The sequence below is a fragment of the Ochotona curzoniae genome, unplaced genomic scaffold (assembly GCF_017591425.1).
Source record: "Ochotona curzoniae isolate NIBS_2020 unplaced genomic scaffold, NIBS_Ocur_1.0 scaffold_4701, whole genome shotgun sequence".
Lineage (NCBI taxonomy): Eukaryota > Metazoa > Chordata > Mammalia > Lagomorpha > Ochotonidae > Ochotona > Ochotona curzoniae.
This window is the reverse complement of record NW_024467122.1, coordinates 57,537,527-57,678,855: the sequence shown is the minus strand read 5'-3', so window position 1 is coordinate 57,678,855 and position 141,329 is coordinate 57,537,527. Positions and strand designations below refer to the sequence as shown.

Sequence of the window (141,329 nt, the reverse complement as noted above, 5' to 3'; positions counted from 1 at the left end):
GACCACTTGTTAATAGACTGTTTGGGTCATTCCTGGTTCCCCCTGTGTGGCATTATAGCTTTTGCTATTGTCTAATGCTGATCTGGAACTATCAACTTTAAGATACTTATCCAGTTCCTGCAAGTTGCACTACGTGGATTGCTAGCATTTTCAAGGGAAATGAGAGATTTCTCTATGTTCCTGCCCAGTTGCTGTGTATCATAAGGAATTGGCATATATTGGGAGTTACGATATTTCGGAACTTATGGAGTGAAACCTTAATAGCAGCAGATTCGTCTGAGGGAGATTTACAGCCTTTGGAAATCATTAAGGTTGCTTGGTGTCCCAAAAACGCTGCGGCTTCAGCATGAAGCCGTCTTGAGCAGCCTACAGAGAACCAATTTCTCAGGGCTCCCTGGCCGGGCGGCCAGTAGGCGAAGCCTGGCGCCAACTGGCGCACTGGCCTCCCCGAAACAGTCTTCCGAGGGGACGTGAAGACTGTTGGTTGTTTCCCGAGAGAGACGAGCTTGATCGGGCTTGGGGACCCCGGCCGCCATTCTGCCGCCGAGGATCAGTTCCCCGCGCGTCGGTCCCGCCCCTCCTCCCGGCCCGGGCTTGGGTCTAGCCATGCCCCCAGCGCCACCTGCCCGGGGTCTCGGATTGGCCGTACCTGGCCGACCACGCTAGGCCCGAAAAGGGCCACGCGTGGGGGGTCCAGCCTCCCCGAAACAGTCTTCCGAGGGGACGTGAAGACTGTTGGTTGTTTCCCGAGAGAGACGTGCAGCTCTGCCTTTCAAACAAATTTTTTTAAAACAAAGTAGAAACAAATTATCTTCTTGCTAATTATTAACTTGCTAAACAAAGGGAATGGCACAAGGGAAGAATGGCCACGCAAGACTCAAAATCACAGAGTGACTTTTCCGTGATTCTCATGCAGGGCTGGACTTGATTCTGAGAAGCACAGTAGAAGCCATGGGTCCTGACCAAATAAAGCCACACCCAGCTTCCCCACAGAGCAGAGCACAGCTCAGTTCCCCATCACAAAAGCACACAGAAATCTCTTAGCGCCAGCCATGCAAGATGGGCTGGGCAATCGCATGTCAGCCAAAGACCTGCCTGCAAACCCATTACACACTGCTCCATCCCCGACTTTGATCCGTAAGATTCACCTCTTCTCAGGTTCTGGGAACTGATAATTGCCCAAACCCTTGCTATGCAGCACAATCAAATGCCTGCTCTATCTCACCATCCTGGCAAGGGGGGTTTGCCTGCTGCCTGGCGGGCAATCCACCAGGTTTGGGGGGACTTTCTGTAACTGTGGGAACCAAGCCTCTACATGCACCCTCAATACCGGGCACCAACACAGCCTGGTCTCCCAGTTTCAGCACGATGCTCCCTTAACCGTTTTCATGATTGTGATCAACCTCTTACAAAAACTCATTCATGGAATTCACTGAGTGGTGTCACCAATACTACATGGTCCCTTGATCACCAGGACCATGCCGTCATGGGTTCCCCACCCCCAGGAAGAGACTTGACGGTCAATTGGTGCTGAAGGGTTTCTTTCCCCGGGACTGCCCTGAGCAAGAACAGCAGGCACCTGGTGCCTGGAGCCCACACGCCCATCCCTGATAGTCCTGAACAGGACCCAACCAACCAGCAGAGGGACATGAGCACCCCAGCACAGCCAGCAACCAGCCCACAGAGCGCACCCCTCAGCCGCCCCACAGTGGGAAACACTGGCTGTCCCCTCGGGAGAGCTGGTGAATCAGCAGCCGCCCAGCTCCTTGCTCGGATCTCAGCAGTAAACTCATAGGCTGGCTGCACGTGGGGTGAGCTGACCTGCGCAAGGGCGGGCTTCCGTGTTTACGTATTTGAAAGGGTTACAAAGAGACACACAAGGAATCTTCCACCCTCTGGTTCACTCCCCAGATGGCCACAATGGACAGGACTGGGCTAAGAGTTTGATTCAGGTATCCCAATGTAGGTACAGGGGCCCAAGCACCTTGGGCCAGCTTCTGTTGTTTTTTCCAGGTACCTTAGCAGGGAGCTGGATCGGAAGTGGAGCAACAGGCATATGAACAAGGGCCTAAATGGGATGCCGGTAATTCTGGCAGAAGCTTGATGTGCTGCACTGCAACACCAGCACCCAGCTCTGGGCATATTGTGTAATGGTCGCTTTTCCCCTCCTGGTCTGCTCAAGGAAGGAGGACGTATTTCTATTATCTTCTTCATGACCATTTGGGAATCTTTCCACGGCTAAGGGAAATCCACAGCACTGTGGCACTTCGCCACAGCTGGTCCCCAGGAACCTTCAGTTCTGGTGCCGGCCACACTCAGCCTCCAGCTGCTTTCTTGTTCCCAGCCTGGGCTGCCGTCCCAGGGAGTTCTGATGCTCCGGCTCCGTCTGTGTTACTTCTCTCTGGTGGATCTCAGAAATGCTGGTTTTTACTTTGTTGGGATTTTTTAATAGGAAGGACAGCCCTCTGTGTATCAGAATGGAACTGAATGTTCTATTTTGTGTTTTTTACCAGCATGAAGAACCAGCTATTTAAGATTTTCCTGTTCTTGGCTCTTGAGGCTACTTGGGTAGTGAACCAGTGGATGAACAATCTTTGATTTTCAGAGTTAGTATTATTTAGCAATTTGGCTGTCCTATAACTTAGATTTGCATGAATCAGTGTTAGCTACCTTGAGAATACTTCTGTATTTGGGCTCCCCTGAAAGTCTTAGCTGACTGCAGCGCCTAGAATCTGCCTAACATGTGGGTGCTTGGTGATGCACTGAACTAAGGCAATAGCATTGAGCCGAGATAGTGAAAGACAGATTTGCAAAGTTCGTAATATTCTTCCGTAAAACTTGAAAGTCATGCACACATATGTACAGAAACAAGATTGCTCTTCTTAAAAACTTTTGTTTGTTTCAAAGTCGGAGTTACAAAGAGAAAGGGAGGGAGAGAAAGATATTTAATGTGCTGGTTCACTCCCCAGGTGGCCACAACGGCCAGCACTGGGGCAGTTCAAACCTAAGAGCCAGGCGCCTCATTCATGTCTTTACTACGCAGGTTTACTCCCTAAATGGCTGAAATAGCCGGAGCTGGCCCAGACAAAGTCAGGAGCCAGGAGCTTCTTGTGGGCATCCAGAGACTCAGGCACTTGGGCCATCTTCTGCTGCTTTCCCAGGCACATCAGCAGGGAGTTGGATCAGAAGTGGAGCAGCTGGGACTAGAATCAGCACCTATACTGGATGCTGGCACTGCAGGTAGCATCTTAACCCAGTATGCTACAACACTGACACCAAGATTGCTTTAAGATTTACTTATTTTTAGTGGAAAGGCAGATCAGATTTAGAGAGAAGGGAAGACAATCAGAGGAATCCATTCCTCAAATAACCACAACATTCTAAAACAGCACCGATCCAAGACCAGAAGCCAGGAGCTTCCTCTGGATCTCCCATGCGGGTGCGGGGTCCCAAGGTTTTGGCCCGTCCTCAACTGCTTTCCCAGGCCATAATTGTGCTGGGCTCAGATGGTCTTTCTTTCTTTAGCAGTCAAGAAATCATGTACATAGTGATTGGGCCCATTAGGCTTAACAACATGGCCTATGTTTTCAAGATTTCTTATAATTAGAAAGCATTCTAGTCTGGCTGGATGTCCAGGGAGAGGAGAGAGGCGGGCAATCGCTCACCAGCTTTCTGTTCCTCAGAGTCTGTGAGGACCCGACTCATCGAGAGGGAGCAAAGCTGTCTAATAAAAGCAAAGCAGCACAATCCCTAAAAATATCTCAGGCACACTATTTTGTGGTTTCTTTTAAAGATTTATTTATTTTTATTGGAGAGACAGATACACATACAGAAAGAGAGACAGAAAGAAAGATCCATCCACTGGTTCACTCCCCAAGTGATCGCAATGGCCAAAGCTAAGCCAACTCGAAGTCAGGAACCAGGAGCCTCTTCCAGTCTCCTGTGTGGATGCAGGGTCCCAAGGCTTTAGACCATCCTCCACTGCTTTCCCAGGCCACAAGTAGGGAGCTGAATGGGAAGTGGAGCAGCCAGAACACGAACCCGTGCCATATGGGATGCAGGCATTTTCAGGTAGAGAATTAGCCAGTTGAGACATCATGCTGACCCCAAATATTAAAAAATTTAAAATAAGTACTAATTTTTAAAAAATTTACTTATTTATTTGAAAGGCACAATTGCTAACAGACAGAGAGAGAATGATTGATCTACCATTCACTCGTTCACTTCCCAAATGGCCAAAATGGCTGGAGGTAGGCTGGCAGAGGCCAGGAGCCAGGAGCTTCCTCCAGGCTTTCCGTGGCAGTGCAGGGACCCAAGCACTTGGGCCATTCTCTGCTGCCTTCCCATGTCATTTTCTAGGAGCTGAATCAGAAGTGGAGCCACCGGAATACAATCTGGTACATTTATGGGATGCTGGTGCCACAGGCAGAGAGAGGCTTTGCCTGCTATACCATGGCACTGGCCCCCAGGGTATGCACTGGTAGGTGGCTGGAACCAGAAGCAAAGCCAGGAACTCTGAAATGGGAGTCCCCCGCAACAGTGTCTTAAGAACTAAGCTAGAGTCATGGCATGGTGGGTTGAGCTGCCAGCTGCAAAGGCGGCATCTTAATGGTTGCTGATTTGAGCCCCAGCTGCTCCATTTTCTATCCAGCTTTCTATTAATGTGCCTGAGAAGGCGGTGGAATATGGCCCGACTCCTTGGGCTCCTGAACCCACCCACCTATCCCACATGGGAGACCCAGCGGGAGCTCCTGGCTCCTGGCAGCCCTGGCTTGCGGAGACTACTTGAGGAGTGAACACCAGAAGGAAGACTCTCTAACTCTGCCTTTCAAGTAAATAAAATCAAATTGGAAAAAAAAAAAAAAAGCTAAGCCAAATGCCTTTCCCAGGAGAATGTATTTTTTACACAGTTGGCTCCTCCAATGACACCTCAAAAAAAAATCATGGAAAACTAAGTATTATGACAAAACTATGCATGGATTTCAGTTTTTACACAAAAATAGACCTGTTTTAATTTTCTTCATTAATTGTTTGGATTACTCTTGTTTTGGTCCTATAAGTTTTAATTAAACCATGCAAAATAAAAAGAATAATAGTAATTTTTTTCTTCTCCAGGGTGATTATTTATTGCATATTTACTGTATACCTACTTGTCAGGCAGTTTATATAATAAGGCTTTATCTCATGGTTGGAGATAGCAAAGAAAAATAGCTGTTTGTCAATAAATTAAGATCTGGGGGGAAAAAAAGGAAGGGCGGTGTAAGCATTTTAATTTGGTATAACCCCAGAGTTCGCCATTTTGACCTCTTTGGAAAACATGGAAAACATCGCCCTACTTGATGTCTAGATGCTGCCTGCAGATTCCTGGGAAGTTGCCGAGAGAACAACTTGCTGGGTTTATAGTGCGAGGTAGACTTTTAGACCTCATGAGAGCTTCATGTGTGACATTATGTGTGTGCAGGGAAGGGCACAGCACCAAGGAGACCCCCCAGACCCTCTGCTGGCCTCCTTCCCAGTCCAGCTCCAGTGGCGACCTTGACCCTAAGCTTGTCCCAAAGCAAAGGGGCCCGAGGGTCTCTTCTGCCGAGAAGAGACTTTATGATCCCAGAGCTTGAAGCAAGACTCGTTACCCCCACCCAGGGCAGCAGGCTTGAAGTGAGTGCTTGCAGAAGCAGGAGGAGAACGGCCTCGGTCTGACCACAGAACACTGGCTGGAGTCCTTCTCCTCAACCACCGGTGAAGGCAGACGCAGAGAGAGTCTGTGGCCCGGGAGACGTGGGCGTCAGAGCCATTTGCTGTGATATCACAGATGAATCTACTGTTGGTGACACCAAGTCCCACATTGGAGCAGCACTTTAAGCCCCAACACCTATGATCCAGCTCCTGGCTAACAAACTGGGAAAGAAAAGGGCTTGGGCCCCTGTCACCCATGTGGGAGACATGGATGAAGTTTCTGCCACTGGCTTTGGCCTGGCCCAACCCTAGCAGTTGTGGTGACCTGGGGGAGTGAACCAGTAGGTAAGAATTTTTGTGTGTGTGTAACTTTCCAATAAGTGAGCCTTAATTGACTCCTGTGAGCCGCTTCTCCTCTCGTGTGAAGGGGAACCTTGCCTGAAGGGGGGCTGTGACCCATGCACGCTCACGGACTGGGGGTGACGTCAGCCTGATGGACATGGGAGATCCTTCAGCCCTCAGCCCTTCAGAGACCTCACTTGGCATAACTACTGACAACTGAAAATAGTTTGCAAGTGCTAAGGAAGCCAGGGGAGACAGCAGCATCTGAATATAGACATAAGGGACAAGGGGCCATTCACACTACCTGTGCCATCCCTAACTCCAGGCCACACAGTGTAGACAGAAATGCCCTTCACATGGGGAAAGGAGGACTGATCTGCTCCAGTGACGTACAAGTTCCCTAACCCCAGACTCCGGCCTTATACCATAGACCAAACATCCAAGCCCAACTCTGGGCAGGCCCAGTGAACTTGGTCTCTGGGCCCACCCCCCATGTAGCCTCACCCATGTGGTCCTGGGCCCTGGACTTGTCCCTAGCACCAGGCTGGCCACCAGAGACTCAGGCTGTCGCCCAGCCTCACAGATCCTGTCTCAAGGCCTGACCCAGCACCGAACTGGCTGTGGATCCAGCCTCCAGGCCTGCCTCAGCCCCAGCTTGTCCTGGTGCTCCTCCAGCCCCCTGGACTTGGTGTCTCAGCACACCACTGGGCGGGACTCTGCAGTCCCAGTTTCAGACCCTCTCAAGTACCTGGCTACACCTGTAACCCTGCTCAGCAAAACCAGCTCCTGGGGACTGAAACTCTGAGGTCACACCTCCGCATGAAACTGAACCTTGTAGATTGGGCTCCAAAGTTTCCATGCATGCTCCCTCTTCCAGCCTGTCTCTGGCCCAAAGACCTTAGAATGCCCCAGAACCAGGTTGAGCACAAGAGCTCTGGACTCCAACACGGTCCCGGTGGCCCCAGGCCTGCCCCCATCACACTACCTCAAGGTCCAGCAGCTACAGGGTCCAGGTTTGCCTTGTTAGAGCAGGCTCAGCCCTGGGCACCGAGGCTCCAGGACAAAGCCTGCAGACCCAGGCTCTGGGCCAGTGGACAGAGCCCTGACTTAGACCTGCCAGCAGACTCAGGCTGAAAGCTTGTCCCAGCATCTCGGTGGACTGTGGATTCAGGCTCAAGGAATACACCATGCCAGTTCGATCTGCCTTGGACCCAGGCTTGAGACAAGTCCCCAGCCTGACTCGCCCTCATGGGCCCAGGCTCCAGCTCACCCTGCAGCTTCCGTGAATAGGTCCATCCACGTTGGTAGCTCCAAACCCACTGCCGACCCAGGCCTGAGAACAGCTGGCCTGGGAGCAGCAACTGCAAGCCTGCTACTGCAGGTTCAATAGCATTTGTCCTGGGCTGGGGCCTGGCTTAGTGGTAAGAGCCACCACCTGGGCCCTGGCATCCCACATGGGTGCTGGTCGGAGTCCCAGATGCTCCACTCTTGGTCCCACTCCCTGCTGATGTCCTGAGAACACAGTGGAGGACAGACCAGGGCTTTGGGTCTCTGTACCCTGGTGGGAAACCTGGAGGAAGCTTCTGGCCCTGGACTGGCCCATCCATGTCTGACTACTGCAGCCATTTGGGGCATGAACCAGCAGATGGCGAAAGTCTGTCTTCCTCTAACTGCTTTTCAAATGAATACATAAATTTGAAAAAAAATTTTTTTCATTTGTCCACCTTGAGTTTAACCTTCAAAGTCATATGATGATCGTATTAACGCAGCTATGGTGAACAGAGGTGAGGACTTTACGACACATTTTAGAATAGATGCAGTCATCTGAGTGAACTGAATCCTATTGGCTTTAACAGTAAAGAGGACAGATGGGTGCCCAGACCCCTTGTCTCATGCCACATGCCACCAGGAAGGCCACCTGCCATGAAGTGACACCACCAAGTTGTCCTCCCAAGAACCTGTGAAATGCTGTTTGAGCTTGGAGCCCGCCAAACTGTGAGCTACAGAAACCATTGTTTTCATAAGTAGCCTGCCCCAAGCACTTAATTACAGTGATGAAAACAAATGCGCTCGCTTCCCCACACATACGTTGCAGGCCTGCTCAGCTCTGACAGACTGGCAGCTACACTCCCCCAGCGCCGGCCAGGAGCCGGGCTGGATTCAATGTGTGCCAGCTACTTCTTCCAATGTGTGTCAGCCAGCATGTAGCTCCAAGGATCAAGATAAGTGAAATAATATCAGCAGAGGGACAAAATGAAGCACAGGTCACCAGTCCTGACGAATGACGATTTGTAACCCAGCAGTGCCACCTCGGGAAGTTTATGCCAAAGCTATGCAGTTTGTCTAAGAGACACTCCCACTTTGTTGCCATGCCTTTTCCCAGCTGCCAGGTTATGGAAGCCGCTGAGGTGTCTGCTAAGGTGTGGGTGTGGTTTGTCCTATAGAAGTTCATGAACGGGAAGCCTGAATGCCAGTGTGCTGATGTGTGATGTGCAGATGTGGTAGCTTTAAGAGGCCGAGCCCGTGCTGGCCGTGCAGCGCCTGGGGTTGCTGTCCTTGGCAGGGTCTGTGGGAGTACATGGTTCCAAAAACCTGACCCTGACTTAGGTCTCTCTCCAGCTTCCTCCCGACATATCCCACCATTACAACCCGTCCCTCAGGAGGTTCGCCACTGTAGTCTGGCTGGCTCGAGGGCCGTGCCCTTGAACTCCACAGCTGTGAGTTAAATAATCCCTTTCTTGCCATAATTATCCAGCTGCAGATACTTCATAACAGAAACAAAGATCAGAGCACTGCAGGCAAGTCTACGGAAAAGCAGAGCACACTTCTCCAAGGAGAGGCCCACTCTACAGCTTTTACAAAGAGGGAACTCTCACTGCAGCACCACGCATGAAACTGGAGAATATGCTAAGTGCAATAAGCCAGGCACAGAAAGACAAATAGTGCATGATCTCAGTGCAGAACTATAGCATCTAAAACAACCAAACTCAGAGGCCAAGGGTCAAATGGTTTAGTGGGAGAGTGTGGAGGAACAGGGGATGGTAGTGACACATTTCAGCAAGAAAGGGGTACACTTTTATTTTCTTATTTGAATGGGAAGCATAAATGTGTATATATGTATGTGTGCATGTGTATAAATAATACAAAAAGAGAGAGACAGATTTTCCATCCACTGGTTCATTCCCCAATGAACAGCTGGGGCCAGACCAGACTGAAGCCAGCATCCAGGAACCCAGTCCCAGCTTCCAGGTGGGTGGGAGGCTTGCCGTCACCTGCCGCCTCCCTGGGCCACAGCAGCAGGAAGCTGGAGTCATGTCTGGAGCAGGCCCAACCCTCTGCCCCCTGGTCTAGGAAGAGGACATGCAAACAGCACCACAGCTGTCACCCCCGACTCCTGGCCCATGTTTTCCAAGCACACTTACGTATAGTACGGCACTTATAATGTAAGGATTATACTTGTCAAAAGTTATAATTCCAATTTTCTCACCATAAACAATGAGCATGTACAAACTCCAAATATTTAATCATCTTTATTATACATTGCTTTGTCTCCCATACACAGGCATAGTTACTATTTAGGAATTTACAATACAATAAAATTGATAAACTACCCAAGAATTAGGAGTAATTGTCTTGAACAAATCCAGTGACATACAAAAGAGAGCAGATAAACAACTAAATGGTGTTAGACTGATGAGACATAAACAAAATGAGGAACTCTAAGAAAAGCCATAAAGAAAAACTGAAAGAAAATTCTAGAGCTGAAGCACACAGTGACTTGAATGAAACATTTCTTCAGAACTTGCATGGCAGATTTACCAAACAGGAAAGAATCTGCGAGCTTGAAGGCGGCTCGCATGAAATGATCCTGTCACAGAAACAACACTTTTGAATAATGAAAAAGAACAATGAAAACCTATGAGAATTGTAGAGCAGAGCAACATGCTCATTACTGGGGTTCCAGAAAGAGCAGAGAAAAAATGATAGAAAAAAAAAAGTGAGTTGTGGCACAGATGAGCCCCGGGTGACAGCAGTGGCATCCGTGTCCAAGGGCTGGCTCAAGTCCAGGGGTGTGTGTATGGGGTGTGGTGTGTATATGGGGTGTGGTGTGTGTATGGGGTGTGGTGTGTGTATGGGGTGTGGTGTGTGTATGGGGTGTGGTGTGTGTGTGGGGTGTGGTGTCTGTGTAGGTTGTGTGTGGGGTCTGCGTACGGGGTGAGTTGGGTGTGTGTAGGGGGTGGGTGTGAGGGTCTGTGTATGGTATGTGTGGGGTGTGTGTGTGTTTTGTGTGTGGTGTGTGTGGAGTGTTTGCTTGGGGCGTGAGTGGTGATGTGTGTACAGGGCATGTGTGTGGGGTCTGTGTTTGGGATCTGTGTGTAGGGTTTGTGGGGGTCTGTGTGTAGGGTGTGTGAGGTTTGTGCATAGGGTGTGTGGGGTCTGTGTGTAGGGTGTGCAGTTTGGTGTGTGTGGTTTATGGGGTGTTCTTTGTATGGGGTGTATGGGGTGGGTGGTCTGTGCATTGGATGGTTGGTGTGTGGGGTCTGTGTATGGAGTGTGTGGGGTAGTGTAGTGGTGTGAGTGGTCTGTATGTAGTGTGGGTGGTCTGTGTGGGGTGTGTGGGGTCTGTGTATGGTGTCTGTGGTATAGGATGGTGTGAGTATGGTGTGGGGGCGGTATGGTGTGTGTGAGGTACGGTGTGTGGGGGGTACGGTGTTTGGGGGGTGTTCATAGGGGGCAAGCATGGGGAGCATGTGTGGAGGTATATGGGTGTGTGTAGGTGTGTTTGTGTGTTTGGGGTTGTGTGTGGTGTGAGGGGTGTGTTGGATGTGTTGTATATGTGGAGGGTGTTGGATGTGTGGAGTGTGTGGAATTTGTGGGGTGTGGGGGTGTGTGGGGCTGTGGGTATGGGGTGTGGGGTGTGGGAGGTGCAGCTGGGATTTGGGAGCTGTGTATGGGGTGTGGGATCTGTGTGGGGCTATTGGGTCTGTGAACAGGTTGTGGGGTCTGTGTATGGTGTGTGGGGTGTGTATGGAGTGTGGGTGTGTGTATGGGGTGTGGGGTGCATGTAAAGGGTGTGGTGTGTGTATGGGTGTGCAGGGTGTGTATGGGTGTCAGCTGTGTGTATGTGTGTGGGGTGCGTGTATGGGGTATGGTGTCTGTAGGAGGTATGTGGGGTCTGTGTGAGGTGTGTTGCGGGATTATGTGAGGTCTGTGTAGGGGGTGTCTGGGACTGTGTAGGAGATATGTGGGTTGTGTGTGGGGTCTGTGTCGGGGGAGTATGGGGTCTGTTTACGGGGTGTGGAGTCTTTGTATTGGATGTGTGGTCTGTTATGGGGTGTGTGCATGGTCTGTGTATGGGGTCTGTGCAGGGTGTGTGTATGGGGTTGTGGTTTCTTTGCATGGGGTGTGGGGTCTGTGCGGTCAGTGTAGTGGGTGTGTGGGGTCTGTGTCGGGAGTGTACGGGGTCTGTGTATGGGGTCTGTGCATGGGGTGTGGGGTCAGTGTGTATGGTGTGAGGTCTGTGTGTGGGGTCTGTGTGGGTGGGTCGTGTGGGTGGGGATGGGGTATGTGTGGGTGTGGGGGGGTGGTGGGGGTGTGTGTCTCTGTGAGGTGTGCATCTGTACGGGGTGTGGGTCTGTGTACTGGGTATGGGTCTGTGTGTGCAGCCTGAGGGGTGTGTGTGTGTGTGTGTGTGCAGTGTTGGGTGTGGGTATGGGATATTTGTTGTTGTGCATATGGTTGTGGTTTGTGTGTATGGAGTGTGTGGTGTGCATATACATGTGTGGTGTGTGTATGGGTGTGGGTTGTGTGTGGGTTATGGTGTGTAGGGAGAGTGTGGTGTGTTCCGTGTGTAGGAAGTGTGTGTGGGGCATGGTGTGGGGGGTGTGTGGGGGATGGGGAGTGTGGAGGGTGTGGGGGGTGTAGGGTGTGTGGGAGTGGGTGTAGTTGGGTGTGGCTGTGTGTGGGGTATGTGTTTGTGTGTGTGTGTGGGTGAGTGGGGGGATGAGTGGGTGGGGTGTGGGGGTGAGTGTAGCGGTGTGTGAAGGGTATGAGGGTGTGGGGGAGTGGAGGTGTGGTAGGTGTGGGGGTGTGTGGGGGGTGGTGGGTGTGTGGGGAGGTGTATGAGGTATGTGAGGTGTGGGGGTTATGTGGGGTGTGGGGGGTTATGTAGGGGTGTAGGGGATATGTGGGGTGTGCGGGGTAATGTGGGGTGTGGGGGTTATGTGGGGTGTGGGTGGGGTATGTGGTCTGTGTATGGAGTGTGGTGTCTGTAGAGGGTGTGGGTTGTGTGTATGGGGTGTGGCATGGGGGTTGTGTGTATGGGTGTGGGTGGTGTATGGGTGTGGGTTGTGTGTATGGGTGTGGGTGGTGTATGGGTGTGGGCTGAGTGTATGGGTGTGGTGTGTGGGGTGCGTGTGGGGTGGGGTGTGGGTGTTGTATGTGAGTATGGTGTGTGTGGTGTAGGGGGTGTGCGTGGGGTGTGCGTGGGGTGGCGTGGGGTGGGGCTATGGAGGCTGTGAGGTGTGTGCGTGGGTGTGAGGGGGTGGGGGAGTGGGATGTGGGGTTGTGTGGGGTGTGTAGGGGGTTGGGGATGGGGTGTGTGGGGATGTGTAGGGATGTGTGGGGATGTGTGGTGAGGTATGGGGAGGTGTATATTTGTGGGATGTGTGGGAGTGTGGGGAATGTGTGAGGTCTGTGTGGGGGTATGTGGGGCTGTGTGGGGGGTGTGTGCGGTTGTGGAGGTGTGTGCGGTTGTGGAGATGTGTGGGGGTGTGTAGGGGTGTGTGGGGTCTGTGGAGGTGTGTGGGGGTGTGTGGGGGCGTGTGTGTTGTGTGTGGGGGTGGGGGGTGTTGGGAGGTGTGGGGGATGGGGTGTGTGGTGTGTGTGGGGGTATGTAGGGGGGTTGGGGTATGTGGGGTGTGTGTGGTGCAGGTGTAGGGCGGGTGTGGGCTGTGTGTGGAGTGTGTGGGCTGTGTGATGTGTATGTGTTTGTGTGTGTGGGGGTGTGTTGGTGTGTGGGGGTGTGTGGGGGTGTGTGGGGGTGTGTGGGGGTGTGTGGGGGTGTGTGGGGTGTGTGGGGTGTGTGGGGTGTGTGGGGTGTGTGGGGTGTGTGGGGTGTGTGGGGGTGTGTGGGGTGTGTGGGGTGTGTGGGGTGTGTGGGGTGTGTGGGGTGTGTGGGGTGTGTGGGGTGTGTGGGGGTGTGTGGGGGTGTGTGAGGGTGTGTGAGGGTGTGTGAGGGTGTGTGGGGTGTGTGGGATGTGTGGGGTGTGTGGGGTGTGTGGGGTGTGTGGGCTGGGTGTGGGGTGGGTGTGGGGTGGGTGTGGGGTGGGTGTGGGGTGGGTGTGGGGTGTGTGTGATGTGTACGTGTTTGTAGGTGTTTTTGTGGGTGTGTTTGTGGTGTGTGGTATGCCTTAGGTTTTCTCACCTTTTGAACAGAGGTGAACATGTTGTGCCTCTGTATGTACCTGTCCCTAGAAGCTTTTCTAGGTCAAAGGCAAGGACATGCACCAAGAATCTAGAGCCCACCCCTCCCACAACACTTGGGATCCTTCCACCCACACGGGGACCAGCACGGGATCCTAGTTCCTGGCTTTGGCCTTGTCAAACCCTTGCATTGTTGAGATCCAGGAGAGCCAGCAGTTAGATCTGTCTGCCAGTCTGCCTTTCAAATAAATTCTTTTTTATGGGCTAACACCTTGGCACAGCAGGCTAATCCTCTGTCTGCAATGCTGACTGCCCATATGGACATTGATTTGTGCCTTTCTGCTCTGCTTCCCATCCAGATCCCTGCAAATGGCATGGGAAGGCAGTGCAGGAGGACTCAAATCCTTGCGCCTCTGCACCCATGTGAGACCTGAACCAGCTCCTGGCTCCAGCTCTGCTGGCTCTGGCCGTTGTGGCCACTTGAGCAGTGAGCTAGCTGATGAAGACCTGTCTGCTTCTCTATAAATCTGCCTCTCAAAAATAAAAATAAACCTTAAAAAATACTCAAGCTTTAATAGTGGAAAAATAGAACTCATCCATCCTTATTGTCTCCTAGAAGTCATGTCAAGATGCATAGCTTTGAAACCTAGAGAATTTCTAAGCACATAAAAACATTGACAAGCTGATTTGTAGCAGAGAATTGAGGACTCAATTATGTGGAGATTTTTCTGCTCACAATTGTTCTCACTTTGGCACTGCATTTAAAAGCACAGGTTTGGGGGAGCACCGTGGCAAGAGGGTTAAGCAGCTGCTTGTAGTACCCGCAACCCATATCGGAGTCCCCACTACCCCACGTCCAATCTAGCTGTCTGCCCATGCATCTGGGACAGCTTGGGAAGGCGGCCCATGTCCTTGAGCCCTTGGCAGTGAATATGGGAGACCTGATGGAATTCCAGGATCCTGGTTTTGGCCCAATTCAGGCCATTTTGGTCACCTGGGAATTGAACTAGAGAATGGTACAATCTCTCTGTCTCCCTCTGGCACACTGCCTTGCAAATAAAGAAGTCTTGAAGGTACCAGCGCAGATTCTGACATTAGCCTGCCTCAGCCATCAACAGTGCTAGTTATAGGAGGCTGGAGGAAAAACACACTGCTCTTACAATAGTTTCCTCATTTGTAAATGCGTAGAAGTACAACTACTTACATAGTTGATAAGATAGCCAGAAAGACTTCATTAGGGCACCAGTGTATTGAGCCATGTGTGAGCAGTGTCTGGGTATGGACAAGCCTTGGCTGGGCTGAAACATCTAACAGTAAGAACTGGAATGGATTGAAGCCTAGCAAGGAGGGCTGGCCCATGGAACCACCAGTGTGCACAAGATCTGGCACAGGGAGAGGTTCTGATGGAGGAGCTTGGGAAACTCCTCTGTCGGGGCACAGTCCCTGCAGGTGACACAAGAACCACAATGGGGAGCAACCAGACCAGGCCAGAGAAAGATACCCACCAGCTTACATATGGCATAGGTGAGGGGCAGACCAGGCTGAACCCGTTCACATCACCCACTGGCGAATGCGAGCACCAGAACAGTGTGGGTTGGGCCAGGTTTGGTTGCAACACAAACCAATGCACAGTACAGAATGCCAAGGTGGAGTGAGCTGTACCAGGTGTGGTCACAGTGCCCAAACAGCACACATAAGAACCAGGGGTTGGGGAGTGGGCAAAACTGGCAGGGGGAATGTGGGCTCCCCTGCTGGACACCCACTCCCACTGAGAGCATGAGCTGGGATGGGGCAGACCAGACCAGGCAGGGCCACAACACCCATGGGCCTCATATGAGCTAGATCAGGGAAAAGCCAGGCTCGGCTAACTATTCCGAATGGTGCAAGCAAAAATTCGAGTGGGTGAGGCTTAAATTGGTGTGAGTGAGGCTTAAATTGGTGTGGGCTTTGCCACAGCATCAGCTGGCAGAGGCTGGCATTGGGGGCTAATTCTGTCAAGTTAAACTGCAGAACCACCTGGAGAGTGCATGTTCCAGGAGTGGGAGTGGCCAGTAGGAAAATGGTGGGCACCTCCCTCTTGGGTTACCACTCCCACTGGAGAGCACGAAAACCAGGACAGGGGTGGGGGTGGCCAGACAGAAAGTCACCTGCCAGTATGTGTGTGGGCTGGATAGCGGGGATGGTTGGGCTGAGCTAGACTTCAATGCCCATTGACATGTACGGGAACTGAATGGGATGTGGGACAGACTGAACAAGTCTGCTGCACATACTGGGAAGCATGGGAACCAGGGCAAAGGGCGGGCCTGGTGGGGGTTATTGTGGGTCGCTCTGACTAGGCTGCAGCTCCCACTGGTTTATGTGAGGGTCAAGTGTGTGCTGGACAGCATCAGGCTGCACTGCAACACCCATTGGTTCCAGTGGAAATCGGGGCTGGAAACAGAACCAACCCAGCATTTGCAACCACCAGCTGATTCAGGCGATGGACTGTACCCGGCCCTGTGCTTGCTAGTACATACAAGAATCTGGTCTGGGAACACCTCAGACAAAGTTTCTCTAGGGATCTCCTCATTCGAACTACTGGACTCCAAACCCTAACCAAGAAAAGACAGAGGACAGAACAAGTCAATCAACCACCTCACCTATATGTTAGCAGTGAAGAACTGGGCAAATGGAGACTCTAAGATGGACTATGTCACTCAGTGGATTTGGGCCTGGTGCGATAGCATAGTGGTTAAGGTCCTTGCTTTGCATGCCCAGGATCCCATATGGGCGCTGGTTCTAATCCTGGCAGCCCCACTTCCCATCCAGCTCCCTGCCTGTGGCCCAGGAAAGCAGTTGAGGATGGCCCAAAGCTTTGGGATCCTGTACCCATGTGGGAGACTCATAAGAAACTCCTGACTTCAGATTGGCTCAGCTCCAGCCATTGCGGCTGCCTGGCGAGTGAACCATCAATGGAAGACCTTCCTCTCTGTCTCTTCGTATATCTGACTCTTTCAAAAAAAAAAAATCTTTAAAAAAATTAGTGGATTCTTCAGCGACCTCACCGTGCTTGGAGTGGCGAGATTGGCAACAATTCATGTGCTGAACTATCAAAACCACTTGAGCAAGAATCTCGGAGCATGCCACATATCGGGGACCTGGGATGTGTGGCAGACTGCATAGGGCTTCTCCCTTTACCTCCCCCTCTCCCCCAAATATAGGGGAAAAAATGTTGAAATGCTCTTATCCACTTTCCTGTAGTCCTTGAACCTTTGTGCCCTAATTAACTATGCAAAGATTGTCAAAAATAAATAAAAACAACAGTTAAAAAAAAAAACCCAGGAATTGGGGAGGGGGCAAAGCTGGCAGGGGGAATGTGGGCTCCCCTGCTGGACACCCACTCCCACTGGAGAGCATGAGCTGGGATGGGGCAGACCAGACCAGGCAGGGCCACAACACCCATGGACCTCATGTGAGTTAGATTAGGGAAAAGCCAGGTTCGGCTGACTATTCTGAATGGTGCAAGCAAAAATTCGAGTGGGTGAGGGTTGGTTTGGCTTTGCCATGGTGTCAGTTGGCAGAGGCTGGCACTGGGGGCTAATTCTGTCAAGTTAAACTGCAGAACCACCTGGAGAGTGGATGTTCCAGGAGTGGGAGAGGGCCCAGTAGGGAAATACTGGGCACCTCCCTCTTGGGTTACCACTCCCACTGGAGAGCACGAAAACCAGGGCAGGGGCAGGGGTGGCTAGACAAAAAGGCACACGCCAGTATGTGTGTGGGCTTCAATGCCCATTGACATGTACAAGAGCTAAACAGGTTGTGAGACAGACTGAACAAGTCTGTGGTACATACTGGCAAGCATGGGAACCAGGGTAGGGGGCAGATCTGATGGAGGTTCGGGAGGCGGCACCCAAACTCTGCTTCAGTTCCCACTGGTTTGTGTGAGGGCCAAGTATGAAGTGGGCAGATTCGGGCTGGACTACAGGGTCGGACCCTGTACTGGCAAGCACACACAAGAATCAGGTCTGGGACCACCTCAGTCGAAGTTTCTTTGAAGATCCCTCCAAATGAACTGCTGATCTCAGAACCCCAACCATGAAGAGACTATGTCAGCTAGTGGATTCTGAAGAGATTTTATCATGCTTGGAATGGCGAAATTGGCAGCAATCCAGAACTGTTGAACTATCAAAACTGCTTGAGCAGGACCCTCGGAGCGCGCCCCACATCGGGGATCTGGGATGGGTGGGAGGCTGGGTGGGGCTTCTCCCTTTGTTTCTCCCCTGACCCCAGATACAGAGAAAAAAGTGATGATAACAATGGTATTACCCACTTTCCTGTTGCCCTTTACTCTTTGTACCCTAATCAACTAAGTAAGACTATTAAAAAATAAAAATTAATTAATTGCATTGCATTTTCTACTTAAATATTTCAGTAGAAGAAGAACTGGAGTCAACCTTTAGAAGTTACCAATATTCTAGCTTTCTTTTGCTTGGCAGGTGTTATAAACTGGATCAAACAGTTGTTTGTATAAGGGTACTTAAGAAATCAAACACTTTGTAAGAACAAAATCTTTATCCTATGAATAACTGCCCTTTTAACCATTCTGTTTTGTTTATATTGCATTTGCTACAGAGAACATTTTCGTGCAATGTCTTTATTTTTCAGGCTCTTTGATTCCATGCTATTAGATTCTGTGGTATTAAGAATTCTTAGCATTAAAAAAAAAAGGAACCAGTATAGTAGATGAGACTTCCCCCTATCGTACCAACATCCCCTCTGGACGCCAGTTTGAGTCCTAGTTGCTCTACTTTTGATCCAGGTTCCTGCTTAGCTGCCTGAGAAGGCAGCGGCAGATGACTCAGGTCCTTGGGCACCTGCCTCCATGTGGGAGACCCAGAAGCAGCTTCTGGTTCCCGACTTTGCGTCATCTCAGCTCTGGTCATTGCCGTGATTTGGGCAGAGACTGTCAATGGATTAAAAATCTATTTGTAAGACAGAATTAGAGGGAGAAAGATATACAGAGAGAACTTCCATCCACTGCTTCACTGGCCTCATGGCTACAATGACCACCACTAGGCCAAACCCGGCCTAGAATTCTACCCAGGTCTCCCGGCAGGTGGGAGGGACCCCGCTACTTGACCGTCTTTCATCGCTTTTTGAGGTACATTAGGAAATTCCTAGAAATCTCCATTCTACTGAGGATGAATCATGAAGAAACAGGAAATCCAAACATAGCAAAAAGGGGTCAGATTGAATCATTAATAAAAGTTCTCCCAGCAAAGAGAAGCCCAGCACCTGCTGGTTTCACTGCTGCTGAAATCAGAGTTCAAGCACTAACACTGTCCTCCTTCAAGGCTTACAAAGTGTGGTAGAGCAGTACTGACAAGCTCCTCTTGTCATATTACTCAGCTTTACCCCCAAGACGCTATAAAACCAAGGTTATGAGCTAATATCCAGATGAACCCAGATGCCGAAGTCCCCAGGAAGATACTTGTACATGGTATCCAACAGCACATTGAAAGGACCATTCACCATGATCATGTGAGATTTAAGTCAGGAATACAAGTGTCATCAACATACAGAAATCTAGTAAGGTCATACAATATATTAGCAAAATGAACTCCACACACGATTATCTTAAGAGACACAGAGAAGCATTTGAGAAAGTCAATGTCCTTTTGTGACAAAAGTATCAACAGTTAAGTATGGGAGGGATGACCCTCAGGTGCATATTGACCATACACAACAAACTCACAGCTTACATCGTACTCCAAGTTCAAACATTGAGAGCCTTCCCTCCAAGATAACAAACAAGACAAGGATCCCTGATCCCACCACTTACACTGCAGACAGTACTGGAAGTTTTAGCTAGAGCATCTAGGCAAGAGAAATAAACAGCATCCAACTTGCAAAGGAACATAGTTCCTAACTTACAGATGATGCAATTGTAACTATACAAAACCCTGATGAATTCACCAAGAACTATTACAATTTTAAAAATTTAGTCAGGTTAGAGGACACAAAAATTCACATTCAACAACCAGTAGCATTTCTGTAATAAAAACAAATCCCATTTATCATAAAAACAAACAAACAAAAAATACTTAGGAGTAAATTTAAACCAGGAGTTTTCATACTTAAACAATGAAAAAATGGAATAAAACACAAATAAATGACAAGATATCCCATGTCCATATGTTGAAAGAATTAACGTTAAACGTCTATCCTACCTAATGGTATCTACAAAAAAAATGTAATCTTTCTCAATTTCATTGGCAACATTCATAGAGATAGCCTCTTAAGATTTGTAAGGAACCACAAAAGACCCCAAATATTCAAATCAATCCTGAGCCAAAAAGCTGCCAACATTTCTAAACTTGACTTCAAAATACACTGCAATGTTACATTAATCAAAACAGCACAGTACTGGCATAAAACACAAACCAGCAGAATGAATAGGGAGCCCAGAAATAAATCCACATACTTAATCAACTTTTTTTTTTCAACAAAGGAGCCAAGAACACACATGGGGCAAGGACAAAATCTTCAATAAATGGTTGGGAAAACTGGCTATCCAAATACAATAGGAAAAAAAATTAAATCCTTTTCTAACACCATATGCATTAAAGGCATGAAGCTAAGATCAAACATTGTAAATCAACTAGATGAAAGCATAGGGAGAAATCTTTAATATGGTTAGCTGACTTTTTGATATGATACCATAAGCACAGGTCACAAAGATGTAAGCAGCAAATGAGGCTATAGCCAAATGAGACTAAAGGGCTTCTGCACAACAAATGAAATAATTAACAGAGTAAGCAGACATTCCTGGCATGGGAGAAAATAGTTGCAAAACATACCTCTGGTCAGAGGTTGGTAGGAAAGGTGTATTTAAAAACTCATACAACTCAGTAAGAAAACGTGATTTAAAAATGGGCAAAGTAGGCTTAAGTGGGTCAACATCCACATCCCATGTCAGAATGTCTAGGATTCAGCCCCAACTCTTCTTCCAATCCAGCTTCCTGCTCATGTGCCTGCAAGACAGCAGGTGACAGCCCCAGTGCTTCACTTCCCGACACCCACGTGGGAAATCTGAGTGGAATCCCTGGTTCCTGGCTTCGGCCTGACCCAGTGCTGGCTGTTGCAGACATTGGAGGTGTGACCCGATGGATGGGTGATGTGTCTCTGCTTCTCTCTCTGGCTAACAAATACATTTTTAATAAGAAAGAAAAAGGGACTGGCACAAGGAGCCCATTGTATAAAGTATCATAAAAGTTCATTAAAATGTGCACTGTGAACACATTGTGCATTGCTGTCCAAATGTTTGCACAAATAATAAACTTGTGGGGCTGGCACAATGGGTCAATTGGCTAATCCTCTGCCTGCAAGTGCCAGCAAATCCTATGGGTGGTGGTTTGTGTCCCACTGTTCTATTTTCCATCTGGCTCTCTACTTATAGCCTGAGAAAGCAGCAGATTGTCCAATAACTTGGGACCCTGCATCTATGTGGGAGACCTGGAGAAAGCTCCTGGCTCCTGGCTTTGGATTGGCTTAGCTCCAGCTGTTGTGGCCATGTGGAGAGTGAATCAGTAGACAGATCTGTTTTTCCTCTGTAAATATGCCTTTAGAATAAACTTGTTTTTAGCAGATCTCATTATCTGAAAGGTAGAGTAACAGAGAGAAATCTTCCATCCACTGGTTTACTTCTCCCCAAATGCCTGCAACAGCCAGGGCCTCAGCCAGGTTGAGACTAAGAGCCTCAAACTCTATTTAGGTCTCCCGTGTGGACAGCAGAAATCCGAACCCCCAGGTCATCATCTTTTACCCTTGGGCACAGTGGAAGGAAGCCAGAGTGGAATGACATAAAAGCATGACATAGCTGAGATCTGAACTTACACACTTCAATATGCGCTGCAGTTATTGTAAGAGGTGGCCCAACCTGCCACAGTAGGTTGCCCCTTGCTTTTTGTTTGTTTCTAAAAGATTTATTTATTTGGAGGTCAGAGTTATGAGGAGGGGAAAAGGGAGACCCTTTCATCTACTGGTTTACTTCCCACACAGTTACAACTACTAGGGCTGGCCCATGTCAAAGGCAGGAGCCTCTTCCGGGTTTCCACATGGGTGAGGGTCCCAAGGCCTTGGGCCATCCTCTACCACTTTCCCAGGCCATAAGGAGATCGGTCCTAAGTGGAGCAGCTGGGACATGAACCAGTGCCAATATGGAATGCTAGATAGGCAGTGGCTTTTACCTGCTACACCACAAATGCTACAATGCTGGCTTCACTCCGGAGAGGGAAAATCACAGATCTTCCACCTGCTGGTTCTTTCCCCTGACAGCGAGGTCTGGCCCAGGCTAAAACCAGGAGCCTAGAGCTCTGTGCAGGTGTCCCTCACTGGTGGCTCTGCTGCCTCCCCAGTGCATTTAGCAGGGAGCAGAACCAGCACTCTGCAGCCTTTAGGTCAATTCCGACTTTGCATCTGTTTTTGCACTGCATGGCAACCAAGAATGGCTTTTTTCATTTTTCAATGGTTAAAAGAAGAAAAAAAGCTTATAACACAATTGTGATAAACTCAGATTTTAGTGTCCATAAATCAGGTGGTTGTCCTCAACTCTTAACAGGAGAGTAGCTGCAGCTGAGACGGGCGGGTCCCAGAGCCTGAAGTATTTCTCGTCAGTTCTCTGCCAGCTGAAGTTAAACAGCAAATGTGACACAGTGCCCGGCGCTGCACGCCAGCCACTTAGATCTCCTCCAACTATGATACCAACAGCTCCGCTGAGTGTCACTTTGGGACCTGGCTGCACTGTTTCCTATCATAAGGCTTGGCACTAACACACCTGGGAATAGAGACAATGGCCCAAGTACTGGGTCCCCGACACCCACTCGGGAAACCCAGACGAAGTTCTTGGCTCCTGGCTTGGTACTGGCCCAGCCCTGACTGTTGTGGCCAATTGGGGAGTGAGCCAGTACACACAGAAGCTTTCCTCCATAACTCTGCCTTTCAAATAAACAATAAGCAAATCTTTAAAAACAACCACCTCAGGTTACCTCAGGCTTAAATTCCCTCACCATTTCCAATGTCCATGGTCTCTGCATAAGCCACAGCTGGGTAGGTGGTGGCCACCCTGACAGCCCCTTCCTGTGGGGCAGAACCCCCACCTTGGTCTGTCCAGGTACTGACCTTGGGCATAGAAGAGCTTTGCTGCTGCTGCCGCCTCCGCCGCTGTTGTTTTTGCGATTGAACCTTCTTTGGAGCTTGGCAAGCTGATTTTCAGCGTCCGGGATCCCAAAGCCGCCATTCTCCGCCCGCCCACGGGCCACGGGCTCTCCCTATAGGCTGGAGATCCGCACAGCCTGTCGGGAGCCCCGGGCTTTCCCACAGAGTTTCAGCTGGTGAGGAATCGTACTCTGCCTCACGGCTGCTATTTCCAATCAAGCCAAGCATCGCCACCTGACTTCCCCCAGGGACGCCCTCTTCCCAGACCTCCACCAGACAGCTCCAAACAGCGCGGCCCTTTCCGCTGGCACACCCTGTAGGTTTGAGTGGTAAAGGTTCTGACAGTTCGCCTGCTCTTCCAACCAGCGGTTCCTGATGCTCCATTCACTCCTAGCTGGGCCTTTTCTGGGCATCCAGGGCAGGGAGTGATCCAATATCAGCACCCTGGCTCAGGGGCTTCCTCCTGGGGCTACCTGGGGCAGGGTTGCCAGGTGTAGCAATTATACACTTGGAACTCCCAGTTAAATTTGAATTTCATATAAATGTTTTTAAAAAGATTTATTTATTTGAAAGGCAGAGTCACAGAGAAGGGAGAGACAGGGAAAGAAAGAGATCATCCATCTGATGATTCATTCCCCAAATGGCTGCAATGGGCAGGGCTGGGCCAGGCTGAAGCCAGGAACTTCAGCCAGATCTTCTAACAGGGTGCAGGGGGCCCAAGCACGGAGGCCATTGTCTGCTGCTTTCCCAGGTGCCTTAGCAGGGAGCTGAACTAGAAAGTGACAATTCACGGACAGTCGTCTGGCTGCTGCCTGGGATGCTACCATGCTGTAGTACTCCAGTTCTCATCCCAGCTGTTCTGCTTCCAATGCAGCTTCCAGCTAGTGCGCCCAGGGGAGGCAATGCCCACCCACACGGAAGACACGGCTCCTGGCTTTATCCTGGTCCAGACTTTACTGTGACCATATGGGGGAGTCAACCAGCAGATGGAAATTCTGTCACTCTTTGTTCATTGCTTTGCTTTTCAAATACAGCAAATAAACCCTACAAAAAAAAAAAAAAAAGGAGCAATGCCAGTTTGTCAAGTGTCATCTAATGTTTGTAGCTTCTCACACAGAAATGCTACCTGAGGGATGTGATATCACTGTCCATCCTTCAGAGATGGGAAGACTGAGGGATATAGACTTGCCACATCCACACAAATCCAGTGTAAACGTTTAACTTTTTCTTTTTGTTTCCAAATACTATGTTCTCGGTTGCCCTGCCCTTCCTGGCGGGTAAGCACATCATCACTTGCTTTTTTTTTTTTTTTAAGGGTCACTTTATGTACTTGAAAGGTAGAGTTACAGAGAGGGAGAAACAGAACAACTTTCCATCCCCTGGTTCATTCCCAAAGGGCCACCATGCCTGGAGATGGGGTGAACAGAAGCCAGGAGCCCAGAGCTTCATCTGCCAGTTCACTCTCCAGCTGGCTGCAACAGCCGGCACTGGGTCAGGCTGAATCATCCTCCACTACACTCCCAGGCCAGTCTCAAGGAACTGCAGTAACAGTGGAACAGCTGGGACTCAAACTGGCACCCCAGGGGATGCTGGCACCACAGGCAGCAGCTTTGCCTGCGACACTACAGCACTGGTCCCAATCTTTACTTTCTTAAAGTCTGTGTGGACCCAGTTCTAGTTACCAGATTTCCACTTCTCATGTTTTGTTCTAGATGAAAACTCTTATCGGGGATGTTTCAGGATCCAGAGGGAGCTGGCAGCCAATGACATTTCCATAGAGGAGCAAGCAGCATGATGTGGCCTAGCACAATATTGCTTAGCACTTTTGAGCCTTGCTACCCTTACAGATAAATTAACCAAAGCTAAGAAGAACAAAACTTGTTTCCACAAGGGATTGTGCCTGGAAGTGGTTATTTTATTTGCTCAAAGTTACAGAAATTACAGCCCAGAAGGCATTCATGGTTACTCACTTCTTGTTCAGAATTTGTGGGAACAGGATGGAAGTCATGATCCTTGATGACAAACTTGAAGCCAGAACAGCCGGATGGAAGCACGGTTGCCCATCCCTGGTGTCTCCACCAGGCCCAATCACACAGGCATGACCCAAACCACACAGACCCAACCCATAGCACACAGGCCGGGCCCACACCCCAGAGGCATGGCCTAATCACTCAGGCATGACCCACATCCCGTAGGCACAGCCCACTTCACACAGGCATGGCCTGGATGTGCCCTGGGTGGCTGTAGTATGACCGTGTGTCTTGTCTGACTCTTCACTTTGTCACTTTGATAGGAGTGAGGCAATAAAGACTAGCAGTTTTCACATGTTCAGACTTTAGTTTTTTAAATCAACTATGGCTATAAGCAGAGTAAACTACAATGAATTTAACATGTAAAAAATATATATTCCTAGTAGGAAATAAATAAAGTCCTAATTCTTTTCATGCTGTAAAGACAAACTTCCAGTCATATTAGAAAATTCCTCATTGCTGTCAAGCATTGGTTAAACTCCATTTGCCATAGGGGGAAAAAAAGTCTCCATGTGTGCATTTCTGATCGCAAGCACATGACTCTACCTATAGTTAAGGGACTCAAAATATCAAGACTGATTGGTTTGAAGGGCAGAACACCAGCAACACACACACACACACACACACACACACACACACACACACACACACACACACACACACATTTTCCATCCACCGGTTCACTCCCCCAAAGGCTGCAGCAGCTGGTCCTGGACCTAAGCCAAGACGCAGGAACTTCATCATGGTATTTCAAACGGGTGGCAGGGACCTGAATAGTTGATCCATCCCCTGCTGTTTTCCCATTAGCAGGGAGCTGGATCTGAAGTGGAGTGGTTAGGACCTAAACCAGTGTTCCGATATGGGATGGTGTTGTGGCAGGCGGTGGCTTAACCCGCAGTGCCGTAACACCAGTCCCCCAAGACTGGGACTTCTAACGCATCTTCTAAAAGACTTACGTGCTTATTCAGTAACTGCCCTCTCAGTTGCTATTGTCCATACAATCGGAATTACATATGTTACTAGCACTATCATCAGCAGAGTGCTATTCACACTTAGGTCGCCCAGGTTCAGAGCTGTACCTCATACATTCCAACATGAGAGTTCTTGACTTTGTGACACAGCACGGACCTGAAGACAGCATTTTTAAAAAGCTAGTGGAGCACACAAACAAGTATTGAAAAGTGAGAGAAATTTGCTTCAAATACTCACTCTCTGGAAAACACGACGACAAATAACTTGCTAGCAGCTGCCCAGGCATCCTCAAGAGGCAGGGGAGGGCCAGCCTTAGATGTGCATGTCCCCTAAGTTTTAAAAATGCGTCTATTAATAAGGTACAAAGTTTTGACTCAAGGTCACTGGAAATGAACTTGGGCTCAGAGGAAAAGTTTTCAGGGCACACCCAAACTGGAGTAAACCGCTGGCAAGACTTTCCGTGAGCATCTTCCTTGTCACCTTTCCTGGCATCAGAGCCTGGGGACCTTCCCAACCTCCTCTCTCCTCTTGGGGGGGGTCAGTAGAGGTGCCTGAAGAGCTGAGCTGGCAGGGACGGTGCACACAACAGGGCATGTAGGAGCCCATCGCCCTGGCCCCCAAGGGCTCGGGCTGGCATCCTCTGAGGCTGGGGGTGGGGCAGTGTGTTGAGGGCTTTGCGCAGGGCCCTTCACTACACGCTGCCTCAGCCTCCCCTCTGCTTACCACTCAAACCACAGCAAGGGCCACTTTCCAGTGTCGCACCCAACTAGCTGCAGTGCCTAAGCCCGAGCCTGAGGCTCACAGTGCAGTCGAGGCCAAGGTGAGCACAGCTTTTCTGGAGAGAGCCACCTGGTACGTGCTGGAGGCTTTGCTGATGTGTATATTCTAATAAAGCTTTATTTCCAAGGACATGGGAAAGGACTGGCTTAGAGCCCTGGAAACAAGTTGTCCCATCTCCTAGATAAAATCACACATGGCGCTTCTCTTCCGACAATAATGTACCACTCATAGTTCTGGCCAGATAATGTCCACTCCCACAATGTTTTGTCCAGCAGGGTCCTGCTATCCATAGAAGATCATTCTAAGGTTTTAGTGGATGCCTGAAATCATAGGTAATGCTCACCGCTAGGTATACCATGTTTTCTTCCTATACAGACTTACAGTAATGCTCAATTTGTAAATTATGCATAATTGGAAAATAACAACAGTTCTAACAACATACTGTAATAAAAGTTCTGTGATGGTGGCCTCTCTGTGTCACCACAGTGGACGGGAGCTCTTGCACTCTGGATCTGCAGATGTGGCAGAGACAGCTGGAGTGCCCTGAAGAGTCAATATTTATGACCTACAGTTGCACATCAGCCTGATTGGAAATGGAGGGAAGCCTGGAGGAGCCGACTCTGTGTCACTCAAAAACCTGGGCACAGAGCTGCTCTTACCTGCAGCTAATGGAGGAGATGTGATCAAGAGCAGAGGGTCGGTGACAGGCGCGGTACAGAGGAAAGTGATTAATCAGGCCTGCACGGCACCTGAGAGGCTAAAAAAGGGGCCATGCATCTTCCCAAGGAACCAGATCTAAGTCAGCACTGAAGAAGCCACTGTTTAATCAAGAGGGCTTTATGGACGCGAAGCGCCTGACTGCAGAACCAGAATAGAGAGTTATAAAAGTTAGAGTAGCAGGAACCACAAATCACAGAATTTCTTTCAGGTAGAGGAAATCATGGCCATTTCCTTAGCCACCTGTTGCATATTACCCCTGGGGAAAGCGGAAGCCCAAGAAAGGGGCAGCAACCTGCCCAACCAGCGTGTAGAGGAAGATCCTGGGCCATCTCAACTTCCAACTTGATGCTACTTCTAGGGGTAGGGAGGAGGGGGGACAGTTGGATTTCAAAGGGAGCTCGCTGAAGGCATGAATGCTCACGATAGGATGAGAAATGGTCCCAGGAAACGTGTGAAATCTGCCAGGAGGAAAAGAGGGTGGCCTGTCACTGCTCAGGGGGCTGGCGGGAAGTGCACGGGGTAAAGCATCAAATGGCCGTCTTCCCAGGAGTACAGGTGCTGGTCTCTCATGTTGTAGGCCAGCATGGCAAGGACAGACTGGGAAGTCCTGAACTCGAAGTTGGCATTGATCTGGTTCCCTCCGAGCAGATCAAAGGCAAACGTGACCCTCGTGTCTCTGGTGTCCGTGACGTAGAGGACCCCGCGGGCGATGAAGGCATTGCCGGCCTTGGACTTGGGGTATGTGGTGTTGATGTGCTGCACCACGGAGAAAGTCCTTTCGTCCAGCTGTGCCACGATGATGCTGGAGCCATCCATGCTTGATGCATAGATGATCCACAGGCCCCTTTCGTCCACGGCCAGGTTGAAGTACGTCTTGGAATTGGTGAAAAGGTATTTTCGGTCAAAATAGAGGGCGTTTTCAAGCTTCAGCATTTCAGATGTTTCTTTGCCAAAATCAAATCTGGAATGTGTCAAGCAAAAAAAAAAAAAAAAAAAAGGAGCAGACAGGGGTCACTACTTTTGTGGACAAATGTGGTTTGATGGGTTCCTCTAACTAACCCAAGCAGGTGGCCTGGAGGGAGGCCTGGACGCCTGCTGTAACAGGGCCCCAGTGCTACGGGCAGCCAGGCTGTGCCGCACAGTGAGTGATCACATAGTGAGTGGCTGCTAAAGCCAGCACCTCCTGCAAGCACAAATGAGTTCACAGGGAAGTGACCACTCCCTAGCCTGTGACCCAACCCTCGGGGGATGGCTGGCCCCTGTGGAAGATGACCCAGCCCAATCCTCCCAATTTTACAAATGACAAAGGGGTGGTTGGCCCATGAGTGCAAATGTAAGCAGCGGAGCAAGAGTTTGAAGGAAGGAATTCCAAGCTGGATGGGGCAGGGCTGAGGGTAATTCCTTCATTGTATCCTGTGATTTTAAGGGAACTCTGGATTACATTTAAAAAATTTTTTTCTTTTTAAAAAATCTTTTTTATTATTATTCTTATTATCATCATCATCATTTTATGATACAGTTCCATAGGCCCTTGGGATTTCCCTTATCCCCTCCATTACATTTTTTAAACAAGTGAATTCTGGAGCAAAAGGTTTCTAACTCCATGGATTCAGAGACGATCAGGTTGAAAGTAAACCCCCAGAGGGCGCCATTGAGCAGCACAAGCAGGGACTGAGGGTTTGTGGCTCAGCATCTGAGCTGAACAGTCTTGAAATCAATAAAGAAACCTCGCAGCAAGCATGAGAAGAAAATACAACAGGAAGGGGTGCTTGGGGAGGGCCTGGCCTTCTCGGTTCACAGGGTTTCGCCTTCCTCTGGGTGCTGGGACTTAGTCCTGTCGTGTGCCCAGTCTGGCCCTGGCACCTGCCTTGCTGGGTGAGGCTCCTTTCTCCCAGCAAGCGCAGGGTCTCAGATCTGCCTCTCCCTCTGCTCCCAGCCTGTGGCCAGGCACACAGCAGGGGCTGGGTTTGGGTCAGTGGTCCTTTGCTCCAGGCACAAGCTCCAAGCGAGGTGAGTGGGAGGACAGGTAGAGATGACAAGGGAACCCGGTAGAGGGGGAAGAGGCCTAGGAAGGGACACTGCCCGCTACAGGCTGCCACTGCCTGGCACTGCTGATCTCCTTGCACATTGCCTTAGGTAGTTGTCTCCAACTCAGTCTGGGCTCTCTTGTGCTGGCAGCTTGAAGGCGGGGAGGGGCCCAAGGACCCAGTAGCTTTGAATGCCCAGGACTGAGCCATCCACTGAAGCCAGCAGATGCAAGATGCTCTTTCAAATAAATAGATAAATCTTTCAGAAAAAGAATTTGTCACGAGAGCAGAACTCCTCTGGGAGAGTTGTGAGGCAATGATTGGAGGGCTTGCTGCTTTAGCTAAGAGGCAGTCTGGGTCAGGGGGCCAGCAGGGGGAGTGGGCACAAGAGTGGAAGCATGAAACGAGGGATCTTGTGCCCCTGCAGTGCCTGCTGATCTGCCTATGGTGACTCGGTTCCATCTCTGAGGCCCAGAGCTGCAGCAGCAGCAGCTGCCCAGCCACTGGTCTGGGCGCAATGCCTCCCTCCAGGTGACCACCTGGGACTGCAGAGAGAGCGGGTCTGGCCTCGGGCTGCACTGGGAAGACAGGGTATTCCAAAAGCAAAGTCTCCAGACATGAAGGTGCGGTCCCTGGTCTTCACTCCCAAAGGCTTCCCAGACAAAACTGGTATTTAGGGGAGGAGCCCTGCCCATCCAAGTCCAAGATGCCCCTTGGCTCTGACTTTCCTGGAGTGGAGGGTGAATGGATCAGGCAGGAGCTGGGTCACGGGCTCCATGCAGTATTCGGCAGTTTGTTCAGTTGGCTGATGCTGGGTTACCTGTGACTGTGCGCCAGCCTTAGCGACGTGCAGATGACAAGAACACAGACCTGACCCCTCAGTAGCTCATGAAGGCACCACATGGCAGGTGCTGCCCGAGACACGTGGTCCTGTGATGCTGGGGCAAACGGAGCAGGGGCTGTGGGGCCGAGCGACTCACCTCACGATGGTATTGGAGCCTCCCTTGTGGTAGTAAAGGGAGTTGTTGTAGATGGCGTGGCCACAGCCGTGGAAGTAATACGGCAGGTGGATGAACGTGCAGCTGCCGTTGAGCAGTGAGGGCTGGTCTTTGAACTCCTTCACCATGATGCCTGTGGGGAGGAAGGGAGCGACAGCTGCTGCAAGCTGCCCAGTGCCCACAGGGGGTTCAGAAGGAGGGGCGCCGAGAGTGCGATGTCCCCTCAGGTGCCCTGGCCTTGTGACGAGTCTGACATTCCCACCCTGCCAGTGCAGTTCTCCCAGTGGAACCCCGAGCTGTCTCTCAAAGCTCACGGCTGTAAGGATTGGTTCGGCTCCTCTGGAGAGACCTGGTACTCTACCCCTGCATCCCACTCTGAGATGTTGTATCAAAGCCATGTTGGGGCTCAGAGAACCCTATCTCCCCCCAAAACTGTGTGTTCTGGCATGCTAACCGTTTGGCCCGAAGGAAAAGTGCACACTGCTCCTGCCCGCGCAGGTGCAAGGAGACACCCACAGGAATTCCCTTATCTGGGTTCACACTGCAACAGCCTCTCCATCTCACCCTGTGCCTCCTTATCTGTCTCTGCAAAGGCAACTGAGGAATGTGCCCCCCTCCCCACCTCACCCCACCCTGCCAGGCCATGCCCTTGGTGAGTTCCCATCTGTCCTGTGGGCCCATTCAGATTCCAGCTCATCCCTGCCTCCCCAGAGATCATTCAAACACTTCAACACCCTTGCTGACAGGGGTGTGGGGTCGGAGACCACCCTCCCATCACCTGTTCACCATTCCACATGTCTTTTCTCCTACTGGCTCTTTCCCACTGAATTCCAGGGATCCTTCCGAAAGGCAGAATGGAAACGTTCCCTCTTCGCCGCATCGCACAGGCCCATGTGTGTGCTTGGGGAGATAGGGTTCCCTCGATCTGCTCATGCTTTCTGCTGCAGCGGCTGCCATGGCACCCACATTCCTTTTGAGCCCCAGATCCTTCGGAGCTGAACACCCTGTGGCTACTGTCAGGTGACATGCCAGCCCCAGGGAAGAGAAGCGGCCACTTCTTCTCAGCTGCTTCTCCAGCCAGTGAGCACTGCCAGGTCACCACCATGGATAATCCCTGACCGCCCACCTCTAGGACAGTATGATGGTTCATGTGTAGATGCAGGGTGAGAGCAAGCTGGCCTGTTACCTTCTCCTCTGGGCCCTCTGTCCTGCCCACAGCTGAGAAAGATGGCTAAAGGTATTCTCCTGGGGGAGAGCCAAACTTAGAGCAAGATGGGCAGTGCACCAAGAATTTTATCTTTGGGGGTTAGTGTTGCAGTAAAGCAGGTTCAGCTGCCACTTGCAGTGCTAGCATCCCTGCTAATGCCCCTGAAAAGGCAGCGGGTGATGGCCCCAGTAGTTGGGTCCCTACTACCTACATAGGAGACCAGAACAGAGTTCTTGGTTCCTGGCTTTGGCCTGACCCAAGATCACTTAGGGAGTGAGCCAGCACATGGAAGATTCCCCCTCTTTGTTTCAAATAAATATTTTTCTTAAAAGATTTATTTATTTTTATTGGAAAGGTGGATACAGAGATAAGGAGATACAGAGATCTTCTGTCCACAGATTCACTCCCCAGTGGCCGCAGTGGTTGGAGCTGAGATGAGCTGATCTGAAGCCAGGAGCCCAGAGCGGCTTTCCAGGTTTCCCATGAGGCTGGAGGGTCCCAAAGCTTTGGGCCATCCTCTACTGCTTTCTCAGGCCACAGGCAGGGTTTGTGAACTGGTACTCGTATGGGATCCAGACAAATGCAAGGTGAGGGTTTTAGCCACTAGGCTATCGTGCCAGGCCCAAATAAATAAATAAATCTTTTAAAAAAGAATTTATCTCTGATAACTTCCACTTTGTGTTTAACAGGTTGCAAGGCATAAGCCATCATGCTATTTCTTTACTTTTAAATACTTTGGTTAAAAATGTATAAAGTTGGGGCTGGTGTCATGGCTCAATTCATTAATTCTTCATCTTCAAGTGCTGGCATCCCATGCGGGTGCTGGTTCATTCCCTGCTGCTCCCACTTCTGGTCCAGCTCCCTGCTTGTGGCCCGGGAAAACAGCAGAGGATGGCTCTAAGTTTGGCACCCTGTACCCATGTGGGAGACCCTGAGAGCTCTCAGCTTTGGATTGGCTCTACTCTGGCCATTAAGGCCATTTGGGGAGTGAACCAGTGGACGGAAGATCCTTTTGTCTCCCCTTCTGTCTGTAAATCTGCCTTTTCATTAAAAATAAACCTACACTGCAGCTCCCCAGTCATGCCCCTGTGACCCGAGCTACAAGGCTTACCACTAGCATGTTCAAAAGAAGCAAGTGTTTTGCCCACTCCCTTGTCCTTCAGCGGGGGCTTCAGGTGCAGAGACAGAGTAAGTCTGAAGATGGGCCATGGGCTGAAAACACACTTAGAGCACACAGGCAGAGCATCTGCGAGAGTACCTGAAAAGTGTTCAGTCACCCAGATGCGGCTATCACTCTTGTTAGCAGACTCTCTGATCCAGGTCCCAAACGTCTCCTTCACCTTGAAGACTTGGGTTGGGTTTCCGATGGACGTGATCATGGATTCTGTTGGCAGAAGAGAAAGAGACTGGAGAGTTAGCAACCTGCCCATGACGACTTTAAGGCATCCACCTTCATAACGGGACGCTTTGCTTTAGTACCTGCTTGTGGGGAGTGACGTTCACTGACTTTCTCATCAACTTTGCCAACCAAGGTGTCGTCGTTGGGCACGGCACATGTCTCACCTACAATGACAGCAGCAACATTACCCAGAGCAGACAGAGTTGGCACTGGGAGATGCATATAATATGACAATTGCTGCTCCCCACTCCTTGCTCAGGCCGAGCCCCCCAAGCTCTCCCTTTGCAAGAAGCCCACCGAGTTTCTTGGATTTGGCTCTTCAGCAGACTTAAGCTGAATGTTTCTAATTTTGTTCCCTTGCTTGGTAGGTTCCCAACAAACTTTCTCTGACCACAGTTGTTAAGAAGCAATCCTGGTAGGATGGCAATGCCTTAGTTTACCTTGTCTTGCTACAGTACAACACCACAGACTGAGCACTTTATCTTTTCAAAATTGAAACTCATTTAAGAGATGAGAGAAGACTCCCAGGGACTGGGATTAGGCCAGGAGCCAATAACCCAATCTTATTTTCCCAAGTGGGTAACAGGGGCCTAAATACTTGTGCCATCACCACTGCTTCCTGAAATCTGTATTAGCAAGAAACTACAGAATAGTGCCATGGCTTGAGTTCAGGCTCTCTAGTAGGGGTTTAAACACCTGGCAACAAAGGACTCACTGGTAGAAGGCAAAGGGAGGAGCATGGCTTCTGGTTTAAGCATTATTCATGACCCTGGGTCCAACCTCTGCCTACCCAGAGGCCACCCGAGGGTCTCTGGCTGCAGAGCCTTTGGTCAAACGAATTCTGCAGAAGTTCAGGTCAGACTTCCTCTCGGGCACGGTCCCTGCTCAGGCCGTTGCCCAGGGGTGCTGAGCAGAGGGCTGAGGCTAACAGCAGGTGGAACTGGCTGCCAGCCACCGAGCTGTTTTGCTGTGAGTGAACGGGGTGCTGGCTGTTGGGGACAATGATGAAGAGGCTCTGTTTGTTGGGGACAAAGAGTGGCGATGTGCCCACTTCCAGAAGGAACAGTACACCCCCATTCACCTGCAAACCCTTTAGGAAACTCCAGGTGGGACCCTCCTCTATGTTTTGTACTGAAGTGCTGGCCTCAAGCAGAACCGTCTTGTGGTTTATAGCCAGACAGGTCCTAGGTCCTGGATGCCTCTTCTGGAACCCCATTCCCAAATCACCCAAAAGGTATTTTCCACTTAGTGGGACCCTTGATTTCTAATTAGCTTTCAATTTCATGGCCACTCGCGCTATAACTTAGCAGCAGCACTGCTCAGGTAATCCTGGTCCTTGCTTGGCCTGGGTCACGCCCCAAAGTGTGAATTTCCATCTCTGAGGGTGTTCTGTTGGCAGTCAGGTGAACCTGGGTTTGATCCTGTGTTATCACTTACTAACCAAGTGCTCTTGGAAAAGCTACTAAGCCCCTTGGGTTGATTGTTTTGGATCAACATGTTACAGGAAATAATGCACGCACTGTTAGAGTATTGTTGTAACGATTAGATGGACTAACCGCTGAGCCTGGCGAATCATCACCACTCAAGTCAGTGGCAGTGGGTGGGTGGGTATTAGCACATAAGCCCTTGGTTAGGTTAGGATGTTGGAGTGCCTGGGTGGAGAACCTGACTCCACCTGCCATCACGGCTTCCTACTAATGTGCATCCTAGAAGGCACCAGGTGACAGCTCAAATGGTTGGGTCCCTACAACCCACCTGGGACAGTCGGACTGAGTTCTGGCTCCAGACTTCAGCCACTTCAGTTCTGGCTGTTGAAGGAATTAGGGAAGGAAGCCAGCAGGTTGAGAGCTCCCCGTCTCCCTGTTGACAGCAGTGCTGTCATGGCTATTTGGAAGGAGTTAACCCATCGGAACTTCCCCAGCAGCTCCTGACAGCAGTAAAGCCAGTCATTGTCCCAAGATGGCATTAGTGGAAAAGTGTACAGTTCAGCCTCCAAACCTTTTCAGGGGAGAGGAAAGAGGAATGGCAGCTATGGTGAGGGGGCCTGGTCTGGCGATTAAAGAAAGCAGAGAGATGAAAGAGGGAGGAAGGCCCACTTCTAAACCTGCCTCTAGTTCCCAGCCCAGGGCTGCCTCTCAGCTCTCCCAGTAGTACGCTGCCAGGGGGATGCTCCTTTGCGCAAACTCTCCTCCCTCTTTCTCTGTTTTACATCTGGTCACACACCCTGGGTAGAAGGGCTGTTCTCGGGTGGGGGTTGCTGACCTTCACATTGGCCAGTGAACAGGTGTGGCTGCCGCGGGCCTTTGGCTCTCCTGTTCCCTGGAGGCCCCGGTGGGCCAGGAGGGCCAGGAGGGCCAGGGGGACCAGGGGGACCTGCTGGGCCTGGGTCACCTTTGGCACCTGTATATGGAGAGAGAGAGAGAAGGGGAGGGCAATTAAGGAACAATGGAAGAACTCTAAACAGAGATTCAGCTTCGCCTGCAGGAAATGGACTAGTCATCAGCCAATGAGAGCCTCCCCTTAGGCCACCCCTTCCCAGAGCTGCTTGTCTACGCTGGGTGAAGGACCAGTCACATGGCAGGAATTGTGCTGAGCTTTGCCACACCCCCATTGTTTTTCCACATAACTCCATGGGTGGTAGATGTAACACATCCAGCAACCGTGTCTTGGCCAAGTTCATCAACTTGCACAGAGCCAGGATGCAGGGAGCTTTCCTGGCATAGGGGACAGGCTTGGTCATCTGTAGTCAGGGTTGTAGAGCTCTGCTGGATGCAGGGAGCTCCAGGCACCCTTTGGCTTCATGACCTTGGGCAGGGAAATCAACCCTCCTGAGCCTGTTCTTTACTGGGTCTCAAAGTCTGTGCTCATAGGCACTGCTGTGTGTTGATTCAGCAGTTGTTCTCCCTACATACCTGCAGGTAGCCATGGCCCTAACTTCCCGGGGCACGGACCATTGCTTGGGAGCTTTGCTATAGAGGACGCAGTGTGTGTGCTCCTCAGCCCTCTGTTTTTCCCCGGGTTCTGAGCTGAGAATGGTGAGCAAAGGCCTCCCATTCAGACCAAAGAAGCCTTTTCAGTCTTCCTGAAGGAGACAAATGGGGCGGTAGGGGCTGAAGCTGCAATGCTGTCCCCTCAGCACCAGGCAGAGGCAATGGGGGCTGGCACTCCTGCACCTTCCCCACTCCCCACCAGGAGGCACACTCCACTCTGGCCTGGTTTCCTAATCTATAGTCAAGGTGAACTCAAGGATGGCTTATCATCACCCCCAATTTGTGCAGTGGCTTGACTGGGGGGGGGGGGGAGGTGGTTGTGGGATGCAAGACTCCAAACTGTCAAGTTATCAAAAAAAAAAAGTATGTATTTCATGAAACTAGATCTTAAACACACAAATAGTTCTCAGTGTTATGCATTCTGCTTGTCAAGGTCCCCTGTGTTTGAAAACCAAGTGTGCTCTCCATCCTTAAGGCTCTGTGAGTTCCTCACCCGTTCTGGGTGCTGGGAGGGTGCCTGATTCAGGCTCTTGCCTCTGAGCACCTGTGACCACCCTCGCTCCTCGAGGGCAGGTATCACATCGCACTCATTTTCCAACCGACAGTCGTAGGCAAGGTCTCTGATTCCTAAGTGGTGCTCTTGCGTAGTCAGTAAGTGCTGCTTGAGCTAGCCGGGGGACGCAGATGGCCTCCAAAGCTCTGTGTGGATGTAAAATCCTCCTGCCTATCCCTCCTCAGTGGACCATCAGTTGTCACCTATTCTCTCTGCCAGGCGACTGTCTCGGTGTGGCTTGCTGTACCCCTCTCCTTATCCCCCCAGAACTTTCTCACTTACAAACACCAACTCTCTGCTTGTACTCTGAGCTAGAAAATCAGCTGCTGCAGTCTGCCCTGATTGTATGCCAAGAGGCAGAGGTCCAGGACCTGACAGGGCTCCATCTTGAATTTCTGTCCAACGTCCTGGGAGACACAGTCAGGCATTCACCTCCCAGTCCTGTTCCAGACTTCGCCGCATTTCATTAAGCACTGAGCAAAGGAAGCCTGTTGCTTCCATCCAGCGCTGCTGCACAGCTTTTAAATCTGAATCATCAGCTTGACTTGCGTGAGGCTCCCAGGTCTGAGCTGCCATGGGCAGTAGCATGTGCTGGCTGATTCTGAAAACACAGACTGCAGAACCTGTTGCCATACACATGGCCCCGTGCAGCCAGCGTGGGTCTCCGAGGAAAAGCGGCAGGCAGGCCTCAGGGCTCCAGGGCCTTACCTGACAGAAGCACATCATTGGACACGTCTCCTTTGTCTCCCTTCTCCCCCTTCTGCCCGGGCGGGCCCTCGTTCCCAGTGGAGCCCAGTTCACCGAGGTCTCCCTTCTCTCCCTTTTCCCCGGGATTTCCTGTGGCTCCAGGTGGCCCTGAAGAGGGGAGGAAATGATATATTAGTCCTGTTGTGCAAGGGATTCTGAACAACACTTCGCGATCTTTGTAAGTCCCACTGAAGGGGGCGAGGAAGCAGCTTTACAAACACACACAAAACCTCGTTAGGGCAGCAGGGGGCGCAGCTCCATAAAAGAATCCCCTCTGCAGGTGGGTAGAGAAGAAGGCGGTGGAAGGAGTGAGTCCCCAGAGGGATGGTGGCCAAGCTGGTCATAGTGGAAAGAGGGTAGGGGTCCTGATTAGAGGCCTGGCACTGTCCCCACCAAGGCTGACGGGGTCACTGGGCAGAGCTTGTTTGGTGCTATTGCAGTCCGTGTTATTCACGTGACTTAAGTCACTCCCTACCACCTGTCTATCGAGATCGGCTGTGCAGTTACCCTTCCAGGAACTTTATTAATGATGTCGAGAGTGAGGCACATGGCAGGTAAAGCCAATACTGCCAAGGGATTTCCTCTCAGAGGGCCTCCCTCAGGCCGTCCAAAGAGACACTTTCAATCCCAAGAGCAGTATGGGAAAGGCTGCCCATCAGTAGTGATGGCGGTGGTGTTGACAAGCGTAATAGGGGAACATTCCGGCTGCTATTTGGGAGGCGGGACTCCCTAAGCAATTGCTAATCACTTACACACGGCTGGAAACCAGGCGAACTCTAGGTAATAGCTCGTCTCTGCTCCGGGCCAAGGGGGGCACAGTGGCACAGGGCCCCTCCCAACTCACTGCCTGGAAGTGGGTCCTGGCAACACAGAGAGGGAGAACCCACACCGAGATGAGGAGCCAGAACTTTGGGTTTGCCTGCCAATCCACAGGTGGCTAGAATAAGATAGCAGAGAGAGCGGTGTAGGAATCCCTAGATATCAGCAGAGGGCGCCCTTGGGTCAGAGTTTTAATAGTTAAGGCAAGTGGCAGAAAAGGCATCGGGTAAAATTCAAACAAAAACTCGTCAGAAGACTAGCAATAGAGGGAAACTTACTCAGTCTCAAAGGGAATCCAGAAAAAAATCCTCAGCTGGGGCCAGCGCTGGGGTGCACTGGGTTAAGCCGCTGCTTGCCACAGCAGCACCCCATGCAGAGTGCTAACTGGAGCTGGCTTCATTCTCTCTCTCTGCAACTCTTTCACATAAATACATCATATTTTTAAAATATGTCTCTTTCTGTTTCCCCTCTCTGTCACTCTACCTTCCAAATAAATGTATATATATATATTTAAAACTCTGCAGCTAACCTATTTAATGGTGAAGGACTAAATATCTAACATTGAAAACAACATAAAGATAATCCATTTTCTTTTTACATTTTAAAAACATCTAAAAATATTTATTTATTTCAAAAAGTTAAAGAGAGAGAAAGAGACAGTGAGAGAGAGAGAGAGAGAGAGAGACTCCATTTGCTAGTTCACCCCCCAGATAGCTGTAATGGTAGTGCTGGGCCATGCAGAAGCCAGGAGCCAAGAGCTTTACTTGGGTCTCCCATGTGGGTGACAGGACCCAAACATTCCCATGAGCAGGGAGTTGGACTGAAAGAGGAGTAGTCAGGACCCAAACGGGAACAATCATGGGATGCAGTATAACAGGCAGTGGCTTTGCCCACTATGCCACATACTGGCTCCAAGATAGCTTACTTTTCTCAGCTTTATTTAACACTCTACTGGAGGTCCTAGTTAGGAAAATAAAATGAGGAAAAAGAATGACAAGGCATACAGATTGGAAAGGATGATGTCAAAACAGAGAAAAACCAGAGGCAAATGTTGGGGTTCAGAAGATGACACACCAAAGTAGGACCCTTTTTGGCATGCCAAGCATTGAACCTAAGCAAAAGCATGTGCTGCGTCAGCCCACCTAGGCACAGGCAGGAGGCATGTGGAATCCCCTGCATGAAGGTCGGACAACCTCCAGCCCCGCCCTGAAATCTCACTAGCTGGGGGAAGTCCAGGAATGCAGCCAGATCATGTCTGGTCTGGGAAATCACTCAGCTTCCAGGGAACCTCTTTTTTTTTTTTTTAAGATTTATTTATTTTTATCAGAAAGGCAGATTTCCCAAGAAAAGGAGATACAGAGAAGAAGATCTTTTATCTGCTGGTTCATTCCCCAATTGGCCACAATGGCTGGAGCTGAGCTGATCTGAAGTCAAGAGCCAGGAGATTTCTCCGGGTCTCCCACACAGGTGCAGGGTCCCAAGGCTTTGGACCATGCTCTGCTGCTTTCCCAGGCCACAAGCAGGAAGCTGGTAGGGAAGTGGAGCAGTTGGGACACAAATCAGCGCTTTTTTGGGATCCCAGCACTTGGAAGTGGAGGGTTAGCTAGTCGAGCCATCACACTGGCCCCAGGGGGAATTTTTCTATACACTGAGTGCTGTCTGTCTTTTAGACAGGCTCTCCCAACCAGTCCCACTTACCATCCCTCAAATGAAACTCCACTTTCTGTTCTCCTCTCCCCTATGGGGAATGGGCCAATGAGATGGTGGCCTGCGGCTGACTATGCCCCCAGCTTTTCTTGTGCTGTGGTTCCTCCCTGCTACATGGGAATCTGTCTGCATGCCTTTTGTCCTTTTTAATTCATCACCAGGGAACCCACACAGGGCAGAGGAGGAAACTCCCCTTTGCCTTTGCTCATATCTTTGTGACCCTCAAACTCCACCATCAAGAAGACTTCAGACCCACCGCCTTCTCTGCCCTGCCGCTCCCCTGCCCCTTCTCCTGATTTCTGGCTAAACAACTGCCCAAGTGTCCTCTTCTTATGTCCCATCAACCTGGCCAATCCCTGTTCTAGAACTGCATCCTTCTGGTATTGCAAATGTCTCCCCTTTAGGTTTAACATCCAATCCCACACATCCCACTGCTCCCACCCCTGCCATGCTTGGCTCTGCACCAGCCCCTGCAGCCACAGGGAGGTCATTTTGCCACAACACAGCCCAGTTCATGCTGCAGTCTGTGAGGAACAGGGCTTGGTCATTGTCTGATACTAGATTATTCCCTTTAAAGGATGTGACACTCTCAGCCTTTCAGTTGCCCCAGAGGGGTGATAAATATCAACAAGTGTCTACTTTTCTGTTGCTAGGGAGCAGCCATGGATGGTCTCAACTAAAGGCACCTGGAGAACTCACACTCCCAATGGCTGTTGGGAAGCATCGTGGACAGAGACATGGCTTTCAGCCAGTTACACAAAACCTGTGTGTGAAAACCAGGATGTCCAGTTACAGTGAGGGTCGGAGCCCCCCAGGCCCTCACCTCTGCCAGCTGCAAACCTCAGATAAGCGCCACCTCTCAGGGATGTCCCAGCTCAGAACACATCCCTCACCGTGCCATCAGAAACCCATGGCTCTAGGCCATCCTTGCCCAGGTCACCAGGACATCCAGCACTTTGGCATGTGGTCTGGAGGCGACTGTGGTATTCAGCTAGCCCAGTGCATCAGGCAAGATTGACACCCACTTGCGGTTTCACATGACCCAGACTTAGCAGTGCTCAGGGCAGCGGCAGTGTCTGCTGGCAGCAGCAGGTTCATGTTGGTTAGACACTTGGTCACCAAACGCCTTCCTGCTCCATCAGCCCAGCTGTCCTTCCTTTTGTTTGTTCCTTCCTCCTGTCTGTTTCATTTTCTCTGGAGAGCTGTATGTGAATTTGGGAGGCAGCTCTCTGCTGGGGCAAGTGCTGAAGCCAGCACTTTGCCTGAGGGTGTATTTCTGACCTTGAGTTGGAGATGGAAGGGCAGGTATCTATTACGATTAGGGGGCTTTCATTAAGAAAGGATGGGGGCAGTTTGTCCCCCATATAGTTTGCCCTTGGCCTCTTGTGACCTATCATATACAACAAAGCCGCCCCTCAGTTTTGCTAGCCAATCATGCCTGGTGTGTGCTGTCTGTTACCCTCTTCCATGCTGCTCCACTCCTGGAAGGTCCGGGATGCTGGCCATGCACAGCGAGCCTGCCGGGGCTGGTCCCTGCCACAAGCTGGCACATCTCACAAGGGGGGAGAAGCCAGGTTCCGCTAACGGGCTCAAATGCTGCAAGTGGCTGCCTGCTGCGTTTCTCCCTGGTTCACCCACGCAAAACAGGCAGCACCGGAGTGTGGGGCCACGTGCCTCCAGCTGGGACTGACTCGGCGGCTTCACCACGGGCGGGGGCTGAGGGGGGATGCTCTATTTTTGGCAGTGCCATCTGTCTGCCACAGACGAAGATGGGAGAAAGGGGGTGGTGGTATCACACAAAACCCAGCCCTGAGACACGTGGAAGGAGGGGGCGGTTTGTTTCTACTTTGTATGAGGATTTGGCTTTTGCAGAAGACACGCCAGTCTTAGCTCTCAGAGGAGAAGAGGGAATGGAAAGCTAGCAAATGTTTGATTCCGCAGAATGTGCCAGTTGTACAACTGAGAACAGGAAGTCTCCTTCACTTCCAAGTCCAAGTCGATGGTTTCACATGAGGGTGGAACATTTCCCCTGATGCTTCTGATCCAAAGTCAAGTTTCTCCTGCCCGGGTTTTGGAAACAACCACTACAATAATAATAGCTAAACAAAGCACTAAGCATAGGCCAGGCCTGGATATAAGCAAGCACTTAATTTGCGTTACCATAGTCCACCTTCCTCACCACACTGTGAGGAAGGGACCAGTTGTCCCTATCTCACAAAGGAAACTATGACACAGAGGGGCCGAGCCGCTTTCCCAAGGTGCACATGTGGAAGGTAGAAGGCCCAGGACCCAAGACATTCCCCCGGGCTCCCTGCTATCCCACCATCATTCTTAGCATTTCCAGAGTCAGAAAGCCAGACCAATCCTCAGACATTTCAGCTTCCCAGACGCCCCTCAGAGGCTGTAGCTTTCCACCTGCAGCGCCGCCGGGCTTACTGCCCTCTCAGAAGGCCGCATTGGCTCCAGTTGTCTCCTGTGTATGTGCTGCAGAAACCCCTGGCACTGCTTTGCAGGCCTCAGGCCCCCTTCCACCTCACCTGGGAGCCCAGCAGGGCTAGGGGAACCTTACAGCCCTGAGCAGGGGCCCAAGAGGAGAGACCTGTAATGCTGACAAAGATCTGACCCTGTCGCTGGTTGTGCTCAGGTTCAAGGCCTGTCTCTGCTGTGCCCCGCACCTGATCCCTTCTCTCACCCCTCCCAGGGCCCAGAAGTGCATGGAGAGGAGAAGCATGGTCCTGGGGCCTTGGGCCACCAACAGGGTGGCTTTTGCTCTGGGGTTTGAGTGGGCCCAGGGTTGCTCATGCACTCAGTATGCTCTTTCCACAGGGCCTGATTCATTCAGATAACCTTTGTCTCAGATGGAAGAAAAACTCGAAGATGCCATACATTTAGTTATGAGGACCATGAAGTGGGGCAGAGACAGAGGGGAGCTAATCAGCTCACAGGTGAGGTATAGCCCCATAAGAAGGCTGGTAATGCTGGAAGCTTGACTCAGACCCCACCACAGCTGGGGAGCAGCCAGGGAGCGGCCGTGGAGCAGCTGGGGGTTGTGCCCATCAGTATCCTGGCTGTTCCACTTCCAATCCAGCTCCCTGCTAATGTTCCTGAAACAGCAGCATAAGATGGTCCATGTCCTTAGGCCCCTGTACTCATGTGGGAGACCCACATGGAGTTCCAGAATCTTGACTTTGGCCCAGCCCCAGATATTGTGGCCATTGGAGTGAACCATGCAATGGAAGATCTCTTTCTTTGGTTTCCTCCCCTCTCTCTGTAACTCTGTCTTTCAGATAAAGAAATAAATCCTTAAAAATGAAACCATGGTTTCTTCTGAATGGGTCCCGTCTCTCAAAGCTCCTTTCCCCTTCCTCTGTGGGCAAGGTGGCTTCAAGGTGAACAGCGTGGGTCTTCCTTGCCCAAGCCCTCAGCCCAATGAGATTTCAAAAATCCAGAGTTTGGCTTTGACCTCTTCATACATTTAGTGTGAGGGCTGTTCTCCTGTGGGACCCTTGGTGACTCAAATTCTACACCAGCCTAGTGAGGCATCAGAGATCAAGGCTGCACACCACAGGAAACCATCCTCAGTGGAGTGGCTGCCTGTCAGGTCCAGTTCCTACATCTGGGTTCTCCTGGGGACTGAGCATCCTGCTTAAGCCTTGCCAACACCCAGAACCCTCACCTTTGCCATGCCCTGTGCCAGCCTCACCCTTCCTTCCTCCAGCCTCTGAGTCCAGCTGTGGGATTCCTCTCACCCCAGAGTCAGGGCTCAGCTCTGCTCCACATTCCCCACCTTCCAACACACACACTTTGTTCTGAGCATTGAGCCATGGTCCTTAAGCCATACAGGGTGGCCCAAGGGCACCTTGCTGTCTCTGCTCTCAACTCCTCTGCCTTCACCTCTCTCCCTACCTGGCTGCCCCCAGCCTCTTGCCTGCTGCACAACCTCCCTGGGCACTCAGTACCCACACACTGGGCCTGCCACCCTCTTCGCAGGGGCCCCACTGCACCTCCCCCAGGTAGTTCTTCCAGGGAGAGCTTCCTGGCCTCCCAATCTGAAAGTACCACCTCCAGTCCTCACTCACATCTTGGGGTCCCCTCCTGGACTCTCCTCTCCTCTCTCTTCTACCTCTCTGGCTGCTTCACTGGGTAGCCCTCTCAACTAGAAGGAAAGCTCCAGACAGGTGTAGAAGGTGGGTGGGGAATGACGCTCCCCGAGAAGCCCACTGAGCAAGGTGATCTGAAAGCAACCAAAGGCCTCAGAGCCAGAAGCTGGGAAGCAGGCATCTCCAAATCCCTGGGAGCGCAGGCACTTCTGGACACCCAAGTGCAGGCAGTGGCTTCGGGTAATTTCCTAAACTGCAGAGGCTCTGGGCAATTTCTTAACCCGCATGAAGATTAGGCTGCCAAAGGGAATGCCTGGCTTCCCCTCCTCACCTCCTGGAAAATGAACCAAGGAATGTGGCCCAGCTGGAGGGACTCCCTCCAGGGTTACACTCAGTGGCCCTCCTGGGGGCTCACTCAGATTCCAAGGGCTATCTTTGCAAGCGCCAATCTGTCTCCTCAGGTATTTGCCCAACCCAGTCATCAGGCAGGATTCCTTCACACAACCTTCCTAGGCCCTTCTCTTCCTCTCCTAGGGAAAAGTCAGATGAGGGGTGACCATTCTGGGGGTGGGATCATACTCTTTGTCCTGTGAGGGCATTGACTCCTACTCCTATCAAGGCAGGGGTTAGAGAGCCCTGTAGTTCCAGGTTCTCCAGGGCATAGAAGGCAGAAATGCCTGTTCCATTAATTAACACATACTCTCTTATCTGTCCCTGCCAGGTTGCTGATTACATACTTAGCACATGCTCTCAGGGTCTGGATCTGTTCCAGATATTTCTGGGAAAAAACAACAACATCAACAACGACAAAAACACCGCAGCCCTTTCCTCCATGCTCCATGCCCAGTTCTCCCATGATGCCCTGGCTCTAAGTTGGACCCTGTCATCCTCACTACAGACCCCAGACTAGCTCACATTTAGGGGTCTTGCCCGAAGGAGGAGCGAAAGCCCTACACACTGCCCTAAGTGGGCTATGCGGACGCTCACTAACACTGCAGTGATCATCCTACATGCGGCAACCCACTCCTCAGTGTTTCTGTTGGTCCCCAGGGATTGAGTTAATGCAATGTGTGCCTGTTCCCACAGGGCTGCCCCAGGTAGGCCTTGCAGAGTGGCAGAGGGGCTCCTGAGTGCTCTCTCGCCTGCGGATCCTCATCCCCCACAGGCATGAGCAATGTGCTTTCTGGGAAATGTGTTCAGTCAGGGTCCTTCTGTGTATGCCTCACCCTGGGATGGGTGCTCAGCATCCTTCAGACCCCACCCCACCCTGAGCTCAGCCTCCTGCCAGGCATATCTAACACCTTGTACAGTGCCCACTCAGAGCAGAGTGGAGGAGGTCCCTTGGAGATGTCACATACAGCTCCCTGCCAGGGACTGGTGCTAGCCCTGGACTCTGCCTTCCTATTCAAACAGCAGGAGTTGTCTCTGCAACTGAGAGCACCCTACCCAGGAAAAACAGGAGCCACAGAACTTCATCTAAGCTAGGACTTGCAGGGTGGGAGGGAAAGAGAGCAACAGGGGCTGAGCTCTGAGAGGCCATGGGGTCAGCAGTGCAGGCTGCCACCCAGCACATTGGCACAGCCCAAGGCTGCCTGTGGTCCCAGCTCCTTCCATGGCCCCATCAGCCTGAGTGAGCAGAACTGAACATCGGTGCCCAGGGACACAGAGTTTTCAGTTTCACACAAACACTTGTCAGGCATGGACCCAGAAGCCTGCCTTTGGTGTCTCAGCACACCATGGCCCCAGGTAGGTCACGAGATGGAACAGCTCACCCTATTGTGCACAGCTTTAGTTCACCCCTGATGAAGCCACAGGGCTAAGGCACAAAGAAGACAATTAGAAGAGCGGTCAAAAAAATACCCATTTTCCCTCTTTTTCCATTGGCTCCTTTTTCTCCTTTTGGGCCCTGGGGACCAGGCTGTCCATCAGATCCATTGTGTCCTGGTAAGCCACTTACTCCTGGAGGGCCTGCAGCAAAAACATGGAAGAACATTTTCAACACATTTGGTGACATTGAGCTGGCACCCGTGCCTTTTCCACACCCTCCCTTCTCTGTCTGAAACAGTGGTAGGTGATGGGTACAGCAATGACAGGCTCTCAGATGAGAGGAGCAGAAAGGATATAACTGGGGTTGCCTCTGCAGCCCTCCCCTTATCCCCACCTCTGTCCCTACAGAGAAACCCTAAGGATCCAGCCACCTGAAGCCTCCCCTGAACTAAGGAGAGCCCACGGGATCTTACCTGGGGGGCCAGGAGGTCCTACAACAGAAGAAATGCAGAGGATAAATGACCACAACCACCAAAGGACGCCCTCCCCCTTCCAAATGTTCCACTCAACTGGTGACCTTAAGAAATCTGTCAGTCCCCAAGATGTTTAAAACCAATCTGGTCAAGACTCCTTTGCCAAGCAAACCATGTCTGCTTCAGATTCAGTCAGCAATCTCCCAAGTCATCAACTCAATCAGTGCTGACTCTGGTGGGTACAGGGGTGCCAGGACAGAGCAGGGCCACATGGGCCACCAAGGGGGCTTGCCACCAGCTGATGCTGGCTTGGCGAATCTGTGGCTGCACAAAGCAACCTGAGAAAATGGAGAGCTCAGATTCGATAACAAATATCTTCCTTGGTGGATAATTATCCAGGACTCTAAGAGGATGAGCTGAGCCATTTACACACAACTGTTTCACAAGTGATGAAGAGGGAAGATCTTTTCATAAATACCAGTCTTCAACTAGTCTGGAAATCAGCATTTATTAAGCACTTACTTTGTGCCCCGGAATCTATTAAGAAATCTTGGTCCCTGTGTCTGCTGTGCAACCAAGTCTACACAGAGAAGGTAGACCCTGACACCACAGCGCAATATGAGGAAGTCATGGAGAAGCGGGGAAGCCTGAGTGCTCAGCAGTGAAAGACTGCACCCCTAGGTGAGCCTTGAACTACAGCACTGAAGAAAGAGTGGGTCCCAGATGGCTGCAGGTAAGGAGTAAGCATCCCATGTAGGGCACCGACAGGAGCAAGAGCACTTAGGTGGGAACCTGTAGGATGCAGGGTGGGAGAAAGGAAGAGGATCAGCCAAGCCTAGCAGACAGTGATGGAGTGGAACAAGTCCATCGGTGTGGTCGCTGGGGGAAGCCCTTGAATGCCAGGCCTCACCCAAGAGGCAGTAGGGAGCTGTGGCAGATGGCTGTGCAGCGGGGAGCTTGTGGTGCTGGGGGTGATGTGACAGCAGTGTGGGCTGATGATCCTCTCTGTATCAGGTAGAACAAGAAGAGGGGGCTGGAGGAGGGATGGCTGCAGAGAAAATACCCAGAGTGTGTTTGGAGGTAAAGTCAGGGACAGGGTTGTGGACAGCCGGGGTGAGCACAGAGTTGTAGAGGAAGCTAGAAATTCAAGCAGTGTCTCAGCAGAGTGAGCAAGACTCCATGTCTGATGGGGTAGGAGGCTTCCAGATAACTGGGGCTCCAGACACTAGATGCCATTTTGGCAGATATGGGGACTCTAGAAGCTCACGTGTCTGAGGGGACGCAGTCCCATTGTGGGCACAAATCATCAGCTGGGAATCACATCTCCACTGTGGTCAGCGTACCTGCGGCTGCACGACTCACCACCAGATGGTGCACACGCACCGGACAGGGGTGGTGGAGCCTCTTCCCAGAGATCAGAAATCCCTGAATCGTCACTCCTTGACTGCACAGGAGGCAACCACAGATGTGCAGACGGCTAGGAGGACGACTGGACTGTAAGAGAAGCAGGCACGGACTATATAAATGGACTCCTATAGCGCTGGCATCCTATATGGGTGCCGGTTCAAGTCTTGGCTGTTCCAGGCCAGCTCCCTGCTAACACACCTGTGAAAGCAGTGGAAGAAGGGCCCAGTACTTGAGCCCCTGCATCCAGAGACAGAGTTCCTGGACCGTGGCTTTGTTCTAGCCCAGCCCTGGTTGTGTGGCCATCTGGGGGAGTGAACCAGCAGATGGAAGATATTTCTGTTTCTCCCTCTCTTTCTGTAATTCTCATTTCAAATAAATAAATGCATGAACAAAACGGAATGATAAATACATTGGCACAAAAATTTTTGAAATCCTTGTATATGAGGAGGTATCATATAAACTTTAAGAAAAAAAATCTGCATTTTCTCTTTTTGCATCAAAAGAAACATTTTAAAGGTTTCTTTTAAAGTTCTATTCATTTATTGAAAGGCAGAGTTGCAGAAAGGGAAAGGACAGAGGACTAAGGGGTTGAGGGAGGAAGGGAGAGAGAGAGAAAGAGGGAAACTTCCATTTGCTGGTTCACTTCCCAAATGGTTGCAACCGCCAGAGCTGGTCTAATCCAAAGCCAGAAGCCAGGAATTTCCTCTGGGTCTCCCATGTGCGTACACGGGCTCAAGGATTTGGCCCATTGTTTGCTGTTTTTCCAGGTGTATCAGCAGGGTGCTGGGTGAGAAATGGAGCACCAGGACTCAACTCTCATAAGGGATGTCAGCGTTGCAGTCAGTGGCTTTACCCACTGTGCCACAGTGCAGCCTCCTAAAATACACATCTTTTTTTTTTTTAAAGATTTATTTTTATTATTTTTCATTGGAAAGGCAGATATACAGAGAGGAGAGACAGAGAGGAAGATCTTCCATCCAATGATTCACTCCCCAAGTGAGCGCAACGGGCCGATACTATGCCGATCCAAAGCCAGGAGCCTCTTCCGGGTCTCCCACGCGGGTGCAGGGTCCCAAAGCCTTGGGCCGTCCTCGACTGCCTTCCCAGGCCACAGGCAGGGAGCTGGAAGGGAAGTGGGGCTGCCGGGATTAGAACCGGCGCCCATATGGGATCCCGGGCGTGCAAGGTGAGGACCTTTAACCACTTGCGCCACCGCGCCGGGCCCAATACACATCTTTTAATTCTGTCTTTCCACAGGTTTTATGAAGCCCCATTACACAGAGCCAGCTTCAGGAGTCCCTAGGAGAGCTCACCGTATCTTGCAGCAGAACTTATGGTGAGAGCTGCAGGCTGCACTGGTATTTGGGACCCATTCACTCCTTTAAGGGTCTCATTGGAGTGAAGCAATCAGGTGACACTTCCTCAAAGAGCTCCCTTTGCTACAATTCCAAAGCTACAATTCCTGATGAATAGGACATTGGTAAAATGCAGATGCCTGGGCCTGCCTTGGAGATCCTAAAATGGTTTGGGTTTAAATGAGGCCCAGGAACCTGTATTTTTTTTTTTATCAAGCATCACAGGTGACTGGAATGATCATGATCCCTTCTCCCCACACCCCCTTAGAGGATGTGAACATTTTCTGAGAAAAGAATTAGATACCATTACTGGATTTTTCAAGGGCTTCTGGCCAATGGGACCTGTCCTGGGGGAATGCCACTGTAGGCCTGCAAAAGCAGCAGGTGCCATCTTTTGGGACTCTCTGTTCTCCACAGATGACCATGGAACTAGGATGCCTAGAATCTGGTGCAAAGATGGGGACTTCTTGGACCCCTTGGTCCTGGAGGAAGCAGAACTATCCAGAAGCATCACCCAATCTTCACTATACTGAGTGGGATGAGAGCTAAGCCTCTGCTCTTAGGCCACCAGGAATTTGCAACCTGATTCGCACCAACCAACCGCAACAAATACACTCTTCTTTCAATCATTTTTGATAGCCCCTCCTTACTTCTCCCCGCCCCCACCACCACAAATAAGCTCTAGTGGGCTTTTGCTGCTAGCAGACACAAGAATGTTCATTCTGACAGGAAAAACTGCTGTTGCAGTTGTGAGGAGTAAGCAATGTGAAGAGTATGTTTGAACTCAGCGGCCTCAAGAGAGGGTGCTAGCCAGTGGAAACCACAGCAGGGCCCTGGTCCCTGGGCTCTTGCCACAGAGGCCATTCAGAATCTAGGGGAAGAGATACACCTCTACCTTTCCCCCGCCCTCTCCCCGCACCACCCACAGCCTCCCAAGGATGCTGTCCAAATAGGTGTTGTCTGAACCAGGCACCTGCACTGACCATGGAGGAAGAGGCTAAGCATTTCCCAAGGTCTTGCTCAAGGGGAAGAAATGAGGACGTCACACCAAGCCCAAGCAGCCACTCGGGAGAGTGAGGCCTGGCTCTGTGGCTTCAGAACGAGCTGGGGAAAAATGCAGCTCCATAATTCCAGGTCTGGCAGGCCTGGGGGTCATGTCCCGACTGTCCCCCTCCTCCTCCCTAGTGAGGACGCACGCAGCTCCAGGACTGGACAGGGGCTCGGGCCCATGCGGATGTGGTCCCACCTTCCCCATGAGAGCTGGCATGCTTGGCTCTTCCTAAAGCATGACCTGAGCAGCTCCCGTGCCTGCAGGCAGATTCTCCAGCTAGTTTTGGGTCTGCCTCCACCTATGAACACACAGTGAACAACAGTACCAGCGATCTGGGTACGGTCTGTTCACTAGTGCCGCACTGGCTGCAGCTTTGCAGCCTCGGTGCTTTGTCTCCCATGCACCGTGTCCTGCCACCAGCTACCTGGCCGGGCTCAGGTCCTGACTTGGAAAGGCATCCTTCCTGGACATGTCCCTAGTGAAGTGCAGCCTCAGTTCAGTCCCATTTAGTGGGTGCTTTTCAATTCTGGACCATGAACATGGGAGCCTTAAAAAATGAGAGTAGGGATGGCAGACAGGCTTTGTTTTAGGTGCCAATTCAAACAAATAGTCATGGTTTTCGGGAACACCGGAGAGTGACATGCAGCCAAGCTCAGCAGCGCCTGGGATCCATTATTGAAGCTGGGCTGGGTGGAGCTATGGAAGTGGTGACAAATGACATGGATGGGTGAGGAGCCCCTGGCCAGGAGGATCTGAAGTGCCTTAGTCCCGCCATGCAATTCAGCTATGCGATGGTTCAAATATTTTCCAACAAGTCTTCATGCAGATACCATTGTAAGAGCAAACCATGAGCCTGCCATCTTTGAGCCACCTGTTTTTCTGGAAGATCTGCTTCTGAGGCTCCCAAGAAAAATGAGCCTGGAGTAAGTGAGATACATTCAGAGGAGCAAACGAGGGTACTTAGAAAGTGCTATGAATGGCAGTGCAGTGGCATAGTAGGCTAGTCCTCTACACCAACAGTCCATATAGACACTAGTTCATGTCCTGGTTGTTCTACTTCCAATCTAGCTCCTTACTTATAGTCTGGAAAAATAGCAAAGATTACCCAGTGCCTTGGGACCCTGCACCCATCTGGAAGAAGCTTCTGGCTCCTGGCTTTAGACTGGCTCAGTTCCAGCTTTTGTGACCATTTGGGGAGTGGACCAGTGAATGGTCTCTGTGTCTCTCCTTCTCTCTGTAAATCTGCTCTTCTAATACAAATAAATAGATCTTAAATTTTTTCACAATAAAAAGAAACAAATAGAAGCAGAAGTCTGCTTGGGTCAAGAATTTTTGAAAACTATGCACTTGAGGATCTTGGAAAATTCATGGAAAAAAAGTGTTAAGAAAATTGCATGTTTTCAAAAGACTTTCACACAAAATTAAACTTATCTTGTTTTTTTCTCATTAAGTTTTACAAATAAAGCATGCAGTTTGACAGACTCTAGCCAAAACAGTTGTCTTGTCCAGCCAGTGGATTGCCCTGCCTACTCGTCTGAGAGGTTACAGACAACGCAAAGCCACGTAGCATGGGCAAGTCTTGCTGTAGGGCAGCAAGCCCAGAGCATCCTCCTGGTCTCAGCCATGACCTTTTGCCCCCTGCTTAAGCTGCCCAAATCAGTCCTGGGTCCTACCACTTGCTCTCCTGTGCCCAGCACCCTGCTTCCAGTGCAGGTGGTATGTTCCATCCACGGGCACCTTCTCACTCTGTAACTTGTACTTTTCACACCTAAGTTTTAATCAAAAAGCTGTTTGTGAAAAAAAAAAGACCCAATTTCAAGCTGACATGAAGGGAGAGAGTGCTGCCTTTTGAAAAGCATTTGGAGGTGCCAAAGAATAACCCATTCAGCCCACTTCCAGGATGGAGGTGACCCCCGCTGCCCATCGCTCTCCCCTAAGTGGTCTTGGTGGCTCTCTCCTTGCATTCACAGCGCTGCCTGGCTCTCAGGGCTGTCACTATAAAAATCAGAAAGGAGGAGGCTTTTCCTGGGCCTCTCAGAAAGGCTTTTGTGCCTGTAATTCCATCCATTTTAGCATTTCTCTAGCACTCATCACTGTCACATGCGGGAACTCTCAAAACGGACTTCCAGAGATGGAAGGAAGGTGCTTTAGCCTCAAGAGTTTCAGAATAAAGGACCGGGCTCTTTTGAAGATATTGAATTTTCTCTGAGGACCCAAGTGTGACTTGAGTAATTCAATTAGCAATTCCCAAGGAGACATGGGATCAGTTTTCCCTCCCCAGGGTCAAAATAAAACCAGTGGGGTCTGGGCTTCCTGAGAGAAGCTTCTCCCTGCAGCTGGTCACAGAAACCCCTGGTTTATTCATACAACACACTTGCATTGCACTCCTAAGGCATGGCGCATTGAGCGAGGAACTGTGAAAATAGAGCACAGAGAGGCAACGCTTCCTGCCATGGCACACACACCCTGGATGGGGAGGCTCCTCCCAGCCAAGGGTCCCCAGAAACTCTCCAGACCCTTCGGCCACGGATCAACGAGGTTCCGCCAATGTTTTCCGCACTCTTAAGGCTCCTGTTTTCTCAAGTGCAAGGCAGCTCTGGGTTTACGCCACAGCAGCCATAGCTGACTGTTCCAGGAGAAAAGAATGTTCTCATTTCCTCAGATTGCTACACCTGCTTTAGAGAGGCAGGCAAGGCTGTGCCTGAATTCAGTCGACTGGGCCTGCTCAGTGTCTTCTTTGGCTGAGGCAGCAATGGGGAGAGGAGGAAGCAGTGGCAAGGGGTGACAGATCTGGGGGCTGGGCTTTCCTCGCCCTCACTTCAGGAAGCAAGAAGCAAATAGCGCTCCTCTCTCATGAGAGGCACAACTCATCAGGTCTAGGAAATCACTTCTTCTCTTTCCCCAGGCACCACCATCAGCCTTCCTCATACCTTCTGACTAGTCCATTTCCTTAATACATGACATGTAGGGAGTCAGCGTGGTCAACCTCTAGGCCTACTCAGCAGGCAGAGAGGTTCAAGCTGTATGTTTAAAGGTGCTTCAAAAAGGCCCATGAAAAAGGCAATTAAGAAGTTAAGTTTGGGGTCAGTGTTGTGGCACAAAGGGTTACACTGTCACATTGCTGGTACTCCATCTTGCAGGACTGCTTAGAGTCCCGGCTCCTGTGTTTCTGACCCAGCTGCCTGATAATGCACCTGGGAAAGCAATGGAAGACAGCTCAAGTGCTTGGGGCCCTGCAACCCACATGGGAGACCAAGATGGAATTCCTGGCTCCTGGCTTTGTCCTGACCCAGCCCTAGCTGCTGTGGCCATCTGGGGAATGAGCCAGCAGAAGGAAGATCTCTGTGTCTTTGATCACCTTTCAAATACAAACAATCATACATAAATGCATATATATTTTTCAGATTTATTTATTTTTATTGGAAAGTCAGATATACAGAGAGGAGGAGCTACAGAGAGAAACATCTTTCGTCCACCGATTCACTCCCCAAGCAGCTGCAATGGCCAGAGCTGTGCTGATCAAAAGCCAACAGCCAGCAGCCAGGAGCTTCTTCTGGGTCTCCCATGTGGGTTCAGGGTCCCAAAGCTTTGGGTCATCCTACACTGCCTTCCCAGGCTACAAGTAGGGAGCTGGCTGAAAAGGGGGGCCACTGGGACACAAACTGGTGCCCATATGGAATACCAGTATATGCAAGGTGAGGACTTTAGCCACTAGGTTACTGTGCTGGGTCCTACATAGATTTTTTAAAAAGGTAAGTTTATTTTAGTGCAAATTTTTTAAAAATTCCATACATTTTTTTCATAAAACACATTTTAATGGGACTTTTTCAAGCTCTTTCACATGCATGAATTTCAAATTTTTATGCATATTTTTATGCATAATTTTATGCATATTTTTAAGCATATTTTTCCAATTCTATCTTTCATACCCTTTTTGAAGACCCTTCTCCTATGCTATAGGGAAATAATTCTTATGAAAGAACTCTACCACTTAGCAAAGCCCCCTTCTTCTTTCTTTTTCCTATTTAAAGGCCATGGGGTTAAGGAAAAAACATCTGGTTCAAGATCCTCACACTGCTAATCACCCAGGCCCTTGTTATTTCCATGGCCAGATTACTATGCGAATCCTGCACACACTGTTTGTCCTAATTATATTACAGTTGTTTCCAAGTATGTTAAAGACATTTGGTTTTATATATGTATAGCACATGGATCCCTGAGTGCTCCTCATCCACACACACGCTTGCTGCGGGCTAGCCCTGGGAGCGGCCGGCCAACCCACCTGTGAGGCAGATGCCTTTGGTGCTGTTGCATAGGTCCACCATCACTCGCACCTGCAGGTAAGAGAGGACAGTGAACAGCAGACAGTGAGCAGTGGGTCCCGGACACTAAGGAAGTAGTCACAGCTCCCAGTGCATCTTTGATTCAGATAATGAGCACGCAGTCACTAACATCCCACCACGTGACTGACTTCAGAGGACTCTGCATCACCGAAGTCTGGGGAAAATGGCTTGAAGATCTAAGGATGTCTGATACCAGCAGCTGATACAACAGTGTCATCAATGGCACTGTCTTGATTTTCATCACCTTGTGAGGACACAGAGGGTGGTGAGAGGATCACCAAGTTCAGTTTTTACCACTACAGTGAGCCAGCTTCCCAGTGTTTGAGGGCTTCAATCTGCTGGTCTCAGTAAAGAGGCAGAGGTGAGCCTAGTGGCTCGGAGCAAGTACTTACTAACATCAAATCCAATCACACCAAATCCACAGGCCAAAACTGAAAGATCTCTTAAAACAAACAGAGTATAAAGCAGAAGTACACACACAAATGCTTCTAGAAGCCTCTTTCTTGATGCCCTTTCTCTGTGCTTTATTTTCTAGAATGTATCTAGAATGTTCTATCTAGAGATAGAACAAAGGGAACTCATGTGAGGAGGAACTGAGAGCCAGGGTAGTGGGGGTTGTACTAAGCGTGATGTGCCCTTTGTCCTATTTAATATTTTCACTGATTATACTTTCAATCAAAAGCGGTTAAAAAGAATGTGTTTTGATTTGATGAGAAAACAATTCATTTCCTACTTTGGTTCATTTAATTTGCCAGGCGATTCACAGGAAAATTCTTTTTTGTTAAGAATCAGCAAGCACCAACTGGTTGCTTTGTGAAATATATGTCACACATATTAAAAATGCACAAAATGTGTAAAAACAATTGAAAGATGAGTAGCACAGAAACATGTACAGTTGGCCCTTTATGTCAGGTACCACATCTACCACATTCAACCAACCAGGGAAGGGAAACAGCCAAGAAAAATGCATGGATACTAAACATGTACAGTCCCCCTAACCCGCGTCATCATTCCTTAAACAAAACAGCTAACAATTGTTTACATAGACTCATATTGTATTAAATAGCATGAGTCATTTCAAATGATGTAAAATACATGAGAAGATATGCATAGGTCATCGCACAAACACTACATTGTTTTCATAAAGGACCTGTGCTTCCTCAGATACTGTTAGGCTGAGGAGAAAACTAACAGTAAGGCCCTGCAGACAGGGAGAGACTGCATAGCAGCTGAGCCGGAGAGCTGGGAACCCTCCCAGCACAGTGCTCCAGCCCACCCTGACAGTCTTCTGGGCAGTGTCTCCTCCCTTTCACTCAGATAAGAATCCAGTGGCTTGGCAGGGGTGACAGCACGGACTCCAGGGCATGCAGCTGGGCTCCTGGACTCCCAGGTCGGCTGCACTTTCGGTTTCATCTTTGATGATCATCTTAACGCCACTAAGCAGGAAGCACTTTGGACTCATTGTTTTTAGGCATCTTCATAAATGAATGTAATCAGTAACACTAAGGCCAAAATTTATTGTCTTAAAAAAAACCCATCTAATTGCCCATTGAGAAGATCAGAAAAGACTCCACAATGCTTCATCTGTTGCCTGGGGGATCATAGCGGAAAGGACCAGTTTGAAGCAGCAGCCGCATCAATAGGGAAAATGAGCCTTTCTCTTGGGTACTCCTCACTGACCCCGGAAGGCACAGCTAAGAGCTAGGAAGAGAGAGTTTCCACTTCCTGACCTTCTGGCTTCCTTTGTGCACTAAACATTGGTTTAGATATTTCCCAGTAGATGGGAATATATTTCCTCAACAAACTAGGACTATATCAGATTGAAGGGAAATACAGTAAGAAAAGGGTGTGGCATGAAGAATCTGCTTTTTTCTGATCATTAAAATAAAAAAAATTTTGATGAACAGAGGGAGAGACAAAGAGACAGGTTTTCCTTCTGGCTCACTCCCCAAATGGCCACAGCATCCAGGGCTCAGCTAGGCTGGAGCCAGGAGCCTGGAATTCCATCTGTGTCTCCCACATGGGTGATGGGGGTTCAAAACTTTAGGTCATCTTTTGCTTTTCATTGCATTGACAGGGAGCTAGAATGCAAGTGGAGTAGCCAGGCCTAGAACTTCTCCACTGGAGTGAAACAGATCAAGAAGGAAAGTACAATAGACTGTCAGGAAGAACCTGCCTGGAGATGGGTGACAACAAATTGCTCACCTGGGCTTATGATACCAGAATCTCACAGTACTGCAAAGACACATGGGAGGCACGGGAAAAGGTCTGGGGCAGCCACTCCAGCCTGGAAATATAGGTTTTGTGGGAACAACAGCTGTTGCCCTGCATATAAAGCAAAGAACAGTGACCTCAAGAGCTCAGGCCTAATGCAGCCATGGCCAGGAGCATTGCCTCCTAGGCTATGAACTCATCTTAAAAAGGAAGCAATACAGCCCATCAGGTTCACCATCAGATGGGAAGATCAATGGGATGGAGACACATCACCTTGGGTGGGGACTTTTCTTTCAGCATTTGTAATGCTGGGGCTCAGAAAACAAAACCCTGAAGTGAGGACCTCAGAAGCAAAGTCCTTGTTGACTTTCTCCCACTCTCCTCTTTCCTGACCCCCCCCCTTTTTTTTTTTTAATTGGAAAGGCAGATATACAGAGAGGAGAGACAGAGAGGAAGATCTTCTGTCCGATGATTCACTCCCCAAGTGAGCCGCAACGGCCAATGCTATGCCGATCCGAAGCCAGGAGCCTCTTCCGGGTCTCCCACGCGGGTGCAGGGTCCCAAAGCCTTGGGCTGTCCTCGACTGCTTTCCCAGGCCACAGGCAGGGAGCTGGATGGGAAGTGGAACTGCTGGGATTAGAACCGGCGCCCATATGGGATCCTGGGCGTGCAAGGTGAGGACCTTAACCACTTGCGCCACCGCGCCGGGCCCACCTGACCTCTTTTTAATGCACCTACATCCCAAGGCAAGACACAGGAACTAGAATTCCTCTTTCTCAACGTTGGTCATGGGAGCCAGAACTTTTTTTCTTATCCCCAAAGTGAGCCATAAAGTCTAAACATTGTGTTCTGATATTCCCTTCCTTTTTCTCACATGGTTGGCCAAAAAGAAATTCCCTGATCTTCCTTGTTTGACTGTAGCTCTTATGACACTGATTTCAGAAGGAATCCTTTTCCCTACCCAGGAGAAAGGAATGTTGCACGGAGGCCCAGGAGATTCTCAACAGGCTGGCCTTACTGGGTTGTCCTACTTGGTCTTCTAGCATTAATCAGACACTTTTGTTCAATCTTATTTCTATATGGTTGCCCATTCTTCACTGTGACTATCCATAAAAATGGGTATTTCATCAAGGGGTCATAGGTCTTCACTCTGAAGGTGCAGATCCTTTATGACTTGCCTTCTGGCATAGAATTGTCAGCCATGGCTATTTGTGTCAAAGGTTATCCCCTCTTCCACCCCTACAACAACATATGGTAGCTGGGGTAGAAGATGGCCTCAATGGCAAACCTCTCAGTTTTCTCTCTGGCAACTCATGGGGGTTCTGGAAAAGGAGGGGCCCCCAGGGGAAAATGACAGGTTTCTGCTACCCTGGCATCAGATGGTTTGAGCTGGCTCTAATTCTAACTCAACCAAGATGTGACAGAACTTGGCAGTATCTATTTGGGGGGGAAAAACCGCTATGATTTAGGAATATCACTTGTAGGGAGAGTACACAGGTATGAGAACAAGATTGCTCACTGGAACACTGTGAGGCAAAAATGTACAAATCGTCTTGCCAGGAACTTGTTACACAGATGAAGAAGGATGAGGTAGGTCCACACGCTATCTGGAAAGGCAGCCCTGGCATGTGTTAAGTGATAAAAGCAACCTAACACAATAAAACTTTCTAATGGAAAAAGGAATCTAGGGGTGGGCATCTGGTACAGTGGTTAGGACACAGCTTGGTATGCCCACACCCCAAATGGGAGTGTCTGGGTTGGAGTCCTGCCAGTCCTCCTGCTTCCTGTTGATGTATTCCTTGACAGGAAGAAGGTAAGGGCTCAGACACGTGGATCCCTATCACCCACACAGGCAATCCACATTCAGTTTTGGGCTCCCAACTCTTGTGGGCTGCCCAAAACGGTTGGTGTGGGCATTTAGGCAAATAAACCAGTAGATGGGAAATCTCTGTCTTTGCCTTTCAAATAAGGTGAAAAAAATTGTTTTAGACTACCTAGTTATGTATGTATAAACACAGAGGAAAGTTGGGAGCATGATGAACCAGATCATTAACTGAATTTTGTTTTGTTTTTTTAACCACATGGTGACTGAGACCAGGGAATAAAAGGGTTTTTTTTTTTTCTTAAATCCTTAGCTTCTATAGTATTTTTTAAAGAATAAAATATTTGTGTATTTTGTTTTGGAAACCAGAGAGAAATCTTCCATCCACTGGTTTATTTCCCAAATGGCCACAATGGTCAGTCCAGGCTGAAGTCAGGAACCCCGAACATTATCCGGGTTTCCCACATATGTAGGAGGAGCCCAAGTACTTGGGCCACCATCTGCTGCTTTTTCAAGTGCCGTTGGATTGAAAGAGCACCTGGGGCTTGAACCAGTGCTTTGATATGGGATGCTAGCATCACAGGTAGCAGATTAGCCTGCTGTACCACAAGACTGGCCTCAGTTTATATAGTTTTACAAAGACATTTTGGGATAAAAGTATTTCTTAAAAAGGATTTTATTTATTTAAAGGGAGGGGGAGAGAGAGAGAGAGAGAGAGAATGAATGAGAGAGTGGTCTTCCACCTGTTGGTTCTCTCTCCAATACACAATTTCTGGGGCTAACTCACGCAGAAGCCAGAGGCAAGGAGCTCCATCTGTGCCCTGCAAGTGAGAGATAGGGACCCTAGCGCTTAGGCCATCACCTGCTGTCTCTCCCAGCACATTAGTAGGAAGTTGGATCCAAAGTGGAACAGCCAGAAATTGAGCCAGCACTCCAAAGTGGGATAAGTGTTCTGAGCAATTGCTTAACCTGCTGCACCACGGTGGGTGACTGACATTTCACTGGTGTTTTTTAGTAATTCAGGGGTTGGGAAGAAGGGGAAGCAGGAGGGGAAGGAAAAACTTGCTAGTGAAACAATGGATCTAATACCCAGTTTTGTCTTCGAGGCCAAACTCTGAGCTGTCACAGTCCAATCAGTTGAAATAAGCAGATTGCTGTTGCTTGCAGACAAATGAAAGGAAGGAATGGAAAGAGATGTCTAGGCCCTTGACTTCTAAACTGGTCACTGGATCTAAGAGCTTAATTCTCAAATTGCCAATCCATCACTCTCTGAATTACTCTCGCTGCTTGGCTTTTATATACACAGTTGTCTAAACACAATTGAAAACACATATTTCAGGCTTACTTCATACAGGCACAGGATTTGAGATTTGTAGTAGTAAAAGTGTAGTGGAAATGTACCAGTGTCTATGGAAAAGTGAGCAATTTCACTGCAAGTGAGTTTCTCAACAGAGTGAACCAAACACAGAGGGTTTCTAAGAACCATTCCAACCAAAGCCTTACAGAGGGCAGTTGGTTGCCCTCCTCATCTGTTTTCCTCTCACCTTTCACTCTCAGGGGCAAATCAGAAGAAAGCCAGGGAACAAACCCACGCAGTGCCACCAGCCTGCTCTGGCTGCTAGTGAGACAATAAGCCTCTGTCCTGTCATCAGTGTTCTGGGGTCCCCCAAGCACAGGCCCCACCGTGTTCAGAAAAATCTGCTCAAATGCTGACTTACCTTTCACAGCTGACCTACTCTGTGACTCAAATTCCAGCTCTCTTAGACAACTAAATGCTGTTTATAACTCTCCATAATTGTATACATTGCCACTATCGAGAGCATACAGGTGATAGTGCTATAAAATGTTCCAGGGAGCTGATAATCAACCTGACACTGAGATTCCTCGGGCTGAAGAGATGGGGGCTGTGAATGTGGTGGTTCAGCTGCTTGAAAGCTGGAGGCTAGAGTACAGATGCTGAAGGGATTTCTCTGGAGGTCTGAAGCTAGGGTCGGATGTCCTGGACTTATCCCTGGGAAAAGTAGGAATTTGCACTGTGGCTAATGTGTAGTGAAGGCAATGTGCATATCCCATGGTAATGTGGGTTTTTTATTAAAAGCAAATGAAAACCAGGCCATGTGGTGTAGTGGGTTAAAATGCTGTATGGGACACCCATGTCCCATATCAGACTCCTGGCTACTCTGCTTTTGACCCAGCATTCTGGGAGGTGCAGATGAGGACTCTGGTACTCAGGCCCCTGCCATTCAGGTGGGAGACCTGGACGGGTTCCTGCGCTTCTGGTTTTGGTATGAACCAGCCCTGGCTGTGATGAACATTTGAGGAGTGAACCAGCAGGTGAGACATCTTGTTCTATTTCACTCTGTTATTCTGCCATTCAAGTAGATGAAAATAATACATAATTTTTTGTAAAAGTACATAACAATGGGCAAAGGACAAGATGACTGAGCAGGGTACCCAATGCTCATCTCTTCATTTTGAAAAAGAACAAGAGCAGCAAATAAACAGCCTCAGTCAGAGATGAGTGGCAGTGAACCCAGCTAGGGAAAGATGGAAACATTGAGAGCGGGACAGGGCATACCAGGCACAGCCCCAGCTCCCTAGCTGGTGGCTGTGGATGCTACCAGCAGTCCCTAGCAACAGAGCTGTCTCAGAATTGGAGCCCAGTTAGAGGAGCCCCATGGAAATTCCTTACATTGTCTCCCTGTCTGCCCCTGCAGAGCCCAGGCTGCACAGGGACAATAGAGGGCTAGAACTTTGCTGCCTCAGGCCACTGACCTGTGCCTCTGCTGGACCCAAGAGTGCAAGTTTAAAGCTGCAGGACCCCTTAGCCATAGCCAGCAGATGGAAGTGTGCTATTTTGCAAACCAAGAAAAAAATAAAATTCACACTGAGATATCATCTCACTCCAGTGAGAATGTCTATTTTATATATATATATAACAAATATATACATATATATTTGTTATGTTTTTGTGTATATATATATATACATACATACACAAAAACATAACAAATGCTGACAAGGATGTAGAAAAAAGGAAACAAAAACTCTTGTTGGTGGGAATGTAATTAGCACAGGTGTTGCTGAAACAGTATGGGGGCTCCTCAAAGAAGTACAAATAGAGTCGCCACATGATTCAGTTGAAGGACAGAGAGATATCATCGATCTGCTGCTTCTGTCTCCAAATGATCTCAATGGCTGGGGTTGACCCAGGCTGAAGCCGTGGGGGCAAGGCCACCAGCTTTCCCAGATGCATTAGTAGGAAGCTGAATCAGAAGAAGAGCAGCTCTTATAACAGGGATGCTAGCATGACAAAGGATGGCTTAACTTGCCCCTCCAAGATATTTTTGCACTGATTGAGAAATACCTATTTATTCATCAGCCAATCCATGACAAATGGATCCTGATGCTTCTAATGTGAGGACACAGTCTGGGCACAGAAGGTTCATATTACAGTTGAACCTGTAATATTACAGGTTCATATTCATATTGCAAACTGATGTAGTTTGGTTGTTTTTAAACAGTCTGGGTTTCATGAGAAACAAACTGTGGACTAGAACCCTCCTGGGTGTGGGTGAGGGGTAATACCTCACTCAGCAGTTACTGAGCATGCCTCTGGCCAGGGCCCACTCACCACCCAGCCCTTGTGTGCAGATGCCTCTTGCCTGTCCTTGTCTGGACATCTCATGGCAACCTCAGTGTTAACAATGTCCCAGACTCAACTCATGATCTTCCCCCACCAAGAGTCCTTGGTGGTTCTGTCCTTTGGATTAATGGTATTGCTTCTCGGCCTTTTGGCTAAAATCAAGTGTGGATTAATGGCGACTCCTTCCTTCCATTGTCCAGTCATTGATTCTGAAGTAATTTTGCTCCATTTTTCCCTCCTCACACGTCACATTCAAACTCAGAACATTCCATCAACTCCTTTGTGGGAGAGCAAACCATTCATTTTTCCATTTTGCAGTCCTTCTGCCTAACTTTCCTTTACCCAGCAGGACCACCTGCCAATTGACCTGCTGTGTCATTATCCAGCTGGACCTTTAATGGCATCACAAATCTGGCTTAGGAGGCCCAAACGCCCAGAGCATCACCCAGGAGGCTGGTTGCTAATAAAGAAGGAAGTGATACTGGAACACAAGCTTCAATATTAGCCCCTTGATGATTTGTAAATGTATAAAGCATGGCGCCCTATGTCATGCTGTGTGGAAGCCAACCACAGCCAACTGTTGGTGTGTTGGAACTACCTGTTTGACCTGGCCTGAGTCCTATCTGTAAGTCTCCCTAATGAACTTGCGCTGTCTCAGGATTCCTCCTTAGTAGGGGCAAGAGGGCATTCTGTGCTATCCCCACCATTAGACACTCAGCTTGGCATCTCTATGGCTCCTACTCTGGTCTAAGCCACTCTTCCCCTTCCTTATCACATTAGCTATACAAATGGCCTTCCTACATCTACCATTGGACTCTGCTTCTATCCCCTTGTTCTCTGAGATCTCTGGATGCTCTTCCATCTCAGGGCCTTCACATGTGCTCTCCCTTCTGCCCAAACAACCCTGCATCCAGAAAACCACATGGGCCACTCCCTCACCTCCTTCAAGTCTTTGCTCAAACAACATCTTCTCATAGAGGAGTTCCCCTGTCACACACGACTTTTAGTCACATCTTTCTAGCCTCTCTCCCTAGTTCCCACTGTCTCACACTGTGGATAGCTTATTGGTTTTCCTTGTCCCCAAATACACACCCCAAGAGGACAGGGATTTGTTTTCTTTGTCAGTCTGTTTCTCATGCACCTACAAGAATGCTTGGAATACAGCAGTATATCAGGGACTGTCGACTGAGTGACAGGGGGACCAGGTCTCTAAGCCAATCTCACCAACATCTGAAGTCATTTCTTACATGGTGGGCAGCACGAATCCCAAGGAGGGAATTTTTAAGTTCCATGAGACCCACCTCTAAAACTCTTACATGGCAAGAAATCAATCTCAGAAACACATATGCTTCTATGCTGGTATAAAATTTATACTGGTATTTGTTGAGTTGTGAATCAATTAGTCAAGAGATATTCATCAAATAACCCTCTAGAGACATGGTAAAGAACTTTGAGATGTATTTGAAGAGACAAGGAAACTAATGGTGACAAATTCGAGACCCAAACTGCACAGAAACAAAGTTGGAGTTGTATGACACAGACAAGGAGCTAGGGTGGGAGGAGATGAGTGTTTTGAAGTGAGCTAAGCATCACTTGACTCCCCAGACCTCTCTAATGGAGTTTCTGAAGCAAGAGGTTGGTAGGACCACCTTTCATTGCCTGTAGCAGTATTGTGTGGTCATATCATTCCCTTCAACAAGCATCTTCAAATAATCTCTGATTCTTATCTAAGTATTCTCTCAGCAGTCACAAAACTGTACAGTTAAGCAACTTATCTGTGTTGCAGGGAATGAAAAAAAAAGATTTAAACTATTACCCCAAAACTCTGCCTTGAAGCATCCTTCATATACAGCACAAACATTTGTGAAGGAGAAAGCTTATAAATCCACTATGTGCTCAGTCCCTTTTTCTTTAGCTAAGGGAAATTCTACTCATTTTTTAGTGAGTCCCTTAAGGTTGTAGTGAGAGATTTACCTGTTTTTTTTTTAAAAGATTTATTTTTTTATTATTTTTTCATTGGAAAGGTGGATGTACAGAGAGGAGAGACAGAGAGGAAGATCTTCCGTCCGATGATTCACTCCCCAAGTGAGCGCAACGGGCCGATACTATGCCGATCCGAAGCCAGGAGCCTCTTCCGGGTCTCCCACGCGGGTGCAGGTTCCCAAAGCTTTGGGCTGTCCTCGACTGCTTTCCCAGGCCACAGGCAGGGAGCTGGAAGGGAAGCGGGGCTGCCGGGATTAGAACCGGCGCCCATATGGGATCCCGGGCGTGCAAGGCGAGGACCTTTAACCACTTGCGCCACCGCGCCGGGCCCGAGATTTACCTGTTAAACAATTATTGGTGAGGTTAGTATCATGATGCTGGCTGACTGGGGCCCTCCATCTAACAAGCACACAAATGTAGTCAATGAAAGAAGGAACACCAATAAAAACATCTGTAAACTGTACTTGGCTTAATTTAGTTTTCTAAATCCAATAATCAAAATGCTTTCTTTTTCCTTTTGGAAATATTAAACATTAACAAAACTTCTGAGAAAAGTTTTTTTTTTTTTTTCCTTCCCTAGCATTTTCCATGCTACTGCAATTACCCAAGATTTCCAAACTTTACTCTTTCCCTTTTCTGGAAAAGTCTTCTTGTTACAAGTTTTCTAAATTCCTTGGAGCACAGACAGGGAATACATGAGAAATACTAAGTAACAAAAACAACAATTGAACATAAGACTGGACTGGAGTGAAGGTGAATTGACCACTATGGTAACACACTGGTTACAGAGCTAACACTGTCTCTTTAAGGATGAGGGAACTGAGACAATCTGCCCAAGTTCACACAGTTCATAGCAGGGTGGCTGCTGTGCTCTGCTATTGATGTTAGGAATGGTTTAGCTCACTTCTGGCCCTGCCCTTCTCCTTGCCGACCTGGAAAGCCCTCTCTCCTCCAGAGAACAATGTACTTCCTATGGATATGTTTTTTTTTCTTCATTTTTTGCTTTTCATGTTACATTCATTTCTATTTAGTTAGTTAGTTACAAATATTTATTTATTTTTAATGGAAAGTCAGATTTACAGAGAGAAGAGACAGAAAGGTTTTCCATTCACTAGTTTATTCCCCAAGTGATCACAATGGCCAGAGCTGAGCCGATCCAAAGCCAGGAGCTTCTTTCAGGTCTCCCACCAGGTGCAGAGTTTTGACCATCTTCGACTGCTTCCCCAGGCTACAAGCAGGGAGCTGGATGAGAAGTGGAGCAGCTGGGACATGAACTTGTGCCCATATGAGAACTTGTGCCTAGGACTTTTGCCACTAGGCTACTATACCAGGCCCAGCACCTTTATTTCTGAATGAACCTGCTTCCATGGGTCTTCATTTCTGCCCATGTTGCCACATCATCCCTCTCAGGGCTGAGTGGATCTGGATCAGATGGCTCCTTTTCTATACATTTTATTGATTTGTTTATGTGAGAAAGTGTGTGTGTGTGTGTGTCTGTGTCTGTGTCTGTGTGACAGAGAGAGAGAGAGAGAGACAGAGTCATAAGATATTGATTGCTCATCCTTCCAACTGTGAATTCAGTCCCCTGATTCCCAAAACAACCAGGACTAGAAACCCTGAAGCCAGAAAGCTGGAACTCCCTTTTCAGGTCTCCCAAATGGTGGCAGAGACCCAAGTATTAGGACCATCATCTGCTGCGTGCGGGGGTGTGCATGGGAGGCATGATGGGTCAGAAGCAGCACAAGGCCTCAGAGCTGGGTGCTCAATATGGAATGTTGCCATCTCAGGTGGTTGCTTAACTGCTGTACCACAGAGCCCAACCCCACCCCCTTTTGTTTTTCAAACTTTTAGTTATTTTGAAAGGGTAAGAGGCAAAGTGCAGGTGAGAGCAGGAGAGGGAAGAAAAAAAGAGGGAAAGGGAGAGAGCAAGAGCCAGAACATGCATGCCAAAAGAGAGATCTTCCATCCGCTGGTTCATTTTTCTTTGGACCAGGCTGAAGCCAAGAGCTTAGAAATCATGGGGTCTAGCGACTAAAGTCCTTGCCTTGCACATGTTCGGATCTCACATGGATGCTGGTTCATGTCCGTCAGCCATGCTTCCCATCCAGCTCCCTGTCTATGGCCTGGGAAAGCAGCAGAGAATGGCCCCAAGCCTTGGGACCTTGCACCCATGTGGGAGACCAGAAAGAAGCTCCTGTCTCCTGGCTTCGGATAGGCTCTGCTCTGGCCATGTGGTCACTTGGGGAGTGAATCACTGGATAGAAGATCTTTTCTGTCTCTCCCTCTCTCTGTATATCTGACTTTCCAATAAAAATAAATAAATCTTTAAAAAAAAAAGATAGAAAGAAATCATGGGGTCTTCCCCATGGGTGGCAAGAAGCAAAATACTTGAACTGTCATCTGCTGTCTCTAAGAGTACACAATAAGTGGAAGCTGGATTAGAAGTGGGGCAAGTAAACTCCTCTGGCAGGACCTGGACCCGGCAGGTAAGTGTAAGAAGCATGATAGGAAACAGCCCAGAACAGGCCATGGAAAGTTTAACACTGACATACATTTGGCATGGGTCGGGGCAGACCAGGCTGAATCAGTTCATGTCATCGACTGGTGAATCTGAGCACCAGAACAGAGTGTGAGTCGAGCCAGGTTCAAATGCGACAAAAACCAGTGCATAATACGGAATGCCAAGGTGAGGTTACCTGTACTGGATGTGACCGCAGCGCCCAACCAGCACATGTGAGAACCAGGAAGGGAGTGGGCATAGCCAGCAGGGGGAATATGGGGGGAGGGTTCCCTTGCTGCAAAGCTATTCCCACTGGAGAGCATGAGCTGGAATATGGGCAGACCAGACTAAGCAGGGCAACAATACCTGTGGGCCTCATGTGAGCTAGATCAGAGAAAAGCCAGGCTGATTGTTCCTATTGGTGCAAACAAAATTAGAGTGGGTGAGGGTTGGCTGGGGTTGGCTGGGCTTAGCCGCAGCATCAGCTGGCAGAAGCTGGCACTGGAGTTAATTCTGTCAAGTTAAACCACAGAACCACCTGGAGAGTGCATAATCTGGGAGTGGGAGTGGCCTGGTAGGGAAATAGTGGGCTCCTCCCTCTTGGGTTATCACTCCTACTGGAAGGCACAAAAACTATGACAGGGGCTGGGGTGGCTAGACAGAGAGGCACTCAACAATATCGTGAGGGCTGGATAATTGAGCCTGGTTAGATGGAACTGGGCTTTAATACCCATTGATGTGTATGAGAGCCAAATGGGATACAGGACAGACTGGACCAGTTTGCTACACACACTGACAAACCAGGGTAGGGAGCGGGCCTGGTTGGGGTTATTGCGGGTTGCTCCGACTAGGCTGTAGCTCCCACTGGTTTATGTGAGGGCCGAGTGTGTGCTGCGCAGAATCAGGCTGCACTGCAACACCCATTGGTTCCAGTGGAAGACAGGGCTGGAAACAGAACCAACCCAGCAATTGCAACCACCAGCTGATCAGGGCAATGGACTGTGATAGGCCCTGTACTTGCTAGTACATACAAGAATCTGGTCTGGGAACACCTCAGACAAAGTTTCTTTGGGGATCTTCCCAATCAAACTGCTGGACTCAGAACCCCAACCATGAAAAGACAGAGGACGGAACAAGTCAATCAACTACCTCCGCTATATGTTGGCAGTGAAGAACTGGGCAAATGGAGACTGTATGATGGACTATGTCAATCAATGGATTCTTTAATGACCTCATCGTGCTTGGGGAGACTGGCAGCGATTCATAACTGTTGAACTATCAAAACCATTTGAACAAGACCCTCGGAGCATGCCCCACATCAGGGACCTGGGGTCAGTAGGAGACTGGGTAGGGCTTCTCCTTTAATTATCCTCCTTTATCTCAGATACATGAAGGAAACAATATGGAAATAATAGTCTTACCCACTTTCCTGTATCCCTTAAACCTTTTTATCTAATTAACTATGTAAAGATTGTCAAAAATATAATTAAAAAATGGAAAAGGTTAAAAAAAAAGAAGTGGGGCAAGTAGAAATCAGGCACTCCAGTGTGTGATGTTGGCTTCCCAAGCAGCAACTTAACTGTTGTGCCAAATGCCTACCCCAATTTTTTCTTACTTATCATGTTTAATTTACTTATCATGTTTAATTTATTATTATCTCTTAATAGTTCTTGGAATTACTCCTCCATTCTCATGCCACTATCTTAGCCAGACCCAATTCATTTCTTGACTGTATTAACGGAATTTCCCCCAAAAGGCTTCCTGCTCAGAGATTCCATGGTTCTCAAGCGTTGCCCATGGGGAGAATATTTTCCATTTTCTAGTGTACAAGATTCCAGACTCCAACATTCATCCACTGAGTCACTGAAAATCTGGGGAACTATTTTGCACTCAACATTACCCACAACTCTTTTCAAACTACTTCCCAGCTTTTTATATATAGTACAGGAAGGGTGTCCCAGGTTCCTAGCATGTTTTTGACACGTGCAACAATCCTATTTTGAGAGTCAGATGAAGAGGGTCACTTTATTTAGTGCATTTAGAACAAACTCTACAAATTGCTTCTTGAATGTAGTTTGTCTTGTTATTTCAACTCTTTCAGTTAAAAAAAAATGTGTCTTGAACTTTAGTTAAACTAGAAATAAATTAGATCCCTTTAAAATAAAGAGCTGTTAAAACTCAAAGAGCTACATAAAAAGCCGTTGATGGGCAGTAAAATGCTCTCTTTGTAGCTGAGTCACAACCTAAAAGCTTTAGCTTGTTTCATACAACATGACCTTTAGTCTGCAGATAAAATGCATGTAAATTAAGCCCGAATGTCAGCTAGATTTGGCCAAGGATTTCTCTTTGGGTGGTAGTGGTGGGGGGGTGAGTTGTGGGGGGAGGGGGAGCAGTTTGAGAAATGAGGACCAAAAAAGAAAACTCTTTTGGTTTTTTTTTTTTTTATTAAATCACACAAGTCTTCACATCTGAAGACTGATAGTTCTCATATATGCAACTAAGCCCCCTAGGAAGCAACTCGTCTCCTTCCTTAGCTGTTTTTCCTGTCTCCCATCTGCATTTTTCTCACTTGTCCAAGTAAAAGCCTACAGTTTGTTTGTTTGTTTCAGAAATGCCACCCACAGGATTCAGCACGGGTGAACAGAAGCTGAGCCAGTTCGGAGGGGGGGTGAGGACCCCTGTTCAGTGGGTGTCACACCTCACGTTTGGTGGTGGTCCAGGGTGTGGCAAGCGAGGGAATCTTGAACTGCTCAAGAAGCCCTGGAACCATGTCAAGGGTAACCATGTTTTGTGGTCTAAAATGAGGTACTTGAGGGTGTATGATGCCAATCTAGGCTGGAGGAGCCAAATATTACCCTAAAGAAGCAGCTGATGAAAGCACAGGTGAGCAGACAACTTGGAACCCTGAAAAAGCTGGGAACAAAAAGTAAGCCCAGAAGGAAATGGCTAAGTGCAAGGGACATGAGGGTTAATCATAAAGTCACAGTGTCTGCTATGACCTGAAGGGTCTCGCCCACCTGTAACTTAACAAAAACTAACTACCACTGCAATGACTGACAGGGCATCCATTGGGACAGACCTGGTCAGGAAGACCTATGATTGTGATATGGCACTGGCACCTGGTTACGTCTTCAGTACATGACGTGGGTACTGAGGCTGCTCATGTCTCTTACATAAAATGGCATAATATTTGCATGCAATGCTTACATATCTTTGCATATACTTTAAATCATCTCTAGATTTATAATATATAATATAAACAGTTGCTATGCTATGTAATCTCTCAGATCCATATGGCAGGACTGGTGGAGTAAAAATCTCTTTCAATTGAAGAGATCAGATAGAGTCTGCAACAGGGTCAAGATTCAAGGTTCAGGAGTTAGAAGCTGTTCCACACTGGACTGCTCTTGATCCGGGCAGCCCACTGCCTGGCTGAGCTTACAGCTTTCCTCTCGAGGGAATCCAGGGTGGCTCTGTCCTGCCTTACGTAACGTCCTGGACCTCAGAATGAACCCAGATGAAACATCTGGGGCTGTTTAGTGCTGCTCTAGTGGACCAGAATCTAACAAAGGTTGGCAAACTTGGACTCTAAAAGACCAGAAAGAAAATATTGTAGGGCCCGGCGCAGTGGCGCAAGTGGTTAAAGGTCCTCGCCTTGCACGCCCGGGATCCCATATGGGCGCTGGTTCTAATCCCGGCAGCCCCACTTCCCTTCCAGCTCCCTGCCTGTGGCCTGGGAAAGCAGTCGAGGATGGCCCAAGCTTTGGGAACCTGCACCCGCGTGGGAGACCCAGAAGAGGCTCCTGGCTTCGGATTGGCATAGTATCGGCCCGTTGCGCTCACTTGGGGAGTGAATCATTGGACGGAAGATCTTCCTCTCTGTCTCTCCTCTCTGTATATCCACCTTTCCAATGAAAAAATAATAAAAATAAATCTTTAAAAAAAATAAAAAATAAATAAAAAAAAGAAAATATTGTAGAGCTTTGGGGAGCCGAGAGTCTCCACTGCAACTGTCTAACCTCCTGCAATGGTGCAAGAGCAGCTGCCAATGGCATAGAGACATATGGCCATGGCTGGATTCCTTATCATTTTATTTATGGTTGGTGAAATTTCAATTTCATATAATGTTTCATATAAAGTATGCAAATAATTACATGCTTCTGATTTTTTTTACCCACTCATTTAAAGTGTTAAAAACTATTCTTGACTAATGGGTGGGGACAAAGACAAGTAGTGAGGCAGATGAGGCTGGCAGGTTCTAGCCAAGTTCCTCAGCTCTTAGCCCATACGCAAATCACCCAACCCAGGGAGAGAGGATTGGGAGGTAAAGTCTTGCATAGCAGCCCCATAAATGAGAGTGGTGACTGAGGGTAACATGATCCCTCTCATCCTAACATAAATGATAGAATTAACAGGTCCATAGAAGTGTACTTTACAGCAGTTATCCTGAAAAGTTGTAGGTTTGCTACTATAAGCTAGTGCTTAACTCAGCCAGAATCTCCTCCCAAGAACTGCTCTCAGAATTTGGAGCAGACTTTGAAAAGCCACAGTGACAGTACTTTCTAAAGGTGAAGCTGACTTCTAGAAAGAGCAAAAGCAAAACGAAACCCAGCCTAAGCCTAAAGAATCATTTCCACATCAACATGTCAGTCACAGCTACTACTGTTCTTTCAGAGTCAGGCTGGTAAACATAGGCATGTGGTCACGCGAAATAAAGATGCTTTTGTTAGAAATCACTCAGAATTATAAAATGAGACTGCTACAAACTCATACTTAGAAGTCTAACATATTCGTTAACTTTTGAGTATTGCCAGCCAATGACAAACATTTTTAAAATTGCTGTCAATATTCAAAAGTCAAATATTTCAGTTAAAAATTCATTCTTTGCTTGTCTTGCAACAAATAGGCTTGATTCTGCTAAAGCAATCACTGGCCAAGAGTGTCCCCTGTGGACAAGAGCATGTCAACAATTTGAGTTGTCCTCCAAAAGTTCATGTGTTGAGAACTGACATTCCAAGTTCATGTTAGTGGTATCTGGAGATAGGGGCCTTTGGGAGGTCATGAAGATGAGACAAACTCCCCCCATCTACCATGTGGCACTAGCGGCTTTCTAAGAAATGAAAAGAGAGCTTGCAAGCACACTGGCTCTTTCTTTTCATGCCAAGCTGGTTGGTTGCTGCAGGGAAGACCCTCAGCAGATGCTAGCGCCATGCCCTTGGTCTTCCCAGACTCCAGATCTGTGAACCAAATAAACTTTCAATCTTTCTGTCTTGGTCTCAGGTACTTTGTTACAGTAACAGAAGATGGTTTAAGACAGAACCGCAGGTTTTTTTCCATAGTCCCTAAAAGGCCCTATTGGTGCTAGCACAGTAGCAGCTGCCATATTAAGTGTGGTTTATGGATTTTTCACTAATGCCAAAAAAAGATTAGTACATCACACGGTGCAAAAGTAAAAAAATGATGCAACAAACTGTCCAGTAAAAGGCTTTTTTTGTTCTCATCTTCACCCAACATAAGTAAGCATTTGTATTTATTTTTCGCTTCTTGCTTAATAAAGGTAACACAATATGTACTTTCTTTTCTGCCTTTCTTTCTTCATTTAGAAAATGTCCTGGGAATTAATCTAAGCAGCGCACAGAGAATTTCCTCATTCATGTGTTCTTATCTAGATCAGTTTATTTAATTGATTCTAAGTTTATGGACCTGGGTTATATAGTCTTTTGCTTTTACACATATGCTGCAAGGAATGCCTGTACATGTCATTAAAGATGAAGAGGTCTGTTGGGGAGGAGAAATTCCCACAAGGAGGATTGCTTAATCAAAAGGTAAATAAATACATTTGTAATTTTTCCAGATTATGCCAAGCTGCTTTTCATGTGGGTTGTATCAGTTCCACACGCCACACGGCAATGTAAAAACATGTCTGTTCGCTTTCAGCTTCCCCAAGAGTGTGTTGTCAAACTTTCAGAGCTTTGGCATTGTGACAGGTAAAAATTATACTTCTGCATTTTTCTGTAATTTTTGTTTATAATTCAGAGATCTTTCCCCATATTCTGAAGCAGCACTTATATTTCTTGAAGAGAATTATTCTTTCCATTTTCCTATTGGGTTCTTATTTCTGTTATTGGGATTCTTGTTAAAATTCTTATTTTTCCATATCAATTATTAGAAGCACACTATACATAAATAGTATCATGTACATATATATTAAAGATCAAGTAGCTATGATATGTTTTGCAAATCCTTTTTATTTCCCAAGTTACCACTTATCTTTAGTTCTTTGATTATGGTGTTTTCTGTTGCTGTTTGTCATATAGAAGCTTTGCTGTTGTTTCACATACCTTGAAAATTCACTGAAATTTACTTATTATTTGCTTTTGAGTTACTGTTTGAGAAAGGACCTTCTCAATTCTAACATTAAAAATGATTTTTCCTCATACTTTTCTTCAGTGAATTTAGCTTCCTTTAAAATATATATAATTATTTGTTCCCTTTAGTGTCATGAAGGTGCACACTGTGAGACTAAAATTCTTTTTCTCACTTGTTCCAGAGGGTGGGCCCACTGTTCCCACACGGATGTGAGATGCTGTCTTGAATCATATACTAAATTGCTGCACTGGATATTTCTAAATGTTCTGTTCCATCCCAACAATTTATTCACATTCCAAGTTGTTTTAATTACTCAGACCTTGATTATGTTTTCATATTTGGTAGAACTAGTCATCCACTTTATTCTTCTGTCTCATACATTATCTTGCTGTGTACACTTGTTTATTTCTCTAGATGAATTTTGGAATAAGTTTGTGTACTTTCAGGGGGAAAAAAAAACCCTACTGATATTTTTATGTTGGGGTAGGATGATATTGATTAATTGGAAAAGTTAATTCATTATAAGGCTAAATTTCACATACCAAAACATGGTTTTTTTTTTCCATGTTTGAATTTTTTGCAGTTTTGAAGAGTTGACCCCCAGCTATCTTTTTTCCCCCAACTTTCTTAATATAAAAGATAAAAGTACACACACATAGGTTTTTGCATATCTTTTCTTCCATTATCTATTGCAACAGTTTATTATTTGGATATAAAAACCTATGGATTTTTTTATAATAATTTTATAATTTAATTCGCATTCAATTCCATTATTCTTTGCAGAAGGTAGATGACTCAACAGATTCTATTGGATTTTCCAACTACATGATCATATGTTCTCAATGCAGTCAAACATTTACTCCCTAACATTTTGAGACCAGATTTCCCGGTTTAATTGCCCTGGCTAATTCACTTGGACAATGTGAGACACTAGTGGTAAGTGAGCATCCCAGTCTTTTTTTTTTTTTTTTAAGATTTATCTATTTTTATTGGAAAGGAAGATATACAGAGAGGAGGATCTTCTGTCCAATGATTCATTCCCCAAGTGACTGCAATGGGTGGAGCTGAGCCAATCCGAAGACAGGAACCAGGAGCTTCTTCCGGGTCTCCCATGCAGGTGCAGGGTCCCAAGGCTTTGAGCCCTCCTCTACTGCTTTTCCAGGCCACAGACAGGGAGCTGGATGGGAAGCAGGGCTGCCGGGATTCGAATTGGTGCCCATATGAAATCCCAGTGTGGGCAAGGCAACAACTTTAGCTGCTAGGCTACCATGCCAGGCACAACCATCCCAGTCTTAATACTAATTTTAGCAAGGTCATTTCCCTATTTAGCAGAAAGCTGGGTTTTGGAGTGAAAGATACAAATTGCATTTTATCATACTATGGAATAAGCCACTGATTTCCATTATAATGATATAAAGTATAGGTGCTAAATTTTGTCAAATGCCTTCTCACTATTTTAATCATTGAGTTATATTTAAGCTCCTTGAATTTATCATTTGTATTAGCAGCCTATACATTAAAACAGGTCTGACTTTCTTGTTAGGAAGTGCTCAGGACATTTTGTTCGATGTCCTGGGAACAGAAAGTGGTCCCTCAAATGCAATTACCGTGAATACATATTGACCACTCTCAGTGTATCATTATACTTTTTCTGTGTTCAGTTTTATATGTGCAAAATGCTTAGGTGCTCCAGCTTTTGTGCAGCTAAAGAAAAGATTATAAAACTAGCAGAATATTAGCAAAGGTGAAAGATATAGAGTTGGACAGCAGATTAGCTGTTGAGTAGAGAAACAAGACGAATATGAGTGACAAAGAGAAAAGAGACAGGAGAAAAAACATCTCATTCAGGAGTTAGTGGCTCAATTTTTCTCTAGTCCCCACCCCTCATCAGTTCCTTGCTCTAGTTACAGCTCTAGGTCAGTGGTTTCCTAGACTCACGCAGGACCCCTTTTAGGTAGTTTATCCCCAGAGTACTCACATATTTTTAAAGATTCAATGTACTTTCTTGGAAAAGAAACAAGCACAGGCAATTAAAGAAAAATAAACAGCTGAGATTGCATCAAGCTAAGAAGCTGCTGCACTGTAAGAAGCAACCAACAGAATGGGAGAAAAACATCTGCAAACTATGTAATTGATAGCAGATTAATACCCAAGATCTATGAAGAGCTCAAGAAACTTAACAACAACAACAAAAATCAAGTTAAGAAATGGGCAAAGGGATTCCGGCTTGATAGCATAGTGGTTTAAGTCCTTGCCTTGCATGCACCAGGATCCCATATGGGCACCAATTCTAATCCCGGCAGCCATGCTTCCCATCCAGCTCCCTGTCTGTGGCCTGGGAAAGCAGCTGAGGATGGCCCAAAGCCTTGTGACCCTGTACCTGCATGGGAGACCCAGAAGAGCTCCTGGTTCCTGGCTTCAGATTGGCTCAGCACCAGCCATTGCGGCTGCCTGGGGAATGAACCATCGGATGGAAGATCTTCCTCTTTGTCTCTCCTCCTCTCTGTATTTCTGACTTTCCAATAAAAATAAATCAATCTTAAAAAAAGAAGAAGAAATGGGCAAAGGATATGAACAGGCAATTTTCAAAAGATGAAATTCAGCAGGCACATGAAAAAATGCTCAGATCACTAGCCATTAGGAAAACGCAAATAAAAGCCACAATGAGGTTTCTCCTCATATCAGCTAGAATGTTATCCATGGGGGTGGGGGAAACAGCAAATGCTGGTGAGAATGTAAACTAATATTGCCACTATGGAGGCCAGTTTGGAGGTTCCTAGAGATCTGATAATATACCTACCACTTCTGGCAATTTATCCAAACAAAAGCAACTAAGCATATGAGAGAGTTTCTTGTACATCCATGTTTATTGTCTGTGTCTTTGGCTCAGGCACCCTATTTGGATGTTCGGTCGCATTCCAGCTACTCCATTTCCAATCCAGCTCCCTGCTAATCACTTGGGAAAGTAGCCAAGGAAGGCTCAAGTCGTTGGTCCCCTGTACCAACATGGAATATCCAGAAGAAGCTCCTGACTTCTGGTTTCAGATCAGCCTAGCTCTGTCTGTTGCGGCCATTTGAGGAGCAAACCAGTGGATGGGATATTTGTCTCTCTGTCTCTCCTTCTCTCTGTAAGCCTGCCCTTCAAATAAAAATAAATAAATCTTTTAAAAAATGAAAGTTATGTCACTATAAAAATTTTGGAGAAAGAAGGAAGCAGGGGGTGGGTGGAGAATGTGTGCAGGAGAGAGGGTAGCATGGGAAGTATTACTGAGCCCCTAAGTCTGCAATGTGAAATATGAGCAATTTGTTCACTTTATATAAACAAAATAAGTTATAAAAAAGATTAAGTGTATTTGACTATACCAAATTAACTGTAGTTAAATAATAATTATCTTGCCTTTTTGAAACAGTCATTTACAGCTGCCAACCACTTTCTGGTCAGAATGTGCTAATCAGGCTTACCATGCTGAGCTGATGTACTTTCAGCCAGAAGTACAGAAACGTGAGTGTCAGCCTGGAGGAGGCTAATCTTGGATAAACAATACAATCTGGAAGGCTCCATGAAATGCTGACATCAGTTGGCACAACGCTTATTTCTTTGTTCCTTAGATCTCTAAGGACATAGGATCTTGGGGTGACTACCTCAGATCTTACTCTCATTCAAGATCTGTGTTAGACAAGAACAACAGGGCAAGGTGCATACCTACCTCCATGATAAATGCAAAAATGCTTCAAAAAGTTCAAGGAAAATTTATATTATGAAAAAATCATGTATGGACTTAAAAAACAATTCATGAACCAAAGTAAGTTTATCTTTTCCTATTTATTTTAAATTGGTCTATTCATGTTATTTCAGAAGTAGAGACAGGAAGATCTCCCATTTGCTGGTCAAATGCCTACCATAGCCAGGGCTGGGTGCAACCAAAGCTGAAGTCAGGAACTCTGGAGTCAGGAGAACTCAGTCTAGGTCTTGAGCCAACACCTGTGACCTCCCAGGGGGTACATTAGCAGGAAACTTGAATTAAGAGCCTAACCAGGAACTGAACTCAGGCACTCTAACACGGATACTTGAGGCCCTGCCTGCATCTCAGTTGTGGGGTCAGATGTCTGATTCTGAGCTTATCTTAATTCTTCATTCCCCATGAACACTTTGAAGAACCTTGCACAAGTTCATCATCTTAAAATTTCTCTACTGGAGGTATTTAATGATTTACAAACCCAAACCAGCGGCTGAGTTGGTGATATGGTAGGCAAATCCTCCATCTGTGGTGCAGGCATCCCACATGGACATTGGTTAGAACCCCAGTTGTTCCACTTCTGATCTAGCTCTCAGCTGATGGCTAAGGAAGGCTTAGAAAGTGCAGGATGGGTCACCTGGAAGAAGCTTCTGGCTCCTTTCTTTGAATCAGTTTATCTCAGCTGTTGCTGCCAGACCGTCTATACCAAAAGCAGAGTTAAAAATACAAAACCTTGCCTGCTCTTAAAATACAGCAGGGTAAAAGACCAAGATGCAGAAGGGTGAATTCCCCCCAAGGAAATTTCATCATCAGCCATTAGTCCATTTTTTCAAATTTTTGCTGAAGTTCAGATTTTAACATGATAATATTGGTGAAAAAAAAAAAACAAATGAAGCCAGGAATGGGAAAATGTGAAGGCACATTTGGAATGTGAAGCACTTGCGTGTAGTTTTAAAAGCATTTCAGATTGGGTTAGGTATTTAAAAGCTTCTGACAGAGAAGCTTTAAGTGGACTTATCTTCTGCCACCTAGGATCCCAAAGCACAGCTGACACCTGATTCAAGATTCCAGTGCTGAAATCCAAACCAGTTCTCCGCAGCTGCAGCAGCTGCCATGGGAAGGACTGCAATATGCTCCAAATTACCAAGTTAAAGATCAGCAAAAGCAAAGGAACTAAAACTGAAAAGATTTCTGAAAGCCTCTACAGCAGTGTTTTCTTAATTCTTTGGTTGGAGGATGGGGTTTTCCGTGGAACCCCTATGAGAACCTACTGGAAACCGACAGACTCTTCTCGTAGATAAATGTGACTGCTAGGGAGCATACCAACCATTCTGGGGTTCCACACACTCCCTGGGGCCCAGGTGGAGAGGTGCCAGCTCGGTATTGCACACCTTAGCTTCCATACTCCTGTTTGGAGCTGCTGGAGACCCAGGCGCACTCTGTGCAGTTCATAGGTCCCAGATGAGCGCCACATTGTGGGGTGACTGTTTTCACATCAATGAAGGCAATTAGACTCGCAGCCTTGTGTAGATAAGCTCAGCCAGGTGAAAGCCTTTTCGCTAAATAGTGCCAGGGAGAGAATTTCTTCCTGGAGGAAATCTGCTCTCTTTCAGGACCTACTTCCCCTCCATCCCTTCAGAGAGCTTAAGAAGGTCGCTGTGGCTGCGTTCACACCAGCAAGCGAAAACTTTGGTCGGAAGTCATAAAACAAAGAAGGATCTTAAAACACTGCTTCCCCACCCTCCAACCCACGCCCCCAGACTCAAGCGATGTTATGGGTGGAAGACGCCTGTCCCCATCCTCTGACAGATGAGGAAACTGATGCCAAGGGTTCAGGTGGTTGCCAAGGTGACATGTCCAGCCAGGTTCAAAGCCAGGGCCCTCTCCATTGAGCCTCGCCTCATGGCCAGGGGCAAAAGAGGGCGCCAGACACCCCCTCCGCGCACCTCCCGTCTCCCACCCGGCGGGGGCGCCACGGGGAGCCGAGCCCCGCCTACCGGCACCATGGAGTAGGTCATCATCATGAGCATGTCCTGGCTCTCCGCGCGGAGGTGCGTCACGGGCTCCCCGCCGTGGCTGCGCTTGTTGCGCGCGGCGCTGGCCGGGTCGGCGGGCGGCGCGGGCGGCCGGCGGGGCGCACGGCTCAGCTCGATGAGAAAGGCGCGGAGGGCGGCGTCCTCGCGCTGTTCTCGACCCCGTTGTGCCTCCAGCGCCCGTAGCGCCACGCTCAGGCCTCGCCACTGGCACAGCGCAAACACCGTGCCCACCGCGTTGAGCGCCGAAAGCAGCGCCACGGTCGCCAGGGCGCCGCGCAGCCCCCAGCCCGCGGGCCCGCGCCCCCGTTCCTCGCCGTGGGCCATGCTTTGCGCGCCTCTGGCGAAGCAGGGCAGAGTTTGACCGCCTCCCGTTAGGGCAGGCTTTATACGCACGGGGCAAACCGTGGGCTGGTGGCAGCGCCGTGAGTCACGCTGCCCTTTGGCCTGGCTGGCGGGGCGGGTGGGGGACAGCAGTGGTGGCGCCCGAGCAGCCCCCGAGGGACAGACTGGCAGAGGAGTAGAGGAGCCAGTGCAGACAGCGCGTGGAGGAGGGGCGAGCATGGCTTGCGGCTCTCAAGGCTTGGCCTGGGGGTGCAGCGAACTGGCAAAGCCGAGCCGCCTCTTCCCTCTTCTGTCTGCTCTGCCGTGGGCACTGTTGTGGCCCGGACAGGCAGAGAGAGGGGTCAGACTGAGGGGGAGGGCAGGAATTCTTGGAGCCTGAGAAGTCTGTGGATTCCACCTCCTTCTCTCCCAACACTGCTTCTTTGGAGAAAAGGAGCAGCATGCCCAGATGCCAAGGCGCGTGGCTGTCCCCAGGAAGTATGTTGCTGGCCCGCAGCCCCAGTACCCTTAACACGCACACTCACTTTCTGTGTGTGTGTGTGTGTGTGTGTATTGGATGGGCGAGGACAGGAGGCAGTGGTGTTGGAGTATTAAACAACGACCACCCATCAGAACTGGAAAAGCCCAAGCCTGCTTTGCAAGCAGGTGACAACCCTGATGGGAGCCATCCAAGATTCGACGAGCCAAGACCAACTCCCCCCATTCCTTGTCCGACAGGACCCGGGCCTGGGCTGTGGCCAAAAGCCTTCAGGAACCAGGAGACCTGGCTGTGAAGCCATTCTGTGCTGCCCACTCCCTCCATCCCCCCTTCCCCCATGCTCATGTCCTAGCATCAGGCTGCAGCATTATCCAACTGAAGAGCTCCGAGCCTGGCCAGGCTGGGTCCTCCCCAGCCTGCCTTGTGGCTGTCCCCCACCTCCTATGGCCCTCTTCACACAGCACGCTTATTTCCTGGTTCAGCTGCGCACTCTGCCTCAGGGGTCACTGCCTGCCTCTGAAACACTTCTGAGCTTCCACCTTGGGTCTCCCCACTCACAATCTTCCTTTTCCTAGGATAGTGCTGCTTTCCTGGGGGCCAGGACCTACAGGAAGCCCTGTCTCTAGAGTAAGACCCAAACAGGGACCCGCAACTCATGGAGGGAGACAGTCATTCTCTGCTATCAAGCCGGCTGGTGCATTCAAGAAGCTGGCACCTGGAACCTGGCAGCCACAGTGGTTTCAGCACTGGGGAGACCAATAGGATGTTGGAGGATTACACACCCTTCTTCATCTAAGGATAGGAGCTTTGTGAGCATCTACACCTCAAAGATGTGCCTGCGATGCTTACAGTTGGGGGATGACACAGGCGAGAAAGCCTTGGTGGTTTGAGATCTCTTGCACCCTGCTCTCCAAGGTGAGCCAGCATAGGGTCTTTGAGGAAAATTATATTTTAGGTCAGAAGTTCTGAGTCAAGATCTGGATGACCTCGCTTTATCAGGAATCCAGATGAGGTATTCTTACAAGAGCACCCAGGGATTAGAAAAAGTGTACATGAAAAAAAAAAAAAACTGTGTGAATGTCCATGTGGCTCATATAGGACCCTGACTATGGGGATATTCTAGACAGAGAGGATGCCAATGATGTAACTGCTTCTTTCCAATGAGTCTAGCAGCTGCCGCCTAACTGAAGATTTGCTATGTGTTTTTGTCAAGTATCATTATCTCTCCTCATTCAGCCACCAGGGCCAATGGGAAGAAGTCACCAAGAGCAGAGCTGGGGCTCAGCACCACCAAGATCTTCAATTCAGTAAACATTTACTGAGCATTTTGTGTGTCCGGCACCGTGATGGCCACTGGAGATACAGAAGTGAGCAAGACAAGCATCTCACAATGCAAGCAGTTAGAACACCATGGGGCTTTTACTTTCTTGCTTCTTCTTTTTAAAATCCTAAGCTCTATTACTATTGCTGTTAACTGATCACCTGTCACCAACACTCACTATCTCCAATGGAAGGAAAGGCTACATCTTGTCTAACCCATCATCCTCATCATAAAGTATACTCCCTAGCTTGAAATCAGTATTCAGTAATTACTTGTTGAATGAGTGAATGATTATATGAAGGAAAGGCTGAGCAGTGATGACATGTTTGTGCAGGACAATGTATGGTGGTGGTGGTATGTCACAGAACTGGTCCTTTGTATTTCCTAAAAGGCTGGCTGTCCAGTGGTTGGAAGAGTGTGTTGAGACTTGAAATATTTCCTGCCTCAGTTCAACACCAGTATATGGAGTGGGACTAAAACTCATTTGGAGCCAACACCAGGTTCTTTCAGACAACTATAGGTCAGCCCAGGAAATGGCAGTGTCTTGGCATGTAGGAGATAAAACGTGTGTTAGCACCCCTGGCAGGCTGGGTGGATGAAGGGCTGGGGATATTGCACTGGGGCCAAGAGAGGGGGTAGAATAAGCATGAAGAAAAGGGCAAACTCCTTTCCCATGAGCTCTTTCCCAGGTCCTTCCCGTCTTTTCCTGTGTAGGGTTGCAAGGCAGGTTCCTTCCCTCAGCCCTTACTCCAAGGTGCCTGTATCCAAGCAGCAGCCTTGCTATGTGCTCTCTTCTCGCTTTCCTTTCCTGTCCTCTGTCTACTATCTTCTTTCTGCCCAAGGGCTATGCATCAACATTTTCCTTCATTAATCCAACTCAGAACTGTCCCCTTGGAAGGCTTAGCTTAGCACTCCCTTTCTCAGAAAGCCTTACCTTCTGCCCACCCCCTAAACCTCCTGAATATTACAAGCTTTCAGGGCTCAGTAATTATGAGCATGGACTTTGGGATCAGGTAAACATGAGCTTGGAGCTGCTCTTCAACCATGTGAAGAGCAGGTCTCTAACACTGAGTGGCCAACGGTGTGCCTATATCATACAATGGTGAAGATTTAAGGAAAAAGTATCATATGAAGCATCAACATGTAGCAACTGTTCAGCGTGGGTTAGTGTTGTTAGATCTGGCCTGTATGCATGCACAGAAGCTCAGAGTGTGCCCTGTACTGCTCACTAACACCTTAGCTCTTTCACATCTCTGTTCTTCAGTTTCAGGCATAGAATGAATGCTCATGGCAGGGACCTACCTTCACCATGTCCCTCACAGCAGGAACTTGTACCACAAAATACTTGATTAACCGATTGGCTAATTAATCACATATCTTGCTGTTTTTTGAGAGACAGGTTTTTAAATGCATGGTGGACTGGGGCTCTTGTCTGAACACAGTGGCTCTGACATTGGTTATATGGGTCCCTGCAACCTGTGGACTCCTCAGCCTCTTGAAACATCTTGAGAGGCAGATGTCTGCATACTCTGTCCTGCCTGGTACTTCTCAGGATGGGTGGGACTTTCTATTTGTTATTAAAAAAAAAAAATGTTAGCAATCAATCTGGGCTGTTTTGTTGACATAGGGGCTTCGACTAAAGTAGGGGAACAGGGAGATATCTGAATTTCCTTTTCTGAAAACCAAAGAAGCAAGAACATTGTGTGCTATCTTTACAATGAGAAGTGGATTTTTTCCATTAAAAGACAGATGCTTCATTTCCAAAGGTTAAATAGGATGGTCCTTAAGAAATGACTCCAGCTAGTTAACTTTGGGGCTATGGAGAATGAAATCCAATTCAAGATTATACTGCAACTGCAGCTCTACAGCAAATCCTCCTGATCATCAAGTGAGTAATTGTCCTTTAAGGCCCAGCATTGGGTATTTGGGACTCCTGTGATGAGAGTGGCAGCTAGGCTGTGACTTCTGATGTGGCTTTGCTGCCTTCCCACCCCCCCCCCACTCCACCCCACCCCACCCCACCCCCCACTGCCCCATGCTGCTGATTACAGAGAAAAGCTCTCTCAAAGTTGCCACCTGTCTATTTCCCAATTTCCTTCGCCTTCAACTCTGCATGTCTGTGCCTTCATCGCAAGAAACACCAAATCATCCACTCACAGCCAGCAATTCTTTTTCTTTCATTTGTCCATTCATTTATCCATTAGCCAACAAATGGAAATTGGGCACGTACTATATGCCAAGGATTAAACAAGATATACAAATAGAATGAGGAGGAAAAATAGTTTTTCTTTCTGAAGCCTGTCGCCTAAGTGAGGACACAGAAAAGGACTATGTCACCCCAGACATCCAGATATCATTCCAAAAGAGACCATGACATCAATGTTCTAAAGGACATGAGTGTAATTCTTTGAGATCTTGCTACTGAGTGGTCTGTGCTGGACTTGTAGGGTAGATGGGGTACGCAAAGATCTTCCTGAGCCAAGGCTGCCTGAGCTGTAGTCTGGAGATGAGTAGCTGATAATCAGGAAGGGGAGCTGTGGGAGGAGTGCAGGCTGAGAGAACAGCATGTTCAAGGCCCAAGGTAGTAGGTAGCATGTTTATTTGCGTAACCACATGGAGGGCAATGTGGCTGATGTGCAGAGAGCATCAGGAGCAAGAAGGGCGTGGGAAGAGGCTGTGTCAGGGCCCAGAAAGATATGACATTGTAGGATTGGAATTAGTATAGTAAAAACAATGGGAAGCTAAGGAGTTTTACCTGTGTGGGTGAAGGGGAGGTTTGGGGGCTAGTAAAAGAGGGAGGACTGGGTAGAGGGGTGACACATTTTCATGGCGGATTATCTTTTATTGCCAGAATTAGCAGTGGCTTCAGGGACACTTCAATCTCTATTAGGGTCAATCTCCTTTCCAAATAAAGTGTTGAGTTAAAAGAAAAAAAAAAAAAGAGGCTTCCTTTGCTTTCATCTGCACATATAAAGACAGCTGAAAACCAGAACTTTGAATAGACATTTAAATAACTGGCTATTCCTGATACCAGCTAGGGCTTTTGTGTGATACCCAACATGATTTTGCATTTTCTTAAGGGTCAGCCTTTGGCATTTCAATGTGAGCATATCAAATCTGGTTATCTCTGGGATTGGGAGTAAAAACATGATATTGTTTGCTTGTGAGGATCTGGTATAACAAGGACAGGTAATGACAGATTTCCATCAGTCAGAATTACAGGGTCTTAGCTCAGTTAGGTGTGGAGCTGTCCATGTTGGTAGCAGAGATGCTATGTCAAATCCCCCATACCCAATCTATCTTTTCTTTCTTTGTGACAGACATACTCATTCTTACCCCCCACTAGTGTATCTACTGTCACAGCCTGGGTTATGTGTAAGCACATGCTGGTATAAATTTTAGAGTACAAGATGTTTACTAGGGGATTAGCCTCTAGGAAGGAAGGGGTGAAGAGAAGCAGGATTGGGCAGAGAGAAAAAGCAAAATTAAGGCAGCCATGAAAAGCACTGGCCAAACCACTGCAGAGCTCTGAGTTAGAGCTGTCCATGGAGTGTCCCTTGCTAGAGCATAATCACTGGGCTTTTACCCTTATCTCACTTGGCACAGGGCAGATGTGGAAGGGTGCAGGGAAGACACACAAGCCTCCACTCTCTGTGGTCAATCCTTCCTTGAAGGAGGACCCAGGCCACATCTCCCCATCTATACCAACAACCTGCTGAGCACTGGAGACAAGCCTGCAAATCCCAACATAATAAATTTTAAATCGTAGCCATGTCAGACTGTGGAGATTGTCTCCATTTGCACCAAGAGTTACAGCCTTTCTGCAAATAAGAAACTGATTGTCTCCAGAAACAATGAAAATATAAAGAGACATTCTAAGAGTGGATTCTGGGAGATCATGGGACTCAATCATGAACTTGAAACTGCTAAGTCCGCGGAAGTAAGCTAATACTGCAAAGCCACTTAGGAAATTTGAGCCATTGTTTTTGAGTGGATGAAACAAAACCTTATGTGTGCAGACTACTTTGGTTTGCAAAGTGCTTTCTCATGTCATTCGAGTCCCCTAATAAGCCTGCGAAGTGGGCAGGACAGGTATATAACCATTTCCCTATCCTCAGCTGCTAGTGTTTTCCAGGGTTTGCCCCTCTTTCTCTGCAGAGGACTACCCCCTTGGTAATCTCATCTATTTCCAAAGTTTCTGACCACCACCTACACTTCAAACCTTCCACCTGTAGCCCAGGCCTCTCTTTTTATGCTCACAAATGATAACTACCAATGTTGTAGCTCCACTTGGAAACCTACAAGGACCTCAAAATCAACATGTCCAAATCTTCCCCAAGTTTTCTGTTCTTACATTTCCTAACACAACACAACACAACACAACACAACACAACACAACACAACAAACAAACCTCATCTACATGATGGAAGAAAGTATAGGTATTTTCTTTTTCATTGTTCATTGCCCTATGCAAGATATGGCACTTCCTGTTAAAGCTTCCCAAGTGGACTTGAAGATAGTTCTCTATACCTGCTCACCTTGTAACAGTTCCCTAATCTTTGGCCTTGACCTGGCTGCCCTTCCTGTTACATTTCTCCCAGGCACACTACTGAAACCCTTTCTCTAAAGACCCCTCTCTGTTGTATAAGAGGCCTCGAGCCTGATCGCTCACATGGACATCTGAAAAGGACTGGAAGTCTCAGACTCAGCCGACTCGCTGATGGTGCTTTGTGGGGACTCCCTTACTGTTTGCCATTGCCTAGTTCCTGCTGAGTCTGGAAGGGATCCTGGGCATCCACGCTGGAACCTTGTGACTGAGAGCTCCACAGTAGAGTGGACTAAGAGCTGTGACAGTGGAGAAGCCAGAGCCCAAGACCAGAGGGCAGAAGGCAGGCCAGGGCAGCAACATGACCCAGACTTGTGTGGGAGTAGTATTAGGGTGCTTCACAGCTAATAAGATATATAGGGAAAGAGATTTATTTTAAGGAACTGGCTCACATGATTACATAGGCTGACAAGTCCTAAGACCTGTCGGCTGAGTCAGCAAACTGGGACGCCCCGGACAGTTGGTAGCTCTATTCTGAAGTCCAGCAGAGTTAAGACCCAGGAAAAGCTAATTCTGTTAGGTACATCGAAAAACAGGAAAAGCTGATGTCTCAGTGTGAAGGCTAACAGGAAGGAAGAACTCTCATTCTTGGGGAACAATTGGCTTTTTTGTTCCATTCAAGTCTTTGACCAATGTTAGTGGGCTCACCCATAGTAGGGAGAAAAACTTCTTTCCCTGGAGTTTACTAATTCAAGTGTTACTCTCCCGCTAAAGTGCATAATTATTATTTAGCATTAATCAAAAATCTAGGGAAAAAAGTTTCAGAAGATGGAAATGCAAATTCACCTGATATGATCACTACTCACTGATTACATGCATCCAATTATCACATGGAACCACATAAATATATACAAAACAAGTAAGTAAATAATGGAGGAATCAATATTTTAAAAGCCTATGAGAGGACCCAGCACAGAAGCCTAGTGGCTAAATCCTTGCCATGCACACCTGGGATCCCATATAGGTACCAGTTCATGTGTTGGCTGCTCCACTTCTTTTCTAGTTCCCTGCTTGTGGTCTGGGAAAGCAGTATAGCATAGTTCAAAGCCTTGGGACCCTGCCACCTGCATGGTAGACCCACAGGAAGCTCCTGGCTTCGGATTGGCTCAGTTCCAGCTGTAGTGGCCACTTGGGGAGTGAACCAGCAGATGGAAGATCTTTCTCTCTGTCTCTCCTTCTTTGTGTAAATCTGACCTTGCAACAAAAACTAAATCTTTTTTAAAGCCTATGGGAACATTAAATTTAAAAACAAGTTTATTATGGTGCTAGGAAAAAAAAGAGGCCAATCTCTTCTATGAAAAAAATAAAGAAATAAAACTAAAGATACACTCAGGATGCTTGATCACAGATTTGGGCACCACATGTCCAATCAAGTTGGCCCATAAACTCTCACGGGGAGCAGTTCCGGGATTAGCTGGGTCCTAATTCCAGTGTCTGGAAGAGAAGTCTAATTTACTCAGCCACACAGAAACCTGCCCTTTGACTCACGGTTCCCATTGAGGGCAGTCCGGGGAGTACTTTCAGAAGTGTACGGAGGCATTCATTACAATCACATTTAGTCATGATGGTGACAGAGCGGTGCTGCTCACGTTTGGTGGACAGGGGCAGGGATGTCAGATGCCTTGCGGAGGTTAAGATACACCTCACTGACTGTCCCACATGACTTCCAAGTGTCCCGTTACTTGTTTACATCTGCGAAAGTTCTGTTCATAAGCAGCTGGGTCCGGCACTGAAACATCCATGTCACAGCAAAGGATTTTTGCAGTTTTCACATACACTGAAGTTTTTAGGAATGCCACATTGATTAGCGTTAGTACATTTCTTTTTAGGACTCTACTGAGAATTTTTTTCACAATTCTAGAACACAAAGTTTGAGACATCCTTAAAACCTGTCAATCTGTGTGCTTCTCTTCTTTGTGCGCTTGTCTATTACATTCACAATGATTCTGTACATATGTGGATGATAAAATTGAAATCAATGTGGATTTTTCATAACATGTACTTTTCCTTGAGCTTTCTGAAGATCCTGCCTGCATGGATTTCAAAATTTTTTTGCACAAAAACAATCTTGCCTTCCAATTTTATTTTCCATGAGCTTTTTGAAGTCCTCTCATAATTAGTCTTCCTGTGTAGTCGTATACAAGTTGCAGGTCTCAAAATACTTTTCTATTAACTGGCTTTTCTTTATTCCTTGATTATAACATAGTGAATACCCTATAAATTTTTGATATTACAGATTGGGGTAGAAATTTTATGTATGGGTAGATTACATTTTCTACAGGTTTCACTGCAGCACAACAAAGGAAGAGTTACAGTTTGTCACAAGAAAGGTCACTGAGTTGGGGAAGTAGCTGACAGTCATTATTGTAATGAAACTAGCACCATGGAAGAAGCACGTATCTGTTTTCTGGCCTGCAGCTTTGCTCTATGGAAATTGTGTATAGTGAAGACATTGGGCTCCCTAAACCTTCTACTTTTATGAACCATCAGAAACTAACAGGTTGCCAAACAACTAACTGGCAGATTTGTCCTAACCCTCATCATCACCGAAATATTTCCCTGTTCAATCAAGGGATGGAAAGACCGAGAGGTGCCATATTTAGATCTTCCTAAGATCTGGCAGGATGGCCCCTCAGAAGTTCTTCTGATTAGTGGTGTCTTGAGCAAGCACTGTCCCCTATTTTTTGTTCTGCCTACCTACGATTGCTTCACCTTAGCTGGTTTTTGTGAATTCTTCTCTTTTCATATGAATTATTAACTCTTTGGTTGTACACTGTAGTAAGGTATTCATTATGAGTGTCAAATGAGGGGGGCTAGCATGGCAGCTTACAGGTTACTCCTCTGCCTGCAGTGCTGGGGTGCCGGTTGTTCTACTTCCCATCCTGCTTTCTGCTTATGACCTAGGAAAGCAGTGGGAGATGGCTTAAGTCCTTGGTACCCTGCACCCATGTGGGAGACCCATAAGAAGCTCCTGTCTCCTGGCTCTGGATACACTCTGCACTGGCTGTTGCAGGCATTTCAGGAGTGAACCAGTGGATGAAGGATCTTTCTCTCTTCTCTTTCTGTAAATCTGCATCTCAGATAAAAGAAAATCTTCAAAAAGGACCGAAAAAAAGAAGAATGTCAAATGAATGAATAAACAAATACATTATTCTGGATGAATGAACGAATGCATGTATGCTCTGGGGGAATATCTGATGGCTCCACTAATTTACTCTTTTGAGTTGGTAGAAATCAAGTAGCAGGGGCTACTTCATCTTTCTCCCCAGCCAGCTCACCAGCTGAGCCCCTACTGGTGCCCTGGGCTTTAATTGGGAGTTTAATTAGTCTTGGCACTTGATTGTGAAAGAAGTGATGAACAGCAATGAACACAAGTGGAGAGATGTGGGCTGTCACTAGCCCGACAAATGGTGCCACGTATCACCCACTGGCTTCCATTTGGGGCTGGATTAAGTCCTATGTAGCTTAACGTTAGAAGTATTGCTTCTTTCAAGATTTTCGGCCAGTAAGACATTCTATTGATTTTTCTAAATCCCAAAATGGCTGCTTTTGGATGATTTGAAGTGCAAAAAATGTTGGTAGGGTGTTGTAAGCAGGAGACAAACAGTTCTGGATTGGATTCAAAAGGCTGGTTTGGACCCCTGATGTTTCCATCAACCATCCAAACAGCCATGGACAAGTCAGTCATATTTCCAGGTTGGAAGATCTACAAGTTCATCAAATGCAGTAAAACAGCTGCCTAGAGGAATCACAGGGCTGTGTGCTTGCCATGCTAGGAAGCTAACACACCTGAGCTTTCAGATGTCCCGTTGCACGAGCCCCTCCCAAGGCTCTGTGTCTTGTTTTGTCACTTGGTGTCATTCTCCTAAAGCTGGGTGTCGTATTAGGGTTTCCTTCAGGTTCAAGTTCCTGTTTCATGCCAAGGGACTTAAGGGCATTTTCTGTTATACAACTCTTCAAAAAGCTCAAGGAAAAATGGAATTAAAAGATAAGCTTACTTTGGTACAAAAAATTCTGAAGTCTACACATACAAGGGTCTTGCAAAAGGGGATGGAAAATACATAGGATGAAAAACTGTACATGTGTTTCCAATTATGCTCTGTATCAAAGCAAACACCCTTTAATTTCATTTGCCACGAACTCTTTGAAGTACCCTCATATTTCCTAACTGGAGAGTTCTGAGCTTTCAGGACACCACTGTGTTTTGTGTACACTGCTCCTTTCTTAATGTACTTAGCATGATTTGGACAAATCTGATTTAAAAAGAAAACTCAGAGTAAAAGTCTGGACATCTGGGATTTTCCAACATAATAAATAAACTTGAGCTGCAGTCTCTATTTCATTGTACTTGAAAATTCTACCAACAGGAATTCTGTGACTCTAAGGTCCATGTTGGGCTATTAACTTTGCTCCAGTCTCATTTCTTATCTCAGATTTTCAGACATTTGACTCTAATGGTGCAGGTGTACTTCTCTGCCTTTGTTTTCCTAGAAGAGCCTTGCTTCCGGCCACTTGGAAGTCTGACCCTGGGATGGACAGAAGCTAACTATGCATTAAGCTGCAATGATCAGTAGAAGTAGTACTAACTCGGCAACAGTCTACTCTATAGATATAGGGCATGGTCCCTAGTGTTATCCTTTGCTAACCCCAAGAGGATAGAACAGAGAAAGTAAATAGTGGATGAGGTAAACATGTTCAGACTGCAAAGTCCTTCCAGTGGAATCTTTCCAGCCTTCTCAGCGCCTGCCAGAAAAAGGCATGCACAGGACATCTGACCTCAGTTTACTCTTTAGAACCACCGACAAGGGCCTTGCCTTGCAGCAACTTGATTTGGGCACCCACCCTAATCAGAGACATTTTATCTGGACTGGGAATTCACTTAATTTTTTTTTTCCTGTCACTGGAATTTTGTTCCCTTTGAAAGGTGAAGGCTGGGGGAGGAGGAGGAGGAAGTATTTCCGTTCTCTATTCTCCTTTATCATTTTCATCAGAAATGAGGTCTTCAGCTCCTCTTTTGTGTCAAACACAAACCTAAGAGTTTTCTTGCTTTGCCTCTGACTTTTATTTTTCCAATACACAGTCACTTCCACCTCAGAGTTAAAACCCACATGGCTACCTCAGTCAGTAAGGACCCCTGATCAGCGGGCAGCTTCAGTGGAGTTTCTTGCATTTAACTCCACTTGTCTCAAAATTTTTAAATTTATGCTTTTTTTCTCCCATAATTTCCACATTTCCATGTGATTTGGATTTAAGTAGAGGTTTAGGTTTAAAATAGTTATTAAGTTGCCACTTATATTTTCGTTCATAAGCATGCTTAATTTGTATTAGTTATTGCCATTCCATTCTCAACCATATAAGAGCTGGGTTAAAGGAAATGGGTCAAGCCCTGCTTGGATCATTGTGCAAGTCTGTCCCACAAGATCATTAGATCAGGGCATAATAAATGTGATGGTTCCTCTATGGTATCTTCAGAATTGACTTGGTTTTATTTGCTCTTATTTTTTAAAAAAGATTTATTTATTTATTTTATTGGAAAGTCAGATATACAGAGAGAAGGAGAGACAGAGAGGAAGATCTTCCATCTGCTGATCACTCCCTGAGTGCCACAATGATTAATTTAAAGCCAGGAGCCAGGAGCTTCTTCAGGGTCTCCCATGCAGACCCAGAGTCCCAAGGCTTTGGGCCATCCTCTACTGCTGTCCCAGGCTGCAAGCAGGGAACTGGATGAGGAGTGGGCTGTCAGGACACAAACCAGCACTCACATAGGATCCCGGTGCATGCAAGGCGAGGACATTAGCCACTATCATGTTGAACCCTATTTGTTCTTATTTCTTCCATGTTAGCAAATTTTACAAAATTCTTAAACTAATTTAGCAGCAAATTGTTGCTGTTAAGCCAAACGGTAACTAGGTATCTTGAATAATTCATAGGAAGTTATGGCAATATAGATTACTAAGCTTTGGAAATGATCAGAGATGTCTACATTTACATAAACAAGCATGACCACTCTTAGGGGAACTGAATGGCTGTTTTCTAACTAGTCTCCAATGTGTGGGAATAACCCCATTCCACATGCTTTCTGATTTTACATTTGATCTTACCCAAAAGGCCAAGAGCAATGCAGCTTTCTGATTTTAAAACAGGAGCATGACTGTCCTTATGCTGCCCAATTCTAAGGGACAGATAGGCTATTCAGAAAGGACACATTTTTGTGTAGGTTAAAAGCAGATGGAGCATTGTGGAGTTGTGGGTAAGCTGCCATTTAGGGATTCTGCTTTCCACTTCAGAGTGCCAGTTCAAATCCAGGATATTTCACTTCTCATCTGGCTTCCTGCTAATGCATCCTGGGGTGGGGAAAGTGGTCATCAAAAAACTAGGTTCTTAGGCCCCTGCCATTCAAATGGAAAATTTGGATGGAGTTCTGGGCTCCTGACTTCAGCCTGGCCCAATCCTGGGTGTTGTGGACATTCAGGGAATGAAACAGTATATGTTCACCTGCATGTGTGTGTGTGTGTGTGTGTGTGTGTGTGTGTGTGTACTTTTGTGCATCAGTGCTCCTCTGCCTTTAAGCATATGAAAATATTTTTGTAAAAGGTATGGTGCAGGCATTTGGCATAGTGGTTAAGGTGCCCTTTGGGATGCCCACATCTAATATTCAAGTTGTCTGGGTTTGAGTTCTGGCTTTATTCCTGATTTCTTCTACCTGCTACTGCATACCCTGGGAAGCAGCAGGGATAGCTCAAGAAATTGGGTCCTTGGCACCCATCTGAGAGACACAGAGTAAATTCCAGGCTCCTGGCTTCAGCTTGGCCCTTCCTAGCCACAGCTGCTGTGGGCATGTGGGGACTAAGCCCACAGACGACAGATCTTTTTGGTTAAAGAGGCAGATTCCAGTATCCCCTGGCTTTTCTGCTTGGTGCATTCAAGCTCCCTCCTTCCTTTGGTCTGGGAATCTACAGTCATCTCAGCTGCAGTTCTGTAGAGAAGCCCAGCCTGTGGGTTCCAGAAATCTGGAGTGTTTTCTCGAGGCTGGCGGGAGGGTTGGAATCCACACATACCAAACTCATTTAGAATCACTGTGGCTCAGTTAGGTGATGGTGAGTGAAGCGTGGGGGAGGATGGGAAGGGAAGTTGTGGAGGAGGCACGTTTCTTTCACCCTCTCTCTCAGCAAGATTTGTCAAAGTCAGAGCTAAGATGGGGCTGATATGGGTCAAGTGGATACAGACAACCTAGAGGAGGAGGCAGACGCTGAAGAGATGCATGTTCAAATTGGTGCTGAGTTTTATAGTTTGCAAGCATTTCTCTTTTTAAACATTTATTCGTTTTTATTTGAGAGGCAGATTTACAGAGGTAGAAGGGGAAGAGACAAATTGAGAGACTGAAATAGAGAAAGAGGAGAGACTCTTCCATTCACTGGTTCATACCCCAAATGGCTGCAGTGGCTGAAGCTAAGCCAATCTACAGCCAAGAGCCAGGAGCTTCTTCTGGGTTCCCCACAAGAGTGCAGGAGCCCAAGGTCTTAAGCCATCTTCCACTATTTTCCATAAGCAGGGAGCTGGATTGGAAGTGAAGCAGCCACTTCACTTCCAGTGCCCATATGGTATGCCAGCACTGCAGGTAGAGGATTAGCTTGCTAAGTCATTATGCCAGCCTCACAAGCAATTTTTTTTCTTTGTCTTGGAAGGATAAGCTAGTGGCTTATGTAATTTTACTCACAGAAATATATTTTCCCCTAGCGACCTGTATCATACAGAGCAAGTTAAGCTGTAGCCTGTTACACCAGTATATCATGAGTTCTAGCTTGAGTCACAGTTGCTCCACTTTTGATCCAGCTCTCCCTGGTATTGTATCTGGGAAGGCAGCAGCAGATGGCCCAAGAATTTGGGCAGCTGTGAGTCCTGTGGGAGACCTAGCTGGAGTTCTGGGCTCCTGGCTTCAGCATAACCCAGTCTCTGCTGCTGTAGCCATTGGTTGAATAGCAGATGGGCTATGATTCTATCTCACCTTCTGTCTTTCTTCGTATCTTTCTGTAACTGCCTCTCAAATAAATAAATCCTTAAAAAAAAAAAGAAATGGATTTCCCAAGACCAAGCATTTGAATAAAGAAAAAGGTAGAGCCATACCCAAATCCCAAAATATGGTATTGGAAAATTCCTGTGCCATACAATGTTCTTCTCTCAGTTCATCTGGGAAGACTCAAGTTTTACTTTTTAAAAATTCATGTCTCTGGAGACCTTTTTTTCCCCCTCCTATGGGACATCTGATTTGAGTTCCTTGGGAAGCCTCATGCTTGAGCATGACTGCCCTTCCAGCTGAGCTTCTCAATGAGCAGAGGAGAGGACTACAGCGAGGTGATGGGCCACTGCCTGCTACTCCTGAGGGTTCCTGAGAGGATTCCAGGGGAAGAGAAGACTGGGAAGCTGGGAGGGAGGTCCTGGAGACCACTGGAAGGAAAATCAGGAAGAGGATGGAAATTCAGTTTCCTTCTTTCTAGTGGACCAACTAAGGCCTGTCCAGGGCCCTTGCAGTTTCAGCTTTCACTAAATTCCTTGGAGTCATTACTGAAGCGTGAGAGCTTAAAACCTCTATGTGAGGAGTAGCTGAAGAGTGATTCAGCCAGATATGGCAAGTGTTTCCTTGTGCACCTGCAAGTTAAGGGACAGGACTTTTTCCTAATGGGATGGATCACGGGTCACAAATTCCTGGCACTAGAAGAAGCCCCATAGCAAGAGAGACACTTAGAGGCCCTGCATTCACTGATTCCCAGAGGATAAGGGAATTGCCCATGGCCATTCCAGCAACTGGTTTCACCCAAGCTTGCTGCAATCAAGCTTACTTGCAAAATCCTGAATGTGGAGGTTGTAGAGGGAGGACTGCAAAACATTTTGTCAAGCATCAGATTATGACAAGTAGTTTTCCAGAAACTTAAAAATGTGACAATGACGGGCAGCGGGTGTGTGTGTGTGCTAAAATGTATTTTTAAACTATTTGGAGGTGTAATTGACATTTGAGTATTTCCAGTTTGCTCTTCTTATTTGGGTGATTAATGATACAATAGCAGCAGCAGCAATCTCAAAAGTAAAATTCATCTCAAAATGCCAAAGCAATTCCTTTCTCTAAATATAGTCCACCGAGAGAGGAAGTATTTGCATAAGGAAGTCCTCTATTGATGGTCCCTGTGTGCTTGCAAATCAGGATAAGAGCTGCAGAATTAGAGAAAAGCCTCCATTTTTGTTGCTCCTTGCCTGTTCTCTGTTGGGCTCCTCCCAGTTGGAGACCCTGAAGAGCACCAGCCTGCCTAGTAATCAGGACACCCTCCTCTCTGAGAGCGGGTCCCCCATTTCACTGTCAGCTCCTTTTCCCTGCCTCCCAACCAAGCGAGGCAGGAAAGCAAGCAGGCTGTTATTCAGTCTACTTCAAACCCAGGAAGCAACTCCTGCTCTCTGCAGAATCCAGCTCTGGCTTGAGGCTCACAGAGGAACGCCACACCGAACAGAGATGTGGAAATGGAGTTGTGCCTGTGTCATTCTTCTCCTGTTCTTTTTTCCTTTTCTCTTCTTTTCTTCTTTCTTTTGTATTACTTAAAAAAAGATTTATTTTACTTGAAAGAGTTACAGGGGGTGGGGTGGAGGGAGAAACAGAGAGATCATCCATCCACTGGTTCACTTTCCAAGCATCCATAATGGTCAGAGCTGAGCTGTCTGAAGCTGGGAGCTAGGAGCTTCTTTCAGGTTTCCCAACTTGGGTGCAGGAGTCCAAGGTCTTGAGCTATTTGCCACTGCTTTCCATGGATGTAAACAGGGAGCTGGATGAGAACTGGAGCAGTGGGACTAGAACCATTGTCCATTTAGGATGCTGCCACTGCAAGCAGAGTATTAGTCAGCTCTTCCACTACACTAGCCCTATTTCCCTTTTTTTTCTCCTTATACAAGAGGAAGAATGCTCCCTGATTCAGTTGCTATTGTCAGAAATTCCATTCAATGTGTTTCTTTTCTAAATAGTATTTCTCTCTATTTCATTCACTATCTATAAGAAAAGTTTGCACATGGACACTGTGATAACGATTTCCAGGGGCTTTTCATGTCCATCAAATGCTTCTTCAGTTGATAGTAATGACAAATGCAATGGTATATACAAAGTACTTAAGGCATGGTTTTCACAGGATTGCTACAGATAATTAAAGAGGTAAGCCTTTCTAATCACATGGATCCAATTATGGTACTGGCTGTCACAGGTTATAAAGATCGTATAAACTGCTTTTAAGAATGCCCACAAAATGCAATGACAAGCTCTGGAAAGATATTTTGACCACATTACAGAGCCTGAAAACGTTCATGAGAATGGCCTGTGCCTCTGTGTCTGGCAGAACCTGCCTGTATTGTCACAACTCTGTCATGAACAAATTTAAATCCCTCTTTCATATCTGATCTTCCTGTGGTGCATGGGAGGATGAGAATATTGGTCAGAGTGGTTATAAGAAATGGATGGGCAGTCATTAATTAATACCTGCTACAGTGTGCTAGAGCTTAAGGTAAGGTTGATGTATTTAAGTATAATAGGATAGATGAGTGCATTCCAAATTCTTCCTGATTAAGGAAGAGAGGGTAGGAGTGAGAACTTGGAAAGGAACAGGAAAATTTAGCCAACGGTAAGGAGCTGAGCCAGAGAGCAAGAAAGTGGATATGTGGCAGCCCTGGGCAAAGCCTGAACAAGTGCTTGACCTTTCTTAATGAACAATGAATATAGGAGGACCAGAAGCCATCCTTCACTCTTTCCTATGCAGGCAATCTCACAAGAAAGAGGCATGGTCATTTGGGGTAAATATGTGGTTTATGTTGGAATACTGCAAATACCACAGCTGGAAAGATGCACATTGGGTGATTGACAAAAGGGAACTTAACTTTCAAATGTTGGCAATAAGAGAATGTTCATTTCCAATAACCAGTTGTTTTCTAAAAGACTGTCAGTTTGAATCATAACAAATTTATCCTAATCATGATAGTCACAGACAGGACACAAAGAACAGAATGTACCTGATCCCATGAAATAGCCCTGTGAATCTGTGAACTCTAGAACTGGATTGGCAGGACTCTGACAACCCTGTCCAATGACCAACCAAATCTAAGAGCCACTGAGGCCATGGAGATTGGGTGTCTGAAAGCCTAATCCAACGCCAGGAGATGCCTGACCTTTTTAGGATCATAGGCACAGTGTGAGTGATGTGATGCCTAGGTGGGACACTGACTCCTGGCTGCAAGGGGGTGTGCAAATCTGGAGCCTGGCAAGAGATCCCCGGCTTTCATCAGCCCCATTAAGTCAGGTAAGTCCTTGGAGCTTGGGGTTTACAGAAATAGTGGGAAATAAGCCATTGTAATTGTTGAACTCAAATGTCTTCTTCATGAGTGGCCACTTGAGCAGGAACATGAAACTATTCTGTTTTGACACAGGTTAGAGAGACATTAAAATGTGGTGCTAGGATTTGTCTTTTTGAACAAATGTGGCTTTGTACTTCAACTCTGCCAGCAACTGGGCGGCTTTGGGTAAATAATTTCTTTCTCAGAGCCTCAGTTTCTTCATCTTCTGCAAAACCTTCCTCTTTAAGCAGCTGAGGGCAGTAGAGCAGACAATGTAAGCAAAGCACCCAGCACTGTCTCTGACACATAGTAAAAGGTGGTTTTTAACCACATTGGGCTTATTTCCAATTTTAATACAATTGACAGGGAAGAGGGGGAGAATGGATACTGGTATCCTTGTATGTGGTAATGCAGCTCATAACAATGTTTCAGACAATGATGGACAACAGACAAGATATTGGTCTCATTAGGTTAAATCAACCAGGGACCAGTGTTGTGGTAACAGCAAGTTAACCTACCATTTGTGATACCAGCATCCCTTATTGGCATGCTGGTACAAGTCCTTGTTACTCTGTTTCTAATTTAGTTTCCTGCCAACACACCTGAGAAGGCAGCAGAAGATGGATGACCCAAGTACTTTGGTCCCTAGTACTCTTGTTGTGGGAGACCAGGATGAACTTCCCAGCTCTTGGCATCAGCTTTGCCCAGACCTGGCTGTTGCAACCATTTTGGGAGTAGACCAGAAGACAAATGATAAATCACATTCTTTCTTTCCATCTTTTTCTGTCAGTCTTCCTTTCAAATAAATACATGTTTTTAAAAAAGATTATGTCATCTAGTGATATCATAGGCATCATTAACTTTTCTGCTTATTCATTTGAAAGTTCTCATCTCCATAGACACATAGGGGAAAAGATGAGGGAAACAAAAAAGAAAGAGAATGCATTCCTATGCTGCCAAAAGGTCAACACTGGGAACCAGAAACTCAAGGCAGATCTCTCCTGTAAGTAGTAGGGTTTACGTTAGCAGGAAGCTGGAGATGGAAGGGAGTCAGAGGAGGCACTGAACCCAAGTATTCTGATATGGAACATGAGCATCCTAAGTAGTGGCTTCACCTCTAGGACAATGTCCTCCTCCACAGCCTTCTTAGTTTATATGAAAATACGCATAATGTTTACATAATGAAAACATCTCATGATGCTTTTCTCAGTATCTGTCTCCATTATTAAGCAACACATAACTGTAGTTGTCTCTGCTACACCATTACTAAATGAATAAAGATTATGAAAACTCACTAGGAGTTTAAAGTTGTGTATAATATATATGATTATGATTACAAAACACTTCACTAATCTGAAAGGATATGTGTGTTCGGATGTGGGAGTTGGAAACAGCACATTATGCTTTACCTTTGATGGGAACATGATAGAACTCTCACCTGAATGAAAACCAGGACAGGGGCAGGCATGGCTAGACAGAAAGGTACCTGCCAGTAGGTGTATGGGCTGGACAGTAGGTTGGTTGGGTTGAACTAGGCTTCAATGCCCATTGACATGTGCGAGAACTAAATGGGATGTGGGACAGTCTGGACAAGCCTGTGGTACATAGTGGCAAGCATGGGAACCAGGGTAGGGGGCAGAACTGGTGGGGGTTAAGGGGAGTCGCCCCAACTAGGCTGCAGCTCCAACTGGTTTGTGTGAGGACCAAGTATGAAGTGGGTAGGATCGAGCTGGACTACAACACCCCTTGGTTCACGAGGAAGACGGGGCTGGAAACAGAAAGGATCCAGCAATTGCAACGACCAGCATGTGCATAAGCTGATTGGTGTGACGGATGGTGTTGGAGTCTGTACTAGCAAATTCATGCAAGAATCAGGTCTGGGATCATCTCAGATGAAGTTTCTTTGGAGATCCCTCCAACTGCACTGCTGATCTTAGAACCCCAACTATGAAGAGACTGTCAGCCAGTGGACTCTGAGTAGGTTTCATTGCGATTGGAACAGCGAGATTGGCAGCAATCCAGAACTGATGAACTATCAAAACTGTTTTGAGCAGGACCCTCGGAACGTGCCTCCCATTTGGGTTCTGAGATGGGTGGGAGGTTGGGTGGGGCTTTTCCCTGTTACACCCCTAACCCCAGATACAGGGAAAAATGACAATATTAGTGTGGAAACAATGGTATTACCCACTTTCACCCTGTAGTCCTTGACCCTTTGTTCCCTGATCAACTAAGTAGGATTATTAAAAAATAATTTAAAAATAATTTAAAAAAGAACTCTTAACTGAAAAGTAAATAAAAGTTGCTGGTCCTTCCCTTTTCTACATTTTACAAATGAGGAATTATCATGGAGAGACTAAATGCTTTGTCTGGTGGTATTATTGAATAGCACAGGGACAAGGAGACTGAGTATGACAACTTGAGCTTCTAGGCTTCATCAAGGATCTGCCCCGTTACTCCTTGATAAGTGGCAATCCAGGTTCTGCCAGGTGTCACCTGGAGGCCTGGAATTGTGTGGCTCCCCCAACCCTGGCTGGAGACCCTGCTCAACCCATATCCCTATAGGCAACTCTAGGCTAACACACTGTCAGCTGCATTTCCAACACACAGTTCAAAAACTTTTAACTGTGAACAGATGGAAAACATTAAAAAACAAACAGAGGAATGGCTTCACTATTAGTCCTTGTAGAGCCCTGCAGGGAGGGAGACTTATAAATTCAAGACTTGGAAGACATAGCTGTGTGAGTGGATGTGTGAAGCAGTAATGCTTGCCCTGAGGGGTTGGTATCTTGGCAGGTGCCATGTCCTGCCTGGGCACCCTGCTCTATTCTCTGATAACTAACTCTGGCTACTGAGACCCAGACCTGACTTTCTATCAGGCAGTCTCCAGGCTCTGACATTGGCTCTGACCTAAGAACTTCTGCTATCCTCTCGAGATGGTCTCTGCTGGGTGATCTCAAAGATGAATACAATTATATCTGTGTATCACCATGACTGAGGGCTGTGCAGGACTCTGCTGCATTAGCTCCACTCTTCATGACACTCTCACAATAACCCATGTTATCATCCTCATTTTTGTGAAACTAATCTGCGCCCTGTTCTATCTATCCTGTATGTAAGAGTTAATGATATTGAACAGCAGGTGTTGTGTCAGGCACTGAAACATTTGCTATACTTCATCCTTGGACAGAATTACCAGAAGTATTTCAATTCCCTCTTTGTAGAAGAGAGAGAGAGAAACAAAACAAGATTTAGAGAGGCTAAATAATTATGGTCATGGAATCAGGAAATGGCAGATGTAATATCCAAACCAATAGCTGCCTGACACCAAAACCTGCTCTATCCATCTCTCCAGGTTCCCCAACCAGGTGAGAATTAAATTCTTTCTCCTGAATCAAGGTTTCCCAAGTAGAAAATCATAGTGATGCAGGATAACAGCCACAGTGAGGCTGTGTACCTTAGTCTTTCCCCAACCCACTGCTGGTCTGTTTGACCACTGTATGGTCTTTATGGATAGGGAAACAAAATTTCAAGCACAAATAAGGGCTCCATATACCACCAAGATACTTCTCTAATTTCTCACTACCTTCTGTACACCACATGAACATGGCTCCCAAGGTTTGGGCCAGTGGCCCCGCTATGGGTGGTGCCTAACTGTTTCCTCTCCCTCCTTCTTCCCCCTTCCCCTGCTCCCTCACCTCTTGATTGAAGGCCAGGGTTATTCAGCTATGGCTCAGATTGAGTCTCTAGAGTAAAACAAAGAAAAAAAGGCCTGATCCCTTGTCGATTCAATGGCTTTTTTGGTTCTGAAATGACGACAGTGTGAAGTGACTCAGAATTCTCATATTCAGAGTCTACTTTGTATTTTTCTGGAAAATTAGGGGACAATGTGTGAATAAATGAGCTGGAAGTGGTTCATGAAGGAGTGACAAGTGATGTCTGGCATGTCAGGGCAGAGTGGGGGCCAAAGGAATGTGCAAGGATGGGAGGGAACACCAACTCCCTGGCAGAGTCCTCTGCCAAATGGAAGATGATGGGATTGAGTAACAAAGTGCTTGATGGTCAGTCAATGTCATTCACATGCAGCTGGAGGGCAAGTGTTTTCAAAAGGGCCATCATACACGGTGGTGATGGTCTTGGTAAAGGTAGTGGGGTATTACAAGGGAAAACTTCCTGTATCTGCCGTCAGAGCCTCTCCCAGCCAAGCAGTCTGGATGAGGGACAGATTAGAGAATGAGAGAAGGAGTTTAAACACCGTGTTCCTCCCTGGAGGATCTGAATACACTACACCCTGTTCTTCACATGTGATGTAATTAGCCCCTTGCGCAGTGGCAGCAGCTCTCAGATTGGCTCTAGCATTGGCTCTGGATCTTGGTGGTGGCAAGAGAGAACAAAATTTGCAGCTGGAAGAATTGGCTCTTTCTCCAACTTAGTGTTGGAATAAAACCCTTAATAATTCTTCAATTATTTCTTCTGGGGGGTGATTGTTACCACTTGATTGGGAAGATGAAATAACATGTGTGGAACTGAATATGCTACACACATGGTTATTATCAATGTGTTCACATAGTTTTACTTAGCAGTCTGATGGACCTGACATCAAACTCAGAATCCGAGGCAATGGGACCATCATATTCAACTCCTTAGCAACTAAAAATCAGGATGATATTGGAAACATATTTGTTGCTACTGAAAAGTTGTCGACAGAGCTTTCTGTCCTTTCCAGTGAGTTTCAGGCTTCTCTTCATGCCTGCAGGGCTCTGTAGGAATCTGATCAGCAAGGCTGATTTCCCTTCTGGTTGCTATGAAACTCCATTTTTGGTTCTGTTCTACGACCACCTTCACATTATGAATATCGAAAAGACTTTTGGCAAAAATGTGCCAAGTGTCTCATTTCATCAAATTAGGTTTCAATGATATTCTTTTTAAAGCAGAAAATATCCATGTCGTTGCTGATAAAGGGTGGATATCTTAGAGCTGGAAGGGACTTACAGGATTACCTGGTTCAACCCTGAGACTTTTCAGATGAGGAACCAAGGCCCAGGAAGGGGGATGAGTTTTTCTATCTCATACTTGTGTCAGTGAGCCAGGATTAGTTAGACAGGAGTCTGATAGTTCTTTATGAACTCCTTCCCTTACTCCAAGGTCAAAAACTCAAGTGCCTAGAGGGTCTAGGTAGGTAAGGAGGGTGCTGGTAATACAAGGTGGGAAGTAGTGGGAAATGTACTTCCTTTTTAAGTTTATCCTCCTTAGGATTTCCTGGCTACTTGAATCTATAAATTTATGTCTCAGTCAATTAGGGAAATTTTCAGCTGTAGATTTTTTTTTAATTTTCTTTCTAAATTATTCAATCCTATCCTAGAAGTCCAATAGCATATATTTTAGACCATGTGATATTGTCTCACAGATTCCTAAAATTCTGTAAATTATTTTTTAAAGTTTTTCTTTACAGATTCTACCGTTTGTATGAACTTACCTCCAGGCTCCTGACTTATTTGAATTTTGCTATTGAGTCTGTCTGGTGAATATTTTTATTTCAGATATCGTCTTTCTTAGTTCCAAAATTCCTATGTGGTTCTTTTTGTAGTTTCTTTTTATTAGGAATTTCCATCTTTCCATCGATTTTACTAGTGTCCACCTCTGACATGAAGGACAGTTACAATAACTGCCTAAGGTGTTTTCCTTTGATTCCCACATTATTTTTTAATTTCCTAAAGAATTGGCCAGGCTTTCTTGGTTCTTATCATGTTGGGTGGTTTTAGATTGCATTCCAGGAATTCTTGTATGGAATGAAACTCTGGGCTCCATTAGAAGCATAGAACATGCTGAATCTTGTTTTGCTTTAGCAGGCAATCCATCAAGGTAATCCAATCTCATGTTCTACAGATGGTGGTTCAACTCTAATTTGTTTTCAAAGTCTTTTCTATGCTGTCTGAGTAAGTTCCATACCTGTGCAACTTGGACATAAACTTACCACTTGCATGTTAGTTCACATATGGAATCCCCATTTCCCATTCTTTCCCCTATGGGATTCTTCTCATATCCTTCAGCTTTCCAGAGTCACCTGCCTTGGTCCTCTGTGCAGAAAAATGGGTCTTTGTCAGAGTTAGAACCATTGATGATGTCACAAAATCTCACACCACATGGCTTGCCCTCAGGGCAAAGTGGCAAGACAAAAATACCAAGGACTTCCCTATACTCTTTATGTATCAGGAGCCCCTTTCCCAGGTCCCTTTATCAGGGGTGGGGAGAGGGGAGCAGGTTTTGGCCCAGGGATTTTTAGAGTCAAAATACTTTGGTGGCAGTGTATTTGGCCTTTGAGGCTAAGCTGAAAGGAGGGGGGAAATGAGAGAAGAAGCCAAAGATTTTTCCCATTTATTTGATTTGCAGGAACCCCTCTGGCCACACAGATGACTTTTTTTTTTTTCTTTGTCGGGGGGTGGTCCTTGCTGTCCAGGATTACCACACAGTTTCATGACCTAACAATCATGAGATCAAAAGAAAGGAAAAGGGCCCGGCGCGGTGGCGCAAGTGGTTAAAGGTCCTCGCCTTGCACGCCCGGGATCCCATATGGGCGCCAGTTCTAATCCCGGCAGCCCCGCTTCCCTTCCAGCTCCCTGCCTGTGGCCTGGGAAAGCAGTCAAGGACGGCCCAAAGCTTTGGGAACCTGCACCCGCGTGGGAGACCCGAAGAGGCTCCTGGCTTCGGATCGGCATAGTATCGGCCCCTTGCGCTCACTTGGGGAGTGAATCATCGGACGGAAGATCTTCCTCTCTGTCTCTCCTCTCTTTATATCCACCTTTCCAATGAAAAAATAATAAAAATAAATCTTAAAAAAAAAAGGAAAAAAATTACATTCCTGTAATATTGATTTTTCTCTGTAATCCAGCTGATTGGTTAAATTTTTTTTTCCTGATTTGTTCCTAGAGTGCTACTTGTGGGCAGTGATAAGAAGGCATTACATATCCCTCATTAAAATGGGAGGGTCTGGCTATATACTTTGAGTCCAAATCTTTTGGTTGGTGCTCCCCTTCCCCACCCTGCACTTCTATAGACTGAGGCTCCTGATAGGATCCGTATTTGGGAACCCAGTATGTCTTGTCCTGGTGGTGTCAGGTCCCAGGAGTCTATGGTCCCATATTTCCTGCCTTATTTGAATAGTCATTTGAAAGAGATGATTAAATATCTTCAGTGTTATCTTAATAAAAATGTAATGGTTGTCTATCCTTTTGTTATGTCCTATAGATACAAAAAAAAAATGGCTACAATGTGGTAATGGAAAAATCAGAAGCTTACTTACTTAGCTTTTAATTTGAGAGACTAGGAAAGCATAGGAAGGACAAGAGCATAGTGCCAGTATCTGTTAAGGGTATCATAACGTGGCAGAAGGCATCACATAACCAACTTGTGCCCCAAAGAGCATACATTTATAACAAAGTCACTCCTGCAATGACCCATTCACCAATGAATGGATTAACCCATCAATGAGCAGAGACCTCATGACTCAATCACCTCCCAAAGGTTCCACTGCTTAGATAACATTAAGATACAATTTTGTGGATTACGTTTTCAACATGTGAACTTCTGCAAGCTATACACAAATTGCTGTACTATTCTCAAGGAGCCCTCAGAATAAAGGAATAACAATAATTTGGTTAAAAAATTCAGGATCTATGCTAGAGAGCTTTTCCTCCCAGGTGTCCTGTTAGCCCCAGAATCACAACTCATTGTCTGAGAGCATTTTTATGCCTAACTCTGCACTTGTGTCTGTTGGGAAACATCTTTGCCTCTGTTTTTTGAGGACCACCATTTCCACATGACAGCAAGTGTTTCTAGTTTTATAACATCTACAGAAAGTATATGTATTTTAAAATTTATTTTTATTGGAAAGGCATATCAGATTTATGGAGAGGGGGAGAGTCAGACAGAAAGAACTTCCATCTGCTGATTCACTCCCTAAATAACTATAATAGCCAGAGTTGAGCTGATCTGAAGAAAGGAGACAGGAGCTTCTTCTGAGTCTCCCACACGAATGTAGGGTCCCAAGGCTTTGACCCATCTTCTATTTCTCCCAGGCCATAAGCAGGTAGTTGGATGGGAAGTGGAGTGGCCAGGGTATGAACTAGTATCCATATGGCATGCTGTGCTTGGATTAGTAGCTTGTGTAGAGGATTAGCCAGCTGACCCACCATGCCAGGTCCATTATCTACAGAAAGTCTACATGGCCACCTGTAATAGTCTTTGTGCCTGCTAAACCTAGTCTAAGAGAACAGTCTGGCTTGGGGCTCTAGAACTCAAAAGGGAATTAAAGACATTGTGTAGTGTCCAGAATAACTCTTGAAGTGAATCTAATATTTAAAAAAAAAAAAAAAAAAAAGAGGAGTAGGGGAATTTGAAGCCATCTGCCAAGAAGATACTTCATAAAGTGGAGTCAATTCAGACTGTCATAGTAAGCCATCATAGATGGGGAAGGGTAACCAACAGACTTTTATTTTCACCATTCTGGAGGCTGGAAGTCCAAGGAAGTGCAGGTTTTGATGAGGGCTCTCTTCCGGGCCACAGAGAGTTGGCTTCTTATTGCATCCTCACATGACACAAAGAGAACCACAATGCTGCCTGGGATCTCTCATTGGTGTCATTGTAAAGACTCTCCTCATTGTAAAGACTTGTCCTCCCACAGGTCCCACCTCCTAATACTGCCACATTTGAGGGGTAGAATTCAACACAATAATTGGGGTGAGAGGAACTTAGCACTCCCCTAGCCCAACTCTGCTGCTCTTCTCTCTCTGAAAGTACTTACCTTTGTTTTCTGTATTGACATGATACTAGGACATAGAGTCTGAGAATGGCAGTAGAAGGCAGGAGGAAAGAACAGGGGTCCAGTTGTTCGGCTAACACAAATAGGTGCTGTGAGTCCACGAGGGTGCTCTGTGCATCAAGTATCACGCTCGTGAACATCCTACAAGCCTGTGTGGTAGGCTGATTCCTATAATGCAAGCAAGAAGACCAAGACTCAGAGGTGATGTGATTTTTCTCAAAGCACTCACTATAATGTGTAGATTACAATCTAGGTGGCCTGAGTTTTCTCCTCTGCACCAGCCTCTAAGATAACAGTCTCCTAAGTGACACATGAGTTATACTCATTGTATATACATATTCTCATGGGGAGAAGCTTGGGAGAAAAAACAAACCAACCAATCTATCACACTGCCGGTGAGGTCTAGAGGCTCACAAAATAGGAGGATGTCCACTAAGAAGCCAACTTCTCTGGTTTCATATTTCCTGGGAGTATAATTTAAGCAAGTGCTTATTCCCCCTCTCTGAAAAATGGAATATGCACAAAATGACCATGAGACATATGGGAAATATGTGAGGCAGGGCTTGTTTGATCAGAGTGTGATTTGGGGAAGACACTGATTACTCTGTGGGGACCAGAGGCAGCTGTAGGGTAGGAAGGGCATCCCTTCTCATTCATCCTCACAGGAGAGCTGATTGATACGGAGACTTCCTCTCCTTTTTGGATGATCAGGAAGGGACAGCTTCTCCTTCCCACATGGAAAGACTGGAGGAACCTGTACGTTGCATTCCTGGGCAGCCATAGCTTCTCTTTACCAGTCTCCCAGTTCCCTTTCCAGTTCCTTTCCTCCTAATGCCTCATCCTTTCCAATCTAAAAGCAAGCAGAAAGGAAATGAAGCTTGATGGATCTCTGCCATCCCAGACACCATGCTAATATTCTTGAGTTTCTAGCACAGGACCTGGACCACTGTAGGAGCTCAAAAGGCGACAGCTCCTACCCTGAGTGTTTCCATTACCTTCATTCCCTGCATCCCCAGGCACCAGGCAGTAGGCAGTCACTCAACTGCACAGTTGATGTACAGAGGAAGCAAGAACATTGTCAAAATGAAGGGGTAGACATGAGATTAGCATGAGGATTAACCACATGGATTTATGAGGGTTTGCTCTTTTGAGGTACCATTTCTGCAAGGAGGAAACTGTGCCAACCAGCTGCTCACAACTTGCCTGGGCACCAAACAAGAAAACTTCTGAGAGTCCATGGAAAATCAGAACTTGACCAGCATCTTTGGGCACCAATTTGTACCCAAAGAGCATCTCTAAATGTTGATCCACACTTGCCACACAGCAGATTTCTCATACCATGCCAATATTCTGATCCAGATATGACTAATTTCTTCATCTCTGATATTCTCAATTAGTTATGAACAATTATTGCTAGAATGTCAGAGTAAATTCACTGCCAGGGAGAAAAGAAAAGTTGATTGAGAATACTTGTCCCTATTCAACAGACAGGGTTCCTGACCAAACTTTGGAGTCCCTGTGACACCACAGACTTCCTGGGACAGTGCCACATCCTTTATTTTTTGGTGTGCTACGTTTTACAAGACAGCTTGTCCTTTCTACTGCTACTGTCTTGGCTGGGTCCTATCTCTTTTGCCATAAACTCTTATCTGGTTCCTTGTTGCCAATTCAAAGCAAATACAACTGACAAAGGATCTTTGTGAAAAACGGATTTGGTTGCATGCAAAAACCTTGAGAGGCTTTCCATTGCAATGGGACAAGCCTAGACTAAGTGATCAGAACCTTTTGCCATTGGTGGATTTTCCCCAAACAGATCACATTTCCCTGACTTCTTTTTCTTTTTAAGATTTATTGGAAAGTCAAATATACAGAGAGGAAGATTTTATTGGAAAGTCAGATATACAGAGAGGAAGATTTTCTAATGATTTACTCCCTAAGCAGCCACAACGGCCAGGGCTGAGCCAATCTGAAGTCAGGAGCCCAGGAGATTCTTCTGGATCTCCCATGCGGGTACAGGGTCTCAAAGTTTTGGGCCGTCCTTGACTGCTTTTCCAGGCCACAAGCAGAGAGATGAGTGGGAAGCGGATCCACAGGGATTAGAACCAGCACCCATATGGGATTCTGGTGAGTGCAAGGCAAGCACTTTAGCCGCTAGTCTATCGCATCGGGCCTTCTGACTTCCTTTTCCTTACTTCTTCTGATCAATATGCCTAGATCTTTCCAAACTCTGTAACTTTTCCCTTTGCCCTCTCCTTCCCATTCATCACTAATGGAAGCTTAAGTCTATCACCTAGGCTCTGGGAAATTTCTAAGTAATTCTACTTTAATCTGGCTTCTCATGACACATACAGTTGTCTTGTATTAATTATCTCTATATGCCCATAATTCATGTCCAAATGCAGACATGATAGCCACAGCAGGCCATGATTTGCTCACATTATAGGTGTTTAGTATCCTACTATTCAATTTACTAAAGTTTTGCACTTGTGTAATTTTGCAACCCTGTTTTATTGGCAGAAGAAAACAATAAACATTATAGTGCAGCAAGTTAAACCACTGCTTGTGACACAGACATCCCGTGTTGGTTGCCCTGCTTCCAATTCTGTTCCCTGTTAATGTGCCTGAGAAGGTGGTAAATGATACCCAAGTACTTGGGTCTCTACCACCAATGTGAGGGACCTGATGTAGTTTTAAACTCCTGACTCATGCCTGGCCCAGTTCTGGCTATTGTAGCCATTTGAGAAAGTGAACCAGTAGATGGAAGATACTCTCTCAACTCCCGTTGCTCCGCTTTTCAAATAAGTATTTCTAAAAATTAGAAAAGCCACTTTAGACTTTCTAGTGTGGCATTTGTCATTATTAGAAAACCTCATTTGGAAAGTGCTAACCCAGAATAAAGACTGGATACCAAAAGTTCCACAGTTTCCATCTCATCTTCCTTTACTGAGGGGGTAAAGTGGGTGATGGAGGTTGTACTAGGTGATCTCTGAAGTCTCCTTCCTGGACTCCTGAGAATTCACACTGTCAACAATATACCAAAAGAACCTCACTTGTGTGAGTGTGTGTGTTGGCAGGGGCACCCAAAAGGGCCCCTTTGCTCCAGCATGCTGCCAAAGGCATTCCTGTTTGTATGGCTTCACAATGAAGCCAGGGATGCTCTCACAGACTTCTGGGTTCAGTCCTTCCCTCTGGTAGAGGACGGGGCAGGAGCCAAGAGAAGGTAGTCAAGTGCTAAAGGAAATGAGGTTGTATTTGAGATACCATTTGGAATCTGAAAGCTCTACTCAGTTCTTCTAGGTTTTGGGGGTGTCATATTTCCTCTTATAGGAGTACCACAGCAAAGGGATCCCGATAGAAGGAAGGGCCAGGACCTAGAAAGTTGGCCAGTCCAGAAAACAGGGAGAGAATCTCCTATCAAATTCCTGCTGGACCAGGGACTCCTTCTTGTGCAGGTGCACCGGTGGAACCATTCACAGTAGGTTCATCACTGCTGAAGAGAAGTTGAAATAAACAGCCCTGATAAGGTGTAGGGTTGTGATGTGGGAAATGTGGCTAGCAGGAAAAGTTTGGTCCCATTTGAAATACTGAACATTCCAGACACAATCCCACAGTCTTTCGGAGGAAAGGAAGCATCGTATAATTCCACAACCGATGCAGCACTTGAGCCAACACTGTAGATGTTGTACTGTAAGGTCAGGTCTTACCTCCCTACCTCTAATCTGTTTAGCAGTGATCTGGAGGACAAGAATCTGGCTTCCTCCTCTGCTTAAATGACAGCAAATAGAGCCAACACCAAATATGCCAGCAGGCTCATCTCTCCTGGTCCCACCCACTAAACCTCAGGTTCACTGTGCACAGGAGATTATTTTTCAGAAGAAAAGGTAAAGGGTTTCTAAGTGAAAACTACTTGTTCTTTCACTGCACATTATGTAACCCCTAATTATTTCAGTGTTTAAAAAAATTAGTCCCTGTGAATTCTTTTTAATGATCCAATTATCAAAATGATTCACCCATACAAGAAAAACTGCCGAGACCTTTTCTAAACAATATTAATCAAAAAAGGAGAAGAGGAGTGTGAGAGGATAGACAGGTCAAATATTGGCTCGTTTTTTCGGGGGTGGGGAGAGAGATAAACTAACAGTGGTTTTGTGTGTTCACTATTTTGAAAGAAATGGGAATGCACAGGGAGGGGAGATACTTTTGTGCCTTAGGGAGAAAGCACCAGAAGGAAGTTCTAGCAAGCAGCTAAGTTTTGAAATTCAGTTTTGTGGGAAGAAATGAAACAGGGTGTGAATTTCCTCCCTGGGCACACGTTACTCTCTTCATCAGCCTCTTGCTGGGCAGCAGTCATGGAGCTGCACCAGAGCCACTCACCTGGGCATGCTTGGGAAGATGCATCTCTAGGTATCTAATCTCTAGGAGTATCTAATGTCTAGGGGTGTCTAATCGCTAGGGATTCAAGCAGTGCTCTCCTGAGGGAGGCACTTGTATGACTTTCCCCCCACCCCCAGTGCTTCTGGGATGACCTAAGTTCACCAGGATGCTTTCTTGTTTCCTGGATTCTCCTGGACTCTCTGCTCTCAGTCTTCAACACCTACATATTTCCTTACCTACTGTTATTAGTTTCCTACACTATACAATTATCCCAAAGTTAATACATTTAAAACAACAAAAATTGATTATCTCACTCACATGGTCCAGGAGTCCAGGAAGAGGTTAGCTGAATCCTTTGATTAAGGTCTCACATAAAATCAAGGTGTTGGTGGTGGTGGGGCTGCAATCTGCACTAAGGCTTGGGGTTTTATTTCAAGTTCACTGCTTATTAGTAGAATTTAGGTTAAGTCCTGTGGTCAACCAGTTATCTGACACATGGCCTTCTCTACATCACAGCAGATTTGCTTCTTTGAGGCCATCTCTTGACGTGTTCCACATCACACAGGTTTCTAGGAAGGTCTGGGCCTGCTTTGGTTACATTCACAAAATCCCTTGTACCAAATGAGTCGATTTCATCACGGGAGTGAAATTGCATCACATTCCTAAGTCCTGCCCACTGTTGGTTGAGAAAGTTACATAGGCAAATGTATCAAGGACGGGAACGTAGGGGGTTGGGGGGTTGGTAAGAGGTGCAGCTACCTGAGGATTCTGCCTGTCACATCTACCCGACTCCTATCAGAGGCCAACCAGACTTAATCTTCTGGTTATGTTCCAGCAGGTTGAGCTTCATTACTGAGCCCTTCTCTCCATGTAAATCCTCTTGCTCTCCTTTCTGTTTTTTCACTGCACTTCTTCTTTAGCCAACTCGCTCCCACCCCCAGTCTCCATTTATCTGGAAATCAATTTCCTCTGTTGCCTCCTATATTTCAAGCCCTCCTCCCAAGCAAATCCAGAGCTCTCCCTACGCCCCAGCCTCGGGCCATGCCTCTGTTCTGGCGGTGATCTGCTGACTAGAGTGTTGTTGTGGCTGCCTCTCCTTTTAGCTCCTAAGACTCTTCAGGGTGACACTTCTGCCACAACCATTTTGGTCACCTCGGAGCCAAGCCACAGAAAAGAGTATGTCCTGGTTGGATCAATGAATAGAGGCCCAGTAGCAGGCCAATGGGTAGTGTGCAGGGATGCTAGGGAGTAGGTAGCTGCCCCAAGTGATGCAGATGTGAGGATAAGTTAGGGCAGCTGAGTGAGCAGAACTTTATGCCTTGTTAGCCATACTTTCTGCATTGGGCTTTGAGACCACCATAACCTTCTGACCATGTTCTTCACTCCTGCCTGCTTGTTCAGTTTCTCCCAGCAATACTGGCACAGGCCACATTTTTACACCTCTGTGCTCAGATGTTGTTCACACTTCCCTGCAATGCAATGGACAGTTGATGTTCCTTGAGTGATACTCTGTCTCAAGAGGTAGCAAGGAAGCCACTTGGCCACTTGGGATAACAGACAACTTGCTGTGGTATGCAGTCCCAAGTTCTCCTTTGTTCAATTCTTTTGCATATAGCTATATATATATCACACACACATATATATTAAATTGGAAAGTCAGATTTGCAGAGAGAGACAAAGATCTTCCATTTGCTGATTCACTCCTCAAGTGGCCCACAATGGCTGGAGCTGAGTTGATCTGAAGCCAGGAGCCAGGGTATTCTTCCTGGTCTCCCGTGTGGGTGCAGGGTCCCGGGGCTTTGGGCCATTTTCTACTGCTTTCCCAGACCACAAGCAGGGAGCTGGAAATGAAGTAGAACACCCAGGATATGAATTGGCACCATGGGATCCTGAATCATGCAAGATAGAGGATTTAGCCTCTAGGCTATCACGCTGGGCCTTCTCATATAGCTTTTTAAAAACAACGGATAATGCTTGAAGAGACAGAAATGCTAATTGTACTGATTAGAACATGGCATGCTGTGTACATGTAAAAAATTTTACTTTGTCTCATAAAAAGTACAAATATTATATTGGATTAAAGTTTTTAAGCATCAGAAAATAAAACCTGAAAACTTTGAATATTATACTGAAGATTTTCTCTTGAAAAAGACACAAAGTCACTGAATTTCATGGCTTAGGAGGATTCTTTTGGAAGTTTCTTTAAAAAATAGTAACTTCAAAAATATCCAGTACAATTTTCTTCCTTTAAAATAAAAAAATTAACTACAGAAGTAATATTTGCAAAATGCATAATCTTACCACCTCCTAAAAAATAGCTTTTTTAAAAAAAGATTTATTTATTTTTATTGAAAAGACAGATATACAGGGAGAAAAAAATTACAGAAAGAAAGATCTTCCATCCACTGGTTCACTCCCCAAGTAGCCACAATGGCCAGAGTTGATCCAACCTGAAGCCAGAAGCCAGGAGCTTCTTTCAGATCTTCCACATGGGTGCAGGGTCCTAGGGCTTTGGGCCGTCCTCGACTGCTTCCCCAGGCCACAAGCAGTGAGCTGGATGGGAAGTGGGACTACCAGGACAGTAAATGGCGCCCATATGGGATCCTGGTGCATGCAAGACTATTGCTCCTGGCCCCTGAGAAAATGCCTTTGACTTGGGATTGGGTTAGAAAAAAATGACAAAGATTCACTCCTGCAAATTATTGCTGATGTCCTTCCAACTTCAGAGCAAATGTCAGTTTAGTAACTGGATGGAGGAGAAGCATATCAAGTACAGATGATTCGATGTGGTAAGATGTACTGCCTGCCTAGCTGACAGCTGGATGGAGCCCAGTTGGGGTAGAGTGATAGTTACAACCATGGCTCTGATAAAGGGTGCCACTCAGGCAAGCTCAGCACCAGGAATAGGGGCCAAGTAGAAATTATAACATTTATGACATCCTTAGGATATCTCCCAACTCAGTAAACAAGAAAGCCATGGACTAGATAAATACAATCTCAATATTTACATTAACAACTTTGCTCTTAGAGTACGACTAAGGTTTCTTTCTTTTTTTTTTAAGATTTACTTATGTTTTATTGCAAAGTCAGATATACAGAGAGGAGGGGAGACAGAGAGGAAGATCCTTCATCTGATGATTCATTCCCCAAGTAACAACAACAGCCACAGCTCTGCCGATCCAAAGCCAGGAGCCCAGAGCCTCTTCTAGGTCTCTTACGCGGGTGCGGGGTCCCAAGGGTTTGGGCCATCCCTGACTGCTTTCCCAGGCCACAAGCAGGGAGCTAAATGGGAATTGAGACTGCCGGGATTAGAACTGGCACCCATACGGGATCCGGTGTGTCCAAAGCGAGGACTTTAGCTGCTAGGCCACTATGGTGGGCCCACGACTAAGATTTCTAATGACTTTTTCTTCTTTGGGATTTTCTCTCTGGATATTTTATTGTGTATGGCTAGCATGGAAGGGTTGAAAACCACTGCCACTATCATCATAACCCCACATCTTTTCCACTTGAATACGCCACTGCATCACACAAAATTGCCTTTTCCTTTGCTCTTGTTGGTTTGGATAATCTGCTCATATCCTATGGCCCCAGGACCCCCCCTTCTTCACCCTCACCCTGGAGTTTTCAAGCTCCCAGAAGATACTTTCTCTTACTCGCATATAAACACATGTAATTGCAACCCAAAGTTGATTTCAAGAGCAAATCTCCCTCCAGTTTGGCTCCTTAAATCCCCTCCTTGTGTCACCTAATGAGCTTCACTGTTGGTCTCTTCGAGAAGGATCATCTCTGCAGTTGTTAGCCATTGTCTGTACACATACAACCTTGTGATTTTTCACTTGATCATTCGTCTATATTCTCCACCAAGAAGGCAGATATCAAAACCTAGATTTACACAGTCTTTTAGAAGTTCTGCCTAACAAAACCTACCTACATCCCTAACTTGGTATGGCCAAACACGTGTTGAAGATGGCCTATGGATGTTTCTATGTGTTTATGTTGCTTATGTTCTTGATTTTATAGCAGTCACAATAATAATTACTACTCATTCGAGGGTAACTATGTGTCAGAACATACTATCCTTTAGAAAAAGACATAGGTGGAGAACCAAGATGGCAGAATAGGGTATGGACACATTTAAACGGATGGAAAAACATTTAATCAGGATGAAGCAGAGAGGACATATTTCAGGAAATAGGAAAGAACAGAACAACAGCAGAAGGGTACCTAGAAACTGACAGACACAGGAAACCAGCAGACCCAACGGTGTGCTGTTGCAGTGACTGATACTCCAGCGGCATTCAGCTAACTGCGATCTGAACTCCACCAGCAGCCGGAACTCCACCAGCAACCAGGTGGGAAGGGACTTTCACTGGGAGCTTGGGAGGTGAATCCAGACAAAGAACTGTCTGTCCTGTGGGTCTGTTTGATTTGACCAGGAGCAGAGACAGAGCAGCAGATCTCATACGGGCAGTGCGAGAACAGGGTGGATTTCATAGCCTAGTCAGCCCCATACAGCAGAATTGGGCGCCATTTTGCATAAGGAGGAAAGGGCAAAGGAAAGGACTGAGCATGCGCTGAGCTGGGAGTGAGCTCATTTCTGACTCGGTGAACTGCAGCGATGTGACATTTTTTGGGTTCCACCCAGGGCAGGTCTGCGAATCTGATGGTCAACAGATCAAGAACTGTAGTGGTGGTACATCAGGTGCCATTTTGTACACTGCGGCAATAGCTTTGGGACTGCAGGGGCAACAGTGAACTGCACATGTGCTGAGCTTGCGAGAACTCGCTGAGTTCTCGGGATTGCACTGGTCCTGCAGGAAGACAATACCGACTGTGGCATCTTCCAGGTCAAAATATGTCCGTGTAGCACCCTGACCTAACATCCCAAGGTTCTGACAGGATCAGCACCAACAACAACCTAATAATACAGGACACCGGGTGTCTCTCTAATCCTGGGACCTGCTCCAACCAGAAGTGGGACAAAGGTTGCAGAGACAACAGTGCAGCCTCAGCATGGTATCACAGCAGGAGGAGAGTGGTGAGCTAAGAGCTGGGGCTATGGAGACCACGGTGGAAATCTGACATAAGAACCCAGACCTGGAAATCGCTGGAGGTTTTGAGACAAGTAGCTATAAGCAAAAAGTTGTGTACCAATTGCAATAAGTAAAATCGCATTGTAGACCTGTGGGTGACAGAGCTTAGAAACCTGCCCCAAGGAGAAGACTTTGCTAACCAGAAGTACAATGATCAAGAGCAAAAGAAGAGACAAAGGTGCAATGAATATTACCGAAAACTCCCCTGCCGAGGAGCAAAACCTTAAGCCAACCTCAGAGTTAACTGAGGAAGACATCAAGTAAATGGGGGACACAGAATCCAGAAAACTCATTTTGAAGACTCTGATCAAAAATGAGAAATTCATGCAAGAGTTCAAAGAAATTAAGGAAGCAATGTATCAAATCAAGGCTGGTATATCAGAAATTAAGAACACAGTAGAGCAAATTAAAACTACAGTGGAGAGTCTCCAAAATAGAATGAAGCAAGCAGAAGAAAGAATATCAGAATTGGAAGATATTTCCTGTCACCAGGGGTAAGCAAACAAAAAGCTGGAAGTAGAGCTGGATCAGGCCAAAAAAAAGTATTCAGGAATTGAAAGACACTATTAAGAGACCAAATATAAGAGTTATGGGAGTCCCAGAAGATGAAGAAAGAGAAGCTGAGTGTGCAAATATATTTAATGAAATAGTAAAGGTAAATTTCCCTAATCTGGAGAAAGGATTGGGAAACAAGAACCAGGAGGGGCACAGAACTCCCAACAGGCTTGATCAAAAGCAATCTTCACCAAGACACCTGATCATCAAGCTCTCTTCAATTGAACATAAGGAAAAGATCCTTAAATGTGCACGTGAAAAAAAATCATATAAAGCAATGCCAATTAAACTCACAGGAGATCTCTCACAGGAAACTCTACAGGCAAGAAGAGAATGGAGTGACATATTCTAGATTCTAAAAGAAAAAAAATGTCTGCCTAGGATAACATATCTCGCAAAGCTTTCTTTCGTCTTTGAAAATGAAATAAAATTCTTCCACAGTAAAGAAAAGTTAAAAGAATTTGCCTCTTCCAAACCTGCCCTACAAATGATACTTCAAGATGTTCTCTTGACAGAGAAGAAGAATAGCGCCTACCAAAACCAAAGGCAAACAGGAAGAACATCCCAGTAAAAAAACAACAGAAGACTAAATCAATGAACAACCCATTCCTAAAATGACAGGACCAAATTACCACCCATACATATTAAACTCTGAATGTAAATGGTTTAAGCTCAATCAACCATCATAGATTAGTAGACTGGATTAAAAAACAAAACCCATCTGTTTATTGTCTGGAGGAGACATACTTCAACAAAGATCAGTGGAAACTATATCACATGGATTTTGTTGTTTTCTGTTGGTTTCATCTCTTCAAAACACTTTATTCTGATTAAATCATTCAGTGACTCGTAGATCATGCAGTGGCATCATTTTCTCCAAGAAGGTTCTTGATTTTCATTTCTTCAGCTACACGTTAGTCATTTAATAGCATGTTTTTTTTAAACTTCTTGGTGTTGTTAATTTCTTTTTTCTCCCTGATGTTGATTTTGTTTTGTGGTTCTTCATTTAAGGGGATGTATAGTAGCTGTGTAATGGAGACTGTCACATCTAGTAACATGTCATTTAACTTCATGGCATTGTAAATTTCGATTTTTCTTTCTATTGTTGATTTTGTATCATGACTTCTCATTTAAGGAGATGTACAGTAGCTGTGAAATGGAGACTAAGATCCAGATGTGAGGATGCAGTGTAGTATGCATTTCTGCTTCCAGATAAAGATGGACTTATATGAAACTGTTTACTGTATCTTGACAATAGGATTCTGGACTCTCTGCCATTGTCCATGTCTGCAATGATGGACATATGACTGAGTATGAAGAACTATATGTTAATAATAATATAGAGGAACTAGGTGGGGGGGGAGAGAATTGTGGAGGGGATAAGGGAATATCTAACTATATCATAAAATAATAATAATAAAATATAATAAAATAAAAAATAAAATACAATAAAAATAAAAAGACATAGGCAAAAGGAGAAGAAAGGTAGCTCTGAGTCTTAAGGGGCAATGAAGAAGTGTAAAGAACCAATACTCTCACTCTCCAAAGTTCCCTTTGCTCATACTGTCTTACCTAAATCCTCTAATAGGAACATATGCCACTGGAAAGTGAGGGCTCTCACCTGTTCCTCTTTCAACTCTGTCCCACACCCACCCATGTCCCATCTCCACTATCCAATGCAGATACCCCTGGGAACTGCAACATTCTAATCTGTTAAAACAGTTAATCCTTCCCAGAGGACTCAGCCCTCAGTGACAGTTGGCTGAAGACAGGGCAAGGGAAGGATTCCTCAGGAATAGGTGGGGAGTGAGAAGGAAAGAGAAAGGGAATGACAAGTACCTTCGGAGGTTGATATTTATTTGGGCTCCTTTCAGCCTATGGACAGGGGACCTGAAGCCACAGCCGGAGCCTCCCTCATTCCTCTGCTATTTCTGTATGTCTCCTAGAGAGTCTACTGGGCTAAGGCCTGCAGGGGACCCAGAGATGAATCAGACCTGGATCTGGCCTTCAAGGAGATTACTGCCTAGTGCCAGATACATAGCAAAGAGTCAGAGGACTTCAGCAGAGAGAAAGCTGCAGGTTGAACATCGAAAGCTAGCCACAGGAGGCTGCACTTGAGCTGGACCTTCGATGATGACAGGGAATTTTCCACAAGCAGAGTGATTTAAGTTAGGGCTAATTACAGTGACAGATACCTTCAGTCTGAATCTGTGATGGTGGGGGATGTTGGGTAGACATAGTTGGAAATTGCTGGTATGTTTTCTAGTAAGAGGACACCAAGGGCAATATTTTGCCTAGATGAAAGCCGTTCAGTGCTTATAGGATCAATTGGAGGACTCGTACTCAGATTTGGAAAGAGCTCTCTGGGGACAGTGATGCCAATTCTACCTCACTCTTGCATAGGTGATTTGAAGGAAATCACATCTTTGGGTCCAGGAAACATCCCTTCATCAGGGAATCCTCTCAAGTGAAAAATGAGCACCCCCAAAAAAGATAGGCTCAGGACTGTCTACTTGAATCTTCAACAGTTTCCCAAAAAAGATAGGCTCAGGACTGTCTACTTGAATCTTCAACAGTTTCCAATGCTTAGTTCATGTTTGGCAGCAAAACCAGACAGTTACAAGGGTATGTGGGCACATAAAGGTGAGAAAGAGGTCTGGAGATGACACTGGGTAGGAAAGAGATGGCAGCTAGTCTCTTGATGACATAACCAGAAAGTGATGAAGCAGGGGCAGTAGGACAATAAACAGGGAAATCACAGATATCTGCATGTCTTTTTCCCTTTTGCTATTTTATTAGGTAGTTCTACCATTTTGTGGAGAATAGATAAATGAATATTAAGTAAAATTTTTCTCTGGCATGGAAATCATTACTGAATCCTTAACTTTTTAAAAATGCTTGTACAATTTTGAAGATTACTTTTTGTCCAGTCATTGATTAAACTACATCCTTTGGACATTTGTTTTAAAATCTTAGCTTAACCAGGGTTTTGCCAGAATTCTAGTCATTCCCACTGGGCTGTATTTAGCAGGCATCCTAGCCTTGTAAAGAAAAAGCAACCCAATAATACTCTGTGGAAAGGAAGCTGACAGATAAGTCAGGCAGAGTCAAAAGATGAAGAGAAGAAGACTCGGGTGGGAAGGAAGGCAAGATGGTCAGGATGCGGGACTGCGGCTCCTGATCCTAAGACGTCAGATGGGAAGCACATTCATTCCCTGCTTGATGGTTTAGACCACTTGGCTTGGTGCAAGGAGCTGGTTTCTTCAAGGTGTGTGGGCCACACATCTGAAATACGATAAAGCTGGCCTCTGGTCAAGTCAAGACCAGAAAAGCTAAATTTAACTAAATTTGGAAAGGAAGCTTTGTGCCATTTCAGTTTCACACTTGGTGTCTGCCCTTGATGGGGCAAGAAAAACACCAGATGATTGCAGATAATCTCAGGGTATCAGAGAGAGGAGGCAAAATTACAAGGGATGGCATGACCAAAATTCAGGCTGAGAAATTGCTTCCATAGGATTTCCTACAGTAGGCATTCCTCAATTTGCAGTAGATTGCTCCAAGAAAGCCTGACTTTATTTTGCCCATTCCAAGTACAAGCAAAATACCTCTCAACTGTCAATTTGACAGCTTACTTTGAATCTGATTTTTCTTCAGACAACTCCACCAGCCTGAACTGGATGCATTGTCCTCCCTAGGGAGGCAGTTTCCTTTCTTAGCTTTCTGTTCACTTCTCTTCACCTCTTTCTCTTCCTGCCGTTTCTCTGATCGCACTTTGTTGGCCTTCAATCATATTGGTCTCGAGTTGTGTTCATGCCCCTATTGCTATTTTCTGTCTTGAAAGGTGATTACTTTCTTAGGGAAATGTCTTTGTTAATATATGTTTAAAGCACACCCCCCCCACACACACACAAATTGAATGGATAGGGTCAGAAATGGATGTAATTTGGGGAGAATGCTGCTCATAGAGAAAGGCAGGGGGTCAGGGAGTGGAGAAACTGAACTGGTGAGCATTGCTTTTCAAGCTTGTAATACAGGAGGTTCCGAAGTCCTAGGCTAGGCAAGTATAAAACAGGGCCTTAGGGTATTTTTTTTTCTCTTGAAACATTGTACAGGTCAACAGCACCAAGGGGATTTCCACAAGGTCTAAACTTGTATTAAGAGGGTTCTCATAGCTCTCTGGTTAGTTGTAGTTCTGAGGTGTGAACATAAAGCACCTAGGAACTTACATAGAAAAATTCTGGAAACCTGCAAAGTATAGATAAGAAGTTAAGCAAATTGATCACTTCTCAGCCTTTTGGGTAAGATCAAGTGTAGAAGTCAAGTGAATTGAGATCATAGAGTTGCTCTCTCCTTCAAGGGGTTATTTCTCTCTCCTTTAAATAAATTATGTAGAATACGGTCTAAAGAGTTTTATTCAAACTGGTCTCTGTACTTCCCGTCTGAGTGGTCTGGAAGACAACCTGAAACAGCATGTTTGTAGTGGCTTTGTTTTGACTTAGTGGCTGTCTATTCTCTTTGCTGCTCAAATCTGTCTGGATATTCTCTGGCCTTCATATAGATGCAACTTCTAAGTGAAAAGTGCTCCCATCTTCAGTCCTGCCGAGTGAAACCCTCTAATCCCCTGGTTCCAGCTCAGTTGTTACTGTCTCTACTAAACCTCCCATGAGTATCCTGTGGTAGTCAACATTTCCTTCTCTGACTCAATAGCCATTCTACTGAATGTTCTCATTAAGTTCAAAAGCAAGACAGCATGTTAGTGAAGGTCTGATTCTCTAATCCTCCCAAGCCCCACCCTGGGCTGTGAACTGCAAGTGAATGGAAGATTACTGAGCATCTAGGTGATAAGTCAGAAAGGTGGCAGTTCTTTCTTCAGTCATTAAATTTCCTAGAGACTTTTCATTGAGATTGTTTTCACTGTGTTTGTGGAGGCACACAAAAGGGCACCTCAAGGCCTTGTCTTTTTGCCAAGACACAGGACTGCAGATAAAGAATTTCAGTAGCTATGGTAAAGCATCCCTGACCATTTGGTCCATTATACCCATCGTCCAGATGACATCATCAAAGCCACTTTGAAATGGTGCTGCTGTAAGAGCTGTGGAGGCAGAAGTGGGGTTGGGCGGGGAAACAAATGTCAAAATTCTTGGATGAACATGGGTAGCAACTGACCAGCTGGGATATGAGAATGGGTGACAAATCTTTCACCTTTAGGGTCAGTGATGTGCTTAGCTGCTGAGTAAAGAAGGCCAAAATATCTGTCACCTGGGCGGTGGTTCCTTTGAATGAACTGCCTTTGCTTTGTTGGGGAAGCCATGGTGTGGAAAGCCTTAAAACTGAATACATTATCAGCAATGACATGTGGCCTCAGAAGCAGCCTCATCTCAGCTGGAGAACCCCCCACCTCTGAAGCCCTTCTGGGACAAAAAGAGCAAGAAAATGTTGCGTGACTAGCTCTATAAACCTACATGGAAGTGGCAGATGGGGAATCTGGCCCAAGCTACCTCCTTTTCCAACTTCCCACTAGCCATGTATGTTCACATTAGTAGTCAGCTCAGATCTCATTTTCTAATTAGTGGAAAAGCAGTTATTCCATTTTATCAGTGGTGATTCTTTGCCCCAGACCTACTCACTTGCCCCAGCCCTACTAACTACTCAGCAACAGCTGAAGCAGGACAGGACAGTGATCCTTAGCAGTTGAACAATTTTTGTGTAAATCAACTGTTAATTTGACAAGTTCCTGAGGAAGCAGGGTTTCTGCTTCAGAAGAACAGGATATACACAGGTGGGTAGGAACGCAGACACAAAGGAATGAATGTTCTGGACTACCACTTATTACAGGGATTCTTTAAATTTAGTTGTAGAGATGGCAGTGCTGGAAGAGTCCTTTGAAACCATCTTTGCCCCTCCTTGCACAACTGCTTCCACTTTATAAGTGAGAAAGTAAAGTGGGTGGATACTTCAGTCAGTGTTTGGAGCTGAGCCAGGGCTAGAAGTCAAGTCACTTTTGCTGATGTTATATGAATACTCTTTCCACAAAGATCAATAGAATGTTTCTGCATCTTCTCCAGTTTCCACAGACTATCTATTAAAAACTTAACTTTGCAACATATCTGGGGCCAAATACCTAGTGAGAGTAAACACGGATCATCACTTCTCCCTGTCCCCTATCTTCCCTATGATCTGTAGCTTTATAGCAGTTTTCATCTTTAATACATTTTTTTTGTGACCCAGGAAATCCCGATATCTTCCCAAGAAACACAATTGGACATACATTATACTTGTATAAATGTGAGGAAGTTTAGAGCCATAGTTAGCTTATGTGCAGAGCCCACTATGCTCACTTTTGTTTTAATAAGATTCTGACCCAAACCCTCAGTTTTATAGAAGCTACAGTTCTGTAGCTCCAGGAAAGTCAGCGCAGCCTCATGATCTATAAAAAGGGAATGACCCTCAGGGTTAGGCCCACTTTGGGGGACACTGGGATGGTGGAGCTGGTCTTTGCTGGGGACCCTTGAAACGTTGGCTGCCTTCATGGCCTTGAAGGTTTGTGCCCTGAGCACTGTGGGGTGGCAATAGCACTTCATGCATAAACTGTCCCCCCTGCCACCCGCCGCCTCTGGGAGAGCCATCTGAGACACAAGAGACAAACAGCTATTTCCTACACTAGTTGTTGGGTGCCTTCTGAGAGAGGACTTCTACTCCTGCCCTTTCCTTGCTTCTAATCATCATCATCCAAAGGCATACCTGGTGGAGATGTTAGTGTAACTCACCCAACTAGTCAATGTAACAGTTAAAAACATGAACATTTTATGCTTTTTTTTTGGCACCATGGGCATCATAAAACTATTCCAGAAACTCTAGATTATCCAACAAGCAAAATAATAGTCACTTTTAACTCTCAGTTTATAGTCAGTAGACAGAGAACTTTGTAATACCAGCTGGGGTATATATCCCAAATCAATAAGAGAAGAACATTTGGTTCTCAGTCAACCCCAAACAGTGGCTGCCTCTTACCTCCTGTGGCCTTCCTATCTCATAATGCAACTCTCCCTTTCCTCTCTTGTGTTTGAATCTGATTCTTAGTTTAGAAGAGGCAGAATTGGGATGGTAAGGTCCTCTCTCCACTCTGACTCATGCTCCAAGGTGCAGCTCAAATGTCTGCTTTGTGAAATTTTCCTGGGTCCTCTTTCCATTCTAGAGTGGCCCAAATCTACCCCCTCCTAATGCCTTCGGTACTGTATCTGTAGTGTTCCTTGGGCACTATGCTGCCCTCCCCCCAACCTCATGCTCCACCAAGTCCTACAATTGTTTTGACATTTCCCAAGGTCTTCAGCATCAGAAAGTGCTATAATAATGTGTCAAATAAGAGAACTGGAACTCAGCAGCAGGTAGAATTTGCATAGAGCCACAATGCCATTCATGGGGGCAGGTATTGAGCAGGGCGGTGAGGGAAGTAGAGTGTGGGGTGAGGGGCCGTGGAATTTGTAGAAAATCCCTGTGGAAATTGTAGAGGCTGAGATAGCCATAAATCACTAGAAGAGAGGCTCCATATAGAGGAGGAGGGTGTGCAACCACAGCAGCCGCTCTGATCATCAGGAAGGCATGTTTGGGGCAAACAGCCATAACATAGGAAATGATGAGTTCATCCACATGAGGCTCTGGCTTCCTCTGGGAGACCCAGCATATGGGGCCAACACCCTCAGAGTTTGACTTAAGACGTGCCTTTAATAGGAAGAAGAAACAGGCATAATCCTGAGCTAGGGATATGCAGAATTGGGGAAAAGAGGGTTGGTTGGGGTGTTTGAAGACAGATTCTTGGTTCTGCTACCGGTTGATTGCCTGGCCAATGGCAAATGTGTTCCCTTGAAGGCAGACTCAAATAAGATAATCTGGGTCAGACAGATTCTCAAATTTGTTCTAGATTATCTAAAGGTCTTGTTTCCCAGGGCTAAATAAAGTTAGTTTCCATCACGAACCTGTTCATTGGTGTCTCTGGGGAGAAGTGTACGTAAGAGTCACCACCTATTCCTTTGGAAATGATTGAGTCAAAATTACTGTCTTCCCACTCTAAGCTATGTCTCACAGAAAATGATCCAGAGTCTCAACTGATACACTGGCATGAGGTTGTAAATCCTATCTGGGAGACCACATCCAACATGTCTTGCCTTGGGTGTTCAAAAATGCTTCGCTTTAAAGCAATGTTTTTAAAAAGCTGTATTATGGAGCCGTATAAACATCAGTTTCAGAACCATGGTTCCCCCACAATTTGTTACAAATAGGAATATTAAAAGTAAATGGGGGGCCTGGCACGGCAGTCTAGTCGCTAAAGTCCTTGCCATGCATTTGCCAGGATACCACATGGATGCTGGTTTGTATCTCTGCTGCTCCACTTCCTTTCCAGCTCCCTGCTTGTGGCCTGATAGAGCAGCAGAGGATGGCCCAATTCCTTGAGACCCTATAACCACATGGGTGACCCAAAGGAAACTCCTAGCTCCTGGCTTCGGATTGGCTCAGCTCCAGCCATTGTGGTCACTTGTGAGCCAGTGAATTGAAGATCTTTGTCTCCTTCTTTTTGTGAATATGATTTTCCAGTAAAAAAAAAAAATGTTGGAAAAGAAAGAATGTAAAAATGGAAGAATGGAAAAGTAAAAGTACAAAAAATAATAAAAATAAATGGTGGTGGAGATGGGGCACATCTACTAGGAAAACCATTTTTTCCAATGTTGCTAAGTAAAGACATTGAGGAAAAAGAAACACACACACTAAAAAACAACTTTAGTCTATCATGGTTGGTCCTTTTATGTTCAGCAAAGAATATGTTAATACCAAAAAAGTGAAGAGGATAATAGCTTCAAGTTAAAGGACTGTGCTTTACATTGAATTTAGCTGTATGGAAAAGGTATCTCTTGATCCATATTTTAGAGACAAGCTTTATCACAAACCCGACACTGGCCAGTGAATTGAGGTTGGGAATCAATCACCTGTTGAGCTGTCATCTGGTCAAAACCCTATCTACCAGGTCTACCACCTGCCCATTTGTTCTTTTTAGAGACCCACTTACCCTGTAAAGAGGTAGTTGCGAAGGTCCCCACCCCATAACATCTTTGTGTGCCACCTGAATTTGGGAGAGGGAAATTCATGGAAGCCTGTGAGCTCTAAAGCCCTCATTTTCTTTGTCTTTTCAACCTCTGGGGAGCAATGTGATTTTCCTTTGTTCCTTGGATTCTTTTTTTAAGACCTCTTCTACCAAACCCCTTCCCAGAAGTTTGCAGCTAAAATACATCTTAAACATCAACCCTCTCTCCCTAGGGTTAGACATTTCTCCTACCTACTCTCTCCTTGGCCAACTCTGGAAATTTGTGGGCCTCGTTGCAGGCCCCAGCCCCTCTTGCCTCCTTGTTTCACAACTTCTAGGGAACAAGAAAAATCAGCCAGCAACTTCCTGAAATCTAGGAGCCTTTCCTTGGTGGTCGCCATCCTCTTCTTCAACCTTATTACACCCTTCATTTTTCTGGTCTTTAAAATGACTAAGCTCCCTCCTTGAAACATTCTTTCTCCTGCCTTTCTTGGTCTGGCCACTTTTGACTATGTCACTCTTTTCTCACTCTTCCCTCCGCTCCCCAAACTCCCCTGCTGCCGGAGCTTTGCAATGGAAAGGTGTGGACAGCTTTTCCAAAGTCAGTCAGACCTGGGCAAGAGAGAACTGGCCTCACTTGCCCTTGGCTTAATCTTCCCAGAGGCCTGAGAATTTGTTGAGACTGTGTATCATCGATGTCCAGTGGGGTGGAGGAGGCATTGGTCATTCTGAGTTTGGACTTGGTTTGTCCAAAGTGTTTAATTTGAAAGTCTCCTACTTATCTTTGTAGATCCAACAGCAGTGAGAGTTTTGCAGGTGTCAAGTACAGTGTTGCATGCTTTTGATGACTAGGATATCAAAAAGGACTGCCCTCAGTCTTCACACAGTTCAAAAACTGTGTGAAGAACAGATGCTTATTACTTCGAAGTAAGGCAGAAACTCCATAAAAGAGGGGTAATGGGCCTGGGGGGGGGTGTAGTGATTCCTAAAGAAACAGAAAAAGAACTGGAGTGAGATTGGAGGGAGGGACTATTTTGTGGTAGTGCTTTGGCTAATGTTTCACTTGTTCTTCTGAATCAGCCTGGCATTATAAACAATAATGTGAGATCTTTCTCATAGTAAAAAGCATTCAGCCATGCCTCACAAAAAAATTCTATTGTAAAATCTGGGTCCTATCTTCAAAAAAAAAAAAAAAAGAGCAGTTGTTAATTCACTGCAAGCCCACTCAGCTGCTGAAGAATTTGGAATATTCAGCTACAGATCTTTGTAACGAACAAGTAGCCCAATTATTCTAGCTTCATTATACAATGTATCTGACATTCTTTGGCATCAAGGAATTAAAGCACATTTTCTCTGGACATAGCAACAATGTTTGATTTGAAGACATATCCTACACAAGTGATTCTTTACTAAATCTAATTCTATTTAAAAATGGAGTCTTTACATGACTTAACCTCTTGTTTTCTGGTCTCAGTCAGCTCATTCACTAGTACTGTGTTCAACAGCATCTGAGCTCCTGAGATTGATAATACTCTACACTAGGTATTGAACTCCGAAAACTTGTTCCCGTAACTCATCATTGTCCTGGCCCTTTGCCCAATTATATCCAGTGCTCCCTCTGGAGGCTGACTCATGTTGCACAAGACCAATATGGCCAATGAAGAACTCAATCTGAGCTCTGTAGGGCATGTCCTTCTATGTCACACCCAAAGTCAGAGCACCTGGTGTTTGGGGAACAGGCATGTGTCCACTAACAGGTTCCCATCAGAGAAAATAGCTTCTCTTGAGAAGCCTGTTTTCAGCTCATGCAGAAGGCCCGCTTCTTTTTTCTCAGTGTGAATTTAGGGTCCAAGCTGTGCAGTTTAGGAAAAGGTGTCCCATCTGGATGGAAACATTCAGGGCATAAAGTCAGGGGCAGGACTTTAACTCCTTTTGCCCACACACATGGGTGCCACAACAACTGAAGGGTCTTTTCCTTCCCAATTCAAAAACTACAGAAATGGGCAGATGCCAAGTAACAGGCTGAATCTGCAAAAGCTACACAGGACTTGGCCAGTTGATAAAAATACTCATAGCTTCCGTCAGTTCTTGGACTATATACTCTGCTGTGGTACCATGAGGATGGGGTAGAAGCCTACACTAGATGAACTCCAAGAGGTTAGCACTATATCTACATTGCATATAAAATACTTTTAGATCAGTGATGGTTACAAAGTGCTACCAGCAAGGAATTGGGTGGCATCATAAAATGGTTGTCAGTAAAGTGTGGTGTGGTGCAGAGCCAAATATTTTATGTTGCTTGGGATAGTTTCACTCTTGAAACATCACAAGCGTCAACAGCTGAATGACTAGATCTGTCTAATTCAGTTGTTAGGCTGGCTCAAAGAGAAGTTCTCCACTCCTTGCCCATATCTTAAGTGTTTTCTCTTTTATTGTCAAATTTCTTGAAAGAAGAGTTCACATGTGCTGTCTGAACTGCTTCTCTGTCCACAATCTGAATAAATCAGATTGATGGAAACCAGAGTTTCCAGTTGCTGATGCTGCTGGTCCTTTCTTATTTGTTCTACCTATTTGTCAGTGGAAAGTGTTATGGTCTCTCATTTTTTGGTTTCTACACTGCCCTCCTTGGACTGCAGCTAAACAGCCATTTCCTGGTGTTTTGCTTCTGCTTATTCATTACTCCCTAAGCTGGCAGTCCCCTTCTTATCTCCAGCTGGAGCTTTCCCCCATCTCCATTTTCTGTGTTGGGGACTGGACTCCCTCAGTCTGCAACATGAATAAATGATCAATAAATAAAGGCTCTGCAGCTGACTCCCAGATTCACATCTTCTGATCTATTCTGGACTTGTGTGCTCTCATTTATAACTACGGGTTTTACAAAATGTCTGCCCCTCTTGCCCAGCCCTCTACCTGTTCAAACTGTTGCTCCTCTGTTTTCTTCTCCTTCTGGCTTCTTTAGAGAAGCACTTTAGGCCTTTGGGGTCACACTCCTAAGTTGGAATCATGTTTCTACATTTTTCTGTGTAGCCTTGGAGGCCAAGCCCTTACCTCTTATGTTCAATGAATGGCACCAATTTTATTATTGCACAGGGAACACAGAGTATGTTGGTCACTATCTTCTTAATCTCCTATTAGCAAGAAAACACTTCTCTGAGACTTGGAATCACTTAGCTGTTTAATAAGGTACTTTCCCTTATGTCCCCCACCCAATCATACCAATTCTTTAAAAACTGCTCTCACATCTTTCCATCTTGAGTGGGGGTTATCTGGGTTCATGCAATCAGTCTCTCTGTCTATAGTCTCTACCAGTCACCACTGCTTGACGCAGTTATGATCATATTAATTCCCTGCTCAAAAAAAATTACCATGCTCCCACCGTCAATCCCAATCCTGTACTTTCAATTTTTTCAATAACCTGCCCCAAATCTAGATTTCTGCCAAATATAGAGTAGTTCACAAGGTGTGCTGAGATCACAGGGATGCAGAACTGGAGAGGAGGTTAGTGGGATAGCCAGGATAGCTAGCATCCATCCAAAGGTATCCACTCTGAAGTCTGGAGGCAGCACTATTGGGCCCTGTGACACCCAAGATCAAATGAAGCCTCATCTGAACTTAGGTGCTAAACACCTGGGAAGAGGATCAAAGTCTGTGCTCTAGGCCAACAACTTGGAAATCAACACAGCATTCAAGGATCAGCTAGCAACCTGGAAAGCCATGGAAAACAAAGACAACCCTTCTGTGTAGAGAACATGAGGACAGGGAGGAGGAAAAAGACAATTTAACTGATCCAGGCTTATGGTAAAGGGTTGATTTTGGTTTCTGAGGGCAGATTCTTAACTGTTCTCTCTCTGTTCCCTGGCTTCCAGCAGGATCTTCAAAGTAATGCTTGTTTAATTGACTTGACATGCTTCATTGGACTCCTTTCCAATTTACCAGGTCATATACAAGTTCTCTATACATTTGGCCAACTGAAATTTTCACAACCAAGAGAGAGGACAGGCAGAGCAATGTTCTGGCTGTAAATTCCCATCTTGGGCACTGAACAGAATGATTAGCCAGTGGGTAGAAAATCCTGTTCAGTCTTCTGGAAATTTGGGAGTAATAAATGATTCTGACCAGCAGATTTTTTTTTTACCTTATTTAAGTTAAAAAATTTATTTCGGTATGTGATCATTTTCTCTTCCTCCTTTTTCTTCTGCTGCTTCACTTCCTCCTTCTCACTCCTCTTCTCTCTCTTCCTCAAGAAGTTCTGGAAAATCAGTGCTTGCAGGAGAAGGGTGTAGCAGCTGCACCCGTCTTTCTTCACTGATGCTGGAGACACATCCAGAAGTCAAGCCTCTCAAGTAGGGATGGGAAAATTGATGTTTTTTGCATTGAGGTGGGCAGGTCTCTGACTCCTCCCCCAGGATGAGGCCAAGAGTGAGGGTTGAGAGCAGGTGCGGGTTTGGTCACAGGTGAGGGTTCAGGTGCAGCTGTGGTGAGGGTGCTTCGGTGTTGCCTGCTGACTTTGAGTCTTCCATTGTGCTGGGAAACCTGCACTGAGTTCCTGATCTCCAGCTCTGAAATACCAACCTCTTCAGGCACCTTGGAAGGGAGCCAACAGTGGGGCATTCCTCCTTAGCAAGCGCTCTTTCCTTAGCAGATGGTGTGGAAGGAGGCTCTTGCCCAAGCGCAGGCAATGCTCCTTGCAGTCCAGCAGCAGGTTCACTGTCTCGTTTATTTTTCCTACTTTAAAGAACTGAAACTCCTTGCATTTGAGAAACTATGTGAATGGCCTATTGTGTACTGACAGCTTCATTTACTTCTACCCTGTCTGCTACTAGCAGCTTCTATGCAAATATCTCATGGCCCCCATTTTGAATTTACTCTTTTTAAAAATAGCTAATATTTACTGAGTGCTTACTATGTGCCAGGCACTAGGCCAAGAGAAACACATTGGCTCATTCTCAGATGGCTCCTGGAAAACTGAGTAGGAACTTAGACTAAATACAAATTACAGCAGTGTGGGCTTAGAAAGGCAGGTATTGGCCAGTGGAATGACATTCCAAAGGTGATTTTGCCACTCAGTTCCCATTTCAGGCCTCCAATCTATTTCCCAGTCAACAGTGGGCCTGCAGTTGGTGGGCAGGAGCATAGTGGAAGATAGCAGTGGCTAGGCCAGCTTGACCCTCATCAGCCTTGAGTACTGTTTGAAACATTGGGAAGCTGGGAGAAGCTCCTCTCACTTTATCCTAGCCCCTGCCCCCACTGCCAGGCTTGCACCCCTCTGGGTTAATTGCTAAAACCGCCTTCCATGGGGGAGAGCTTTCATTTCTTCAATTCACTCCAGAAAGACTTAAAGTACAAATGCTTCTGGAGTGGGTAACCAGATTACCTCCCAATTACAAGAAGAGATGAATGACTCAGGAAAACTTTTCAGTAAGAGGTGGGCAAGGATGTTCAGGAAACCTGGCTGGTAAAGTAAGGGAACGGATGGGGTGTGGTGGGAAGTTGAGAGCCCTGTTGACATATCCCTGTTCAAAGCATGGCAGAAGGTCCCAAAGAGATCTGTTCCCCCTAAATCTGAAATAGGACAATGATTCATGCTGGAAAGAACCAGTGATGATGGCAAGCAAAGTTAAGTTTATGTCCCCTTTTGATGACACTGTGACTCTTGAGATGTGTAGGCTAGAGCAGGAGTCAGGTGCAGTGATCAGGGAAGAGCTGTTCCATGCCCAGAACTGTCCTAGGTGGCCTGGCCAGCTCCTTATCCAGGGTTTCCCTTTACTCAAAATTATTATTTGAAAAAGAATTCCTCTGAAATGTTTTGGGAATTTTGGGGAAAGTCTAAGACATCTGAACTGCAAATAGAGTTCCTTGAAAAGAATGGAAGAACAACAGCAAGTAGGAATGTCATAGATAATAACTGGTTGTTGTTGGACCTGTCATATCTGCTACAGAGAAAGCAACTAATCCCCTCATCCTATATTGGTAACTCCATTTAAGATCATCTCCCACCTGACCTTTATTCCCAATGCACACATATATAATTCACCTTCCTTTCTCTTAGTGCAAGAAGGAAGTTGAAATGGCAAGTGTGTAGGGGTGAGAAAGATGCTTCACCATATGGCAAGTTTCTTTGCCATGTTAAGGTTGTCAAGGAAGGTTATAAGATGGCACACCTTCTCATGGACAATAAACCAGACCTACCTTGTCTTCTTGAAAAGAGAGGGTCAGCGGAGAGGACAAAGAGTGCAGAAAGCCCCACTTTGATTGAAACAAATGGTCAATCACAGGAATTGAGAAGGGAGTAGCAGAATGGTCTGATGAAATGAGTAAGGTCACATCCAAGGCAAAAGGTTCTGATTGAGGCTTGTGTGCCTGCAGCAGAGCACAGAATGCTGGGCCAGCAGTTCAAACCAGGGCTTCTGTTTAGCGGGGGAAAAGAGAGGGATAGTTAGTGAAGTCTAAGAGCAAGAGAACACTTTCTTTGTAGTGGCTACAGGAGAGCTGCCAACAGGAAAGGAAGGCAGAGCTGGAAAACTTAATTGCTCATCTGGAACAAGAAACTAGATCAGATGAACTGAGCTCCTGAGGGGAAGTTATAGGAGCATGTTTGCAGGTGCCGCTCTGGGGCACTAGGCACAAAATTAGACTACTGGGAGTAGGCGGTTAGTGCCACTCTGCACAGAGACAGAGCTATAGCGGCTTGAATGGTAATTCTGGTCTGAAGATAGAATTGGTTTGGGGATGCAAGAGGACTGAGCATGCACCTAACTGCTGTCAAGACTTGAAGGGGACCAGGGAAGGAAGTGGTTTGGGTTAGGAGACAAAGGGGAAAGAATTTCATTCATTTAAAAATCATTCTGTAATTGCTGAGCACCATGGCCAGCCTGAGAGAGGAAGATGAGTAAGACATGGTCCTTACTCTTGAGAGGCTCATGATTTTTTAGGGGAGATAGATGGGGCAAAATACACATTCCTTAAGCATCTTATGATGCTTATGATGCTTGATCCAATTCACAATTGCTTTTCCATTAGCCTAGGGAAGCTGCTCTCTATAACTTAACATTTTATTCCAATAAAACTCTTGAGCTCATAAACCAGATTTAGTCATCCAGGAAGCTGTTTCACCAAAGCATTGAACTTTTTAACATTTCACCTTCAATTCACCTCCAAAGGCACACACATAGGCTTTGGGTGTGAAGGCTTCAGGTACCAAGGCATGGGACTGCTTTTGGCTTGCACCGTAGGGCAGGAGTGCTGAGCTTTCCTTTCATTGTTAGCCCTGAATCCTTGAAAAAAACCAAGAGTAAGCTTAATAATGACTTTAGGGGTTTTAACTGAGCAACTAGAGAGCAAAGACATTTAGGAATAAAGTGGAGACTGACCAGGGAAGGGTTAGGGCAAAGGTTTTTGGGCACCAGAGCCAAGGAGAGGGGCCTGGACAGCCCATGTGGGGATAACCAGAGGTACCAATGTCTGAGCTGCAGCTCTCAAGGATTCCAGGGAGGCTCAGGGCAACTGAAAGGGGACACACTTGGAGAACCCAAGATAGCATGGCATAGAGAAGCCTGTAATCCCAGCAGGCCTGCATTCCTGGCCACTTCAGAACACTGATTTGGTAGAGAAGTACATGCCTGCATCCAGGTTCATGTTGCCTTAGCAGTGCCTCTCGGGAACCACTGTGCAGGCTGCCCCTGTGACAGTCTGAGGCTTCCACTCTTTTGACTAAAGAACCTCAAAGATGTCTGTCATCATAGGCTGTATTTTCTTTTATTATTATTATTACTATTATTATTTTATATGATATAGTTTTGTAAGTAGAGTGGTTATCCTTCCCCTTCCTCCCTATTTTCCATTCTTTTGATTAGGGTTGGTCCAGGAGGTGCTGAGATAGACAGGGTAGGTAAGGAAGGAAATACTAATCATTTTCTAGTTAGTTTCTAAAGGTCAATTTTTTTTTTTGGCTTGGAGTCCACCCATCTGCCCAGTGGCAGTGGGTTGAGGAAGGAGAGGAGACAGGAAGAGATGGATTTCAAAAGTCAGGACTGAGAGAAGAATGGAAGCTTGTTTGATTTACAAGTGAGCATTGCGCTCATTTTAATTGTCATACTTTGCCTCCCAAGAAAAAAGAAAAACATACACATACATACCACTGTTGGCCTTCAATTGTGTTGTAATTAGTAGTTGGCTTTCTCTGAAAGATTAGAAGATAACTACAGCTCATGGGTGCCTGTGGAACTGGTTTGGTGGGGAATATTAATCATGCATCTTAATGTGGGACACATTACCTTATAAATTCAAGAGAGGACACTTGGCTTCTGGTTTCTTCCACACCACCCCACCACATCATAGTCTTTCTCCTTCCCTATGCTTTCTTACTTAGTCACCTACTTGCAGCATATAATTCACGCCTGAGAACTGTTAGGCAGTAGCTACAGATAAAAGGCCAGCTGTGAAGAGGACCAGCTAGAGCCAAGCCATGTATGAGAACACAATGGTTCTTTCTCCAAAATATGTAATGAAATTGGACTATCCTGTGGGTGCTTACTAGGCTCTGATCTTTTGTTACTGTAATTATCACATGGAATGCAGCCCAAGAGCTTCCTGCTCCAAATGTCTGGGAACTAAGGAAATGGATATACGTGATTGCCCTGGAGACCAGGAGTGGTTGGTGTGCCCTTTGCTGAGCATGGCCATCCTGGAAGAGGGCTGTTACTGCTTCTCCAATGACAGGCTGGCTGCCAGAGTTGGGGTGCATAGGGCTTTGGGAACTTAGTGGAAGTGGAAGGCATATTTTTCTGTGTTAGGAATGGAAAGGGGTCCTCATGGATCACACCCCCCTACCTCCATCACCTCAGGTCTTTCAGTGGTTCGTGTGAACCTAACACTTTTTAGAGTCCGGAGAGACAACCAGCACCAAGGGTAAGCTTGACTGCAGTACCTCTGGCCAGTACAAGTGCCTTCCCCTGGGGGAACTCACACTGCTCTCTCACCTCTACCTTCCAGAGTTGTTCTGGAGCTTAACTTGTGGCAGCTGTGCTTTGCTACATGCACCAGCCCACTCTGCTTGCCTCCTAGACCCTACTCTTTGACAGAGGTGCTGGCATGGATGGGTAACTGCTTGTGGCTTCTCTGGGCAGGCCTTCCTCTTGTGCTGACTGCTGCTAGTGTTCCAGCCTTTCGGAGTAGTTCCTCCCCAGCACAAGGCAACCTGGCCAGGAGAAATGGCTTGGGGGAAAGCAGCCTTGTATTAAGGGCTCCTCAGCTGCTTCCAGCTGCTTTAGGGCCCCCAGTGTCCCAAACCCCTGTGGCAGCCTTTGTTTTTACATGCTCCCAAGTTGTGTCTTTCTGTTGGCCAGTCTGAAAGCTTCTGGAAACAGGTTCCTGGAGGAATAGGAAGAGTTGAGGTCACAATACTGGAGACTTCTCAATAGATCCTTTCTACCTTCTAGCTAGTGAGAGGACTGTGTGTGCCTTCCCAGAAATGGTGTTTGCTAGGTTTTCATCCAGGAGAAATGGGAAGTTTTGAGGGAATTACTGAAGGTTGTGCCATCAGCAAGACAGGACCTCTGGGTACTCAGCTGGGAGTAGTATTAGGGCTCCCAGCATTAGGACCCTTCAATGGCAATTTGGGGGGCTTAGTCTCTCAGTGACACCCACTGTTCCGGTATCACGGAATACAGAGCAGCTCCCCCATTCATGAAACTGGGAGATGGAACTCATATGACGTAGTCAACTCAGAAGTAGGGTGATTTGGTAGTCCAGGCACCTGTGCACAGGTGTCAACTCCAGTGTGTGGCCCAGAATAATACTGGATTAGACTGTTTGAAACAAGCAACTACATCTTGTGCCAAAAGTTTCTTTCAAGTTGGGACATTTACAAGCAGAGCCCTCAATCGCTCCAAGTGTATTTCTCTCAGCTGTCGCTGAGTGCTGAGAATTGAATGTGTCCTTCATTAACCAATGAGTCCCCTACTCTCCAGGCAAGAGGATGAGCACATGCTCCTGGGGAGGAAGTTAGGTGCTTGGGGTATGGTGCCAAGTAACAGTTTGACACCCTGAGGCATAATTCTTCTCTGCTTTTCTCCCTTAACATTTAACAAAAATGTCTTTTGTGCCCCTAACGTAAAAGCCATGTGCAAAATCCTTAGGTGTCAGGAAAGAAGAGCAGAAGATAGTTTCTATCCTTGTGGCACTAAAAGTACCATTCAAGGCCTCTGTCCCCCTAAATCTTCCCTAGGTCCCTCTCATCAACTAATGTTTCCAAGGCACTGTGTGCCCAGGAATTTTAATTGCTCTGTTTGTTACCCCTAACTCCTGCTAGCTTTGACTCTTCCCCTTTCATCTTCCACATGTCTCCCCAGATATAAACATCAGAAGGAATATGGGGGGATTAGAAGGAAGACAAAGACTTTCCTCATTTTTGTCTTATTGATGCATGCTCAGATCTCTAAATAAATTAAAACTTGTGGCTCTTTCACCCACTTTATACAAGGGTATAGCATGGGACTCATTAATGATGGCCAGAGCTACTGAGGACTAACCACATACATGCAGCCCCCATCCTCAACTCACCTTCTCCCTCACAACATGCTCACTTTAAGGTGCTTTTGCCAGGCAAGCTAAACACATAAAGACTTCTATTGCAGCAATCCCTTTGGGGACTAGTGGGGAGGGGGCAGGGAGAAGGAAAAAAAAAAGAAATAAAACCTCAGACATCCTTCTGACTATGTTACTTCTTGACCTTAGTGGCAAGTTTCTTATTTTTTGCTTTCTTTCTGCCTAAGGTAGGGTCAAAAAGACCTTAAAGGGAGGAGGAGGAGTAGAAAAAGCACAGATGCAGGAAGGGGCTATTTAGCAAAGGATTGTGTCAATTTATTTTGCGACTCATATCCCTCCCATCCTATCTGTTTGGAAGCTTGGAATGGAAGCACCACTCCTTTGAATATTAAAGGACTTTGATCCTTTCCTTTGGAACACATTCAGCATACCTAAAACATAAGCATCCCTAGGAAGGACTACACCTATATTTATCCTTAGGAGAGGATCTCAATGGGCAGAGTCATACAACAAAGGGGGCAAGGAGAGATTCCCGTAAGCTGAATCCTCTTGACTTAATCAATTTATTCCTGTCTCCTGGCTAACGCTGCATCAGCACAGCAAACAAGACGATAGACTTTTATCTAAGCACTCCCCCACCCATCACGGTCCCCCACCACAGCATGTATACATTTAGATCTGGAGCAAAGACAACAACATATTCATGCATACAGACACCTAGCAGTGATCACTTCGACCTGCAACTTACATTTTCCTAAGCGTAGCCTTTTCGTTTGAGAAAGTAGCTCCACTCAAGTTTGCCTGGGACAGGCATCTGTGTGCATAAATCTGTTTTTGCAGCCTATGTCTAAGACCAAAGTTTCAGAGAGCTTCGTGTCGATGTGACTCCATCAAAGGGAGTCTGTGGCATTACTCTCTGTCCATGGGAGCGTACGCACAGATCTTTGCTCCTCCCGATAGTCGTTTTTTCTTTGTGATTAGTAATTGGCTTCTCTTGGTACGCTCCGATCTATCACAAAAGCCAAACATTCAGAGGGCTAGCTGAAATGACAAAATTTGGTTATAATTTATGTTGGCTCCTGACATATATATTTTTTTTAATGATGTGGTCTCTAAGCAACTGATCTCTTAGCAACAAGAAGCACCTTTATAAAAGATAGCACGAAAAGAGTGATTGCCAGAAAAGCCACCGGTTCTTAAACAGCCGCGCATCATTAGCAAAACTCACCATCTTCAAGAGTCCAAAAACTAGAAGTGACCAGCAGACCCAGGTAACCTTGATATTTGCACATTTTCCTGGAAAAACTCATACAACTGTTGAAGAAAGCAAAATTCTTTGAAATATGTTTCATTTTTTCATTTTTCTTACTAGTTGTCTGGGCTAACTTTTAATAACAATGTATTCTTATAAATAACTACTTCTTAATTTTTAAAAATCAAGTGGGATATAAACTAAAAAAAGCCAACTCATGCAACTATTACAAAGAACAAAATTCCTTGAAATGTTTTTTTTTTCATTTTTCTTATTATCTTGGCTAACTTTTAATAACAATGTATTCCTTTAAATAACTATTTTAAACAACTATTTTAAAAAATCAACTTGGACAAAAAGTTTATGATCAGCAAATTCACTCAAAATATTTCATAGAGAAATATTTCAAAAATACTACATGAGAATGTAAGTGGGGTACAGGAACTCCTTTGCCGATTTTATTTGTGTAGATTTTTATTTGAAGGGATAAAAACAGCCACATTGTAGCAAAATAGCAGCATGCAGGATGTCACTCCAAGTGGTGTACACTTTGAGGGAGACAAATTTTTTTATAGAATATTTTTAAACTGCTAACAATTTTAAAGAGTAGCAAAATTATTTTACTTCCAAACTTTAGCTCTTTAATCCAGTGTCAATTCCAGTAGCCAGTGATGGTCATTTGTTGCAAATTATTCCAGAATTGGTTTTTCTTTTCTTTCCTAGCATAAAAGCAAGCATTTTCCTCTTTGTTTTGAGTGTCTTAAGGATTCTGCCAGTGGCAAATATCACAGCCAACTGCACGTTGTTTGCTTTTTTTTTTTAAAAAAAAAGGTATTTAGACATTAAAGACCAAAATATCTTTCTAGAAAATTGGAATTGAGTTGAAAAACAAGTATTTCATCTGTATCCCTCCAATTAAGACGTTGTAATTATAAACCCACTTGGGGTACTCAAAAGTACATAAAAATGGAGACTGGGGTTTTATAAGGATGAGATAAAAATCTTCCTAATTAGGCTTGCAAACAATCTTACACAGGGATACCACAGATTTAATAGCACACTAAGAAGCTGTAGTTTCTATAAAGATAAGTTGAGATAATGATGCATACTTTTTTTTTTTTTTACAAGAGCTGCCAGTGCCACTTTTCTTAAAACTGAATCATGGATGCACGTTTTTCTCAGAAACAGAAACTGAAATTTTTTGCATAAATGCAAAGCTTGGTGATGGTTCAGGGCATCAAAACAAGAACAATTCCAGAAAAGCTGGGACTTGTGATTGCTCTGCTAATAAATATGTTCACCATACAATAAAACAGCATAATGTGTCTGCTTTTGATTTGATAAGCTGCATGACTTATATTTCTGTTTACTACTATTGACTTCAGGCAGAAAAATAATACATATTCTTGGAATAGCTTTGCCTAAAAGCAGCATGAGTATTTTACATTGAATTGCAGGAGTTTTTTATTTGTTTGTTTTAAGAAAGCCAGATACTGTGAAAACACAGAGAAGCATACAATTTTATCCTATAGAATTAAAGATTTTACGTGCTTATACCGGAGTGTGACAATTACCATAGGAACATGTTTGTAACTTTAAAGTTAGCTATAACATAAAATTGGTATTGGCTAAGTCTGGCTGTGTTTCCAGCTTCAAGTGCATCACAGTCTCTTACATACAAAGGAGAATTAAGGTAACAGCAAAGATATTTCAAGTGGCAGCTAAGTTTTAAGATTTTCCAAATCTAGTCCCTATGTCTTTTGAAGTTCATGTCTTCTGAGTTGTGTGTAAGGAAACAGAGCGGCAACAGAGGAACACTGTAGACCTTATCATTTTAGCTGGTTTACCAGAAAAACAACTGCACAGTTTGAGATACATGAGAAAATTCTCTGAATCATGAACTGATGGTACACTAACCCGACTCACTGCATGCTGGATTAGTTACTTCTGAGAGATGCACATGTATGTGTACACTCTGTCACACACTCACGCACAAATTGGTCTCAACATAAATCAGGAAACCAAAATGAGACATGAGGCTCCAGCAGCAAGGTCTTGCCAGGTCAAATGAGTTTCAATTTCACAAGGCTAGTTAATACCATAATCTTGATTTAGTGTCTAAAAATCCTAGTCAAACTTGGTTTATTTCTGACAAACCTGGGGCTAGGAGACCAGTGATGGAGGGAACAGATGGCAAGGCCCTCTGTCAGATAGTCCTGCAGTGGGAGAGAGTCATGCTGTTGAAGGATTCCCTTTATCCAGATACTTTTAATACCTGAACTGAGTCAGACAGGAACCTTGGTCCATTACCCGAGAATTGCACTTTTGACAGGAAAAATTTAACTCTCCCAAAGGAGATCCCTTTGTAATAATTTAGTATTGTTGGTGAGAGGAAAGTGGGAAAAAACAAAAACAAAAACAAAACTTGAGCACCTCAGCTGGGCAAGGCTCTTTACAAGTACTGAGCAATGTACAAGATTCAAGTTTGTTTAATCCTTGCAACAACTGTGTGAATGGAGCCAGGTCCTCCTTTTCACACATATGCAGACTACATTCAGCAGTTTACAGAGACAGCCACCTAAATGCTGAGCGGTGAAGCTGGGGGTTTCAAGCCAGGCCACCAACTTCTCAGCCTGTGCATTTCCCCTTCCAGATGGCACAGGCAGCTATGCTGAATGGATGATGCAAAAGCTGAGTTGTTAGGCATCTTTTCACAGAAGAGACTCCTTAAAAGCTGATTCTATAGGTTAGGGCAGAGTGACTTAGACACCTTTTCAGTGTCTGCCGTAAATAGTTTACTGCCTTGAATTGAATGTGGGCACTCAGGTTGGTTGTAGCAGCAACAGCCACAGGGCATGAGGTCATTCCTTGCTGTGATGCACATCCCACATGAAGTAGGGGGACACTTTTCCAGGTATCCATTCTGTGCAGAGTCTGAGGCAGTTTTCCCTGGAGGGCATCCCCAGACTGCACAGCAGAGAAGAAGCTAAGCCAAGATCTTTTATAAACCATGTGAAAAAGCCAACCAGTTAGTTGTGGAGAAGAGAGTGCAGGTGTGGCTGGGGCAGGAGTGGAATAGGGAGTTGGTGGTGGTGGTGGGAGGTTTGTATGAAATGATAAAGCACGCTATCAAGTATGAGGCAACAGAGTTGCAGGACTGCGGTGTTCCATCCTGTCAGGATTATGAGGTTGCCCCCTCTTCAAGTATTCCTCACAAATTGTTTGGTATTAGTTCATTAAGTGAGATTTCCCTGAAAACATATTTGGTAGGAATTTGTAGGAAAGTGCTGGCCAGTGGGCTCTGACCAATCCAGAAACAAAACTCTCCCCACATCCTTATTTCTTTTGACCCATTTATCAGCTCAGAGACCCAAGGGTCTTGCTGGAAGTCAGACAGCTTATTTGTGTCGGGGACTTGAATTTAAATGTTAGGACTGGATCCCTGTGACTCTTTCCTGCAACTGGAAACTATGAATAATATCTGTATGCAGATAAAAGAGTCTTAGGTGTGATGTGAGCTAGAAAGCTTGGAGGTTGCAGGTAGCCTGCCTTGAACTGCACTGACTTGGAACATTGGCAGTTCTCTGCCTCTGAGTCCATCCCTGGAGGAAGGGCCAAGAAGCCCGGTTGTTTCTTGCTAAGTATACTTGTAATTCTTTGAACATTGTGAAAAACTACCTACTAATAGTTTTCACTTTCATACAAATATTAACAATCCTATTTAAAAAGTATCCAAGTAATCTGCCTGCTCCTAGTTCCTTAGGGTTCTTCTCACCAACCTGACATGCTTACTTTCTTTGATGTCATGCCTGCTCTGTATGGTGCTATCCCACAAATGGTCAGCACCTATCATGGACACTGCATGCCAAATCAGCCTCTCTACATAACAGACATCAACCCTCCTTTCCTTGATCAACTCTGGGTAGAAAAAGAAGCCACAAAATTCATGTTATTTGTGAAGTCCTTTTAAATCCGGGAATTGACTTAGGGGTTGTTTAACTTGGGCATCTCACTTTGGAGACGAGAGAACTGAGTTGAAATGATCTTCCCCAAGCCAGTGTTCTTTTCCCTGTATCATAATAGTTGCTATCCCTAAGATGATATGGGTACAGGCTATTTTTCCCTGTCTTTCAAGTAGGAAGACTGGGGACATAGCTTGATTTAGGGACAACTGCCACTCCAAAAGCGTGAGAATTATGAAAGTGATTCCACAGTTCCTCTGGGTCACTAGTTTTCATTCTCTGATTAAATACAAATATTTGGAGTTCAATGTTCAACACATCAGAGTATCCAAAGACTGTTCAGCTTGTTGATCTACAGTTTCTCTTCCACATATGAAAATCAAGGAAGGGGAGGGGAAAATGGTCCCTCTACTGTGAAGCCAAGTATCTAAATAGATGGTGTCTTTACAAAATATTTGAAAAAGATAAGTAAGTGTATATTGTCACATCTTTGGTATGGGTTTGGTAATGAAAAAAAAAGTTAAAGTTTTTGTTAAAGTTAACAAAAAGCACTGTAAGCAGTAGTCCTTGTGGATCTTTCTAAGGTTGAAGCAAGTTTTTATTTTACCTATCAATTTTACAGGTCTTTGAATTTGGGACTATATCCTGATAAGGAGGAACAATGTTCAGAATACTACCTTCTGATGACAAATCAAAATATTGAATTCTCTGTGTCAAGTTCTGTGCAAGGATCTGTTCATAGGTTTTTCTTAGTGCTCATAACTCTTGCTGTCAGTATTCTAAACACTATTTTCCAAGTGAGGGAGCTCAAAATCTTCTGCACTTAAAGAACCTACTGAGGAAGGCAACACTACACAGTGGCATTTGTTAATTCAGCATGTATTTGTTGCACTCAAATCATGTACTTTTTCCTGGTTTGTAGGTTAGTGATATGAAGTTAAATAAGACATGATCCTTGCCTTGAAGAAGGTCATGCCATAATAATATATATCCCTCCTTAAACTGGAGAAGTTTGGCTTCAAGCTTCAGTAATAGTAAATAAGATATTACTAAGCAAAGTCTAAGATATTTACTCTAGCATACATATCTTGAAAAGAAATATTACAATAGAAAAATACAGAGCCAAGGTTTGAAATAAATGGAAGTGTTAAATTCGTAGAAAGTTGG

At 46.3% G+C, this 141,329-nt stretch overlaps 1 protein-coding gene and 1 pseudogene across 1 annotated transcript; both read right to left on the bottom strand.

Moving 5' to 3' along the window:
* Positions 1-27,629: 27,629 nt before the first annotated feature.
* GLDN (gliomedin) lies at positions 27,630-78,711 on the bottom strand. The gene is made up of 10 exons (XM_040968449.1): positions 78,349-78,711; positions 54,020-54,071; positions 45,925-45,942; positions 45,545-45,652; positions 37,020-37,166; positions 35,031-35,168; positions 32,849-32,932; positions 32,628-32,753; positions 30,145-30,295; positions 27,630-28,098 (listed from the first exon to the last, which is right to left on the bottom strand). Exons 1-10 carry the CDS (start codon positions 78,709-78,711, stop codon positions 27,630-27,632), a joined length of 1,656 nt encoding a protein of 551 aa, XP_040824383.1.
* Positions 78,712-108,589: 29,878 nt separating this feature from the next.
* Positions 108,590-109,119, bottom strand: LOC121149310 (annotated as a pseudogene).
* Positions 109,120-141,329: the final 32,210 nt, after the last annotated feature.

Bases quoted from the DNA above. Each gene is read 5' to 3' on its own strand.
- GLDN (XM_040968449.1), bottom strand. From the start codon at position 78,711: ATGGCCCACGGCGAGGAACGGGGGCGCGGGCCCGCGGGCTGGGGGCTG. The intron at 32,933-35,030 runs GTCAGCAACCCC...CTGTCATTGTAG, and splicing joins GTTCACTGGCCAATGTGAAG to GTGAGACATGTGCCGTGCCC. The intron at 32,754-32,848 runs GTACTAAAGCAA...TTCTGCCAACAG, and splicing joins ACGTCACTCCCCACAAGCAG to AATCCATGATCACGTCCATC.